This window comes from Canis lupus, chromosome 26, assembly GCF_011100685.1.
Source record: "Canis lupus familiaris isolate Mischka breed German Shepherd chromosome 26, alternate assembly UU_Cfam_GSD_1.0, whole genome shotgun sequence".
NCBI lineage: Eukaryota > Metazoa > Chordata > Mammalia > Carnivora > Canidae > Canis > Canis lupus.
In genome coordinates this window covers 12,905,802-13,049,980 of record NC_049247.1, presented here as the reverse complement: position 1 = coordinate 13,049,980, position 144,179 = coordinate 12,905,802, and the positions used below count along the sequence as shown (strand labels likewise).

At 44.9% G+C, this 144,179-nt stretch overlaps 3 long non-coding RNA genes across 4 annotated transcripts; 2 read left to right on the top strand and 1 right to left on the bottom strand.

The window, feature by feature from the left end:
• Positions 1-1,348: 1,348 nt before the first annotated feature.
• LOC119866092 lies at positions 1,349-5,611 on the bottom strand. The gene is made up of 3 exons (XR_005378999.1): positions 4,907-5,611; positions 3,141-3,373; positions 1,349-2,110 (listed from the first exon to the last, which is right to left on the bottom strand). It is a non-coding gene; the product is annotated as an uncharacterized LOC119866092 (long non-coding RNA).
• Positions 5,612-26,425: 20,814 nt separating this feature from the next.
• On the top strand, positions 26,426-30,275 carry LOC119866091. Of its 2 annotated transcripts, XR_005378998.1 has the most exons (4): positions 26,426-26,741; positions 27,594-27,780; positions 28,912-29,077; positions 29,937-30,275. It is a non-coding gene; the product is annotated as an uncharacterized LOC119866091 (long non-coding RNA). The 2 variants fall into 2 exon arrangements; XR_005378997.1 differs by having other exon boundaries at positions 28,912-30,275.
• Positions 30,276-69,201: 38,926 nt separating this feature from the next.
• Positions 69,202-134,415, top strand: LOC119866161. Its single transcript, XR_005379204.1, has 5 exons — positions 69,202-69,320; positions 70,046-70,227; positions 84,856-85,099; positions 109,333-109,391; positions 133,836-134,415. It is a non-coding gene; the product is annotated as an uncharacterized LOC119866161 (long non-coding RNA).
• Positions 134,416-144,179: the final 9,764 nt, after the last annotated feature.

The window sequence follows — 144,179 nt, the reverse complement described above, 5'->3', positions numbered from 1 at the left end:
TGAAGAAACTTTGTTCTATTAAGGTAATCATTACTGGAATTATTAATAAATGTTTTAAAGCAATCTTCATATTTGGAAATAAACCATGGATTTTAAATTTCATGTTTAAACTTTATAATTGAGTCACATATGGTAAATTACTGATATTGCAGAGAGTGCTGTGCACTTATTTGACTCTCTGTTTCTTCTCACCCCTCCTCCTGGTTCTGCCAATAGAATTTTCTTCTTATTATTATTAACCAACAGTATCCCCAGTGCTGAGAACAGTACTGGCAGAAAGTAGATGTTCAATAAATATTTGCTAGGTAAATAAATGTAATTTGAGCTCAAAGGTATTCTGAGTTCTATGTGATTCTGCTTTGTTCTCAAACAGGACGCAGGATTTTTAAAAAATATATTTTATTATTTATTCATGAGAGACAGAGAGAGAGAGAGAAAGAGAGAGAGAGAGACAGAGAGAGAGAGAGGCAGAGACACAGGCAGAGGGAGAAACAGGCTCCCTGTGAGGAGTCCGATACAGGACTCCATCCCAGGACCCCGGGATCACGCCCTGAGCCAAAGGCAGACGCTCAACCACTGAGCCACCCAGGTGCCCCAGGATGCTGGATTTTATAAATGTATTTGTAAGCAAGGTTCAATCTGCCTTTAGGAGAGACAACACCTCAAATTAGATTATGAGGCACTTGCTTACCTGTCATGTGAAACCATGCCTCCTTTCAGTGCTCTTCACGGATAGGACATTGGATTTTCTGGTGCTTTCCAGCGGGTGGCCAACCTGGTCTGCTATATAGGAGGGGTCTTAAGGCAACAAGTCCTTTTGGGCTGAGGAGGCTGCATCCTCTTTGATGTGCCAGTAGTAAAGGCCACTGCAGAAGGTGGGGGCCATGCCAGCTAGTGTGGCACAAAGAGACTAAGGCAGTCCCCAGTGACCCCACCTTCTGGTAGTCACACTGGTGTGCAATCCCTTCCCCTTGAGTGTGGCCAGGATCTACGACTTGCTCCTAACAGAATATGGAATACAGCATGGGATGTTACTTCCATGGTTACATTGTATCAGGCTATGGTTACATTGTATCAGGCTGTAACTAGCCTCTCTCCCTAGGGGACTCTCCCTTGCTGGCTTTGATAAAGCCAGTTGCCATACTGGGGAGGCCCATTTGACAAGGAACTGAGGTTGAGGATGTCTCATTGGCTAACGGATGGCCAGCTGGGAACTGAGGCTCTTAGAGCCCAACAGCCCAAAAGGAACTGGATCCTGCCAACAACATGAGTCCCTTAAATTATAAGCTTGGAAACAGGATGTTCCTCAACTTTCAGATGAGACCCCAACCTTGGCCAAACCTAGATTGTGGGCTGGTGGGAGACTCTGCAAGAGAGGAGCCCGCTAAACTCTGCCTGAATCCCTGATGCACAGAAATTGTGAGAGAGTAAGTACAACACGTTTTAAGGTGCTAAGTTCGTGGCGATTTGTTATGTAGCAATAGATAAGAAATACAGCCAAGGAGGAGGAAGGCCTCCTTTATATTGATTTAGACGCTCCACTTTATTGATGTTACTTTATGAACTCTGTATAACATTTAACAGCTCCGATAACTGGTTTCTCCTATTCACAGATTAAAAAAAAAAAAAAAACAACCACCACCCAAGACTCATAATTTACGGGACTTGTACAAGATCACACAGTTTTAATATATAATTATATGTATCACAATTATAATATAATGTAATATAACGTAATGCAATGGAATAGATGTGATGCTTGGCACAGAGCTTGACACATATGAAGTACTTAGTAAAATGTTGGCGGCTTTTGTTATTATTATGGTTGTTACTGGAAAAAGAAGTGTTCTAGGGACCAGGAAACCAATAATCCCAGTCCATATTTGGGCAGGACGCTTTCCATCTGGGTCTCAGTTTCCACATTATAAAATGAGGGGAGTTTCTTCCTCGAAGATACTGGCCGACAAGCTTCTCTCCCATGGTGTTTCCTGCCAGCTAACAACCATTCGAGTGGTGAGTCATCCTCTCCCTTCTAGTTGGGCCACGTGTGTTACCCCCGTCTGACCAGTTCAGCCTGTTAGAGCTCCTCTCCCCCAAACTGCGAACTGCGCTGGGAAAAACAAACAAGGAACAAATACATCCTTTCCCTCCAGTCCGAGCTCCGTGAGCTCTCAGCCCCAGCCCCTCGATCACTCCCAGCTGCTGGGCTGGGGCTCTTTCCTCTCAGCATAGGGATGGGGCCAGCCTAGATTTAGAGACCCGGGTTCAAATCCTAACTCCACCACTTAACTAGCTGGATAACTTCTCCTCTTTGAGCCTCACCTATAACACGGGGAAGAGAGAGCGTACCCCTTTGGGTTGTTGTGTTAAAGGGGAGTATTGTGGACCGTGTTCCGCAGAAATACCCAGGGCACGGAAGGGATTTTAAAAGGCTCTGCTTGTTACGATTAAGTCCTCACGATTCCTCCTGGTTGGAATGAGACTTTGCTCTCGAGGACCACACGGGATCCAGCACCAGGGCAGATTTTCATTTGATTTTACTGCCTCAGTTTCTCCAAGGCAGCAGCTTTTCCCAGAACATTTCCCCAAGGTCAAAGTGATATAGCCAGTGCTTCCGATGGAGGGCGGGCACTCAAGGATCACTGGCCATCTCAGGTGGCAGAGAAAGATTGCTTCCTGGAGAAGATCACCTCTGACCAGTGGTTTTCTTCTCTTCTGGGACAGAGCACGTTGCTGGTGCATTTAGAAAACCATGTTCATCTTTGGAAACTTTGTTGATCCGAATCCCAGCTGACTGCCTTCCTGGGCCCTTGATTCTTGACCTTTTAAATGCCCTGGAGCCAGCCTGTCTGCTGCTAGTGTCCAAAGAGCCACTAATGGGTAAACAAGGCGTTCTGATAGAGGAGGGATTGGGCTGGCTGGATCTCATCAGAGAAGATTCTATCAGCCTCCGTACACACTTCTGCCCAAAATGATGCCCATAACCCTGAAGTTACAAGCGGGGGGCGGGAGGGGGATTTGTTCTCACCCCAAGGATATGGAGATGGAGCTGGAAGAGGACACAGAGAGTGTGTTGCGAGGGTGTGGGAAAGCCGTGGATGCATGTGCTGGGAGGCGAGGATACCCCTTTCTCGGCTCACCTGCTGTGCTCGGAGCCTCAGAGCAGCAGTCTGCAGCCACTGGAAGTGCAGGCAGTGATGAGCGTCTCTGCGCTATGTGGGGAGACTGTTTCCTGCCTCAGTGAGTGATTAGACCCTCCCAGGGAGTCCTCATCTCTTGGACTCTTCCTGCGTTCTGTAGAGTGCCGATAGCAACCTGTGCCCAGCAGGTGCTCAGTAAATGCTTCGTGGGTCTGAGTACTTCCATGTGGGGCCTGTTACAAAAGTCGGGCAAAAGTGTTCAGGAACACATCCCTCAACATTAGAGTCCAGCTCTGTTCATTCCATGGTCTTTATCAGGTCAAGTGCCTTCCAAGATTGGGGGCCAATTTTCCTTTCTACCCTCCTCCTACGTACCACCACGGATACAAGGCTCCCTCCAACCTGAGCACAAAGGTCGAGTAATTTGCAACTAGAATCCTGTGAATCCAGTTCTCAGAATCCTAGCTTGGAGTTTGGGGTTTACGAGCTGGAACAATGACAGGACGTTTCAGCAGCCACCCTCGGTCAGTAGGCCCTAAGGTAGCAGTTAAGAATCTGTGCTTGGAAGTCCAGAAAAACCTGAGTGCAGTTTCTGCTTTTCTCACCTCCTGCTCTCTGAGCCTCACCATCATCACTAGAAAGTGAGGATAATACGACCTTCCCTGGGAGATCACTGGGCGGGTTAAATGAGGTCATGGACGTTCGGTACCTGCCACAAAGTACACACCCCAAAGATGGTCGATCGCCTTCGGGGCGCCTGGGTGGCTCAGTCAGTGGAGGGTCTGACTCTTAATTTCGGCTCAGGTCATGATCTCGGGGTCCTGTGATTGAGCCCAACGTTGTGTTGGGCTCCGCACTCAGTGGGGGGTCTGTCTGGGATTCTCTCCCTCCCCCCCTCCCTCCTCTTTCTCTCCCTCTCTAAATAAATAAATAAATAAATAAATAAATAAATAAATAAATAAATAAGTTTAATAAAAGATGGTCACCCTGATTGCATTATTTTCATCTCTACTATCATCATCATTAATCATTATCACGAACTATTTCTTAGGATGATTCATTCTTCCAGGGTAGTGGCCCGGGGCATCTGGGAGTGCTTCCTGGAAGAAGGGATCCCAACCTGGGATGGGACATCTGAGGGGCAAACCTCAAGCCCTTCTCCGCCACGAGGCTCTAGGTCAGGCCTAGGGTAACGCAGTGGCGCTCAGGCTCCCGAAACAGATGCCAGGACGAGGGTGCTGATATGCACGGGGCATCGAGCCTGTTGCTGGGACTTAGGCTAATTATATCTGGCAGCTCATTGCCCCCGGAGCCGTGCCTGCCCACGGGAGGACGGATCCCGTTTCTGTCTCCTGAGTAAGCTGACTCGGGCCATCTTCAGAGTTCTCTCTGTCCCACCCCCTGCACTTTGGCAGCTGCGCGTGGACGGGGTGGGGGCGGGCAGCGGAGGGGAGGCTGTGGCTGTGGGGGCCTTTCGTGTGGGAAGGCGTCCCTGAGCTCCTGGAAACACCCCCTGGATTTGGAAATAGAAAGATCAGGAATGTTCAGCTGTTTGTGGGTCATTCTGACCTCCTCCCAGGTCAGGTCACACATGTGCTCCTCGCGGCCACACACGCCAGCAGAAATTAGATACCAGACGCCGCGCTCCCACTCCTCGCCCTGGTTCTCGGCTCCGCTCCACCTCCGCTCACCAGGTCGCTCCCGACACAAGCGCCCGGTCCCTGTCTCTCCCTTTCTGCTGGGGACGGAAGGCGAGGGTCACTCACCTGCGGACACGCCTTCCACGCTTCCCTCTTGCTCAGGCGGAGTTCCTCAGCCTCCGAGGCTCTGCGTGACCTGGCCCAGCCCACCTTTCCAGCCCCCTGTCCCTCTCTTTCCACAGCCACAGTGTCCCCCCCGCGGGCCATAGACCCTGCTCTTCTGTCCTCTTCACAGGACTCGCTCCTCTCTTCCTTCCCATCCCAGGTTGGGATCCCTTCTTCCAGGAAGCACTCCCGGATGCCCCAAGGCTGCGAGCACTGCCCTTGTGTGTGCTCCCCCAGGGATGTCGCTGCCAAGGTGACTTTGCCACTGCCTGTCTGCTCACCTGTGTCCTCCGCGAGACTCAGAGCCGGGACCCTGTGTGGCTATAGAGCTTGCTTATGGGCTTCTGTGTCGGGTCCTCCCCTTCACACACTTACCTTCAGCCGTGATCAGAACTATCATTCTTGGTCACAAACCTGAGATAAAGTGGGGGCATCGGAGTCCCAGATTTTGAGGTGCCTGAGCAGCCAGGTATCTTCCGTGTGTCCCTCCAAATCCTCTCCATCACTGCACAGACCTGTGCCCTCTGGCCTCCTGGGGGCTTGACCAAGGGGATCAAGAGGAGGATCAAGGGGATCAAGGGGATCAAGGGGAGCTGTGCCTTCATGAAATTACCCCCTTCGGGTGTGTTACCTGTTCCGGGGGTGTGGGGGAATGATGCAGGTAACAAAAATGATACACCTGACAAACTCTGACACGCTCTGATGTGGCCTGACTGATGGATCATGCGACCCGGCGCTGGGCGTAATTATTAGGGTTACTATTTACAGAACTGATGTAAGGATCCCAGCTGCCAGCACCAGTTTCCGAGTGAATTGGTCTGTATCCACTATCTCCCTTCATTTCACAAGTCCACAAACTGGGGGTTTCCTCGTTTCCTCGATGTGAGAAACAGGACACCCTGATCGAGTGAGCACAGTGGGGTACAATCCAGGCTAGCCTCTTTCTCTCTCCTTTCCTTGTCCACAACCACCCGCCAGGAGGTGGCATATCTTTGAACCCATTTTACAGATGAATAGACTGAGGCAAAGCAATTTGATGATCCCAGGACCACCCAGGGAGTCGGAGATGGAGGTGAGGATTCCAATCCACATCGATCTGACCCAAAGCCTGGGCCTTCACTACTCGTGCCCTGGACCTCCCTTCAGGGTGAGCCTCATGGAGACACAGGCTGTTCCTACAATACCTGCTGGTCATGTGAAGGATGAGAGGAGCACTCTGTTGACAGGGAGGACGATGTGTCCAGGTTGCCTCGGACCTAGGGCCCAGGGAGACATCTCTCTTCTCCTTCTCCTCCTCTGCCCGACTGCAGGACCAGTGTGCATGTCACCCCCAGACGGAGGCTCTCACCCCTACAGCTGGGTGGATCCAGGGGAGACTTTGCCAGTGCCCAAAGGCAGGTGGACTTTGGAGCCTGGCTTGGGGTAGTCCTGGGGACACTGCTTGGTTTAAGTTTCTATAAATGTTCCAGAAACTTGTGGTAGCCACCAGAACGAGCTTGCAGCCCTTTACCAACAGGGAGCATGACTCCCCCAGGGCTCCGGCTGCTGCTCTGACATCCAGGGATGTTTGGGGAGGTCTGGCTTCCCCACGGGCTGCCCCAGGCAATGACTGAGTGAGGAGGGATACTGAGGCAGGTCTGTTCCCGGGAGACACAGGGTCCTCTGCCAGTGACTCTGCTCTAAGGCTCCCCAGGGGTTTCGCTGACCTTTCCTGAGGCCACACGGTGGTCCAGCTTTGACCCAGGCTTTCCCCACTCAGACGTGATTCTCAAGCCCCCTAGCCATGGTGGCTCACACAGACAGCCCCCCGTGGAGATCCTTTACCAACGGTGCTGCGATGGTGTCTGCTTGTCAGAGGACGTGGACTAACCTACACACAGGCACACCGCCCCAGAATCGGGGTGGGGGGTGGGGTTCACAAGTCCCAGGGGAGCCACAGCAGCTGTACTGGGGGCCAGAGGAACGGGAGTGGGACTCTGGTGGGAGGCTGGGGTCTTCCCAAGTTCCTCTATGCCATTTTCTTTCTTTTCTTTTTTCTCTTTTTTTAGATTTTATTTATTTATGAGACACACACAGAGAGACAGAGAGAGAGAGGGAGGCAGAGACACAGGCAGAGGGAGGAGCAGACTCCCCGCAGGGAGCCCGAGTGGGACCTGATCCCAGAACCCTGGGATCATACCCTGAACCAAAGGCAGTCGCTCAACTGCTGAGCCACCCAGGCCCCCCCCGCCCCGTGCCATTTTCAAAGAGAGAAAAGCTCCCTCCAGACTCCCGTGGGTAAGAGGAGTGCTGTGTAGAGGGCTCAGAGCTTCCCAAGGTCTCTGTGGGGAAGGACGGCAGCGCGACCTTGCCTACAGTGTGCCACGCGTGGGTTCCCTGACCTGTCCGGTGCTCATGCCCCTGACCTGTGAACTGGGTAAGAATCCTTCCATCCTCAAAGGGTGTTCGGAGCAGGAAACAGAGCAGGTGTGTAATGGACTTTGCGTATCGTCTGGCAAACAATTTCCCTGATACATGGTGACAATATGGGGTCCCAACTTCTGAAAACTTGTTCACATCCCTCAAAAGTCTATAGATTCACAACTTTCCTTCCCTGAAGCTAGGAATGGATTGAGCTTGACGGCAAGGGCTTTTTGAATGGTCATAACCCTCCTGAACCCTAGAAATGTTGTCACAGGTGGGGTCGAGAAAGCTTGGTTTCAGATTCTGGTGCCACAGCTGCTTCTGCGAGGAATGTTGAGCAGGTGACGCGGCAACTCTGCACCTCAGTTTGTTCATCTGTAAAATGGGCCTAAGGATAGGATCTACTTCGTGAGGTTGGTGGGGGTGTGAATACAGAGTTTAGCCCAGTGCCTGGAACACAGTGAGGGTTCAGTAATGAACAGCAGTGTCTATAACCCTAACTATTATTGTCATTGCTATTAATAATCTTCTGAGCTTAATGCAGCTCTGATCCCTGCACCTGAGTCTTTGGACTTTGGGGGTAGAATTTGAGTGGACGTCCAGGCTGATCTGGGGCCAGGTTACCTGTCTTTGGCTCCGCCCTCCAGCGGTCCCTGTTCTCATCTCCTCAGCCAGCGAAGGGGAGGAACCACGCCTTGTTCAGCCTCCTGAACATCTGAGAGATGTTCTCCCTGCCACCCCCTCATTTTTCTGTGAAATGGGAACATCTGCTCATTCCAAGCACCCAGGGATGCCTGGCCATCAGTGAGAGGCTCTGAAAAAAAATTAATTAACAACGTGGGGTCAGGAACAGGTAGGGTTAGGGAACGGGTCAGCCCTCAGCAAATATAAAATGCTAAATAATAAATAGCTTTTATCCATTTGCTTAAATCACTCCTCATATTGATTTGGCTTAATGAGGCCACAGAGCCTCAAATGAACCAAGACATATGTTCTCAATTTCATCACTTGAGAAATTTCATCATGGTTCAAAACAGGCAGAAAGTCTTTGAGTCTAATTTTGAGACCTTCCCTGACCATTATTGGTTTTAAGAGATCTGGGAGTTGCTTTGTCTTTATTTTGAATTACACTTCTCATCACTCTTTGATTTATTTTTTCTTGTGCAAGTTGTTAGACACAAATCTAGGTACTCCCTGATTTGTGTGGAAGGGAGAAAGAAGAAGGAATGATTGCTCCGGCACACTGTGATCTCGGAATACTTGCTGTGTGCCAGGCACGGCGCCAACAGTTCCCGATGGATCATTTCATTTAATTCTCTCTAGCAGCCTGTGAGGTGGGTACAATGACTCCCAATGGGCCTAGACCCTAGTTATGAACCATAATTGGCTTAATTTCCCAGATTTCTTTGCAGCTGGGAGGGTATGGGACTCAAGTCTGTCCAAAAGGTCGATGGCATGAGATTCTGGGAAAACTATTTATTCTTCCAGAAGAAGAGGGGACAGATAGAGCACTTTCTTCGTCCACTTTTTTCCTGCCTTGGATTTGGATGTGATGGCTGGAGCTGTGGCAGCTGCTTTCGGCAGCTACTGAACCAGAACATGTAGTTGACCATTTCCAGAATCTTTGTTATGTAAGACAAATGAATTCCTATTAAACTAAGTCACCGCAGTGAGATACTCTATTACCCGAAGCTGAATGCATTCCTAATGGATGAGAGGATGATTCCAAACCTTTCACTCAAATGCAAAATAAAGTCCTGATACTTATAGGCTAGAACTGACTCAGTCCCTCTTCCCTCACAGACTTGAAGACCTTTTATTCATGCCAGAATGAAACATGAATGTACCCATTTTGAAAGATGGTAGTGCAGAGGAATGAGGAGCAAGGATTCACCATTCAAAATTTCAAAGTGGATCCAAGAGCCTTGAAGTACACACTGTGGCTTCCCTTTAGAGACCGCGCGCTGTCTCTCACTGGCTTACCACACCATCCATAGTCCTCAGAAGGATGAAAGAGCCATACTGATGCTGCCAGAACCCTAGCCAGTGGTTCCAGAGAGTCTAGAGGGTTGAAACCCAGCACTTAAGGCTTCCATGCTCTTCTTCTGGCTTGGAAATTTATGCCACAGCTCAGAAATCCTGGAATTTATTGAACGGTGATTTATGACTATCAGAGGTGCTTATGCAGTAAAGTTGCTTACATCTTCATGACGATGGCAGATCCCGCTCAGAGCCTCCAAATGGCCAACATTCCGAATATTGTCTGTGTACACACATCCATCAATGCTCAAGCAGGGACTTTATGCTGACAGAGAGTGTCGTTGAGAGCGAGGGGGTAGGAAGGAAGACTTACCAGGAAATGTCAAGATATTTTCTTCCCCAAAGGAAACCACCAAGTCATTAATTCCAAATGTTGAATATAGTGGAGCTTTCTCTAACAAAGGGGCTGACTTATAGTTAGCCTTTCAAGCTTGACTCTATGCATTTTCAGCATCTCTCACTTGTTCAAAACCCATTTTAACTCAATTTTGTTAGCTATAAATATCTTGATCCAAGACATAATTCCATCATCATAAGACACTATTTTCAGATTTGAGATTTCCTTTTGTGTTTTTCCCCCTAAGGCTTTATTTGCCTTTCATTTCAATGAAGATGGTTCTTACATTGCTTTTTTTTCCCAGGCTCCTTTAGCCATTCCATTTCTTTTTTGTGCTATTGTCAGAAGTTTCCTGTTCTTTCTAGTCATTTAAAAAAAAAAAAAAAGCTAATTCTTATTAGTCTTTACCTATGCTAGACACTATTGTAATATCTTTACATGTATTGATTCAGTTAATCCTCTAAACACCCTTTGGAGTAAGTACAGTTATTTATCTCCATCTTACAGAAGAGAAAACTGAAGCACAGAGAGGTTAGCTAACTTACCCAAGGACACACAACAAATACACAACCAGGCTAAGAATCAAACTGGGCAGTTTTGTTACACTTTCAATGAAGGTTCTCCTTCTACCCCTTTCTCTTTGCCTGGCTCATTCTTGCTCATTGGTTTCTTTGAGGACCTTTCTTGGCACCCCCACAGTGTGATCTAGATGCGCCAGCTCTGTGTGTATATTACCGTACACTGCAATAGCTGATTTCCTTGTCTGTCTCCCCCATCAGACTGCAAGCCCTTTATATAATATATACCCATAGTAAAACAAGTATTAGAAACACCAAAAAGTATGAAGTATAAAAAAGAAAACAAAGAACACTCCAAGTCTTTGGTAACATCTAGGCATCTCTCCTATTTAGAAATTTTTATATATGGAATATAATAGAAATAATATGTATATAATATGTAAGTAATCTATGAAATTTCTCTTATATATTATATATAATTATAAACTTCTATATTATATAAAGCTTATATAAAACTTGTACGAACAGGGCAGCCCCAGTGGCCCAGTGGTTTAGTTTAGGGCCACCTTCAGCCCAGGGTGTGATTCTGGAGACCCGGAATCGATTCCTACATCGGGCTCCCTGCATGGAGCCTGCTTCTCCCTCTGCCTGTGTCTCTGCCCCCCTCTCTCTCTCTGTCTGTCATGAATAAATAAATAAAATCTTAAAAAAACTTGTACAAACATATATAATAAATTATAATGTATTATAATTGTATTGTAATATTTATGTATAACATAGAAAATTATATTATTTTTATATTTTATATATTTATAATATAAAATATATTAGCTATTATATATGAGAAGTATCTTTAACATATAGGATATATTATATATGATAGATAACATAAAATTTACCATTTTGACTATTTTTAAGTTGCAATTCAGTGACATGAAGAACATTCACAGTGTTGTGCAGCCGCCACCCCCATTCATCTCCAGAACTTTCCATCATCCCAAACTGAAACTCTTTCTTCACTAAACACATCAAGACCCCACTTTCTTTTCCCCAGCTTCTGGTGACCTCCGATCATTCAATTTTCTGTCTCCATAAATGTGCCTGTTTTAGATCTCTCATTTAAGGGGATTTATACAGTATTCATCCTTTTGTGACGGGCTTCTTTCACTTAGCATCATGTCTTCCAGGTTCATCCCTATTGTAGCAGGACTTGCCTTTTACAGATGAAAAATATTCCATTGTATGGACAGACCACATTTTGTTTATCCATTCATCTGTCAAAGGACACATTTCACCTTTTGGCTACTGTGGATGCTGCTGCTCAGGACGTTGGTGTATGATGGTCCGTTTGGGTCTCTGTCTTCACTTTTGTTGGGCAATACCTGGCAGTGGACTTGTGGCATCGGATGGTGATCACACGTTTCACTCTTTGGGGAACCAGCCAACTATTTTCCCCAGTGGGTGCACCATTTTACACTCCCACTGGCAATGCACGAGGCTTCCCATTTCTCTACATTCTCATCAACGCTTGTTTTATTTTGTTTTGTTTCTGACGGTAGCCATCCTAGTGGGTGTGACGAGGTAGCTGACTTGTGGTTTGGGTTGACCTTTCCCTCTTGACTGATGACGATGAACATGTTTTCATGCATTGATTGGCTATTTGTGTATCTTCTTTGGAGAATTGTCTACCCAAATCTGTTCTGTAAACACTTTAAAAATCAAAGCACAATTTAAATACAGTAGGCTTTTCCAATTTTAGTGAATAGTTTTATGATCTTTCCTTGTGTCCTCCACCTCCAGATGTCCCTTGGCTTGTGGCTATATCTCTGCCTCTGCCTTCACACGGCCTCTTCCTTGATCAAATCTCCTCTTCTTCCTCTTAGGAGGACACTGTCATTGGATTTAGGACCCACCCTAATGCAGGATGACCTCACCTGGATCCTTGCCTTAATCACATCTGCAAAGACCCCATTTCCAAGTAAGGTCATAGTCATAGGCGTTGCCAGTTAAGACTTGGACATATATTTTGGGGGACACAACTCAACCCACTACACAGCTCCATAATCAATGTATAGAACCATCCTGGGACACCTGGATGGCTCAGTGGTTGAGCGTCTGCCTTTGGCTAAGGGCGTGATCCTGGGCTCCTGGGATTGAGTCCCGCATCGGGTTCCCCTCTGCTTCTCCCTCTGCCTATGTTACTGTCTTTCTCTCTGTGTCTCTCATGAATAAATAAATAAAATATTAAAAAAAAAGATATAGAACCATCCTATTAATCCTCCCCAAGTTATTTTTGTTTTTCAATCAAAAAAATAAAAATGGGGCCATAGTGTCCTCACTGTGTTATAACCTGTTTCATCCTTTTGATGATAGATTAAACACCCACCTTTTGCATATCAATGAATTCAGATCAAAGTGATCTCTCATCATTTAAAAGAAATGCATATGATAGGAGTTTATGGATGGACTAGCTCATGTTATCCTGGACTTGAACCCTCAGAGCCCAGCCGAATGCCTAGTGCCTAGTTGTGCTGGGTCCGTGTCTGTCAAGTGGCTACATGAAGGGGTGAGCTTCCAGGGAGCCTCGAGGATGCTGCTGGTGGCTCTGACAGGCCTGGGCTCGCAGCACTTTCACACCGCCTGTCCTTTCTAGGTGCCACTTGCCTCCCTGGTCCCACATCGGACCAAAAGGATTTGCTCCGCTGGCCTTACTCTAGAAACCTCCAGGCATTTTGTGGCCGACTGCTTGGGAGATCAGAGGTGTGTTTTTCCCCACTTTGGCCTCTCCCCCTTTGAGGGTTTTCATTCCAGAGAGGGCTAAGTCAACTCTCTCCAGGTTTTATAAGCTGATAGAACAGGGCTGTCAAATGCTTTTTATGGGAGAAGAAACAGGAAGATGGTTTGTTTTGCAGACAGAGGATTATTGAGTAATTACATTTTTATAAAGCTGTTGTGGGGCAAATCATGGCCCTGCTGTCTCCTTTGATGCCAAAAGGCAGACGGCCCCATAAAGATCAGAACAAGCGAAGGTGAAAGGGGTCAGGGACAGAGCTGCCCTTTCGGGGAATACCCTCCTCTTGCCATGTGTCTTGGTTCGTCATATTCATATCAACCTCTCCTGACTCTTTTCCCAGTGCATAGAGAAAAGGAGAGACAGAGAAAAGGTATTCCCTGGGAGGGCCACCCTGGAGGGCGACATTGCTGTTTATTCTCCTTCTTTTATTGACTCACTCAGTCATTCACCGACCCATTCATTAATTCACTCCTTTATCCATTCATTCATTGAGACACACATTCAAGGGCTTGGGTACTGGCTCAGAGGCCTGAGGTATACTCACATATTTCCCCACCCCCCCACCCCAAGGCTCCATTTATCTGTTCACTGATCACACATAATTGGGAGCCCACAATGTGTCATAGGCTACGGCTATGATGGTGAGCATGACCAGAGCCATGAGAGACATTTGCAACTGATAGTCGCCCCTATATAAAATGTGAGATGGCACAGTGATAAGCACTGGCATGTGCAATTTGGGTAGGGGAGAGGCACAGGAGAGCCCCCAACCAGGCATGCGAGCTTCTCAGAGAAGCCTTCCCTGGTGACTGGGATCTAAAGGGTGAGAAGGAGTTGTCTAGCCAAGGGGTGGTGATGATGAGGATGGTGGGGAGAGAACATTTCAAGCCAAGCGACAAAGCCCTGCCCAGGCTCCATGGAAGGAGAGCTTGTGAAGCTTCCAAAAAAGCAGTGGTGCCCAAGCCAGCCTGGCTCTTGGACAAGCCCCATCCCGGATGTGTTGCCCAGAGCCATGGCCAGGAAATCCCTGTTCAGACCCTGTTTTTGGCTCCATTTCAAAGCCAGCCTCCCTCTGCAGAAACAAAATGTGCCACCGGGCTACCATCTCAGACCCGGCCATCCATTCAGGAAAGCCCTGTAGGCGCAGGCCTGGGAGCCTCAGGCAGGCCGCCAGCACGGTGGCCCGGAGGGGGCCTTTCTTTCTGCCCTGGCAGGTTCCAGAAAGCTGTTCATTGCTACTCCTTTTCCTGCGAGGTTAGGAACCAGGCTGAGGGTCTGGTTTTTTACTGGTCCCATCTGGAGACAAGTGTTTCAAATCAAGTCTTCCCCTTCTCTCGTTTAAAGATGGCGGCCTCTTCTGGAGGCTCCCTGTCCCCCATGCTGGTTTCCGGCTGCGAGACAAGTACCTTCATAAATGACTATTTATTTGGCCTCCCAGCCCTTCTGTGTGTGTTTGGTTTCCTGCTGCAACCTCCAGCCAGAGTCCCGAGGTGTCTTTCTTAAAGGGGTGGAGGAGATGCAGGCCCTTTCTGGTTTTCCTTCTGTTTATTTGCTGTGAGCTGTCAATGCTCCACAAGGCGGCTTCCCCCTGGGGAGGAAAAACCTTTCCAAAGTCCTTCCCTCTTTCTGTCAGCTACAGGCCCTCCCGGGGCCCCCAGAGCCACGGGCTGGGACTGAGGGGGGTGTCCCAGCCCCCGCTGCCTGGACCCCTAGAGTTTGGGGGCTGGAGACTGAGGCAGCGGTGGCTCCGCGATCTTATTTATGTTTTTGAAAGGATCCGTGGGTTGCAGAAATGATGAAATCTTGCCTTCCTGAGTCACGAAGCAGCACTTTTATTGCTCTCCCTTCACAGGTGCAAAACTGAGGCATGGAAAGCTTAAGTAATTTGCTCGGGCCCCAGCGAGGGAGGGGCAGAACCAGGACTGGATCCCAGTCGTCTAGTGCCAGAGCCTGCGGTCAGGCACCACCACCTCCAGGAAGCCTCCCCTGTGCTCTCCCAAGCTGGAGGGGACGCCCTTATGGGTCTAACCTTTCTGCACTTCCATTTTCTCTGAAATGGGAATGATAGAACTATTCTTGCCCTATTTAATGCACAGAGCTGCTGGCAAAACCAAATGAGATAAGCTGCAAAATAAATCATCGTATTAATGAATATTGTTATAAAAACTAGTTCCTATTTATTGTGAGAGCACTCAATGGAAACAAAGTCCTGCTGTGGGCTCTCAGTCACCAAACAACTCCACAGCATAGGTGATGTTATTATCCTATAGGGCCTGGGGCAGAGAAGATGATCAAGAACCTTGGAGTGAATTTGTAAAGATGATTCGGTATGATTCTTTTCTTTTTGCCCCCTGAGGCGTTAGGAGTTCCTTTATCAGTTGCCTCATCTCCAATGGATATTTAGTACCATAAGAATTTGTGAGCCACCCCGTCCGTCCCCCTCCCTCCAGGAAGCAATAAGTTACCTGTCTTCTCTGCTTCCTTCCAGAGGTAGTCTATGCAAATAATGCATGCAAAGAATTCACATAGCCCCAAATATTTGTAATGCAAATAATATCCTTCTATACCCTCTTGCTTATTTCATTTAACAGTATGTCTCAGAGATGATTTCATTAACGATACATAAGGACTACTTTGTTCTTTTCAAGAGTTCCTTGGTATTCTTTCCTATGGCTGGTTCATGATTTTTATCTTTTGCTGTGAGCCAGCGCTGTGCTGTTATTGCGTGGAGGATATTGGTTGGGTAAACATCCAGAAGAGGACCTGCTGTAGTCCCTCCTTATCCACAGTTTCCCTTTCCATGGGTTCAGTTACTCGTGGTCAACCACCGTCTGGAAGCAGGTGATCTTGACAATACATCAGAAGGTCACTAGCGGCTTAGCGCTATGTCACAATGCCTATGACGTTCATGTATCTCATCTTATCATGTAGGGATTTTATCATCTCACATCATCACGAGAAGAAGGGTGAGTACACTACATTAAGATATTTTGAGAGAGGGGTGTCTGGGTGGCTCATTCGGTTAAGCATCCTACTTAGGCTCAGGTCATGATCTCGATCGAGGTCCTGGGACTGAGCCTCCACATTGGCTCCCTGCTCAGTGGGGAGTCTGCTTGTCCCTTTGCCCCTCCTTCCACTCATGTTCTATCCTAAAAAAGATAAATAAATATATATATATATATTTAAAGATTTTCTTTATTTATTCATGAGATAAACAGAGAGAGGCAGAGACACAGGCGGAGGGAGAAGCAGGCTCCATTCAGAGAGCCCAATGTGGGACTTGATCCCGGGTCTCCAGGATCACAACCTGAGCCAAAGGCAGAAGCTCAACCACTGAGCCCCTCAGGTGCCCAATAAAATATTTAAAAAAAAAAATATTTTGAGAGGGAGAGAGCGAGCACATTCATACAACTTTTATTATATTGCTAATAATTGTTCTATTATTAGTTATTGTTGCTAATCTCTTACTGTGCCTAATTTATAAATTAAACTTTATCATAGGTATGTATCTATAGGAAAAAAGTATATGGAGTTCAGTACTACCTGTGGTCTCAGGCACCCACTGGAGGTCTTGGAATGTCTGCCCCACAGATAAAGGGGGAAGGGACTACTATACACATACATTTCAATTTTGGATAAACATTGCCAAATTGCATTTCCTGTGTTGTATCAATTTATATCATACATCAGTAACAAATGAGAGAGCTTGTTTGTCTATAAGCTTAAAATATAGTGCTTTATCAAACTTAAAAAATATCATACCATGAGATCTTGTTATACCTACTGCTTTTGCGATATGCTTATTTTTGACTTAACATTAATTTACAGACATTTTTCTGTTTCAAGAAATATTTTCCAACAAAATAATTTTTAGTTGCTCTACAATATTCCATTGCGTGGACATACCATAGTTTATTCTATTAGGTCTCTATCATCAGATCTTTAGTTTTTTAAGAACTGAAAAAGACTAATCAATTTGACTATTAAAATTAAGAATTTTGCTCATGAACAGACACTTAAAAAGGATAAAATCACATTATAAACTGGGAGAAAATACAATGCCCATAAATAAGAAAGGAGAGTATTATCGAGTGTACGGAAAGAGTTTCTAGAAATCAAGAAGCATAGCTCAACAGCCCAATAGAAAAATGGGCAAAGAAAAAAAAAAAGAAAAATGCGCAAAGTACATGAACAGAGCTTTGAAGTGAGGAAACATTTGTGGCTGATAAAATTATGAAGAGATATTGAGCATCATAAATGATGAGGCAAATCAAGACCGGCCTAGGATACTACTTTCCACTCATTTGTTTGGCAAAAATTAAAAAAGAAAAAAATCTGATAAGCCAAGGCTTAGAAAGGATGTCAAGTGCAAAGGGAATTCAAATTGGTACATCCACTTTGGAAAAAGAGTTTTGTGTTATGTCTTTGTGATGGAAAGTCACACATCCTCTGTCTAGCCATTTTTCTCTTGAATATATATCCAAGAAAAATAAGAACGTACCCAGTGCTGCTGCTTGTAATGACAGCAGGAAACGTACTCAATTCAATGCCCATTGGCGATAGAGTAAATAAAGTGAAGGTATTTTCAAACAAGGAAACACAACACAGAAGCCAAAAACTGTGGTGAACTTAGACACAGTGACACAGTTGGCACCTGCCCTACCTCTGACTGTTCGTTGTGCCCCCGCTGGAGCCCCTTTGTCACCTCTATTGTTGCCTGGGAGACCCCTCGAAGTAGCACCCCTTAGGAGGAGAGCCCAGCCTCGGACTGAGGGGAGTTGGTATATGAACTCCTCAGCTCCCTTGCTGCCTGGGCGAGGTGACTCTGAAGTGTGTGTTGGATACACCCTGCGCTTCCCTGGAGTGAGCAAGCTGCAGCTGCCCACAGGGGTGGTTGGTTGAATAATGCACTTTAAAAAAAAAAATTGAGGCAATATTCACACAACAAACAAGCCATTTTAAAGTGAGTGGTATTTGGGGCATTCGCAGTGTTGTCCAACACTACCTCTTTCTAGTCCCAAAACATTTTCATTATTCCCAAGGGATATCCATATGCATTAAGCTGTGGCACCCCAGATGATCAGATTTTATTAGCTGTCTCCCCTTCCACTGCGGTCTGAATGCTTGTGTACCTTCCCAAGTTCATATGTTGAAACCTAACCACTCCCCCCACCCCTTCACATCCCCACCCCTGGCTGCTCCAAGGTGATGGTATTAGAAGGTGGGAACTTTGGGAGGTGATGAGGTCTTGGGGTGGGGGCAAGGCTCTCATGGATGGGATTGGTGTCCTTCCTCACCAGGAAGAAGCCAGACCACTTTGATCTTGGACTTCACAGTCTGTAGAACTGTGAGACGCGGGACACCAGGGTGGCTAAGCAGTTGAGTGTCTACCTTCGGCTCAGGACATGATCCCAAGATCCTAGGATCGAGTCCCACATCGAGCTCCTCGCAGGGAGCCTGCTTCTCCCTCTGCCTATATCTCTGCCTCTGTCTCTGTGTCTCTCATGAATAAATAAATAAAATCTTAAAAAAAAAAAGAACTGTGAGAAACACATTTCTGTTGTGTATGAAATATGTAATTATTATATATGTGGGTAAATATTTTTTACATATACATGATGATACATGATTATATATTTTTCTGCCTACAAAAACATTTGTAAAGAACTTACCCAATGTTGTTAATGGCGTTTTGTCTATGTGATGGATTATGAAGTGCCCCTTTTCTCATTTATGTATATCTATATGGATTGAATATTTTTAGCTAGTAAAACCAATACAGAGCCAAAAATTCTGTATTACTTAAATCTCTGCAGTGGTGGCAATTTCTCTTACTTGTGTCACTGTGCTAGATTCTGCAAGTGTATCCCTGACCATTCTCTCCTCGGTCCAGAGGAGTGAGTGAACCCACATCATCCTTTAAATCATGTTGCTTTCATTCCACTGAATCCTCCTTTGATCACCAATGACTCTTCCTCCCCATCTTAAAAGCCCTTTGAAAAAGCATGTTTGCTTTCTGCTGGCTTCTTTTTCTACTCTCTTGGCCAAGTCTAGGTCCTTTGGTCTATAGTTGCTGTCTCTTTCTTTCTTTTTTAAAAGACCAATTGCTGTGAAGTACGATGTTCATCGTGATATAGATGAATGCCAAAGGCATGGTCGACCAGTGTGTAATTGGATGACAGGGTCATGGGAGATGGTGCACGGTGAGAAATTTTCTGTCTCTGACATTAGAAAACCTGGAGATGTAGCGATTGTAGAAAATTGGAAGCATGAGTGGCAACCAGAGAACAAAAGGAAAATAAATCTTGGCTTGGGCCATGTGGCTGTTCTTCCTCACCTGGAGCGTCCTGCCTGGAGTGATTTCTTTACATGTCTCTTGGCACATGGTTACTCTTCTGGCTTGACTTTGAAACAGGTTTAATGGTAAGGAAATGAGACACAATTGTGTGTCTTTTTTTCCCCTATTATTCTGGTAAAATATATATAACATAAAATTTAACGTTTTAATGGTCTTGAGTATATAGTTTGGTAGCATTGAGTATATTCACAATGTGCAACCACCAACACCATCCACCTCCAGAACTTTCCCATCATCCCAAACTGAAATTCTATTCCCCTTAAACACCGACTTCTTGGTTTTCCCTCCCCCAGCCCCTGGCAACCACCACTACCCGCTGTCTCCATAAATTTGACTATTCTGGGTCATGTAAGTGCCATCATGCAGTATTTGTCCTTTTGTATTTGGCTTAGTTCACTTAGTATAACGTCTTCAAGGTATATCCACACTGTAGCATATATTAAAATTTCTGTACTTTTTAGAAAGGTTAGTGAATATTTCATTGTATGTAGATACCACATTTGGTTTATCTGGGCATCTGCTGATGAGCATTTGGGTTCTTTCCACCTTGGGGCTGTCACGAATAATGTTGCTAGAAACACGGATGTACATACATCTGTTTGAGTCCCTGCTTTCCATTCCTTTGGGCATCTATCCACAAGTGGAATGGCTGGATCAGATGATAGTTCTATGTTCAATTTCATGAGAAGCCATCACACCGCTTCCCACAGTGGCTGCACCATCATCCAGTCTCACCAGTGACAAAGCAGGAGGGCTCCAGTTTCTCTACGTCTTTACCAACACTTGTTATTTTTTCTTTTCCTTTATTTTTTTAATTTAAAAAACTTTTGATAGTAGCCATCCTAATGGGCATGATGTGGTATCTCCTTGTGGTTTGGGTTTGTATCACTTTTGTGTTGAATGCAGTCTGGGAATCTTTCTTCCTGAGGGTGTGGTTCTAGGCATCTTTTTCAGAACTCGGGAACGTGAAAATTGAGTTACAGATAAAATGTACTTTTTTAGGACTTTCCATCACAGACTGATAGGTATGCAAATTTCTTGCCTCGTTTAGGAAATTCTTTTCTCTCTACTTTAAATCGTACAAAATTTTTTTGAAAGCCTCTTCTTTTTCTTGATTTCTTTTTTTTTTGGTGTAAAAGTTGGAATAGAAAGTACTTTTTCTGTGTGTGCAAAGAATAAAAGAAATATATATCTCTGATTTCCTGATGTTGTCTTTCTTTGAAAAATTTTCCCAGTCCAGCTTCTGACACCTGTTTAATTGTACTAGGAGGACTGATTAGAAGCAGTTGTAAATTCTCAGTCTGTTTAGCACAGTTGACCTTTGAACATCATAGGAGTTAGGGGTGCCCACATTCTGCACTATCAAAAATCTGCATTTCACTTTTGACTCCCCCCATCAAGTATAACTACTAATAGCCTACTAGTGATTAAAAGCCTTACCAATAATAAAAACAATTAACACATATTTTGTATCTTATGGGTAGTATATGCTATATTCTTACAGTAAAGTAAGCCAGAGAAAAGAAAATGTTATTTAGAAAATCATAAGGAAGAGAAAACACATTTATAGTCTTGTGCTGTATTTACTGGAAAAAGAATCTGTGTACAAGTGAACCCATGTAGTTTAAACCTATGTTGTTCCAGGGCCAACTATAATTCTTTAAAACGTGCCCACTCACCACACCACTGTAACATGGTCTTGCCAAAAATAAACCATCTTCGAATTAATTAAGTCTCTAAATTCAACTGTAATTTGCAGGAAATATGGAGGACAGTGCTACATGTTAAAATGGCACCATGAGGGAACACCTGCAAAATTGATTTTGCATATTCCCCAGAACAAACAACCTGTGCCGGGCAGAACAACGGCTCCAGAATATTTCTACATCCAAATCTCTGGAACTTGTGAATATAGTAAGTAACCTGGCAAGAGAGAATAAGAGAGCAGGTGAGATTAAGGTTGCTAAGCAGCTGACCTTGAGATGGGGGAGATTCTCCTGGGTTACCTGGGTGGGTTCAGTGTCATAAGTGAAAGAGGGCGGGAGAATCCATTTCAGTGATGTGATGTACGAAAGAGTTGACAGGCCATCGCTGGCTTTGAAGATGAGGAAGAAGGTCGTGAGCCAAGTGACCGCCATGAGCTTGGAAAAGGCAAGCAAACAGATTCTCCCCTAGACCTTCCAGAAGGAGCACAGCCCTGGGAACAATCTTGATCTTAACCCATTGAGACCCGAGCCAGATATCTGGTCTCTGAACTGTAAGCTACTGCATTTGTGTTGTTTTAAGGCAATATTTGTGGTCATTTGTTTACAGCAAATGACTTGTGTACTTCAACAACAAAAAAAGCATGTTAGGAATGGAGACTGTAGGGGCGCCTGGGTGGCTCAGTCAAGATCCCAGGGTCCTGGGATTGAGCCCCACATTGGGCTCCCTGCTCAGTGGGAGTCTGCTTCTCCCTCTGTTTCTGTTCCTCTCCCTGGCTCATGTGCGCTCTCTCTCTCTCTCTCTCTCTCGCTCTTGCTCTCGCTCTTAAATAAATAAATAAATAAATAAATAAATAAATAAATAAATAAAATCTTTTTTAAAAAATGGAGTCTGTAGCTAGCACAGTGCCTCCCCATGACGGTGGCCCTGGAGATCAGCCGTAGGCATACCAATGGCTTCCTGTGTCCTGCCTCTGCTTGAGGGTCCCCTCTACCTGCCTAGAAGGTAGGTGGGAAGCGCTGGGGTGTTAATGGCCAGGAACAACCTTCGATGTAGAGGGGACATGGGAGGCGGTGGGCGGAAGCTCCCATTGTTACCATCGGGTGGGCAGTTCTGAAGTGTGTGCTACAGTGTCTTGGAGGTCCCCTAGGGTACCAAGTCCAGCTGCCCAAATGGCTACGGTTTATTAATGTGCACTTTACTGGCTCCTGTACCTTCTTTGGGTTATTTTTGTGCTACCTCACCATGCTTACTGGGGTCACCTCCAAAATCAATTGTTTGTACCCAAATCTTTGTCTCTGGGTCTGCTTTTCCAGGAACTCATACAAGCACAGAGGGTAACCCAGAGATTGAGAGAGATTTAAGAGACACATCAGCCTATCACAGTCTATGCCTTGAATTACCTGGACCTTATCTGGATCCTGATTCAATACACGTTTAAAAGTCCTGAAAACAAAACAAAAGAAAAAGCAAAACCCCAACAATGCCATGAATGACATATATGAGATAAGCAGAAATCTGAACACCAGGTTGGACATTTGAAATTATTAAGAAATTATTGTTAAGTTGTTAAATTTGAGGATGTGATAATGGTGCTTTGGTTATATTAAAGTAAGAAGTTCTTACCATTTAGAGATACGTTTTGGAATAATTGTGAGTGAATTGATAGTGCGTCTGACATTTAGGATTTGCTTCAAGATAATGCAAGAGATGAAGAAAAGAGAAGGTGTGTGTATGTAGAGCAGGAATAGCTCTGAGCCGATAACCATCGAAGCTAGGAGATGCACAGAGGGGGCTCCTTTCACTACTGACTTTGCCTACTTTGATAGATGCTAGAAATTTCCAGAATTACAAAACGCCCACTCAAATTAGGTTAGAGTTAATTGTTGAGCAATTGTGACTAAAGGCATGGGCTTCGGGATCACATCAGCCTGGGTGAGTCTGACCCTCACTGATTCAGATGGTCGATTCTATGTGGGGCTAAGACAAGGGAGGTGGGGTGGAGAGAGAAATCGGGAGGGAGGTAATACAGGCAAAGAAAGTGCTTCATGAGTAAAGACACAGAAGTGACAACAGATGGGAAGAACAAGGCATGAGGCAGGGAGACTGGATTTGAGTCTGAGTCAAAGTCATGCATAATTAATAAATATAGATAATTTAAATATATGTGATATATATAATTTATATACAAATCTATAACTTAAAACTATAAATTCTAATTATATTTATAAATATGTATATAAATAGATTATTTAAATGTAAATGTATATTACGTGTTATTTATATATTTATCATTAAATACAATAAAATAATTAAATATAGAGAAACAGAGAGAGAGAGAACGGAACAGTGAAAGAGATTTTAAGGAATTGGCTCATGTGGTCTTGGGCACTGATGATTCAGTTTTTAGGGCAGGCCAGCAGGCTGGCTGGAGATGCAAGGAAGAGTTGCTCTTGCAGCTCAAGTCTGAAGGTAGCCTGGAGCCTAATTTCTCCTCCCTGGAGAGGGACCTCATTCTTTTATTTATTTTTTTAAAGGACTTCACCTGATTGGGTGAGGCCCACCCACATTATGGCGATTAATCTACTTTAATCAGTCTACTGATTTATTTTATTTATTTATTTATTTTTTATTTTTTTTAGTCTACTGATTTAAATGTCAATCTCATCACAATGACATCTAGACTGATGTTTGACCGAATGTCTGGGTACCACGACGTCACCAAGTTGATACGTAAAATTAACCTCCACGGGGCCATGTTGTGCTCCAGACAAGATGTGCTAAGAGTTGTAACCAAGGCATGGGCAGTGAAAATGTAGAGGTGGGGGCAGATGCGAGCACTGCTGAGGTAGTAGAATTGACAGCACTGGGTGGGGGATGGATGAGTAGACTCCGTTTCTAGTATGGGTTTTGGGGGAGATTGTGGTGATATTTAGCAAGATGGGAAGAAAGATGAGTCTAGGTTACTCCCAGGCTATTTCAGAGCAGCTGCTGTGTTCCTGGCACTGTGCTGGGTTCTTGGGATACGCAGCTCTGGAGGTCAGAAACGGGCTCACTGCACTGAAATCAAGGTGCCAGCAGGACCGTGTTCCTTCTGGAGATTCCAGGGGACAATCCGTTTCCTTGCCTATTCCAGCTTCTTGAGGCTGCACGACCCCCTTTTGCTTTCAAAGCAGCAATGGCTGGTGGGGTCTTTTTCACATCATATGACTCTGACACTGCCTCTCCTCCCTCCTTCCCTCTCCTCCCCCCACTGATTACATTGGGCCCACCCAGATAAACCAGGATAATCTCCCTACCTTACGCTCAGCTGAGCAGCAAGCTGAATTCCATCGGCTACCAGGAGTCCTCCTTGCATGTAACATAACATATTCATAGGTTCTGGGGCTTAGGATGTGGACATCTTTAGGGGTGCCTACCATACTCTCCAGTTTTCTTGTTGTTGCAATAAAATCTGCAGTTATGATGTGTGCGGTAGGAAGAGAAAAGGAGGGAAGAAGGAAGGACCCACAGTGTGTAGGAAGAAATTTCCTCCATAGATCATACCAGAATGGTGAGAGTCGTTGCCTAAAGCATCCACCTTGACCTGAAGGTTCCATTTCACTCTGGCTTCCCAAACCTGAGAATGGATCGTCCTTGGAATGTACTGGATATGTATGAATCAGTGTCTGGGGGTTATTTTCCCACTTGGTCCATCAGCTGCTGATGGATGAGCTTGGTTCCTCTTCCAGGGGAGATGCTGGGATGATGCTCATGTGATGGTGGTGCAGGGGGGTGAGGGCTCCCTTCCCCCCACTACCCTCCTTAGTGAAACGGAGCCCAACCTGTGCCTGATTTGCAGCTCCTTTCTTTGACTCTCTCTTGCTCGTCTTCTCTTTTCAAAACTCAGAAAAGAGAAAGAAGAGCATATCAGGGTGTGTGGTGGTAGGTGGTTAATTAAGGACACAGGTTTCAGATAAAGTAACAGCGGAGCTCCCAGCCCCACTGCGCCACTCAAGAGCTGTGTGACCTTAGCAGGTCACCTACCTCCAGCCCCACCTCCTCGTCTGTAGTTTGGGTGTGGCACCCACCAGTTGCTTGGATTGGAAGAGGTAGCCGTTTGCAAAGCCCTATGCGCATATAGTAGGTGCTCAATAAATTCTCATTCTTCTTACTGTTGTGTTATTGAAATTACCTACTTCACAGCTCAGCTTAAAATTTACCTCCTCAATGGGGAATGCTTTCCTGGGACCCTATTTCTGACCACAACTGGACTCTGCATTGTCCTAGAACAGTCAGTCTGTGCTCCATCGTTGCAGCCTGGAGGACATTTCTGACTTGGCAAGTTCCTGGGCAGCAGGGACCGAGCTTGCTGATGTAGGTCTAGGACTTGCACCCGGCAGGTGTTGGGCAAAGTCCTGGAGAGAATTCGTGGCCAGCTGCATGGCTTGTGAGCCTGGCTCACCAGAAGTCTCTTTCTCATGTTTTCCACATTATAAGAGTGAGAGATGATGGAAACAGGGCTTTGGGCCCCTCAGCCCTTTAATCGGGAGACTCCCACTTTGTCTGAAGCACCCCAGGTATATTTAGCATTACCCAAATTAATACCCAGCTACCAGAATAACCTCTAAACATAACCCTGGCCATCTCACTCCCTTGCCCCGAGGCTCCTCTACACCCATAGGATAACCTCAAGCTCATTAACCCTGACACGCAGGGTCCTCCCTGACCAGTCACCCAGCCAGTGTCACCTCTCCCTCTTCCCACCTCTCTTCTTCTCCCAGAAGTCTTGGTTTCCTTGAATGCACCATTTCCTCACTCACCTCTGGAAGCTCTCTGGCTGAAGCTCCCTGCCTTTTGCACTGTTCCCTCCCAGTCTTTGGCCAACTCCAATCACTTTTAAGCTTCAACCTAAACCTCACCTCCTCCTGGACGCCTTCCATGATACCTCCATGCTAGGTGCTCCTGCTCTGCCCTCCAGATGGCCCTGAGCGCTCTCTTTCCCAGAGCTCACTGCATCTCATGACAACAGCCTCATCCTTGTCTGTCTCCCAGGGACCCAGGTGGCTCCTGCAGGTGGAGACTGGGTCTCTTTCATTTGCTGCTGTGGCCTGCGGTAGTTTCTTGGGACTGCTATAACAAAACACCACAAAAACCAGGTGGCCTAGAGCAACAGAAATGCATTCTCTCACGGTTCAAGAGGCCAGACGTCTAAAACCAGGGTGTCAGCAGGGCTGGTTCTTCTCGCCAGCTCCAGGGAGACTCTGTTCCGGGCCCTCCCCCAGCTCCTGGCGTTGCCTCGATCCTTGGCATTTCTCGGCTTGTGGCTGCATCACCCCGATCGTGGCCTCTGTCATCACATGGCCCCTTTCCCTGCCTGTCCCCTCCTCTTCTTATAAAGACGCCCCGGCCTCCCAAACCCAGTAGATTCCAATTTAACTCGGTTAGGTTACATCTGCAAAGACCCTACTTCCAAACAAGGTTACGTTCACTGGTGCCAGCGCTGAGGATTTGGGCTTATCCTTCTGGGTGACAAAATGCAACCCAGGACAGTGCCTCCCACATCTACTCATCGTGCGTCTTTGATGAACCAATGACGGCAGAGAGAAAGGTGCGCGACCAGGACTCCCAGTTTCTGCAGGAAAAGCCCACCCTCGGTGTTGGTAGGTGAAAGGCTCAGGCTCACAGCCTCCCCCTCTGCACCGGGTGCTGCTCGGGGAGCAGGGGGCCTTGGTGGCCGGCGGGGACCCTGGGCAGCAGCCCCCGCCCCCACCGGCCGGCCGCGCTGCGGTGGGGCCCGGGGCACCGCTTTATGAGTTGTGATCCACTGTGGTTAATTCCCTTAATCTAGACTTGCTCGTCCACAAAGCCCAGGCCTCAAGTATTGGATTTCCCTGATCAAAGGGCAGCGTGCGGGGGGCGGCGCGGGGGGCTGGCGAGGCTCGTAAACGGCGGCCTGCGGGGATGGGCCGGTCGATGGCCCGGCGGCCCGTGAAATACGACTGGCTGCTTCTGGCTGCTTCTGGGATTTACGGCTGGGCCTGCGTCCGCGCTGCTTAATGCATTGACCTTTGCCATCTAGCAATTCGGGAACTGGCGCTGGTGGGGCCGGGAGCTAATTCCGTGGATTAAAGCAGAAGGAGCCCCCAGTGCCTGGAAGTGTAAGGGACACTTGAAGCTCCAGCCAAATGTCCCTGGCCATCCCCCTCGCCCAGGCTGAGCGGGCTTGGGCTCTTCTCCTGCACCCCCCCACCCTCCCACCCGAAGAGAGGGAAGAAGTGCCTTTGGCCAGACACAGTTTCCCTGCCTCCTCTGGCCTCTAGTTACTTAACTACTCCCTCTTCTGAGCTCCACGGTGCGGCCCATCTGTTTCTTCCCCCTGGGATGCTCTTCCTTCTGCACCCTTGCCTTGGATGTCTCACCTCCTCCGGGGAGCCTTCCTGACCCCCAAATCTTGCTAATGTCCTTGCCGTGACCCTGAGGTGGCCTCGAAATTGTCATTGTGATTTTTCTAGGCTTGCCACCCAGCAGACTGTAAGTTGCTTAAAGGCAGGAGGTGGATTGTTGCCCAAATCACCCAGACACAGAGCCAGGGCCGTGGCCCACACTTGATGGATATTTATCGCGTGAACGAATCAAGAGAAGCCCAGTGACAACGGAGGGTGCAGCTGACAGTTTCTGGTGATGCTATAATTGCATTTGGTATGTTGAGTCTTTTGACCAACCTTCCTCTGTCTGTGACTTGGTTTCTTCTCGAGTAAGTTGGGAATAAGGAGAGTGCTAAGCACACAGTGCTGTCATCAGTGCATTCATTCAACAAACGTTTGTTGAGGGCTTACAGTGTGCAGGCGCTGATCTAGGCGCTGGGGGCGTAGCAGTGAGCAAAACAAAGATCACTGCCCTGGTGGGTTGGTGACATCCTTGGAGGGGGAGGGATCATAGAGGAGCTGGTCAAGGAGAAAAAATACCAGAAGTGGGATATGAAGTGTTAGGATAAGGGTGGGTTGGAATTTTGGAAGTACTAGGAAGAGAGACAAGCAGCTTTCTGGGGGAGAGCACTGGAGACAGGGGAGCAGCCAGTGCAAAGGTCCTGGGGCAGGAGTCTGCCTCCTGTGCTTGTGGAAGAGCATGGAGGCTGGTAGAATGTAAAGGAGTGAATGAGCTGGGAGGAGGGAAGGAATGAAGGCAGAGGGGTAACTGAGGCTAAAATGAGTTAATGCATATGAATCAGCACAGTGATGAACATTACCTCAGTCCATTCACACTAGAGAGTTCTTTGCAACTGTTAAAAGCAACAAGGTGGATTTGCATGGGCTGAAATAGGTAGGTCTCCAAGGCATGTTTTTAAATGGGAAAACACATTTTAGAAATACATACATATATATTAAAAATATTGTATTTCATAGTATTTAAAAAATTAAATGAGGGGCACCTGGGTGGCTCAGTTGGTAAGCATCTGCCTTCAGCTCAGGTCATGATCCTGGAATTCTGGGATCAAGCCCCACATCGGGCTCCCTGCTCAGCGAGGAGTCTGCTTCTCCCTCTCCCTCTGCCCCTTCCCCTGCTCATGCTCTCTCTCTGTCTCAAATGAAAACATAAAATCTTTAAAAAATTAAATTAGTGCATCTATGCATGCAGTATAAATGCACAAGAGAACATCTGGAAAGATACGTACTAAAATATTAATGGTTTCCACATCCGGAGAGGAGATAGGACTGGGGATGGAAAGGGTATCCTGAACTATTTCACTTTTTATGCATCTTTGCATTGGGTAAGGTTTTTACAACCACCACATTCTTGGATGTTGCTTGAGTGATACATTTATTTTTGAAGGTTTCAATACTCCTTTGTGGAAGAGCACAAGGTGGTCCAAAGGGCCCAGTGACCCACCTACCTACCCTGGAATTCCAACGACGTGTGCATTTCATGGGGAGCTAGCCAGAGTCATGGGATCATGAATCAGGGCCCTTGGAACTCTTCAGAAGTACCAGAGTGCTTGGTAAGCGCTGGTGTTGTGCTATTTGGGTTTATAAATCCTGACTTCTGGTAAGTCTTAATAAGCCATGCAGCAGCTCCTGGACAGAGTTCTTAGTTGAAAAGTACAGACCAAAAACCTATGGCATTTCACATCTTTTGCCCATGAGAACCAAACAGAGACTGGAATTTTGTGATTAATTCAAGGTCCACCAGAAACCTAGGGGGACTGGTTCTCTGGGAGCCAGCAATGTTTATTTCAGGGAAAGCTGTGCTTACAGATTTGGGCAAGGTTATCCTAGGGAATCAGGCCAGAAAAGAGCACGTCAGCATGGTAGGATGTAGAGAGCTCAATACCCTATAAAGCTTGAGGCTCGTGTTTCATCTTTGGGGAGGGCTTGGGGTGTTCTCTTTGGTAGTTTCCTAGTGTTGGCCCCAACTTTCTCTTGCTAGAAGCCTCCAGAGTGGAAAGACAGGGCCTAACCTCAGCCCCAGGGTTGGACCCTGACTGGCTCAAGTCACATTAACTAGCCCCATTCCTCTTAGGAGTGATTGTATCAGGTTGAGTGTGTATCTAAAACTGTCAGATCTGAGCTAGAACCTCTTGTGACTGCAAGAATGCCCAGCCTTCGGATGAAGGGGACACTAGGTAAGGCAGAGTCAGAGAAGGAAAGAGACTGGATCCTGATGACAACACTGAACACCTAGATCAAGCTGCTCCTGAATCTTTCCTTTCTGCTATGTGTGTGATTTTTTAAAATAGAGGCTGACAGTGAGGTAGGAAACCATGAAAAGATATGCAGAAAACATCAGGATATTGCTAAGCGATTAAGCAAATGTGAAAAGGCTGGATACTGTATGAGTCCAACTATTTGTCATTTTAGAAAAGGCAAAGCTATGAAGACAGTAAAAGGACCAGTCATTGACAGGAGGCAGAGGGAAGCAGTAGCAGAGCACAGAGGATTTTCAGGGCCCTGAAACTATCTGCATGACACTGTAGTGGTGGATACACCTCATTATATATTTGTTAAAGCCTGTAGGATATACGCTGCCAAGTATGAGCCCTAATACAAACTACCGGCTTTTATTAATATCAGTTCATCACTTGCAACAAATGTACTGCACTAATGCAAGAGGTTAATAACAGAGTAAACCGAGGTGGGGTGTATGGGGGGGGGCATGGGTACGCGTGGCATGGAGAACTCTGTACTTCCTGCACAACTTCTCTGGAAATCTCAAATAAAATAAAGATTATTACCAAAAAATAATAATAATAAAAAAGGCAGGAGCTGTGTTTGCTGTGTTTTTTGAAAATGTTGTTGATTACAGGTAGGACCTTTTTGGGAGTTGGTGACAGCCACACCCTCCAGAATGGGATGGAGCCCACTGTCTGCATAGCTAGGCACTAGAGTCATGATCTGCAAGGTCTATAGGTTTTGATCCTACACTGCTCTTGGTAAGATTGCCAGTGCCTGTATACCTATTTAGGTGCGACTGCGTACATGAACAACAGTGTTCATTTATTAGGTTCTGTCCTCATATCCCTCTAATAGCAAAACTTGTGAAGGGTTTGTGTGCAGGTAGTTTACCTGGATGGGATCCCAGGTAGCAAGAGTGAAGGAGTAGGCGAATGGGGAGACGGGACAGAGGCAAAGTCAACATAATGATGTGTTTGTGAGTGGATTGTCCGTGAGGACAACTGGGCTTGATTTTGTCACTGGGCATCATCTGTCCAGAGGCTTAGAAGCTGGGATATTTCTCCATCTGTGCCTGCAACCCATCAGGAGTTACCTCCTAGACCATCAACACCCCTGCCCTTCCAGCTATGCTTTGCAGGGGTGCAGCAAGCTCTCCAGAAGTCGGCCAAGGCCCTGGGGCACAAAGCAGAAAGCTTCCAGGACTGAATGGAAGGTGGGGTGCTGGCAATGAAGACTCATATTGTACACAACCACTTGTCACAGTTGCAGCTGCAACTGAGCACGTCACAGGCATGGAACTTAGGGAACCAGAATATCTGCCACATTGCAAATGCACGGCAGGTGGAGCACAGCATGTGCGCAAGATGGGAACTTCCATTAGCATGGCATACAAAAGCAAGCGTAGCTCCAAGTCTTGCTGGTTTTCTGGCTCCCTGGGGGATCAACTTGTGTGCCTTCGAGCTTGTGCACCCCACTTCGGAGATCTGCTCCATAGAACACTGTCCACTTCTGCTATTCTACAACAGCTATGTTGGCTAAGCAGAAGCCATTTTTTTTTTCTTTTGGGGATTCACTGGCTATTTTAAATAGGAACAACGAGATACCACTGCATACCTATTAGGATGGTGCAAATCCAGAATATTGACACCGCCAAATGCTGGTGAGGACGTAGAGCAACAGGAATCCGTTCCCTGCTGGTGGAGATGAACGATGTCATAGCCACTTCGGAAGGCAGTTTATCAGTTCCTTATAAAACTGAACACATTCTTACCATACGATCCAGCAATCCTACTCCTTGGTATTTACCCAAAGGAGTTGAACACTTCGGTCCATACTAAAACCTACACACAGAGGTTTATAGCAGCTTTATTTATAATTGCCCATGCTTGGAAGTGACCAAGATGTCTTTCAGGAAAAGGAAAGGATAAATAAACTGTGGTCTGTCCACACAATGGAAGAGTATTCAGCGCTAAAAGGAGATGAGCTATCAAGCCATGAAAAGGCACGGATAAAGCTTCACTGCATAGGAATAAGTGAAAGAAGCCAACCTGAAAAGGCTGCTTTCTGTATGATTCTAATCATAGAACACTCTGGAAAAGGCAACCCTATGGAGACAGTAAATAGATGAGTGGTGGCCAGGCATTGAGGCTTTGGGGGGCAGGGAGGGATGCAGAGGCAGAGCACAGACCATTTTCAGCACAGCGAAGTCCCCCTGTACGATACTACGATGGTGAACACATGTCATTATGCATTTGTCCAAACTCTTAGAACATACACCACCAAGAGCGAGCACATGGCAGGGGAATGTAAAGTATGGCCCCTGGGTGATGATGACGTGTCCATGCAGGCTGGTGGATTGTAACACACGTACCCTCCTGTGGGAGGTGTTGGTAACGGAGGAGGCCATGCCTGCCTAGGGGCGATGGGTACATAGGAAATGTCTGCACTTTCTGGTCAATTTTCTGTGAACTTAATATCGCTCTGAAGAACAAATCTATCAAGCCAACACTAAATATCAGAATCTTTCCTATAAGCATCTCAATTTCTCAGTCACCTTAAAAAGTTAGGAGATGAGGCTCCTGGGTGGCTCAGCGGTTGAGCATCTCCCTTTGGCTCGGGGCGTGATCCTGGGGTCCTGAGATCGAGTCCTGCATCAGGCTCCCCACAGGGAGCCTGCTTCTCCCTTTGCCTGTGTCTCTGCCTCTCATTCCGGCTCTCTCATGAATAAATAAATAAAAATCTTAATAATAATAAAAAAAGACTAGGAGATGTAGCCGCACTGGGCTCATGTCCTGATTGACAGCAAATGGCAGAAAGGGAGGCGAGGTGACCCTTTCCGATGGGGCATGTGGCTTCTCGTTTGCCACAGTCCCCACTGCTCCAGTTTGTCTGTTTATTAAGGATTCACACTCAGATATTTGTTTTCATTGGTTTGTGTTGCTCACACAGCATTGTCAGAGGAGGACACACAGGAAAGGGTCCAGGGTGCAGGGCAGGGCAGTGTCACCGTGGGCAGGAGGACTGGGCGGAAACTCCCAGGCTCCACGCTCTCCTTCCTCAGTGGACCAGTGTGCTTGGGCTGGGTTCAGCGGGACCTGCTGCATGTAGGCCTCCAGGAGGGGGACTCTGTGCCCTGGGGTTCTACAGAGTTACAGAGAAGAGCTGGCTGGTTATGGACAGATGGGGTCTTCCAGGTGTAGGGACAGAGCTGCTGGAGAGAGAAGCGTCCTGATCTCAGATGATCTCACTTAGGGGAGCTTGCATCCAGGATGACCTGTGCTGCCCAGTACAGCACGGCCTGCCACAGGTGGCTACGGAGCCACCTGAAGTGTGGGTAGTCCAAGCTGAGATGCGCTCTGGGTGTCACACACACACTCGCTTTCAAAGACTTACAAATGACACCACACAGAGACTATCGGATATTACTTAGGTTGATTGCATGTTGAAGGGATACCATTCCTCCTCTACGTATAAGATGCTTTGGTGCCGAAAGCTGTTCATGGAGACAGGCTGTACAGGCGGCTGCTAGAATGGAGTGAGATAAAATTGGTAGAAGACTTGCAGACTGTAGGTGCACGAAAAGTGTTTGTTAGTTTGAAATAAAGGATTGTACACACCCATGGGTTTGAAAAAAAAATGAAACCTTCCTATTTATAGAGTAGTGAGTATGCGCCAAGCGCTTTACACAGACCATCTCATTCAATTCTTCTACTGTTCCTAGGAGACTAGAAACATCCCTGTTTTATAAATGAGATACAGAGACGTTAAGTAAGTTGCCTAAGGTCACACAGCTGGTAAGCAGCAGAGATAGGATTTGAACCCAGGTATGCACAGCCTTCCCATACATCCTTCCGGTTTATCTTGGGATGATGAGTCAAGGGGTACTGGGGGGCAATGTACTATTTTCTCGATTTGGTCTTTATCTGGTTTCCAAGTGGCAGGTGGTATAATCCAGATTAGTTTAGATACACCTTTATACGAATAAGTTAGGAAGCGTTCATCCCCACTCTGGGTCTGTGATAGTGGTCGGTGACATTCTCAGAGGAAAGTTCTCTAAGGTTACAAAAGCTGGGCCAGCAGCTTCCTTACTCTCTTCTCTGGGCTGTGGCCTGGAGGACTCTACATGGCAACAGAGCTGCGCTCCATGTACAGAGCCGGTTTGGGTATCTGCTATCCTGCTTCTAGGGCTCAAGTGTAGGCAAAGCTCCTAAAGAGAGAGCCCAGACGCCACGGGCTCCAAACCCTCTGGGTTTCTTGGAGATAGTTTGATGCACTAGCTCAGACTCAGCTTCCCCTCTGACCACACACGAGGCCCTGGATGGAGTAATGGGGAGGCCTTGGACTTTTAAGCCACAAAGACAGCGTTGAAATGCCAGCCCTGCCACCCTGCCACTTACCAGGGGTCCCACCAATGACCTGATCTTTCTGGCCTTCAGTTCTCTTGCCTGTAAATGGGTTAACAGTAATTTTTACTTGACTAAGGACTTTTAAGGGTGTTGTATTTCTCATATTTTCTGAAGTCTTACACACCATCGATGTCTATTATTCCTTCAAAAAATATTGGAGTGCCAACTATGGTCTGAGCACCACTCAGGTGCAGAGGACATAGCGGTGAATAAGGCAGACCGCTCAGGGGATGCACCTTCTGGTTTTGAGAGCAGGACAGGAAAGAAGCAGTAAGTACCATAAAGTCAATTAAAGCAGGATTAGGAGACTCTTTTACAAATAGTGATGAAAGGCCTCTCTGATAAGGCGACATTTGGGCAGAGACAGGTAGGAAGTGAGGGAGCGAGGCATGTAAATATGGGAGCAAGGGTGTTCCAGACACAGAAGTGCAGCTATGCTGTGCCTATTCAGAGAACATCAGGGAGGCTGACATGGCTCAAGCAGATTGGGTGAAGGAGAGGGGGTAGAAAATGAAGTCGGAAAGGTCAAGGGCACCTGATCCTGCAGTAGACCATGGTAGGAACTTTGGATTCCACTCTGAGCAAGACGGGGGCTGTGGGAGGGTTTTGCACAGCGGAGGGACCTGATCTGACTTAGATTTTATGAGGCCACCTCTAGTGGCTGTGCTGAGGCTGGACTGAAGGGAGCAAAGGTGGAGGAAGAGGACATAGCGGATAATTGCACTAATAATATACATCAGATTATTAACGATGCTTTAGGGAAACAAAAAAAAAACCCCACTGTATTGATTGTATGCATCTGTTTTAATGCATATTTGGATTTCAGACCTTTTTCTGAGAATCAAAGAAATATGACAGTTACAGTTTTAATTGAAAGGGTCTGTACTGGGAACTCAGTGTTTTTTCCCTTTGCTTCCAAGTTTGATCTGCACTGGCGCTGATCATAGTAGGTTTCCGTAGCCTCACTGGAATGCATTACAGAGCACGTCTTTATTCACATGCATTAACTTATTTGATCTGTTGAGAGAGATTTCAGAAACTAGATTATTACAGTTTTGTGACTGGCAATAGGAGGCATGCTCAGTGATGTATTCCTGAATACGGGATTCTGGTTAATCCAACATTTTGTGGACTGAGCTTCATGCTTTACGACATTCAGGGAGGACACTTTAAGTCTAATGAAGGCAGGATGGGAACTGAACCTTAAAGAACCTGTTTGGCCCTGCAGAATTTTCTAGGTCCTCACTACTCCCTGCAAATGTCTGAGGACCAGCGGCATTGGCATCACTTGGGACTTTGTAAGAATGCATAGTCTCAGGTGTTGACCAGAATCTCCATTTTAACAAGATCCTCAGGAGATGTCTATGGTTTTTGACAACACGAGAAGTACAGGTTCAGTTTGAGGGATTTGCCCTAGATTAATGGTTCTCAACCCTGGCTGTGCATTAGTAACCTTGTGGAAGACAGATGCTGAGATGCTCCGCATAAGCCTTGCCTCCTGGTATTTACACCCAGGGTGTAATTCCCTCCCTGTGAGCATGGGGGAGGACGTGTGACTTGCACATGGCAAGAAGATGGGACGTCATGTCTATGCTAGGTTACATAAGATCTAACTTCTGTCTCACTAGCAGGCTCTCTCCCTTGCTAGCTTCTGTGATGCAAGGGGCCAGGCTGGGAAGGCCCATGTGGGCAAAAAACCAAAGGTGGCCTTCTGCCAACAGCCATCAAGAAATTGGAACGACATCAGAGTTTCAGGAGAGTGGATCTTTCCCCAGCTGAGCCTTCAGATGTGACCCCCGCTCCAGCCAAAGCCTTGATTGTTGCCTTGTGAAAGATGCTGGAGCAGAAAGAAGCTCCAGCTGAGTCATGTCCAGATTCCTGACCCCCTAAAACATGAGATAATAAATGTGTGTTGTTTCGAGCTCCTTCCATTGTGGTAATTTGTTATACCGCAGCAGAAAATCTTAAAAAGAGAACAAACACAAGAACAGCTACAGTTCAGCATCCAAGGTCATCTTCTGGCAATTAAATTGGTGTCTCCAGGGGTTGGTCCCAGCAATGGTATTTAAGAGACTCTCCCCATATGATGTTGATGCACAGCTGAGGCTGAGGAGCCCTGCCCCAGACACTGCTGTTGGAAAGCTGTCTCCAATGATTATAGGTTCACTGTGTGCCCTCCCCCTGCCTCCCTACCCCAATCCGTGGTCACTTGAGCTTTCCAATTGCTCACACCTGGGCTAGCGAGAATATAATTTTTTCTCCAGTTTTCTTCCACTTGTCTCACTCTGGCATGAGGGGGTTCTGGTAGCCTTTCTGTCAGGAAGACAAAACCTTTGGGAAGATGGCATTGCTGCCACGATGTGTGATGCTGTCATCCAACCATCCAACCATCCATCCATCCATCCTTGGGAAAGGACCCTAATGCAGAGCCTGGGGCCGAAGAGGCTGGAGCCTCCATCCGCTGGGCCTTTGAAATCAGAGCTTTCATATCATATTCACACATCTGAAACAAATCAGAGGAGGAAGGACAGACACAAGGTAATGGCTCAGATGGACTCTGGCAGAATGGATGTCCTGAGGACAGATGAGAGAAGGCCTACAGTGACTTTCCTGTGTCCTCTTAATGGGTCAGGCTGTTTTCCAGAGTGGGCCAGTCTGCCACCATCACCCAATCGAGATGTCGGGAACACAACCTGGGACACCCTGTGTCCCCCAGCCAACTGCTTTACGACTTGGCCTGCCACTCCCCTGGCTTATCCCGGGTCATGTTTTCCAAAGATAAGCAGTTAAGGGGCATGTCGGAGACAGGGGATTTATGGCCTAGAAACTCGACTTCCCTGCCCTAGGTGGCTGTCCCCTGACCTCGCCTGGGGCTTCCAAGACTGACCTGTGGAAGAATAATGTTTATAAGAGGATTTCCAGGAAGCCAGGTCAAGGGGAGGGGGGTGGTCCACACCTGAGAACCATGCAATCTTGAGAACTTGAAAATCTTGAAAAGAGCTTGAGCATTAACCAGTGGTGCTCTTGCACAAAATGCTGTAAGAATGTAGGATCCAACAGCCTAGGTTTCAAAAGCTGGCTCTGTCACTTGGGCAAGTGGCTTAATGAGCCACATCGTTCTCATCTGTAAAATGGGGAGACTAAGAACACTTAAGCGAGCTGCAATGTATGTCAGTGCCGCTCACAGCAGCATGGTATCTGAAAAGAATAAGTTCTCAACAAAATCTATTGCCCCACTTTTTCCTGTCACAGCTGGGGGCACGGGAGTTGAGGTGTCCAATGGGGGTACAATATCCTGGGGATGCTCCTGCAGAGTGGAGGGGGGCACACAAAATATCCCAGCAGAAGTCTGCCTGTCTGCTGGCTGATAACCTGTGTGAACAGACTTTTCCACACATTCAAGGATCTATACATTCTTTTCCCCAGGAACCAACGGCTCAATCACGGATAGTTTCTTTCCTGTTGTCCCAAAGCTTGTTTATTAAGGGTCTTTTCAAAATGGCCAGGTGCCTTGTCTTGTGACTGCACAGGACTTTTGTTTTCATGAGGCAAGTTCTTGCACACGAAGCCTCATCATTCGGCATCGTGGGGACCCTGCCCAGCAAGGTGTGAGAGTAAGACTCAGGACGAGGACTATCATCACGACAGCACAGCACAGGCTGACCTGGGGCTACACCGGGGGCCTCACTGGGGTTTTTCCTGCACTTCCCATGGCAGTCTGGGCGAGCTTTTCACAAAACAGTGGTTTTAATGTTTTGTTTGTTTGTTTATTTGTTTGTTTTACAAAATGAGGAATGGAGGCTCAGAGAGTAAAGGTCAACACAGCCAGGACTCTAGATCCAGAGACGAGAATGCAGTATGGCTCCTGATCCATAACCAGTGACTTCCTACAAATGAAATTCCTGATAACCATGAATTATTATTCCTCCTTTGCCACTTGAGAGTGCAGACCCCAGGTGCCAGGTCCTGGAAGCTCCTCCTGGAAAGGTCCTCAGTTTGGGAGCGTGGACTTAGTGGGATGGTGTCCCCATGAGACCGAGGATGGCCCCAGAGTGGCAGGTGGAGGCAGCAGAAATTAGCACCGGTTTGGGAGCCAGGAAAGAGGAGTCCCAGTCCTGGCTTTCGCACTTGTGAGCCCTGTTTCGGAAAACCCTTTGGGTTTTCGTGGTCTCAGTTACCCTTTGTAAAATGGGGATGACAATACTTAACCTTGAAAGCTGGAAGGGAACCATACCTGGAAAAGCCAAGTGCTATTTAGATGCAAATGATGATATTATTCTGGCCTAACCAGTTGTCCTGGGAACTGTGCTCAAGTCATGCACACTGACCCATCCTCACCTTATTCCAACTCCCTTTCCAAACACTCCTTGTTGTCTTTTGGTTTGTGGAAGAAAGCAAACAAAGCAAAAGCCCCAGACTTCAAGTTAAAGCACTTTAAGGACTTTCTTTGCTGCTTGAACAGATGACTTAATCTCCTTGACCTGGGTTTCCTACCTGGGAATGGGATAAGCCAGTCTCACGGGTGTGTGGAGGGTGCTGAGCGAGTCAATCCATGCAGAGCACTTGTACAGTGCCTGACACCAAGGATGTGCTCAAGACATGTTAGTTCTGTTATTAAAGATTAATGTTTCCCAAGTCTTAGGGGACTCACCCCTGCCCTCTTCCATTTCTCCACTCCCCTTCTCCCTCTGTCCTCCAGCAAAACTCCCTGTAACCACAGGGCCTTTGCACAGCTGCCTGGAAACCTCTCCATTCCCCTGCTGGCCTGATTAACTCCTCCTCCTTTTCTTTAGCCTTCTACAATCTATCCCCTCTCCTGAACTCCATGGGCAGATGCCTCTGTAAACACTCTTATCATGCTGTTAACTTCCCTTAGGTCTACTCATTTATGATTTTTTTTTTAAAGATTTTATTTATTTATTCATGGAAGACACAGAGAGAGAGGCAGAGACACAGGCAGAGGGAGAAGCAGGCTCCATGCAGGGAACCTGATGTGGGCCTTGATCCCGGGTCTCCAGGATCACATCCTGGGCTGAAGGCGGCGCTAACCCGCTGAGCCACCAGGGCTGCCCTCATTTATGATTTGAAATAATGTATTTATCTGTATGGTAAATAGATCTGTTAGTTCTGTGATGGAGAATTGTATATTCTCCCTTTTTATGTTTCCAGAGCCTAGAACCACTCCTGACACATAAAGATGCTCAATAACTATTGAAAGAATGAATAAAGGAACATATAAAGTGATCTTTCTGCTTGGGTCTGAGGGTACAATGGAGCTTGTGAAGTCCCTGCATCCTGTTTCTCAACAGAACAGTACGATTAGCTTGAGGTCACTGGTGAGATTTATGAGTGCCCCACAACTCCTGGTGCAATTCTGGGAAGCAAGGGCCGTGTCCTCAGGCCACTTTCCCACGGCTCTGGGGTAGGAGGAAGTTGCCCACAGTGTTCTCCTCCTTTGTGGTCCAGAAAAATCTTTGGATGATGGGTGGATGCCCTAGGAGAGATGCCAAAGAGAATGTCTGGGGGCTGACTGGGATGGAGGGAGACGAGAAAGGATGGGTCCCTTTATATCTTTCTTCCACAGTCAGAGAAGCCCGTGGTTAGTACTAATGTTTCCAGCTCACCCAATAAAAATAAGAAAAACAAAAACAAAAACAAAACCCCCTGGAGACCATATAAATGCTTCTTGTATGCCTAGAACGGTGCCTGGCCCACAGAAGGGTGTGGCAATGAATGAAATGAATGAATGAATACCAGGCATTGTATTAAGCACGATCCACACAGAATTTCATTTTATCCTCAGAACAGTCTTGCAAGGGAGGCTCTATTATTGTTACTCCCATTTTATAGAAAAGCAAACAGGTTAGAGAGATGCACTGTTGTGTTTCAGGTACTCTTAGTATTAGAAGGAATGTGATCTCTCTCTCTCTCTCTCTCTCTCTCTCTACCTCTCTGCATTTCTCCTGCCTGTGTCTGGGATCCCTGACTTCACCATGTCATCTGGAATCTTCTCTACTTTTTTCCTGCTTCTCCCAGCCCCCACCCGATGCCTGGGGCACGTTGGTGAGGATGGCATGTTGTACCTTGGACATTTGTTTCAGGGTGTGGGGATAATCTGTTTGGGGATCAAATTGACAGGCTTGTTGGACTGTTAGTGACAACAGCTACTGTTTACTGAGCCCTACCCTGAGTACATCCTCTTCCCAAATCTCCTTGTCCTCCCTGGGAGGGAGGTGTTGTCTTTGGACCCATTTTAAAAATGAGAAACAGAGGCTTACAGAGGAGAAATGAAGCGGCTTGCCTGGCATCACATCTGTGCTAGTTTCGAGGACAGCGAACATCAGTGGCTTAAGACAAAAGAAATTCATTCTTTTAGTTCAGGAGGCAGGGAATCTGGAATCAAGCTGTCAGCAGGATGGGCCACGCGCCCTCCGGAGGGTCTGGGGAGGATCCTTTCTCATGTCTTCAGCTTCCGGTGGCTCCTGGTGTTCAGTCTCTGCCTCCGTCTTCCTCTGGTTTCTCTGTATCTCCTCTCTTTTCTGTCTCACATAAGGACGCCCATCAAAGGATATGGAGCCCTCCCAATCCAGGTTAACCTCAACTCGAGATGCTTACATTAATAACCTCTGCAAAGACCCTTATTCCAAACAGGGCCACATTCTGAGGTCCCAGGTAGACATATCTCTTGAGGGCTGGGGCGCTATTTAACCCACTACAAGGTCTGCCAAGTGCCGGAGCAGAGAATTAACACCAGACTGGACACACTCCAAAGCCCATGCATTAAACTGACACATGATACTTAGAACATTCACAAAAGTAGTGAGCTTTCTTTAACTTATTAGGGACCCATGGTTCTTGACTTTGGGCATCACAGGATATCGAGTCTCATCAAAAGAGATTCATAGGGATCCCTGGGTGGCGCAGCGGTTTGGCGCCTGCCTTTGGCCCAGGGCGCGATCCTGGAGACCCGGGATCGAGTCCCACGTCGGGCTCCCGGTGCATGGAGCCTGCTTCTCCCTCTGCCTGTGTCTCTGCGCCTCTCTCTCTCTCTCTCTCTCTGTGGCTATCATAAATAAAAATAAAAAAAAAAACAAAAAAAAACAAAAGAGATTCATAATTTTCAAACAAAGAGAAGAAACTTGACTTTGTGTCTAGAGATCTCTTCCCCGCCCCCTCCTTGCCACCACACACCACTGGACTGGCCACCAGGTGTGTCTGAGCTGTCTCTGCCTCCCTACCATCACATCTTTCACACCTCCAGGTGCGTCCTCGTGCCCTACCCTGTGACCCAGATGGAAGCCGTTATGGTGGCATTTTAGGCTGGAGCACAGGGGAATATTGTGATTACCTCTCATGGGGAATGTTTAGTCTACAAGCCATTGTCATTTGCAGGATGCACAGAAGGAAATTAGAAGAGCCTCCACACTGTTTTCCACAATGGTTGCACCAATTTGCATTCCCACCATCCATGCCCTTGAGTCTCCTTCCTTCCACATCCTGACCAACACCTGTTAGCTCTTGTCTTTTTGATAATGGCCATTCTGCCAAGGTGTGAGGTGATATCACCTGTGGCTTCAATTTGCATTTCCCCATCATTAGTGATATGAGCATCTTTTCAGATATCTACTGGCTTTTTGTATGCTTTTTTGGAGAAATGTCTATCCTGGTCTTTTGCCCAGATTTTAATTGGGCTATTTTTTTGTTTGTTTGTTTGTTTGTTTTTGTACTGTCAAGTTTTTGACTTTCTTACATATTTTAGATACTGATCTCTTATCAGGTATATGGTTTACACATTATTTTCTCCCATTCTAAATTTTCAATTATGCAAGATGAGTAAGCTCTGGAGATCTCATAGTTAACATTGTATAATTGAAATTTGTGAAGAGTAGATCTCAAGTGTCCTCAACACACACGCATTCAAGCAGTTGGGAGGTGATGGGTATGCTAATTAGCTTGATTATGGTGATTGTTTTACAATGTATATGTCTATCAAGATGTTAAATTATATGCCTTAAATATATACAATTTCTATTTGTGTATACGAAAAAGGAAATTAGTGTAAGAATGAGAGATTTGTGCCAACCCTGGGGCCTGGCAGGCTTCGTCAGCCATACAAAAATTTGACTTAAGAGTTGGTGGGATGTTGGGGACTTTGGGAAAGAGGCAGGTGAGATCTTCCACTTTGGCATTCTGCTTAGGTGATGGATTTACATTGTGGATTTTTTGCCTTTATGATCTTAGAACCTTTTCTTGTATCTACCTTCCTAATAGCCCTGAAAGAAGACAGAAACAAATACCAGCCAGGAATAAAAGAGCAGGAGCGTGGGAGCGGTCAAACAGGATATTCAGAGTCCAGAATAAATTGAAGGTTGGCTGATTCTCAAGTTCTTATGCACAATTGACCCAAACGCAGTCCCTCTTGGAAGAAGAGGGTCAAAACCTGTCTTGTGTTCTTTTCTGTTGTAAGGCGCTATGATTAAAAATCAGGCTCAGGAATCAGAGCTGAATCAGAAACCCAGGCTGCTTCTCATTTACTGGCTGTGCAACCTTTGGCAAGTGTCTTAAGGCTGCTGAGCCTCAGTTTTGGAATCTGTACAAAGTGAATATTAACATCAGGCTTATTGTGGGTATTCGATGAACTGCCAGGGATAGACTGCTCAGCCCAGTGCCTGGTGCAGAGATAACACTCAAAAAATGTCCGTTCTGTTGCTTGTCCCTGCCTTGTCCACCAGTCAGCCAAGCCATCGTTCCCTGATTTCTTCTCAGATCCCAGTGAGGTGGTGATTCATGCTCCTTCTCCCACCCAAATAGGGCAGCTGGCTCAATTTCCCGGTACTCTGTGTCCCTGGGCTCTGATCCCATCGTGAGATTGCCACCCTGTTCCCACCTCACCGTGCAGCAAGCAGCCTTTTCTCTGCTTGTTTGTTCTTTCCTGTTTGCTGAGAGTTGATGTCATTAGTTTAATACCGGCTCCCAGACATTAGGCTCTGCGTCTCTGTAACTTGCTCTGTGTTTATACTACAAGGATGCTTAATAGTGTTTGGTGACGACGGTGTACTACAAATGACAGCTGAGTCAAGAATGCTTTCCCACTGGCCTGAATCAGCCAAGGGAGGGCTTTAACCATCATTCTTACCGCAAACAGATGTTTAGCACATAATAGATGCTAGGTGGGAGGGATGTAAAGATGATGAGGATAGGTTTCTATCTTGTTTGTTTATCTGTAGAATCTGAGCTTTTGGAGGTCAGGGACCATGTTTTGAGCCCTGTCACAAAGTCCAGTGCTTAACAAAGTGTCTGGCACATAATGAGTGGCAAATACGTATTTGTTTTTTTCACTGTTCACTGTTCATTTGAGAATTATTTTTGAACTACCTACAGTATATGAGCCTTTGTGCTAGGTTTTGGGAATACAACAGTAAACAGTAAAAACATAAACAGTAAAAAAAGGCAGTCTCTTTTTAGGGGGGGTATGACAGATGTGTAAATGAGTAATTAAATTCACAGTGGCAAGTCCTAAAGTAGAAGGGCAATGGCACATATAGAACACTTAGTCAGTGCTCCTCTCATATATAAACATTTGATCTAGGTTTTTTTTTTTTAAGATTTTATTTATTCATGAGAGACACATAGAGAGGCAGAGACACAGGCAGAGGAAGAAGACATCTCCCCTGAGGGAGCCTGATGTGGGACTTGATCCTAGGATCCCAGGACTAGAACCTGAGCTCAAGGCAGATGCTCAACTGCTGAGCCACCCAGGCATCCCTTGAGCTAGGTTTTGATGGAGAAGTGGGAGTCTACCAGATGGAGAAGGTGGTTCCATGCAGAGGACCAACATGTAGAACCTGGTGTTTTATGGAATAGCAAATGGCCTGTTATGACCAGAGCTCACAAGATGAGTGAGGGAATGAATCTGGAAAGATAATTTTAAGGCAAAAGGTAGCAATGAACGGATTTACATGGAATGCCTTAGTCAGATTTGTGTTTTCTAAAGACTGCTGTAGAGGTAGAATGGAGGATGGGTTGGGGATTTTTAACAGAAGCTTCTCTTGGTGGACATGGTGGAAAAACTCAGAGCCAGAAGGCCTTCCGTATCCAATGGAACCTAACTTTCTGACTTGTAGCTTTTGTCAATAGTGTAAATAATCCCACTATGGCTGATTTCAAGCTATCAGCATGGTGTCACCAAATGCAAAGTTGGAAAGAGATGTGTATCATTTTTTTGTGAACCTTTTTGTGAACACGGTAGAAAATATCAGAGCCAAAATATTTCCCTGTGTCCCTTATAGAGCAGGCTCTATAGGGATAATGTTGGGGAAAGCTATGGAAGATGTACACAGGTAGCCCAAATGTGAGGTGGTATGTAGAGGGTACACCAACATTCAATCCACTCTTTTTCCATAAGCATTACCCGTGCAAGGGTTTGTCCTTCTAGACGTACGGTTTGGATGGGATTATCTGACACCCTGCTCCAAGCACCAGTAAGTGCAAGCAATGAGTGAATCCCCTCCCCAGACTCCAGTCATCGGCTCAGGGATGCGTATTTAGCTAATCAGAACCTGTGATATGAAGAAGATGCTTATTTGGGTTTCTGATAAAGACAGATTTTTTTTTTATCCTTTCCAAGGGAGCCACCAGAGGAGATCCTCCTTCTTCCTCAGAATGAGCAACCATGTCACTAACAGAAAGGAAGCTCCCAGAGCATGAGAAGGCACTGTATGAAAGTTCAAATCTAACACTTTCCAAGACAGAGTGGAGAGATGGAGAGAAGCTGGGTGCTTGTTTTAACTCCTGGGTATTTCTTTTAATTTACCTCATCTGATACGGATATTTTGGTTGTGTGGACCAATAAGTCTCCACTTTTGGTTAAGCCTATGTGTCAGTTGAGTTTCTATTCTTTCCAGCTGATGGTATGATCCTCACTTTTCACCGACAACCACTACCACCTTTATGACCCACTTAACTTATGAAATGACCAACTCTGAATGCACAGCCTGTCGAAAAGGCAGATCAAGCAACTACAACCTTGAGAAGATTTGAATAGTGCACCTTGTTATTGGGTAGACAAGGCTGTGAATCCACCCTAGTGGCATTCTAGAAGACATGGATTGGGTTTCAATGGCATTATTATTTACACATAGATGTGTAAGCATTTGCTATGTGTTACACCCTGTTCTAGGGGTTCAAGATGTAGCAGAGAACAAAAATCTGGTTTCCTAAAGTGGACACACCTTCCTATCTATTTGCTGGTTGAACTCCAGGCAACTATCTCAAGTGAGCAGGGGATATCTGATGGCCTTCTTTGCAGAAGAGGAAAAGCAAGGCTTAGAGAAGTAATTTACTGAGTAATTACTGAGTAATTTACTGAGGTCTCCAGCTTGTATGTGGTAGAACAGTGTCAAGAATCCAGGTCTCTAGACTTCTTTTGTGGTGTCCCTTCATTACAGCTGGCAACTGTGACCTTTTACCTATAAGCACACCCAGAATCCTCTTGTCCTTTCTTTTCTGAGCACATTGTTTATGTTGGATCTTTTCTGCTTGCCTCTCCATCTCCACTCCTCATCTTTCTTTGTGTCCTCTGCCTAAGTAGCTGACCTATGTGGATGGAATCAGTAGGCTCCTTTGCCCTCTGTCTTCTGGCTGGGTTTGACCAGTGGTGTCCCTGGAAAGAGATGGGAGGGAGGAAGGAGAAGGATATTGCTATACTTATTCCATTGCCTCCCTCCCTTCTGGGTTGCCTTGGTCTGTCTGTGTCCTTGGACTCAAGGTTGCTACTTCTATCCAGGAAGCCCTTGCTACCCGACTCCCTTTCCTTGGGTCTGGTAACCACCTATGTGTTTTCCTCTCAGCCCCAGGAATGTACGTACCAATTAGGCTTTTCAGCGCACTTAAGTCATGAGTTGCAGAGAACAAGAAGGGGTAGAGTACAGTGACAATGTCTGTACCTGAGAAGGAATTGCAGACCGGGGCTCCAGGGGATGACGTGAGGAACAGGCCATGTGACCTGGGTGACCACTGGGGCAAGGAGGATGGAAACACCCTTGAAATAGATCTGAACCCAATTTACAGCCTGGAGCTCAGAATCAGGCTTCTAGAGCCTGAAGTCCATCCTAGCTCAGCTGGGCACAATCAGTTTACAGATCTGTGAACATGAGAATAGCCAGTTGTTCTTATAATCCAGTGAATTTGGGGACAGTTTGTTATGCAGCATTGTTGTGTCCTTGCTGACTAATACAGATGGCTGGGGTCACTTGGGTGATGGCTCTCATATGCAGCACTGTTGGATCATCACCCCTTGGTGTTTGCTAAAGCAGTCAACTTTCCCATTGCAATGTTTCTAGCATAGTCATGGGACTGCCCACGAGCCTCATGCAGAATTTTAACCCTGTTCTTTCTTTTCCTGATAACTTCTGTACACCATGGTGGATGGGCCTTATGAGCATGTCATTGGGAACAAGACCTATGGGGCAATGAATTAAAGAGCAGGAAGTCCTTCCCCTCCCACTTTTCACTCCCCTTTTCTGCTCCCCATTAAGCCATGAAAGTTAGCATACCTCAGAGCTTTGAGTGACTCAGAATTCATTTGGGAGAAGGATACATGGATGGTGACATGTGGAAGAAGTTACTTATCCAACATGGATGATGTCATTGAAATGGAGGAAGGCAGAAGCCCGCCAAACCAGTAAGGGACATTTCCTCTAGGAAACAGCGTGCCCTGATGTATGGAGTGTTTGACTGTGTTCGGCACGAACACAACTTAGCTTTTCTTTTTATGAAAGCAATAAGCATTTATAAAATTCCACCTCTTCCACCCTTCACCTAACTTATGAGCCCTTTAGCTATAACCTTCTTGTGACCCGCAGCTTATATAGACCCAAGTCATTTAAAACTCAATCCAAAGTGAAACACGTTTCAGCCATGGTAAAATTAATTCCCTCACTCACCATTGGTCTGGACCTCATGGGGGAATCTGTGGCTTGAGGGGGGCTGGGGAACAGCAAAGAAGGAGAGTTTTGTGAATAGAAAGAGGCTTCTAACAGGAAAGATATTTATAAAGCTGCATTTGGGTACTGTTCAGTTTGGAAGGAATTTGTTATAATGGCAATATATAAATCTTTGAATGGCCTCATAAATCATAGCGTCAGGCCCAGCCAATCAGAAGCCATGAAAACCTGGCGCTTTGGAGCACTCAATCGTTACTAGAAAGATCCTGTGTGGCTCCTTGGAAGTGGAATCGGAAAATCTGGCTACATTTGGGGGTGTGTGGAATGTCTTGAATTACTTCTCAAACATTTTAGATTTGATAAAACCCAAGACACGGCTTTTCCAGCCCCACTTCCCTTCTTCTCCACCTCCAATAATTATTAAACCCATGTGTACATCAAGAGAGGCTTAATCCATGTGTTTCTGATTCATTTACACTTAACTCATCAAAATATTGTTTTTAAAGGGCTGTTTGTTGTCCAAAAAGCCTTTTCCCCTAAAGCTTGAAAGCTTAACTTCGCAGAAGCAGGAAGCTGCTTTTTGCCAAGAGTAAATGGGTGAGAAGTCCAAAGGGCTCGGGGTTTTGAAGTATGTGTAACGAATGTTCAAACAGGTTCTGAGCGGAGCCAAGTCTACTTTTCTATCTCTGAGAAATCTCAAGAGAGCCGTGGGGTGGAAGTTTCAAGGAACATCATCTCTTCTCAAACCCCATGAAATTGCATTCCAATGAGAATCAGGGCCAAACCAACCAGAAATACAAGATGCAGGGATGGGGGAGACTGAGGACAGTGACCCTGTGAAATGAGAACAGATATGCCTTGAATGTTAGGAAAAAAGCCACATGTCTTATGTCACAGGAAAGTCACTAATGGTGCTTTTTTGTAGTGTTGTCTGACTGAAGGGCTGACATCATTGTGTTCTTACCCTGCTTCAGGCAGGGGTGTCCACACTTGCCATGTGTAAGGACTCACCTGACACCCTGATGAAGGTGGTACTATGAGTATCTCTATTTTACAGAGGAGGAAACTGAGTCATGGAAAAGTTGACTTCCTCTTTGGATGGGAAAAAATGAGGTGGGGTTTCAAACCCAGTTCATCAGCCTCTAAGACCTTTCTTAGAGGTCCTCTTTCTTTGTGTCCCTACACTGTGTGTGGCTTGTTTGTGACTGGTTCATTCATTAAACAGATGTGGATGGAGATCCTGCTACATGTTGGTCACTGGAGATTCTATATAAAGGAAGCGGTATAGTCCCTACCCCCGTGGAATGTAATTTGATGGTGGCAGACACACACATCAAGCAAAATGATCAATTTGAGCTCTGAGAAGTGCGCAGGTGTAATAAGGATGACTTGACTTGGGGTGGGGGGTGGGAGCAAGGTATACTTGATCTGGGGAATCAGGGAAGACAGTCTTGTGTATGTGACATTTTCATTCCAGGTTAGAGGATGGTATTATGAGTTGAATTGTGTCTGCCCTCACTCCCCCAATTTATGTTGAAATCCTAACCCCCAGAACCTCAGGAAGTGACTTTACTTGGAGAATGGATGATTGTGGATGTAATTTGTTAAGATGAAGTCATCCTGAAGACCCCTAGTCCAATATGACTGGTGTCCTTAGAAGAAGGAGAAATTTGAAGACAGACAAGCACACAGGGAGAACATCATGTGAGCATGAAGGCAGAGATTGTGGTGCTGCATCTACAGGCCAAAGCATGCCAGATATTGGCAGCAAACCACCAGATGCTGGGAGGGAGGCATAGACCTAGTACCTTCAGAAGGAACATGGCTCTGTCCACATCTTGATCGTGAATGTCTAGCAGCTAGAATGGTGAGACAGCCCAAGAAGAGGGTTTTAGTTGCTCAGTTTGTAGTGCTTTGTGATGGACACTCTAGCGAACTCATGCAGGTGGGAAGGTGTTAGTCAGGTGAAGAGGGATGGGAGGGAAGATTGAGTGAAAAGGAAGAGAAATCCAGAAAGAAGAGTGGGCATGTTCCAAAGCCCTGAGTGGGGAAGGAGCTTGATGCATGTTGGGATGTGGAACCAGGGGGTGGAGAGGGAACAGGTGAAGATGGGGCAGATGGAAACCAGACTCTGGCATCTCTAATACGTAATGTGGCATCCATACTGGGGAATTGTGAAGGCTTTAACCAGCAAAGGGCCTTACGTAGGGAGGGACATGACTGGGTGTGAGCATTAGAAACAGTGCTCTGGCTACTGTGTGGAGGTTGAACTTGGGTGACAGTATGCAAGGATGGATGTAGAATTATTTGAACCTACTGTGGTTGCTCCCAGGAGTTTCAGCTAAAGTGTTCAGCTTGGTTGTCCCTAAAAGGCCATTTTCATCAAATGTCTCTCTACCCAGAGACATTTATTCACTCATGAAGTTGTCTTTTCCTTTTAATATGCTGGGTTCGGAAACCTCACTGTCCAATATGGTAGCTGCATGTGGCTTTTGAGATGAAAATGAAATAAAATTAAATATTTAATTCCTCCGTCTCAGCGAGATCAAATGTGCCTGAGACACATCATTGTGGAAAGTTTTATTGGACAGCCCTAACCCAGGGAAGCAGAGGAATAAGAGACCATCTCTACTTTGCTTTTAGATCAGTAACAAAATCTCAGGTGTTGGATTTTATGGACCAGTAAGAATTTCTAAAAATAGGTTAAGAGACTGGAAAGTCAACTTAGAGAACTGGAGAAGGTATTTGCAGTGCTCGTGGCAGAGAAGGGGCTCTGTGCAGAACAAATAAAGAACTCTCCCCAGATCAGAACACAACTTGAACAGGCACTTTCCAAAGGAGAGCGTCCAGAGAGTCAATATGTTTGTGAAGAGGTGCTCAATCTTATCAGTAGTCAGAATGCCAATTAAAGCCACAATAAGATACTACTCACATCCACCAGAGTGGCTCAGATTAAAAAGACTCTCAATACTAAGTGTTGGTGAGGATGTGGAGTGACTGTTGCTTTCATAACGGCTGGAGAGGTTGTCATGGGCACAGCCTCTTTGGAAGGGAGTTTAGTATTATCCACTAAAGATGGGGTGGCCATATCATTTATTATTCAAACTGGTTTACTTTGGGAAGCAAAGGGAGTTGGTTAAATGGCTCAACAGGCATTGATGAGGACTTATCCTAAGGGTATATAGCTGACCTAACCAAAGTTGAATGTATTTATACCTATGATTCAGGATTGCCACACCTCAGTGTGTGTGTGTGTGTGTGTGTGTGTGTGTGTGTGTGTGTATCAGCAGGAATGTATACCTGAGTGACAAAATGCATGTACAATGTGTTCCTAGCATCACTATTGGTAATAGCTCCAAACCAGCAACAACTAGAATTGCCCATCATGCAGTGGAATACTGTATCAACAAAAATCAACGAGCTTGTGTTGGATACAACAATGTGGGTGAATATCAGAAACATGTTGGACAAAACCAAACCCAAGGTACAAAAGAACATAATTCCATTCAGAAAACTGAAAACAGGAGTATTATATCAGAAATCAGGCTGGGAGTTTCCTTTGGAGAGGAGGGACCTGGCAATGAAAAACAAGGGACATGAGGGAAACTTCTGGGATGCTGGTGATATTTGATTTTTTGAGCTGAATGGTGGTTACGTAGGTGTTCATTTTATGACAATTCTGTTGTACAGCCTCCTTTTGGGCTCTTTTCTCTGTGTGTGCCATATTGTATAATTAGAAATTAAAGCAAAAATATTATCTGGGGCTTGTCATAGAGATGTTAAGTTTTTATTTTGCCTAACAAATGAATTTAAAAGAATGATGGTTACCTTCCTTCCTATAAAACGAGCACTTTATGAAGGAAAAATAATTAGACACCAAAGTAGAAGGGACATAATTTCCAAATTAAGGGAAGTTCTGTGAATTGGATAGGTTTTGTGTTTTGAAGAACTTACTAGATTGATGTTACTTTAATTGTTTCACAGAGGGCTGATAAAAACTTCAACACAGTCTGGCATTTGGAAATCTTATTAGTAGTCAGAACGCCAATTAGTGGCTATTGGCTTAGTGGGGCCTATTCACTGGCTCCTCATCACTTTCACAGGGTTTCCAACGTCTCTTCTTTGGAACTGAAGATGTCTTATGAAATAAATCAGGGAAGTGCTGGAGGTTAAACAAAGACCAACAGGTTTTCTTGCTGCCGGACTTATCAGAGCCTTTACTATTGCTCACGTTGACTCTAGGAGATGCATAGAAAATGCAGCACTTCCCAATCTTGTTTGCTGATAGAACCATGATTCGGTTGAACAGAGACAGGTGATCCAGGCAACATACTTTGGAGACTCTAAGAGAACATATGTAGCCCACAAAGCTTAAAATATTTATTATCTGGACCTTTACAGAAAAAGTTTGTTGACTCCTAGCCTAAGAGGATGTGGTCTTAACTCTTAAAGTTCAAAACTTTCCAGAATCTGGCCCTCTCCAATCTGCTTTTCAGTGTTATCTTTCTTTATCAGTCTCCTGTGTATGATACATCTGCTTCAGTCACGTGCATTCAGCAAAACTCTTCTGCTCTGTGCCTTTCCTTAAGCTATTCTCCTTGGCTGGACAGAGGGACCCCCTTTTCACCCCTGTCCCTTTCTCATTTCACAACCCTGGCTCAAGAGCCTTCTTCTCCGGGAAGCCTTTCCTGATTTTTCATCTCCATTCGACTCAGGACATCAGCTTCCTGAATCTCTCATTGCTCTTGCATTGAGTTCTTTAACGGTGGTTCCTGCATATGCTACTTAGGGATAAATTGATTAGAACAGAAAGCCCAGATTTTGTGTGCGTAAACAAGTTAGGTATTGATTTCTCTCTTTTGGAAATCCAGAGGTGAGCAGACAAGATTGAGCCTGCTGCTTTGCCATGGAAGCTTCCACTTCCAAAGTGACCTCATAGCCCAGTATGGATGCTTTGGGCCAAGCCATCATATCCTCATTCCAGCCAGCTAAAAAGTGAAGGTGTTTTGCCTTATATCCTTTTGACTAGAACTCAGAAATTAGTTACATGATTATACCTTGGTATGAGGAAGTTGAGAACTGTAGCCTCTCCACACCGACCCCAGGCATCACGTGTCTAAGGCTAGGGAGGACAACTGACCATGCGTTCCATGCACTATGAGCTCTTCTGACTGTGTCCGCTTCAGCTCTGAGCCCTAGCATATCACCTGCAGTAACAACACTAGTTTTGCTTTGAGGGAGCCACCCTTCTCCCAAGGGTAGAATGCCAACTGAAGTGCTGTCTTCCCTTAGTTGTGGGCTGAGGGTGAGACTCAGGAAGATCAGCCAGGCTCTCCAGAAAACTGAAGTCTTGGGTGGATGCAAAACTAAATAGGGTTGGAGCTGATTTGTCCAGACTGCAGTGCCTTGAAGAGTGCCACCACCAGCTCCTGGCCCTGGCCGCGGTGCCCTGCTTCTTGTCTTTTTGGAGGCATTTCTTCAGGGTGAGTGGGCCACCCAGTAACTTTCCAAGAATGTCCTGTTTTGCTTACATTGCCCAGAGTTGGCATTTGTTGCTCATAGCTGAGAAAATCCTAAAGGAATACTCTTGTGTCATCAGGGCTGAAGAGTGGATGAATGGAATCAATCAGTCTGAATCATAAAGCGCTCCCCACGCCGGCCTCAGATGACTGTCGTGTTTGACCTGGTTCAGGACACGGATGATTTACATGACATGAGGCGCCATTCAAAGAGGAGGGAACCACTGAGCTCACAGGGTTTTAGATGTCACAACACCAAGTCCCCTGGCCTAGGAGGGTCTCGTGTTTTACTTTCTTGTCAGATTCATAAATCTGAGATGAAGAAGGTAAAAAAACAAACAAACAAAACAAAACAAAACTAAGTAAACTCCCTGGAGACTCCTGCCAGGTATTTCCCTGGGATGGATTATTTATCTTTGGATGCTCATCGGTCGGGATCTTTGCAGACGTTGCCTCTGCTATTAAACATGCTTATTTCTGGACCATCAGAGTCACCTTAGAGTGTGAGACCATCAGGCAAACCTGTTAAAACCTGGAACTCTCAAATATTAGACAGTCACCCTCACCTTTCCTAATGTGGAGTAAGGTCAGCAGTGTCTCTGCAGACCTTCCTGCCTTGCCCGGCCAACACCAATGTCACTCCATCCTAGTCCCTGCAGGCTTTCGAGAAATTCAGGCAAATGCCAACTCATGAGCATTTAACTTATGATAAGTGGGAGTGAACCAACCAACTTATGGTTGGTGGGAGTGAATATGCATTTTACCATAGAAGCAATACCCGTGCAGAGTGAGAGGCATAGAAGGATCTCGTCACACACATAACAATTCCCATATATATCTTTATAGAGACATGAATATATATGGAAGTGTGTATGTGTGAGTGTAATTATATATAAATATATAATATATAATGAAATATAATAGTATATGATTTATTATATATATGTTAGAAGAACATACACCAAATTGTTAATTTTTGTATGATGGGATAGTGAGCGATTTCTCTTTCCACCATTTTTATTTACATTAAAAATGTTTTCCCTTCAATGAACATGATTAGTTGTATAATTAATCAACAAATAATTACATACCTATGAACAGATAAATATATTTTCTAAAGGTATTGCATGGGGATCCCTGGGTGGCGCAGCGGTTTGGCGCCTGCCTTTGGCCCAGGGCGCGATCCTGGAGATCTGGGATCGAATCCCACATCAGGCTCCCGGTGCATGGAGCCTGCTTCTCCCTCTGCCTATGTCTCTGCCCCTCTCTCTCTCTGTGACTATCATAAATTAATAAAAAATTAAAAAAAATAAAGGTATTGCATGTCGCAGATCAGCACTCTTAATAATTTAACTGCAGTGGTTTTAGAATTAATATTTACAAACCAACCCAAACAATGATTTTACGAGTAAGCTTATTTAAAGGACAGCTTCTGAGTATAGCATTAGATTGGAACTACATGAATGCAGGGGTGTTTTTGACTGTGTATGATATTGTGGGTATTTAGCATATAATAAAGAAGGCAGGCAGGCAGGAGGGGAAGAAGGGACCATGTGGCACGGTGGAGGGAGATTCGAAGATGGAGTGAGCATGTTAGGCTTTTAACTTGACCTCCGTCTTGACCAAGGTGTGTGGCCTTGAGCAAGTCATCTCCCCCTTGGGCCTTGGCTTTCCCATTTATAAAATGAGAAGAGAGAACCAAACTGTTCTAGATCAGGGGTTGGCACACTCTGATCTGCGGGCCCATTCTGGCCCTCTACTTGTTTTTATCAATAAAGATTTATCAGAACAACCCATGTTCATATCTTTACATATTGTCTATGGCTGCTTTCAGGCTACACTGGCAGAGTTGCGTAGTTGGAAAGTCTACACTATTTACTGTCTGACCCCTGACAGGCGTTTGCTGATCCCTGGTTTGGAGGACTCTCAAGTGAATATGCATGAGAATCCGTATTGCCTACTGTTTGGTTCTCTCTGTTGAATAGGGTTTGTCTTTTGTCATGGGGAGGGAAGGTGGTACGGGACTGCCTATGAACTTCTGTGAGCCACCTTGGTGTATGGGCTTATGTCCTCACTCTCCTGACTGCTGCTAGAGGATGAGCAGAGTTGACTCATCAGGGAGGAGGAATCTGAGGGGTGGAGACAGAAGAATCTGCCTTTCAGGTGATGCTCCTCCTGTTAGAAGATTGCCTGAGTAATTCGTTGTCCTGTCAGCATCTTTAAACGATCTGTAAAATAGATACTCAGAGCCTTCCTGTCCAGTCTCTTACGCCAGCTTATGGAAGGTTCTGAACAGTGTCCTTCATCGATCCTTGGAAACATTTTTCCTTCCTGTGTAAAATCATCACCATCATTTTCCTGAAGACGATCAGGCCATGCCTATTCTGCATGTGTGTGTTTTTCCCTCTGTTGGAGTCTCCTTGCTCTTGGGGTGTGGGGGCTCCTGAATTATAAATTATATTCTTTTCTTTGCCTTTTAATTTGATCCATGGAGGCTGAAACCTTTTCGACTGACCCCTGCACTTTCCCCACTCTGGGCTTTGCAGGCAAGACAGTTCTAATTTTCTGGGCAGATGACCCCTTGCTACACCAGCTGTGTGCCTCATCACATTCCAGAGCCTTCTCCCCACCAAACATAGCACCAATTCAGAAGTATCCACAATTTGATTCCTTGGGAAAGACCGACCTCTGGTTCTGAAGGCCTGGAGACCCTGAGGCAGGGGGTTACCAGTGCTGGTAACTGACCCCCTTCCTGGGACATTGCAAGAGCTTATTACCAAGGACCCACTCAGCTCCCACTGAAGCACACCAGCCACGCCTCAGTGTACTGCTTGGTCTTGCATCCCCAGGGGAAGCTGTCCCCACTTGACTCCGATTTCTGGGATGAGCTGAACACAAAACAAAGACCAAGCATTTCTGAGTTTCCTCCCTTCTGAGCCTTTCTGACTGATAAGCCTTTTCCAGATCCAAATCTTTTTCCTGAACCTTGCCTCTGCTGCCCAACAGCCGCTGCGTTTCTCTGCAGCTGTTAGGGGAAGTTGGTTTGCGTGCAAGACAAGGGAGGGGGTGATGTGGTTGTGTTTTGCATATGACTCCACGTCTTTTAATGTCTTTCTTCTGAGGATGAAATAAAATGATGGGTACCAAGTGTTTTGTAGAGCAGTGAGTCTTGATGTACAACGTTCACATGGATCTGTTAAGATGCAAGTCCTGATGCTCTAGGTCTGGGTGGGGCCGGGGCTTCTGCATTTTTGAGAAGCTCCCAGGTGATGCTGCTGCTGCTGGTCTGAGAATCCCACTTTGAATAACAAGGTGAGGTAACGTAACAAGGCTTGAATAAATGGCATCTGACCAGATAAATGTTGGCCCCACTTACAAGTACACCAGACCCTCAGTAGCCCCTGATAGTGACAAGATGTGGGGCAGGGATCTAAAGCCGCATCTGCTGAAGCAGCCTGTGACAGTGCACGCGGGACTTCTGGTATACTTACATTATTTTTTTTAAGATTTATTTATTTGATTTTGTTATTTATTTGATTCTCTCTAGAAGTGGTGGCAGTGGGGGGATTCAGTGGGAGAGATAGAGACAGTATCTCAAGCCGACTCCACACTGAGCACAGAACCTGATGCTGGGCTCCATCCCACCACTGTGAGATCATGACTGAGCCAAAACCAAGAGTTGGATGCTAGACCAACTGTGCCACACAGCGCCCCTGGGTATTCTTAGATTATTGAGGATGGCCTATGGCTGGAAGGTGAGTGGTTCTTCTGTTCAAGCAACAGATAGTTACTGAGTGCTACTCCTCCTTCAAGCACAGTGATAATTCTAAGTTTTGGCTGAAGAGGTTTTAATATGACCTCATCTCTGTCTCGGGGTGTTTGTGTCTGTGTCTCCTATCTGAAAGGCTCTTGTTGTATGGCCCGTGCTGGCCTTTTAGGTCTCAGATCAAATGTCACCTCTTCTTAGAGACCAGTCCTGACCATCTAATCAAAAGTACCCCTGCCATAGTTCTCCACCATGTCACCCTATTTACTTCCGAACCTTTATTGATCTTCAAAATGGTTTTGTCCATTTCTTTTTTTTTAATCTTTATTTATTTATGATAGAGAGAGAGAGAGAGAGAGAGAGAGAGAAAGAGCGAGGCAGAGACACAGGAAGAGGGAGAAGCAGGCTCCATGCCGGGAGCCTGACGTGGGACTCGATCCCGGGACTCCGGGATCGCGCCCTGGGCCAAAGGCAGGCGCTGAACCGCTGAGCCACCCAGGGATCCCCCAGGTTTTGTCCATTTCTTGACTGTCTGTCTCTCCCCACTAGAACATCAGCCCCTTGAGAACAGGACTTGCTAGCCCTTGTTTACTGGGCATAATACCAGGTATATGGTGGGCCCTCAATAGATGCTTGTTGAATGAATGAATGACCCAGAAGAAAGATATACTAAACAAGGTTAACAGGGATAATGTTTAACTGACTTCAGTAATTCATTAGGACCACGCATACCCAGCAGGGTTTACAAAGCATCTACTGATGCAGTTATGAGGAATTACTCTTACTTGGCCAGTAAAAGCTGCTCCCATTAAGACCTCTGTGGTACATCAGTATTAGCCGAGTATTAGCTAATATGTTTAATTGAAAGCCACAAAACCAGATACATTTGGTGCCATATCAAAACACCACAGACTGGGTGGATTAAACATTAGAAAATTTATTTCTCACAGTTCTGGAGGCTAGAAGTCCAACATCAAAGTGCCCGCAGGGTTGGTTTCTTGTGAGACCTCCTTCTTTGGCTTCCAGATAGCCACCTGCTCATTGTGTCCTCACATGGCCTTTTCCCTATGAGTGTGGAGAGAGAGACAGAGAGACACACTTCCTTTTCTTATAAGGTCACCAGCCCATGCTTACAACCTCATTTAGCCTTACTTTCTTAAGGGGGCTTATCTCCAAATACAGTCACATTGAGGGTTGGGGCTTCATCATAGGAATCGGGGAGGGGGGCACAATCCATAACACCTGTTTTTAAGAGATTTTGACTTAGGCAAACTCAAGCTAAATGGGCTCATGATAAAAATATAAGGGGAATCCAGGACAGCTTCTTGGTGGAAGGGGCCCTGGGTCCTCAGAAGCTAGTGTGTGATTTATAGTCCACTGTTCCACAAAGCTGTGCATGTGTATTGTACAACTTGATGAGTTTAGACTTGAGTATCCTCCTAACCTCTTTATTTTTATTTTATTATTTTATTTTTTATGATAAGAACACCAATTCAAGATCTTCTCTTGCAACAAAATTTTAAGCATGCAATACACTGTTCGGTCTAATCACTATGGTGTATGGAAAATCTCTAGGACATAATCACCTTGTAGATCTGAAAATGTGTACTCTGAGGACTGTTTCCCTGTTTCCCCCTCCCCAAGCTCCCGGTGACCACCATTGTACGTCCACTTCTAGGAGTTTGACTATTTTAGATTCCTGATGTAAGTGAGATCTTTTGAGTCCAGCTTATTTCATTTTGCACAATGGCCTCCAGGTTCATTCATATTGTCACTAATGGCAAACTTTCCTTCGTTTTTAAGGCTGAATAACGTACATCATATATATGGATATGCTGCATTCTCTTTACCCATTCATCTGTGGATGGACGTTTAGGTTCCTCTGTCTTGATTATGTGAATAATGCTGCAACGAATGTGGGAGTGAAGACATCTCTTTGAGATCCCAACTTCAATTCATTTGGATAAATATCCAGGAGTGGGATTGCTGGATTGTATGGTGTTTGCATTTTTAATTTCTGAGGAACTGCGGTTTTCCATCATAGCTGCACCAATTTACATCCCCGCCAACAGTACACGAGGGTTCTCTTCTCTCCATATCCTCGCCAACGCTTAACTCTTGTCTTTTTGATGATAGCCATCCTAACAGGTGTGAAGTGACACATCACTGTGGTTTTGATTCACATTTCCCTGATGATGAGTGAGGTTGAGCACCTTCTCATATATGTGCTGACCACCTGTATGTCTTCTCTGGAGAAATGTCTATTCAGATCCTTTGCTTATTGGGTTGTTTTTTGCTATGGAGTGGTAGGAGTTCCTTACACAATTTGGATATCAACCCTTTACCAGATACACAGTTTGCAAACATTTTCTCTCATTCTATGGGTTGCCTTTTCACATGGTTGATTTTTTCCTTTGCTGTGCAGGAGATTTTTAGTTTGATGTGGATCCTTTTTTTTTTTCTTCTTCTGTTGCCTGTGTTTTGTCTTGCTTCTAATTGCATTCTTCTTCACCTCCAGTAGTCCATTATTTTTCCCCTTTCACAAGTCTTATCACCTGTTACCTTAATGGCTTTCTTTAAAAAAAATCTCTAAGCTCTCAGGGGCAGGGAGTTTGCACAGGACATTTTCCATGTTGCTCACTGCTGCAATTCCAGAGTCTCAAGGCACTCGGTGATTTTTTTTTTCCTGGCTTAAAAGGACCGTGTAATCCCGTGTTATAATAGAGGGGTGCATTTAGAAACTCCAGAGCTTAGGGAACTATCTTGATTCCTTTCATTTGGGAAACCAATGAATATTCGTCGGGTGTTTATCATGTGCTGGGCACTTGTCAGGCTTTGGGGACACAGCAGTAACAAGAGAGACAAGGTCCCTGCCCTCATGAGGTTGCCTTCTAGTGAGGAGAGAGGGATGATACACTCAACAAAGCAAATTAATTACAAAGAGAATTTTAGATAGTGACAAGTTCCCTCAAGAAAGTTCAACAGAATCACGTAGAAGAGAGTCGGCACACAGGATTTATTAGAGGAGTGAATGAATGCGTGAATGAATGAATAGAAACTATACACAAGGCTTTCCTGATTGGGGATTCCACTTAAGCAATCTATCCACATGCTGCAGGACAATCAGCCACGCTCCCTACGTTCCCACAAACTCGTGCTGCTTTTTTAAGTATTCACCTTGTGTTGAATATTAATACCAGCCAAGTGAGTATCCTAAGTATAAAGCTGGATTAAATCTCACAAACCGAACACATCCAGATCAAGAAGCAGAACGTTATCAGCACTTTCACAACCCCCCTTGTGCTCCTTTCTCACCATTATTAACCCCATCCTGACCTGCAGCATTTGCTGGGTTTTAAACCCGTAGGCTTATCGAGATTGGAGTGGAAGGCTAAACAGCATGACTTCCCATTTGCAGTGCACGCTTTTGCAAATAGAGGACCGCAACCTGGGACATCTCCCCGAGTAACAGGCATCCGCTCTGTGCCGGCAAACGTGCTAGTGGGCACCTGTCTCCTCTCCTAACAGCAGCGTCAGCAGCTATACTCTCTCCTTTTAGTTCTAGCCGACAGCTTTTGTCAGATTAGGAATTCCAAGGATACTTCTGGACACCAACGGCCTCAGCACTCATGGTAAACCTTTCCACATGCAGGCTGCATGAGCATCAGGGAGCCAATGGAAATATTTTGCTCTCGGTTGATATCATTAAACATCTTCCCCTCTCTGCTGCTTTTGTTTTATTTTAAAATCCTGACTCAAATCTGTTTTGCCAGGTTTGAGTAGAGATGCAGGAGGATGTTCGAATCAAGTCCCCCACCTCTCTGGGAAAAATTCGGGAGTGTTATGTCAAAGGCCACATGACTAGTTTGTTTCTGGGGAGGGTTGGAAATGAGTTTCTTAGGATCTACCTTCCTGCCCAGAAGGGCTCAGGCCCTGCCCTCAAGTCTTAGCCAGAAGCCCTGGGGTTAATCTTCCTAAATGACAATTAACAGGTGGGACATCTTGAAATCCCTGCGGCAAGACCTCTAGGCCTATAAATCTGCAATGGGACCAATGCTCTGAATTCTTAATCAAGCCTGTTTCCTTTATTAATCTCCAAGAGCGGCAGTGATTTATAAGACGGGCTTCCATTTGGTCCAGAAAATGAAATTCATTTCACAAACTCCAAATCAATTGGCCACGATACTTTCCTATTTCATGCTCTGCGTCACACTGATCTCTTAACTTGATTGTTCTATTACTAAGAATTCACTTAAAAGCCTCTGCTGTGTCTCTTTGCCTCACAAAAACAATATTAGCCCCGGCACACTGATCACTATGGATGCTGAGATGGAGGCTTTCAGACACTTCAATTAAAAAGGGACAGGGGATGAGCTGCAAAAGAGGGAGAGGTTCACAGAAATTTGAATCACCCTGTGCTGAGAACTGATGGAGACCCGAGGGGTGGTGGGGAGCCCATTCAAATGTGGGTTTCTGGGTGCCACCCAAGCCCTGCTGAATCAGTCCCTCTGGGAATGGGAAAATGCTTTTCTTGAGAACCCTACACAGGAAGTCCAAGATTCTAGGGACAGAGGGATCTTGTCAGGTAAGTAAAGCCGGCTTGTGTGGTCATTCAACAAATGTTCGCTGAGCACCTCCTATGTGCCAGGCACTGTGGTAGGTGCCTGGAATACATCAGTGAACAACTAGACAAGAATCTCTAGCTTCATGGACATGGTGACCACTTAATCATGGAAAAAAAATAATTATTGACACTCATCTGAATTATTAGCACTCATATGAATATGCATAAGGATATCTTCTCTGGTCCTCAGCATGGCTCTAAGTAGTGGGGAGTGCTGCCCCTCTCTTAGAGATAGGAACATAGGGACTAGAAAAGTCAAGTTACCCAAGGTCGATACAGAGAAGAAGTGGAGCAGAGAGCTGAACTAGCCTGCTGCATGCCTGGACTGGCTTCCGGGCTTAAAGCGGGGATGGTATAGGACAAAGCACACGGCCAGTTCTTCTGTTCAAGCAACTAACAGTTAACTAAGCATCTGCTATGAATAGGCCCCTTCCTCAGAGGTGGGGACCCAAGAGTGGGCGAGATACCACGTCCTGCAGATGAGAGAGGCACATGAAGGCATAAAGGAAGTGCTAAGGGCTGCAGTGCGGTTCGCACGGGTTGCTCAGGGGTGCACCTGGCTGGGGCTCCTGGCCAGGGCTTTGGGTGGGGGGTCTACAAAGGATTCGCGTAGGAGGTGCGCACATGGGAGCTGGCTGGGCCGTGGGAATGGCGTGGGCAGTGGGGAACCGTGTGTGCAGTGGTTCTCACGTTTTCGGCCTGGCTGGAGGGGCCGCTGGTTGATGAAGCAGGAGAGGAAGCAGAGGCCAAGTCCTGGAGAGCCCCGACAGTTGCTAAGGAGTCTGGACCTTCTTGAGGGCATTTGGAAGACATTGAGTAGTTTGAGAGTTTCAGACTTCAATCTCAGAAAGAACCTTCGTGTCCGAATGGATTCTGTAGAAAACGAGTTTAGGTGGAGTGAGAAGACCACTTGGGCAGGCAGGTCAGAGGCGATGGGAAGAAACGCGCCCCAGGGTTGTCTCAGCAACCCCACACCTGAGTCTGTCCAGAGGTGGAGACGGTCGGGAAACTGCTCTTCAGGGAAATGGTACGAGGGTACCCCTCAGCGGGGATGTAGCCATCTGATATGAATTAGTCACACTTGAGAGTGGCTTCCAGGAGGCAAGAGCCAGGACGAGGCAGGCGCTGCTGGTTCCATGATGTAGATCCTGGTAGCCGGGAGCCTTGTCCGTGCTAATAATCTCCAGATCATTTGGGCCGTATACACGCATTACCCAGCCAATGGCCCACTCGGCTGGGGCAAGAGGCCACGGGCCAGGAGCACGCCACATCCCTTGTGGGGTTTGTCGGATTCAGGGTATTTTTGCTGGTAGCAGGGGGAAGTGAAGAGCAGGGATGTGTAGGCAGAACGAGTGTTGGCCCCGCTAATGGGTGCCGCCTGGTGACCTTTGGGTGATAATGGTGTCAGGCACACGATAAAGATGTGATGGCAGGAAACACCCTATGTTTACAGAGCAATTTTCTCAGCATGGGTTCAAAGTGCAAAGTGCCTGTGTTAATTTGGAAATCCTCAGAGCAGCTCAGAAATGTGAGAGCATGTCTATAATAGCCGGGGTGCTATTGCTGGAGGTCTGAGTGCCGCAGTGTGTCACGTCGTGGTCGTCATCGCTATCAACCTCAGCGTCACCATCGTCACCATCATCTTCGTCGCCTTCCCTCCACTCCTTGGAATCTCCTGTGGGCCAAACTGTGCTGATATCATTTCCTATGCCTGTATCCTCACAGTGGCCACAAGGCTCTGCAGGATCTGACCCTTTGAATCTTCTCTGCGTCCCACCCTATTCACTCTCCAGCCTCAGTGACCTACCTCCTTGCTGCATTTGACTGTATTGGACATGCTGCCACCTCAGGACCTTTGCACGGGCTATTCTCTCTGACTCCCCCCACCCCCACACTCTCACTCACCTTCTTCAAGTCCCTGCTCAAATATCTCCTTCTTGGGGAGACTCACCCTGACCACCTTATTTAATACTGGACCATTTTTCTCTCTCCCATACTCCTAATCCTGCTACTTTGTTCTACTTTCCTTCCAGAGAGCTTATCTTCTAACACTCAAAATAATTTATGTCTTTCTTAATGTTTATTATCTGTTTCCCCTTATGGGCATATGAACTTTCGGAGAATATAAGCTCCATAATGATGGAGAATTTTATTGGTTTTGTTGCTTTTTATATTCCCCAGTGCTGAGCACCATATTGAGAAGGTATAGGTATGCGCAGTTGATTATATGACTAATCTAACCCATAGAGTAATTCTATAAGGTAGAGGTTAGTTAGCCTCCTTTTATAGAGGAGGAAACTGAGGTTCATCCATTATCTCCAGGTGACATAGGAGAGTGGCTGATTTGAACATAGTTCTGATTCCAAAGAAGCCCCTGCCTACCGCTCTTTGTTGGGTTGAATCAAGGGAGGGGCATTGGGAAATCATTCAGCTAAGCCTAAAGTTACTTGATATGAAGAAAGAGATTCATCTTTCTGGAACCCTACCTGCATGTTTCCTATAGAGTCAAGCCTCTTCTCATTAGCAGCTGGTTTTTGATGTACCATGTGAGACATGGTGAAGCCACTTGTGTTGGAAAAATCTCGAAGGATCAGTATATTTCAGCATATCAGGAAGTGGGGTAAAACTCCAGGAGGAGATAAACCTGTCTAGATGACATCTCATGGGAATCACTGAAATCCTTCCTGCCTCTGCTCACCATCACTGAGATCTAGAATTTTCCATGTGGGAATCTAGAACACTTTGCTGTACTGACCTTATTGATGAGGTTTATAGGGACCCTTTGTTTCCCCTGACTTCTCTTTGAAGGACCTCCTCTGCTCACAAGTCACACGGCTTGGGTAGGGCTCAAGTCACACCAGCTCCCATCAGATCCAAAGCTGGGCATGAGACTAGGTCTGGCCTATGGGGGCGATCCATCCCTCGGCCCTGGTGACTGGTGGTGAGACACAAATGGGTCTAATGAGAATCTGCTCTGGGACTTTTTACTGGAGCCCTCGAGAAAGAGTGATTCTGTTTTCCAGCAGGGAAATCCCATCCATTACCACCTGTCTGTGAGTTTAGCCCTCTTGGGTGGGAGCAGGGTGAAGCATTTTCCAAGCCTGTGCACAGTAAAAAGTTAGGGGAGTAAAGGAGCAATGGCAGTCCAGTCTGGGCCTTTGCATTTCTTCCTGTTCTTCCATCCTATGGGGCTGAGCGTTGATATGCTGCTGACCAGCAGCCGAGAATAGCCTGGCGCTGATCCCAGAGGCTGTCCTCCCCCATCAAGGACTCGGAGGACAGAACAATCTATGCCCTGTAGCAGTAGGTTTTCCACCTCGCACCTGATAAGCTGGAGCTGAATTTAACGAAAGCCCATCAGATGGGACACATTTTCAGGAATAAGACGCTCCTCTCGGTCCCACTGGAGGGTGATGGAGACACTGGTGGACTTAATGCATTGCTGGCCCAGACCCAGGCTCTGGCAGTCCATTCCTCTCAAATTCCTCTGTAATCAGCTAAATTAGCCCATTGATAGAGCAGCTCATCAAGGGGCAGCTTGGAGGAGGGAGTGATGGACGGTCACCTTTTCAAGGAGCTCTGGGCTGGGGGATAAATGGCCTATTTACTCATGAGGTTGCAATTGAGTGCTCTCCCTAGGTCAATAATTTTTCCTTTCTTGCCCTCACTCTTCCTGGTCCTGGGCAGAAAAGAGGCCCATGCCACATCAGGTCTGACTCCTTCCTGAGCTGGAGAGCAAAGCTGGTGCTTAACCCCCTCATTGCTGCCTGAGCACAGATGTTCTCTTAGGAGGGAGATCTCACCTTTATAAATACCTCCCATGCCCGATGGTAATGGGAGAGACCTCCCCACAATTATCCCACAGGATAGACAGAGTTGCGAATACATAGGTCCCTATAAAATCTCTCCTATTACGGGGTACTCCCATAAATATTTTATTTAGAGTAGCAAAGTCCTATTTGGGAATGATTTGAAATTCAAGGCTAGTTCTCTGTGGGGTTCCCACATTCACGTGTCAGAACCAGAGAGATGTGAGGGTGATTCCAGGAGCTATGACTCAGAACTGCCAGTGTTTGATGTCATGCAAACAAGCCTTCTTACGCTCACTTTACAAACAGCTCTGTAAGCAGTGATGTCGTAGAGATCGCAAATAGACAATTACAGGATAAAGAGGGGAAAACATAGCTGTCTCAACTGTCCCCACATTACAAGCGCCAGTACCTGTGGCCCAGGACCACATTTCCAGGGATGGGCACAGGATGTGCGTTTCTAAGCAACATATGTAGGAGTGAACATGACATGAATTGGAACATCATGCAAGATCTTACCGAAAAGTGGCTTTCTTAGGACAAAGATGTAGGCAAAGAATTTGAAGTAAAGTGTTCCCTGATCTGTATGAGTGAGAGAAAGTAGATTCCCTACCTCAGCGTTCTTTTACGATATATGTCATTTTAAAATATGTCAAGTTTAATAAATTTTATATGATAAGTAAATATGTGACTCCTTCATCTAGTTTCTTAAAGTCTGGAAGCTCAATTAATGTATATAGGACTTTTAAAGATTGCTTTTAGATCTTCTCAACGGGAAAAGCGTGGATCACCTTAGATGTTGGAGCCATCTTCTATTTGGACGTGTCTTACATTCAGATGCATGTCAGAGGATCTTGGGTATTTCTGAGGGCCCAGGGGTAGTTTCTGGAGAGATCTGGATAATTTTTCTTGTGGTGTTAGCTTTAAACGTGTTTAACCTTTCCTACTGTTTTAAATGCACTTGGAAAAGCAAGCAAGAAAAAAGAACGCATGTTTGTTTTAGGATAGCATTTCCCAAAGTGAACTCCGTTCTGGGATATGCTTCATAAGAAAATAGTTCCATGATCAAATAAGTTTGGGCCATGCTGCACTCAATTGCACTCTCTTTGACATATCAAAAGCTCTGGTAAGTCCTGCAATAAGGGAACCTACGAATCAAAAAGAATTTAACCTAGGACTCCCTAAATTTATCATACTTTGAAAGTCTTTTCTTACAAAACACTTATTACCATCACACAAAACAAAACAGAGTGGTATCCAAGAAACAATTCAGGAAACCCTGAACTAGGGGTACCAAAATTTCAAGGGGGGGGACTCACAAAATATGAAAGAAATTGCATGATTCATTGGTGATATTTAGATAGTTGAGGGCGTCTAGGTATTTAACTGACCACAGTCAAAGTCTATCTCTTTCCCTCTGACAGAGTCTGCAGGCTGTTACCGTGTGCTCCGTGGTAGACTTGGACTCAAATTCTGGCCTTGCTGCTAAGTCCTGTGTGCTCTTGGGCAGGTGTCTTCCCCTCTCTGAGCCTCAGTTACCTCCTTTGTAAAAAAAGGGAACCAATAAGTACTCTCCTTAAAGGATTTCTATGGAAGTTGAAATGAGATGGTGCAGAAGTAGCTAGCATCGTGCCCGACACTCCTAAGTGCCCAGGCAATGATCTCCACTATTTGCTGCAATATTTCCTCTCAAAGCCCGTGAACTTTGTTGGCTTGTTCACGTGGCTCAGCTTCATTTGTTCAGGTTTCTGGAATTGAGCTGAGAAAAGAGAATGTGGGATTTAGAAAATTTGGGCAGATTTTACTGTCAAGGTATATATCTGGGAGAATGCAAATGACCTCCTGATTCCTACCTGAGAGAATCAGGGAGACTCACTTCCTGTTCTCCACTCCACACGGGGAGACCCGCCCCAGGAGTGTGGCCGCATCATAACTAGCTCACCAGAAATGAGACTGTTGGAAAGTTCAGAATTCATGGGATTCCTTTCAGGAGAGAAGTCAGCTTTGTTCATTAAAACACACACACACAGCACTTCATTGTATTTTAATGACAAGAGTCAAATGCACACATTGTAGAAATTCAGATATGTATGTGTTTGCTGTGAACGGTGAGAACCTTCCTTTCATCAGTGTTATTCTCCGGAGGTGAACTTTGCCAGGTTTGTTTCCTTGTGGGTCTTTCCTATATAAAGGCAAACAACAATGACAACAATAATAACAAGAAGCATTTTTTTTTTCAGTGCTTAATATGTGTCAAGCAAATGAAAATGTTTTCCATGTACTCTCACTTCACTTCTACATCACTGTGGATGTAGGAACTACAGTTTCACCTTATTTTAAGGTGAGGCAATTGGCATTCAGAGAGGTTAAGAAAACCCAAGATCACAGTTAGCCACTAGTGGGGCTGGAATGTGAACTCCAGTTTGTTCAATGAGGGTCTGCATCCTTAATCATTAACACACACACACACATACAGGCACGCACCCTCATCTCCAACCCACAATTTCTTTTTTTTTTTTAAAGATTTTATTTATTTATTTATGAGAGACCCAGAGAGAGAGAGAGAGAGAGAGAGAGGTAGAGAGAGAAGCAGACTCCATGCAGGAAGCCTGATGTGGACTTGATCCTGGGACTCTGGGATCAGGCCCTGGGCCAAAGGTAGATACACAACCACTGAGCCACCCAGGTGTCCCCACAATTTCTATCACCGTATAGGATCACATTATCCCCAGTGGTCTGCAACTCTTCTTTTTTTCCTTAACAGTACATCATGAACACCCTTCCTTGACAGGACCTATAGCTCTCACTGCTTCAACATCTAGGCAAGATTCCATTATGGGGATGAACATAATTTATTTAACCAGTTCCCTGCTGATGGGCATTTGTCCATTTGCAACTCTGTACTGTCCCTCCTCGGCCCCAGAAGGGCTGGGCTTCCTCCAGCTCTCGGGCTTTAAGAGGAGACTCAGCAGAGTGTCTCCATCAATCTAAGCGAGTGGTCTTTAAAAATACATAACCCAAAAAATAAGGCTCCATTAAACAAACTTATAAAATATGAATGGGTTGCTTACCCTGCCCCTTGTCCAAGAACATAAGGGTCATCCCCTTGCACCTTAGGAAGGTGAGGCTTCTAGGGTCTCTCTGTGTATTTACAAGAGGGGTGTCACCCTGCTGAGGTGCTGGGGCTTGAGTCCAGTGAGACTGTGAACCTCAAATGGGAAAGGAGGTAATTTGCTGAGCTACGAAGCACAGCTAAAACGTGCCTAAGTGTGTGTAGGTGCATATGTGTGTTCATGCGCGCATGTGTCAAATCACACACTAACCCAAAATGTGTTCAGATTAGCTCTTAGTGAAGCGGTGGATTGACCAGACACCTGTGCAGAGGCAGGGTCCTTATGGTTAAGGCTGTGGACATGAAGCCAGCCTGCTTGGTTTGGAGGCCGTGTGCCAGCTTTGTAATCTTGGGCAAGTCACTCAATCTCTCTGTCTCAGCTTTCTCGTCTAGAAAATGAGAGCAGTGACACTCCCTACCCTGCAGGATGATTGTGAGGATCGAATGAGTTCAACAGGTACAGCAGTAAGCACCTGCATGCAGGTAGTATTACACCTGGGGTGGTTGGTATTGGTCTTAGATTTGCGTACGCCATTTAAAATCTTTCAGAATTACACAGCTAACACACGGTCAGCGCAAAAGCAGGATTGATTAGGAAAGTAAGACACCACACCTTTGCTCCCTCAATCACCTGGAGCTCCACCATCTAGGAAAAGCCACTGTGAACATTTTGGTTTGTAACATTCTAAACATTTTCCTTTGTGGGTATATGGTTTCTCTTTTGCACACCCACACGTGCACTCATACCCACACACTTACATTAGATATATGATGTCATTATATAAAACTTCTAGCTCAGGTACTCCTTTATAACTCATTTTTTTTTCACCTCAAACATTATCAACACGCCCACTGTGTTCTTTTGTTAGGGCTCCCATCACAAAGCAGCACAGACTGGGTGGCTTAAACAAGGGAAATGTATTTTCACAATTCTGGAGACTGGCAGTCTGAGATCGGGGTGTGAGCAGGGTGTGAGCTTCTGAAGCCTTTCGCCCTGGCTTGTGGATGGCCTTCTTCCCCGTGTCCTCACATGGTCTTCCCTCTGTGTGCATCTGTGTCCTACTCCTCTTCTTGTAGGGACACTAGTCGTATTAGATTAGGACCTAATGAACTCATTTTAACGTAATCACTTCTGCAGAGATTGTCTCTAAACACTGTCGTATTCTCAGGTACAGGGGCTTAGGACCTCAACATATGAATTTTGAGATGATACCACCCAGCTCATAATACCCATTATTGGGTCATTGATCACAAATACACAGGGATCCCAAGTACATATGATCTGTGTGAAGACTGGTCAGCTGGTATTGGTTGGGTGGAAAGGTCAGTGTTCAGAAGGGTTCTGAGGTCCTCTCTGAGCACACTGGAAAAGATGAAGCTAATGCCTGCTGTAAGTGAAAGCCTAGGGAGTGCTGCTACACTTGCAGTGGATTGTCCTTTGGGCTGAACCTAACGTGAGCTGACCTGCTTTATGGTTTGGTTTTACCCCATCACATCACAGAGAGCCATGCAGTGTGGTAGCCACATCCAAAATGTGACTTTGCCCACAGCGGTTCCTCTCATTCTCACCACTAGAGTGATAATGATGGTTGAGGATAGATGGACGTGGTCGGGTCCACGGCGCTGACAGTCCTGGTCAGGTATCTCTCAGCTCTGAAGAATCACCTGCAACTGGCCAGACTGGTCCCCCCACTTCCCCTGCTGAAATGACCCCATTGCTTTGAGATCATTTGACAATGGGGGCCAATGCTTATTCTGCTGTAGCATTGGTAAATGAGGTCTGCTTTGGGGCAAAGAAATAAGACTGGCTCACAATTTCTTTTTTGAGAGACCTTAATTCGTCAATAGTTCTTATTACATTCTTCCAGTGATTTGGGGAGGTGCAAGAAATAACTTGTGGAAATAAAGCCTTCTGTATCATTAATTTCTTCCTTCCTTTCGTATCTTTTAATTCAACAGATATTTATTGAGAGCTTAACGTACAAAGCATTATAGCCCATTTAAGAAATGCAGGAAATGAAACAGAGGAAAGGTTAGGACCTTTCTCGTACTTGATGGTTAGTCCATTTTTCTTGACTCCCATCTCATTAATCTTTTTCTTCCTCTCTTGTGCAGAAACGTTGCTATCTCAGAGACATGAGGAAGATCCTGGCTCTGTGAAGAGTGAGACAACATGTCAGCAATCAGGGGAAGGTCCTAGTGATCAAATTTAGTTCCCTCATTACTCAGATGGTGAAATGGAACTTGCAAGAAATTAAATAATTTGTCAAGGTCATACAAGTAGCTGTTGGCAGAGGGTGAGCAGGGAGCTAGGCATCCTCATTCTCACCTTTATCTCACTCTTGTGCACCCCAATTATGACTCTCTTGGTCTCTGGAAAGTCCCAAATGCATAGAAAATCAGATCCCATTTCATTAGCATTTGTAAAGAGGAGTTACATTCGGATTCTCTCCACCTAAAGGAAATTGCCAGACATTCACCTGAAATGCTTGCACGTGGTTTTTCAGAAGGGCTGAAGGACTTTGCTAACTTACCTATGAAGGAGCATCTGGTTCACCTTGTCTCCATTCTTATTGGATGTAGCCGTTCACACTAAGAACAAACCACAGACACTAAGCTTTTCCTAATTCCATAGAGGGAAAATGGCATTGGAGTTGTTTCCATTCTTACTCTTGATTTACAGCGTGGTTAGGTATTTTCTGATATGTTAATTGCCTATAGATATTTATTCTGTTTTGGGTTGCATATGCATATGTTTTTTGCACATTTTCCTATCATGGGATTTTAATTTTTCTTATTTATTTGCAAGTATGCTTTGTGTAGGAATTTTAATAGCTATTTTTAAAATTAAAATGTTAACCTAGATGCTGCAAATATTCAGCATAGATTTTTGCACATGATCAAGAGGATTTTTAAAAATTTAATCTTTTCTATCCAAATGGTTATTCCACCAACTCTCTTTCTCCTAATTTTGCATATTTTGCCCATTTTTTCTTGAATAGACCCTTTGGAGTTTTGGACTTCTAAATCTCAACTTCTTTTTTTTCCTCCTCTTTTCTTCTTTATTAATAGTTCTTTGTATCTTCCTGTGGGTTTTTGTTGTTGTTGTTGTTGTTGTTCTTTTCTAACTTCCCGGATTGATGCTCAGCTCACTTACTTGTATCCTTTTAAACACAACGATGGTAACATTTAATACTATGACTTGTGCTTCTAATTACAGCTTTGGGCACATCCCTTTCGATGTTAAAAATACCCAGTATCCTCATCACTGTTATTTTTCTTGTTGTAATTGTCGGTTTTGTTTCAAATTATTTGGGAGCATGGCTTTAAATTTCTAAGTGGTCAAGGTTTTAAAAAACACTTAGAGTAATTTCTAGTTTTATTACCTTGTGGTCAGACAATCCAATTCTGAGTCATTGTTCATTGCTTGACGTCCTGAGCTCAGATGCTCACCTATCTGACACAGGTCTGAGAATGCCTCTGCTCTTTGGGAGCTTAAAGTCTGAAAAACCCTTTGACCCAGGATGGATTTGAAACTGCTGAAATCCCCAGAGGGTTCCTGTCTGTAGTATGGATTATAGGGATGGTTGTTGAGAAGAGCAGGGTTAGAAGGGTTAGAAGCTTCAGAATCTGCTTTTTTAATCTCTCTGCTCCATATATATTTTAAATCTGGAAGGTACCTGGTGATATCAGAGGCTAGAATTTTCTCTCTTTAGGTAGACTGAAGTCTAAAAGATATGGAACATAATGTTCCCTCTCTGCAGGGATCCAGGGTTGAAAGCTACTCATGCTCCTTCATTCAGAGAGAGTTCCAGAACTGAATATATTCCTTGGAGATCTTAATATACCTTGTATGGGTTCCCACTATATTCTAAAAGAACTGTTGGTACAGTTGATTACTGGCTACCCATAAAATTGAGTTTTAAGAAGGAGCCTAGCTAGTTGGCTGAACCTACTTTCTAAATTCACTGGAAATGCATGTTGTTGAACCATGGATTTTCATTTGAAGAAAAAAGTGTTGCCCATTATAGACTCCACTTAAAAAAATACAGCAAGGGAGAGATTTTTATTTCCATATGGATTATGTTAAGGGATGTGTGTGTGTATGTGTACACATACATAAGAAAGAGAAATGGCCCTATTATGGGAAGCCTCATTAAAGAGGCCTGGAAAAGGTTAGTCCATTTGCAGACTATACATCTTAATCTCCCCACACAGCATAGGAACCTGGAAGGCGAGAGAGAATCTACAGCCAGAGAGACCTTGGCTTTAGTCCAAGTGCTGGATCAAGTAGACCTTGCCTTTTCCCGCCGGCTACCCCTCATTAGCACTCTATATTAACCTAGAGAAACAGTTCTCCCAAGGGGCTCCAGGAAATGGGAGGACATGCAAGCCAGTTCAGAGTGGGGGAGACCCAAGTCTCCCCTCTGGTTGCTGCTCATTTGCTGGCAGGTGCATCTGGGGATTGGGCCCCTAAATGTTGGGGAGAGGAAGCCAGGAGCGTGCTATAGCTTAAAGCAGTGCTGATAGGTTGAGCGGCCTTTCACCTGTTGCTGGCTGGTTCTCATCTGTGTTAACAGCTTCCAACTGGCCTCATTATTTGAGAAACTGGAAGCCTTTGGACAAGGGCCCTAAGCTGGTTCTGCACATGCCCCCAGATCCTCTCAAGGCACTTTTAAGTTTCCATGTTGCAATGCAGAGGCGTGGGAAGGAGGCATGAGCTGGCTTCTGGCTGGAGGCTTTACCCAAAGTGCAACCTGTGACTGGTTACTCACGCTTCCCACCCTCAGTTTCCCTATGTGAAATGTGTGTGTGTGTGTGTGTGTGTGTGTGTGTGTGTGTTGGGGGGTATGTGGGAGGTGGAAACAGCAATTCCACTTACTTCTAAAGTCATAAGGATTAAGGAGAGAAGGAAGACAGCAAATTTTTATTTTCATTTATTTTGTATATGGTGTGTCAGGCTTTGGACTGGTGCTTTCATGGAGATGCTCAGAACATTACTCCTTCTTTATCCTCTGCAGTGCAGCTTCCCCTCTCCCTTGTCCCCTTCTCCATCTTCCCACCTAGTCTGTACCAGGCATTCCTGCCACCGTTACTCAGCCCCTGGCTCTCCAAAGCGTGACCCATTGACCAGCACCATTGGTGTCACCCAGAAGCTTGTTAGAAATGCAGAGTCTCTGGCCCTGCCCCAGATCTACTGAATTAGACACTGCATTTTAACCAGATCCCCAGGTGACTCCTGTGCAAGGTGAGGTTATTGGTGCTGCCCAACAGACTCTTCTTCACTGGGTGTGTGTATTTGTAACATCTGGGAAGCTCTCATTGAGTAACTTCTGGGCATTCTCATCAACAAAAGGAGACACTGAATGTGCCATTCATAAAGGTTGAGGCACAAAGGGGACCCAGTTCTGGATACACATGTTCTCTCTTTGTCACTACTCTTTCAAGTTTTTCATGTATATCTGAGTACATCAAGAGGAAAGACTGTACTTGGAGCCTCTATGTCCTTAACACCTTGTAAAAAGTACCTGAATATGCAGGCAATAGCAGAGTAGCTGCCCAAGGCAAGGTTAAAAATGTTTCTGGCAACTGAAGACAATTAAATCCAGGGAAAGTGAGAGGGAGTCACCGGGAGTGTTTGAGCCTGAGAGTCCTACATCCAGATGTTTTCCTAAATATCTGGTCTTCTTAGTTAAAAGTAAGCTCCTTGACAGAGCAAAGCTATATTCAAAGCTTCAGCCTCCAGCCCCTAGGGATGCACAATATGTGGCCCAATATTTATTGCCTCAACCTGGATTTTAGAACCTGAGAGCAGGAGGGTATCATTGAGATACTCAAGGATAAGAAACACATTGCAAACATGCTCCTCTTTACCTGTGCCCAGGGCAGACATCACTAATCAATTACCACACTCTCCTACAAGGAGCCCAGACTTGGATCCAGCACTGTAGACTGTTGCCAGCTGATCAGAACTACCTTGGCCTGCATCAGCGTAGTTGGCCTGAGTCCAGATCTGTGTGCCAGATTTGCTGTCTATTGGGTCAGTTCCTGAACAATCCAGTTGAATGTTCCCACAAACTAAGAATTGGTAATAGTTATGGATTTAATGAGGATGATAAAATGTGATTTTGGTAAGAGAGCAAACTTACTCCTTGAGTATGAAATCGGAGGCAAGAACTCTCTCAAATAATTGATTCTGCCAGGAGAGATGCAACACTGGACCTGTCCTTCTTGTTATTCCAACACCCAGCATCTTAATTTTCTTCAGGAAAAACCCAACTTAAGAGTTCAACTTAAGCAGCTCAGGTGGGATAGATAGATACCACCTCTCTGGTCCAGAGGCTAGCACGTGACCGACCAGTCAGAGTGTTCCATCCTTCTGACATCCCTTCTGCCCCTCAGGGGGTATGTGACCCAAGCCATGTGTGTTAGACTACCTGACAAGGTTTAGTCCCAACTTGAAGAGGGTCAAGAGTAAGTCTTTGACTTGGTGGCAGGTTGCTGGCCCTGGGATGAGTGACTTGCCCCCTGGGCTAGGTCATGCTTCAGTGCTTACCATTAAAGAAATAGGAACTTTTTGCGTAGGTGGACATGCTTGTACTTACTTGGGTAGTGGAAACTACCGGCCAACCTATGCATCTCACCAGCTACTTCTTATTTAACATGTGTCCACATGTTTTATTTTATTAGTCTAGTTTTTTTTAAAGATGCTGCATCCTACAAGATCCACAGATGGATGCTAAGACAAGCAGGTCAAAGTTTGAGAAGCCAGATATTTGTGTAATCTCAACTATTGTATCTCAAGATATTTATTAATTACAAACAGGTGAATAGTAACTTTATAGTGGAGAACCATGGCAGACAGCTTATTAACCATGTGACCAAAGTTAATGTCATTAGTACTTAGACAGCTCATCTTACACCGCTTGTCATGATGGGCTGAGAAGGATACCATGTTATTTCTGGGGCATTTTTTGCCTCAGATGCAAAACCTCCATCCAATCATGAGAAAAATCAGTAAGTCCAAAGGGAGGAATTTTCTACCAAAAAAATCCAGCTGGTTCTCTCTAAAAGTGTCACAAAAAGGTACCTCACTAGCGCAGTAGGTAATGTGTCAGTCTCATAGAAGTGTCACAAAAGATCAAGACAGACAATGGGATTGTCACATATTGAGGAAGATTAAAGAGGTATGTTAACTAAACATCATGTGGAATCCTGGTTGGATCCTGGGATGGAAAAAAAGACAATGAAAAGCTAGAGAAATCCAGATAAAGTCAATAGATTCATTGATAGTATTGTATGAATGTTAACTTTCTGGTTTTGACCATTATACTTTGGTCATGTAACATGTTAGCATTTGAAGCTGGGTGAAGGGTATATGGGAACTCTCTGTACTATTTTTTTACCACTTTTCTGTGAGTCTGAAGTTATTTAAAAATAAAAAGTTAAAGGAAAAAAACCCTGATGCTGCATTTTTATTTATTTGTAAGCCAAGAAGGTAGAACACTGGCATTTTCACACACTGCTGGTGAGGTGACAAATCGAGAAATATATAGAGAGGGTTAGCATTATATATCAAAAGCCTTAAACATGAGAACTCCTTTGACCTAGCAGTCACACCTTTAGAAATTGACTAAAAAAATAATAAAACTCAACAGAACAAAACAAAACAACAAACAGGACAAGGATGCAAAATACGGACAAAGATGTTCACTGCTGTGTTGTTTATAACACCGAACAATTGGAAACAGACTTAAAATAATGGGTAGCTATTCAGAAAAATGAGGTAAATGTGTTTATATTGCTAGGGAGAGATGCCTATCTATTTAAGTGAAAAATGTAGGCAACAAAGTATGCATAGTGTAATCTTATTTATCTAAAAAAAGAAAAAGCCATAAAAAGGCTGGAAGCACACATCAAACTGGCAACCACAGATTTCTATGGGAGGTGAGATTAAGGGGACATTTAAATTTTCTCTATATTTGAATCATAACAGTCATCATATATATAATATTATAATGTATCATAATATATTATGTATGTATTATATGTATACTATATGTCAAGGGAAAAATGAAGATATGCATTTTTGAACAACAGACACATGGACGTCTATGAGGAATATAAGAAGTCAGCCTCTCCCTTTGCTCCCCCTGTCAGTGGGGTTTTCCATGTGTGGTTCCAGACTTATCAAGCCCTTATCTGCCTGCAGCAGCTGGAGTGGCGAACCCTGCCAATGGCAGGTCATAAGCCTATTAGCAAACCTGCAGAATTGCAGGTGTTTTTGTTGACTGTGAACTCAGAGTAAAGGTGAAGGTGTGGGTCCGTCTGGGTAATCTCCAGGCAGGAAGTGATCTGGCCCCCTTAAGGTGGGCTTCTGAAAGTTTGAGACCTCCAGTGGGGACTCAAGACTCAGAGTGGGGAAGGAGGAGGGAATTCAGATGGTAAGAAAGGAAGCAGAAGAGAGTCCCTTGTGAACCTGGGAAGGACCTGGGAAGGACCACCACCTGACTCCTACTGTCCATGGAGAGATGGTGAATAGGGACTTTGGGGGAAAGATGAACTGATGGGGTGGGGGTGGAATTCAGTAGTAGGGCCAACAGCCACCTATAGCCAGAGACATGGAGAATGTACAGAGAAAGAGCTGTCAATCTGATGTTTGGGCAAGTCATGTAATCTCTTTAAGCCTCAGTTTCTCCATCTGTAAAATGGTCATACCATCTATGTGTGGTTGTCATGATGTAAAATGTAATAATGTAGAGGCAGCACTTAGCTCCGTGCCTGGCAACTAGAAAGTGCTCCCAAATGGTACTTATAATGAACATTTCTGTTACTGGGCATCTTCCCTTTGGTCTTTTCTCACGGCCCCAACCAACTTGGGCCCCTGCCTTGCCTTATCTATGGTTTGTACTAAATACTTTGACCCACAATTACATATCACCTTCAATGGTTTCGTAAGTGTTCTGTACATGGTTTCCTCATATCTATGCCCTTCTCTCTGATTTGAGACTTCTCTCTGATTCGAAACCCAATATTCCACGTTAACTGCCAGATACAGCAGTGAGCATAGTGAAATAGCTTGGCCAGTAATAATGTCATAAATCGGTTAGAATTTGTCAGTTTCTGGGCCTTTCTAGGTGGGGTGCTGTTGGTCTGACTTCCAATCTGGAATCAAATGCCTTCTTAAAATCAGAAAAGTTCTTAAATTTCTCTCCAGAACAATCCAGTAAAGGCAAAAGTGGGGAAGACCCAGATTTTCTGGGTAGTAACAGTGTATATAGAGGCCCTTGTTGATAATTTGAACACAAAATTATGAATGAGAAATTCCTAGGGCCTGGCAAGGAGCGTGTGTGTGTGTGTGTGTGTGTGTGTGTCCATATACAACAGTGCCATCCAGGATATGTCCAAGAATTAGAGTCATAGAGAGACGTACCTCTGTGTGTAGTCTGGATGTTTGTCTATTCACTCACGAAAGTGTTAAAAACAGCTAAAGAGTGCAGCTTCGGTCCTTGTCCCTGCCTTCCTCATTTCTCTGGAATCACTTGTCTACTTCAAAGGGCCTGTGGAAAGTCCTCTCTTCCTGGCCCTAGGCTAGGAGCGGAGCACACGGAACAGAAGGAGGTGTTAACGCTGCTGCTGGCCTCACAGAGCCCACGGCCTAGTAGCGAGATGTGGGGAGACGGGTGCCCCAAGGGGCAATGACAGTGCAGGGTGATCCTCGCCCGGAGGATCAGGGTGGGGGGGGGGGTGCGCATCTAACCTGATGGTGGGAGTGAGTGCTTTCCAGGCTGAGATATGATGACAAGTTGCTGCCTGGAGAAGGTGAGGGTGGGGTGGGCAGGAGAGGTGCCCCAGGTGGGTGGGGACTGGAGACCTGAGCAAGGGGAACCTGCTGGGGGCTCCACAGTGGGGCAGGGAGGGGGAATCGACGATCCCTCCTGGGATCGGCCTGCTTGCCCCCACCTCTGCCCTTTCTGTTCTCTTTCCTCTGCCCTGACACCTCTTCCCACCCCGTCCACCCCAAATCTCAGAGGGAGAGCTGGAACACTCACTCGGGCAGTCAACAGTGACGCTCAGTGAAAGGGACACCGTGCCTTAAGCACAGAGCACAGCTTGACGCTCATTCTCCACGTGAGCCAAGGAAGAAGCGAGACAGGAAAGACTCCACACCTTAGCTCAGGCTGTGCCCCCCACCCCCACCTGAAGGCCATGAGCTGCTTTGGATTCAAAGTTGTCCCCACCTTTAGGGTAAAGGTCACTGCCTATGTGAAGCCTTCAATTCTTTGATTTCCAAGATGGAACTAACTTGCTGTTCCCCCAGCCACCCTTAGCCCCTCCAAGCCCTTGTACCTGTGTTTTAGCACTTAAAAGTCATTCAGCTGTGCACGGCAATAGTAGAGTGTGGCTGTCAGGAGCTTGGGCCTGGGAGTCAGACTCGGGAGGGGTCCAATGCCAGCTCTCTCTCTGATTTGCTGTGTGACCTTGGCCTGGTTACCTGACTCCTCTGAGCCACACTTTCCCCAGATGTTAAACAGACCAAATTTTGTAGAGATGTGGCACACGTAAGGCATTGGGTGCAATGCTTGGCATACAGCCACCGCCAGTGCATTAGGAACAGCCACCAACCAGGGGTTTCCCTACCTCCTCCCTCACTGTGGGCCTCCTGAGGACAGGTCCCATCCCTTCTTCGCTGCTGCATTATAATAAGTGCCGGTTAATACTTAAACTGAAGCAAGCCTGGAGACTGCCTTCTCTACCCAGAACGGATTCCTCAGCAGCCTCCCTGGGGTCCTGCCATGGATTCCTTATTTCTTCTTTCAGTGAACTATTTATTGAATATGAGGCTCCAAGGGATTTGGGAGTATACAAGCCCAGTCACATAGAGATTATAGCTTATGGGGGAAAGGCTGGTATTAAAACAAGGACCCAAGCAATTATTTAAATATTATTGTGATAAGTTCCAGGAGGTATAGGCAAAGAGACCATCAAAGTATATGAAAGGGGCCCTTGATCCACTCTGGGAAGGGGGTGGCCAGTAAAGGGTTCCCAAGGAAGGGAAGTCAGAGGAATCCGGAAGATGCGTAGGAGTTACATGAGGGAAGGACTTTCAAGGCAGAGGGAATGGCTTGTGCAAAGATCCCCGGATAGACCTGAGCAGAGAATGTTAGTGAAAATGAAGGAAGGCCAATAATGTGGCCAGAGTTCAAGGCCAAAGGCAACATGGGAGGGGTAGGATCAGAGAAGTAGACAGGAACAAGACCCTTTTGGCCATGGTGAGAAATCTGGACTTTATTTTGGGGATGATGGTCCCGAAAGAGCACTGGGGCCCGAATGGGCACTCGGGTGCCTTCAGAACCCCCGAGAATGCTGGAATGCCCCTGGCCCCTCTCCCACCTGGGGCTTATCAGAGAAATGTCTCAAGCATGGGAATTCCCATGTAAGGCCCAGGATGTGGCCAGCTCATCACCCGGTCCCCTGCAATGGCACGAACCAAGGAGGCATGGAGAGGGGGAGCAGAGGTGGGAAAATGACCGAGAATGGTGGGGATTTCCACAACTTCCTTCACACACCACGGGTAGGCCGAACCAGCAACGAGGACATTGTAGAGCAGCAGAGGCAGTGAGATTCACTTAAATCCCTGCCATGTGCTGGACAAGTTACTGAACTTGTCTAAACCTCAGTTTTCACCTCTGTAAAATGGGTATAAGAAGAGGGAGCATCTCATGGGACTTTTAGGAAATTACCTGAGATAATACAAATGTTTAGCACAATGTGGTGCTCAGCCTGTGCCCAGTTACTCCCCCAGCCAGGAGATGCTATCCCCCCTCCGAGAAAAACCCAAAAACATCAGGCCGTGGTTGGCTACTGCGTCACCTTCCTGTTGTTGCTGTTGATGTTTTATCTGTAAGCATCTTTTGCATTTCTATTAGTTAAACGTTTGGGAGAGTATCTTTTTAAGCTTGGAACATGGAAGAAGAGTCTCCATAGCGGTTGTGTGTGGCTTCAGATCCCACTGGTGTGGAATCCTTTCCTTCCTAGCAAAGCTCCTCTTGCACCCTCAGTAACGTTCTCTACTCAGTCCCGTCCATGGCTTAGGCCCATGCTGCCTCCACCTGAAATACCCTTTCCGTCTCCTCTGGTCCAAATTCCATTAGTCTTTAGGACTCACTTCAATCACACCACCTTCCTGAACCCTCTAAATGTTCTACTCATCTATGCTTTCTTCAAAGCCTTATACATCTGTAATTTTATTCTTTCAATTTTGTCTGTCTTACTTTCTTTACTTGATCGTTGAGGTCAGAAAGAGGAGTCCTTCCTCATAGCTGCAAAATGGCTACAAGGGACCCAGACCTCACATCCTCTCAGCTTCATTATCCAGAGGAAAAGAGTTTTGAGCTTCACTGGCCGGATTTGGGTCAAATTTTATCTATGAACCAATCATGGTACCCACAGGATGCACAGGGTGATTAGGTTAGATTGGTGATTGGCAAAATTGTTCTTAGAGGGCCAGTTAGTAAATATTTTAGGCTGTAGATCATATGATCTCCACTGCAACTATAAACTCTGCTGTTACGTTAGAGCATGAAAAAAGTCACAGGCCATAGGAAAATGAATGGCCATGGCTGTATCTCAATCAAATTTATTTACAAAAGCAAGTGACTGACTCATGGGCTGTAGTTTGCTGACTCCTGGCTAAGACCAATTAAAGCCCCATGCTTGCAGCGAGATGAACCCAAACCAGATAGTCTGAGTGTGTGAAGAGTGAAATTCAGGGTGCTATTTTACCACAGGAAAAGGCAGGAAAAAAGCAACATATTGGCTACAAGGATCATTGTCAAGTAAGGGTCTCCAAGCCATCAATCGATCTCATTCAGTGTGTTTAAGTAGTAAGAAGGGAACCAAGTTTGTGGGCTTAGAGAACTGCCTTATTCCCAAGGGCTCCTCCATACTTCACAGGGAGGGGGCAGTTGGCTGGAAAACGCTCTCATTTATGTATACCCTCTAGCTTTCCAACACACTTTCAAATTTATGATTTCAAGGTCATAAAGGCCAAGTGCAGAAGAAGGTCAAGCACGGGATTATCCTCATTTTTTACAGATGTGGAGACTTAACTTCTAGGTGTGAAATGGAAGTCTTGAAGCAAGAAACAGTACATTTTAAATACTGGTCATAGAAGATGAGTAGCCATCCTACAAATACCCATACGTACCTCTGTACCACTGCTTCCCGCCCATCCTCATGGCAGACATCATTAATCCATCACTGCACTCTTTCCCACTGAGCTTGGAGGGTGTCTCCGAATCCTTACCATAACAGGGCTGGAGGCAGCCACCCACATTTGCTCTGGGTTAGCACATAAGAGAAAACACAATTGTTGATTTGAGTTGATCATGTAGTGCTCGTGGAATTACCAAGTTACTCAATGCTCTCACTTGTGGCTGTTATTTCAGTGCTTACTATCTACCTGGAGTCATGCTCATCTCATTTCTTTTTCAGAAGAATTCTGGGTAGGTGTCACAGATTCCCTAGTGCCCTTTTTACATCTACTCCAGTCCATTCTGATTTCAGCCTCATTGTGGTGGACAGTTCCCTGTGAACTCAGACACACCTCACGGTGACAATCGCAAGGAGCGACTCTATTTTGGCATTTGTCCCAGGGCCTTCTCTGATGTCCTGAGAGCCTGCTAGGTGGTACTCAGGCTCTGTGGAGAAGTGCAGGGACTTAACCAATGGATGATGAGAGTCACTGAAGAAAAACCACAGCCTCCTATACCCCGGGGTATAGTTCTGAGATGCATTCTGTATGCTTCTCAGGAGGTCCCTGCAAAATCAAGACGCTATTGCCTATGGCAGAAACCATGATAACACACTCACAAAAATGGCTTTTCTCCCTTTCTTCATTTGCTCACTCCTGCTTCTTGGCATTGCTTTTCCAATAAGTTTGTGCACGCAAGTTTGTGACTTAGGCTCTGTTTTTCAAGAGAATGCCCAGAACGACTAGGACAATTAGGACACCAGCTAGGTCAACCATGAGTCTCCATTTTATCTATCAGAAAACCAACTCCAGCCATTCAGGGGACTTCTCCAAGGTCACACAGCTGGTTTTTCTGATCCTAGACTTCATGTTCTTATCCGCCAGGCAGTACTGCTCTACCAACAGGACTTCAGATCACAGATGGGCACCAAGCAATAGTGTTCTCGTACATTCAGTGCTACATTTTGGTTGGTGAGAGAAGCTAATTGGATTTGACAGAGAGGAAGAGAGACAGTTTTCTCTCCTAAAAATAGCCTTGTTTTTAGTCATCCCATTCAGGAACAACCATGCTCACCCAGGGAAACACTACCAATGTTTCAGAATTTCTAGGTAATTAAAGCACTCCACTAAGTCAAATCCCATGAGAAGAGTATGGCAGAGATAAGCACTTGAAAGCCCACAAAAAGGAAATTCCAGGGTCCTGGAATTGAGCCCTGCATTGAGCTCCCTGCTCAGCGGGGAGTCTGCTTCTGTCTCTCTCTGCCCTTTCCCTCTGCTCATGCTCACTTTGTCTCAAATAAATAAATAAAACAAAATATTTTTAAAAACCATACAAATCCCAACCATCATGAACATGGTCTCATGATCTCCTTTTGATCCTCAAAACGACCCTAGGAGGCAGGCTCAGCAGATATTATTCCCACTTGATGCATGACAAAGCTGGGGCTGGGGACAGGGAGTGACTTGCCCAAGGATTGCTGGTAAATGACAGAGCTAGGAATGCTATCAAAATGTCCCCTTTCCTGGTTCAGCCACTAACTAAGATATTATGTCCTCACTTTATTTTTATTTAAAGTTTTATTTATTTATTCATGAGAGACACACAGAGAGAGGCAGGGACATAAGCAGAGGAAGAAGCAGGGTCCCTGTGGGGAGCCTGATGTGGGACTCGATCCCAGGACCCCAGGATTACGACCTGAGCCAAAGACAGACACTCAGCTACTGAGCCACCCACGTGCCCCTACGTCTTCACTTTAAATACCATCACAGAAGTGCTAACGTTTACTGATTCTCACTGAGTGCCAGCCCCGACTCTAGGCATTTCACGTATGTAGTCTCATCTATCCCCCCACCATGACCCAGTGAGGCATGTTTATTTGTAATCCAATTTTACAAATGAGGAATATGAACCTCAGAGAGGATAAGCCACTATCCAAGGCCACTGAGTTCTTAGGTGGCAAGTTTAGGATTTAAAGAGCCTTCCCTGAACTCCATGGAATGGATCCTCCAGCAGGAAGGATTTTCTGTTACCAGAGAAGAGAAAAAGAAATATAAGACTGACAAGACAATAATATCGTGTGCAGATGCTTAACTCTGGTGGGGAAGGGGAATCAAGGAAGCTTCCGGAAGAGGTAACATCTGTTCTGAGGGCTAAATGAGAGTGAGGCAGCCAATGAATGAGCAGAGGGCACTGGGATGAGGCTGCTCCAAGCAAAGGGGCAGCAGACTCAGATGCCCCGGGGGCTAGGCGTGCTGCAATCATTTTGATACACCCATGGGATGGGTTAGAAAGAAGCAGGTAAAAGAAATGGACCCAAAGAGGCCAGACGATGAAATGCTTTGTATACCACAATGAGGCCTTTGGACTTGAGCTTGTAGGCAATGGGGAGCCACTGAAGGGTGTAGGCAGGGAGACATGATCAAATCTCTGGTTTAGGAAGATGGTTTTGGGAAAACTGTCTTGGTCACTCACAGCTGCATCCTGAGTGCCTACAACAGCAGTTGGCACATGGTAGGTATTCGATACACAGCCCCTGAACAGCTAGCCTGAGTACAGATTGCTATGAGAAAAATAGAAGGACCGACTGACTCCTGATATGTTTTAGTCTCATTCTTGACTCTGGAACAAACCTGGAGCCAACCTGGAGTCAGCCTGGAAGCCAACCTGGAAGCCAAGGTTATTAGAATCTCTGTCTCTCTCCTCCAGGATAAAAAGTAACACTGAGCCTAGGTTTAGAAATGCTTTCAGATTGGGGTTCAAAGCAGTGTGACAAGAATACCACTTGTTATCTTTCTCATCCTCTCTGCTTTCAAAAGCCTCTGACCTGTTTTATTCGTATCCATCAGAGACCCTCATTTTCTTAGCTTCACCTTTGCGTTTACAGGTGGCCTGACCTACTTGCCCTCTGCACACAGGGGTGTTGATTCTTGGAGGTGAAGGGAGCCAACTGGATGCCTGGCCTCTGCCCTGGGAATAGCCCCCACTCTCTCGAGATCAAACTACCTATAAGCCTTGGAGTTGCAGAAAGGAGACATTCCTTGTGTAGCAGGATGTGCCTGGGGTTAGTTCAGGAACTTTTTTTTAAGGTTTTATTTATTTATTCATGAGAGACAGAGAGAGAGAGAGAGGCAGAGACACAGGCAGAGGGAGAAGCAGGCTTCATGCAGGGAGCCTGATGTGGGACTCGATCCCAGGACTCCAGGATCATGACCTGAGCCAAAGGCAGATGCTCAACCCCTGTGCCACCCACGCGTCCCTAACTCCAGAACTTATAGGGTCAGGCAACCCCCTTGACAAATAAGAGCAGGAAGAGGGGAGAGAAAAAGCTATAGAAAGTGCTGACATCCAAGCCTATGTGTCATTGAGGTGGGGCACAGTCTACTCTAACAGATAAACCTTAAAGTTACACAAAATGAGTTCAAATCTCCAGGCTCTGGCAATTATTGTGTGGCAAATTAATTGCTCTATGCCTTTACCTTCTAGCACAGTTGTGTGTATGAAGGCCAAAGGGCTTCAATAAGTGGTAATTACTGCCATAATAATTATTATTAATGTTTTTGGGGGTTGAGATGGGTGGTCAGGAAGGGATGCCAAGAAGAGATCTTAAGACAGACTCCTGGTGTTAGGGTTGGACTAGAGGTGATCTGACCCAATTATTTCATTTTACAGATGGGGAAACTGAGGCCCAACAGATGGCCGAGCCTGGGGTTAGTTACGTGAGGCACTGAGGAACTGCAAAGAGGAGACCTTTGCAGGAGACTGCGTCTGGAGCCAGTTAGCCCCGCCAAAAGCTTTCAGAAATTACAAGGCCACAAAAATGCTTTTTGGCTTGAAGCATCCAAATGGGCCCCACCCATCTTGCTTAGAGTCGGGCCTCCTTCTTCTCACTACTGGACCCTGTGTTGCCAGCCTGGTGAGTATGAATCTCTCTCTCTCTCTTTTTAAAAATAATTTGTTCTTGAAATTATTTAGAATGACTGGGTCTTTTTGTATGGGAATTAGAGCTTTGAAAGTCTTGGTTTATGGCATGACCTTTCCCTACTACTCATAAGATGTCTTCCTCCCTCCCTCCCTCCCTCCCTCCTTCCTTCCTTCCTTCCTTCCTTCCTTCCTTCCTTCCTTCCTTCCTTCCTTCCTTCCTTCCCTCTTTCCTTCCTTCCCACTTTCCTTCCCTTCTTCCCTCCCCCACTTCCTCCCTCCTTCCCTCCCTCCCCTCTTCCAACACTGCAGCATTCAGGGCATTGTGCTAGGCACTGTGCCAAGGGCGGGGTCAAAGAATCACTGGTTTGCACGTTTACAGCATTTCTCAAGTTCATCTTATGTGCCTGGCCTTGTGCCAAGGACCCTGGGCACTCAGGATGCAGCAGGAAACAAAACAGCCTTCGTTTCTGTGCGCATGGCACGTGCCTTCTAGTATTTCCCATTTTAGAAATTGTACATTTAGTCTGAGTTGGTTGTTCTCAGTGAGAAAGGCTGGTGTGGGGCAAGGTGGGCACGGCCCAAACACGGTGAGGGGCTTGGAGTTCATTGTGAGGGCAGAGGGCAACCACTGAGGGGTTTCTAGCAGGCGAGGGTCACACTCAGACTCATGTTTGGGAGCGGCGGTGATTTCTTCCCCCACCAGACTAACCTGTGTCTCTTGAAGCATCAGGTATTTCTCCCTTGTTGCAGTGATCACAATAGAAAAGAAATAATTAATGGTGTAATTGTTAAATTTAGCTTTTTGTGGGAGGTTATAATCTCCAGGTGGACAGGGCTGGGTTGGTCTTGTTCGTTTTTATGCCTCCGGCATGCAGGACAGTGCCTGGCACATAGTATGCACAATAAATAAATATTGGTTGAATTACAAAATGAGGGATAGAGAGAATAAAGGGGCTGATGGAGGAGGGGTGGTAAAGGACAAGGGAGGGAATGAATGAATGAACCAACAGGTGAATGAATGAAATTGCTGGCTGCAGTGTTTGGACCGTGATCAGACAAAGAGGCCTAAATCCAGCTGATACCATCTGGGTTTTGCAGGGTAAACCCTCCTCTGGCGTAGTCTCTTAATGGCCTTTTCAGCAGGCATAGGCCTTATGAATCATTTATTGGTCTTGCTCCATGTCAAGTGGAAAATCATTTTCATCACTGTGTCTACTCTGATCAATTGCTCCTGGCTGTGTCGCTAGAGCTCCGTGTTTGAGGAGCTGTGGGAGGACGCTGGGGCCCTGTGAACTCTGGAATCTGTTTGCAATGTCTGCCAGGAGACCTTGGGGGAAAGAGCATCACCTGTGCTTCCTCTTGGTTAGCTTTGGGCCCTGGTGGCAGATGTCCCCTGGCAGTAAAGCTCCTTTGAATCCTAAAACCAATTTCTCTCTCATTATTAGGAGAACTCACTGCTCTTCGGGGACGTGGCTGACCTAAAATATCAATTCTGCTCTCCCTACTTGGAGTGAACTATGTGAATTTTTCTCCTCTCTCATCCTCCTCCTTCCCTCCAACCCTGGTTTCTCCCGGGCTTCATCACGAGCCCCTTGAGGCACTACTTAGTCCCAACTGGGAAACTAAATGGACAGATTCAGTAGGTTATTTTGCCTCTTGGGCTGAAACCAGAGAGTAAATCAACTCCCCTAGGGAGAATTTCTCAAAGTGCACTGTGGGGCCAGTGGCAATAGGATCAGTGGGAGCTACTGGTTAAAAAGCAGCTTTGTGGAACTTACCTTCCTCCCTTACCTCTCAGTTAAACACCAGGCAGGTGGCATCATCCCTAAAAGGCAGTGAATGGGGTCTGGTGAGGACAGTGATTTCCTCAGCGTTGTAAAATGAGCCAGGGGTGGAGAGGAGGCCGACATGACCTACAGTTCCCAGTTCCCTTCAGCCAAATCCTGTTCCACTTATTTTTAGCTTGGAGTGGTGGAAGAGGCGATGGGTCAGCACTGGGGCCATGGATTTCTGATTTCAGCTACGCCGGTTATTAGTATATAACTCGGGGGCCTCAGTTTCCCCAGCTGTAAACTGAGTCAGTTAACACCATCACCACCATGCCCTTCCCTGTTAGAATCATCACGGCCACCATCATGACAATCGCCATTGGCATCATCTTCACCACCGTCTTCACCATGACCACCACCATCTTCACCGTTGTGGCCACCGCCTGCCATCATTCCCACCGTCCCCATTCGCCCCACCTCCTCCACCCTCATCCCTATCCTGGTAGCACTCACTGAGCGTGCTGTGTGCTCAGGCCCTCTGCCTAAAGCCCACCACGACCCTGTGAGGCAGGTGGGTACGTCTCTATCCGGGATACAGACGCACCTCGTGTTATTGCGCTTCGCCTATTGCGCTTGGCAGATACAGTATTTTCTACAAGTTGAAGGTTTGTGGTCACCCTGCCTCGAGTGGGTCTATTGGCCCCATTTTCCCAGCAGCCTCTGCTCACTTTGTGTTACTTTTTGGTAATTCTCGCAATATTTCAGACTTCTTCGTTATCGTTACCCTTGTTGTGGTGCTCTGTGATGGGAGATTATGACTCGCTGGAAGCTCAGACGATGGTTAGCTTTTTTTTTTTTTGCAATAAAGTGGTTTAAAAAAATTAAGCGATGCACATTTTTTTTTAGGATGTAAAGCTATTGCACATTTAATATACTACAGTACAGCGTAAAAGTAACTTTTACATGCACTGGAAAACCAAAACATTCATTTGGCTCTTTATGGCGATGTTTGCTTTGTGGCAGCCGTCTGGAACCAGGCCTGTGACATCTCTGCTGTCTGCTGTGCTGTTGTCCTGATTTTCCAGGCGAGGACACAGGGGCTCAGGGAGCTCGAAGCCCCACTTTCCCAGGGAGTGGTAGAGCCTGAGTCACACCCAGGCTGCTTTTGCTCTTCGCAAGCAAACTCATGAAACTGCTCCAAATGATCTCTTAAGAGATCCAGATTTTATTTATTTATTTATTTATTTATTTATTTATTTATTTATTTATTTTTAAAGATTTTATTTATTTATTTATTCATGAGAGACACACACACACAGAGAGAGGCAGAAACACAGGCAGAGGGAGAAGCAGGCTCCATGCAGGGAGCCCAATGTGGGACTTGAACCCCGGGACCCTAGGATCGCGCCCTGGGCTGAAAGCAGGCGCCAGACCGCTGAGCCACCCAGGGATCCCCAAGACATCCAGATTTTAAATCCATCCCAGAATTTAGAATTACTAGTGCCTTTTTCAGCTTGGGGATCTCTCTGGGTACAGACAGACAGAACACTGGATGGTTTCTTAAGAATGTGTTTCTTGCTTGAGTGAGGAGTGTTGGATGATAAGGTTATTTTATGGGACCCATTGTTGGAGAACCTCCTTGACTTTGAGGTAAACTGAAGCCCAGAGAGACACACCTTGTCCACCAACACACAGCAAACTAAGGTCAGTCTTAGAAGCAATTCAGGTTTCCCCAGGCAGGAAGAAAATTGGCAACCAGTCCCCTCACTAGTTTTCCCTATGCTCACAAGGGCAAGGAATTGGAAGGCAGGGTTTGACATCAAGAGTCTGGGTTCAAAATCTTGCTATTTTCTTTGCTATTGTATGGTCTTGGTTGGCAAGTGGTTGTACTCTCTGGGCCTGTTTTGTGACCTATAAAATGGGGAGCATAGTGCCTTCCTCATTATGGGACTATAAGCATAAAATAAGGTATACAAGGTACTTACTTAACATGGGACCTAGGATGTAGGAAATACTTGCTATACCACGATTACATTATTACAATGCACTGTAGTTTATAAATACGTGTCATATAGAACATAGTGTGACTATATCTCATATTAAATTAATTACTGCTCACAGCTTTCCCCCCTCTGCCCACCATTTTTTTTTTCTCCAAGATACCATTCCATTGGGAAGAAAAAGGCAAATACAAAATGCAATGAATCCAAAATTCTTGCTTTAACAAGGCCTGCAGATTTTCAGTGCAACAAGGTAAACTGCTGAAATTGTGTCATGAGCCACCTCAAGATGTTCCCTGCCTTACATCTGTGTGCGGCTGAGAAATTGACTTTTTCCCTCCTAGCCAAATTATTAATTAGTTGCCTTATTGACTAATTTCTAAGCACTCAGTCAAATTAGGTAACCCTTCCAATTTGAACGGGAGAACAGCAAAAAGCTTTAATTCATCCATTTTTCAATTGGGTGCATGTCATTGTCTGGAAACAAGGCCTCAAAACTCCACTCGAGCGTGGAAAACCCAGGGACGGTGAATTTTGAGAAGTCTTATCTTCATTTCTTCATTTCTTCGTGTACTTGATTTCCTATAATCCCAGTTTTAAGATGGGTAAGAGTGAGCTTGAAAAGCTATGACCTCTTCCAGGATTAAATATTCACTGTTGCGTGCCTCCTGTGACTTGGGTACTTTTGCTGATTAGGAATCATTATTAGGCACTTTTTATGCCGTTCTCCTGTACATTCTTTGTTATCCAGACCCACGAGATGTCAGGAGTGGAAGGGGCTGTCCTCGTGTTGTGTTTCAATCACAGTGTTTTTCATATAGCTGCTTGCTTTTAAGATCCTCATCTTCTCTGATGTTTTCTAGGATGGAAGGCAGTGAATATTGCTGTTGTTTTTACAAAGGTAGGGATATTAAGGTACAGAAAGTCTTAGCTGTTTCTGAAGAGTGACAAACACTTCCCCAACCCCTCGTATTGGCAGAGATCCTAAAACAAGCCTTTGAGAGTGAAACAAAGACCAAACGTCTACTGGCTTGTCGACCTGGCTCAGAGGCAGGTACTTTTCTCTTTCCCTTCTGGGTAGTACCGAACTACCAGTCTACGCATCGGAAGGAGCCCATGAGTCCCCTCTTTTGCCCATCGGAGTAGGGTGGCCCAAGTAGGGAGGCCCAAACCCCAGCACCTTCTTTGAAAATCCTCCTGGGGGAATCAAAACAAACACATCATGGCAAGCGGGCTTTCCATCTGGGGAGGACCGCCTGGCACCACCCTTCCATTTCAAACGTGCTTTTGATTTGCCTTTATTGGCTAGTGAAAAGAATCATTTACTAGTCAAGAGCCAGGCAGTGACAAAGGAATTCAGGTAAATTAGTTTCAGTTCTTACGTAGACAGTCCTCCTCCTTTGGAATTTGAGCTTTAGAAAATAAAGCCTTCTTACCACTGATTTCCTTCACCCCCCCCTCCCTTAAGCCTTTTAAAAAGGATTTTTCTTCCCTTTTAAATCTCTTCAAGAAAGAGTTTCTTTTCTTTCATACAGAGGGGTTGAGGGAATTAAATTCACCAAAATATCCTAACATCGGTGGATGCAGAAAATTCAATGAAATCCAAATTAGGTGCATTAAAAAAAAAAAAAAAAGTTATTTTGCCGGGATCCTTAAAATATGCAGACATACACCAAGAGAGAGCTTCAAAGCCCATTTTAATAACTAACTACTTAGCAGCTCAAAGCATCCACTCCCAGCCCCTTTCGCCCCAGCCCCAGATACTTAAAATGCAGTTAAAGTTTAAGTTTTTAGTCCCTGAAAATATCAACAGTCACTTGTACAGAAGCAGCGTGCAGCGTCCATAAAATCTACAAGCCTGGTTTTCCATTACGCCGCTGTAATTAACAATCCAGTAGTAAATTAATGATCTGGAATCTACAAATGGTGCGGAACTGGGGAGCCGAAATATTTAGAAAGGGCTCCTGACGGTGTGCTGGGCTCTAGAATCTGAGTTTGTAACTGGAACTTTCATAAAGGTGCAATTCCCTGAATGTTAATGTTTTTCCGGGTGTATTGACAAATAAGGGGGATCCCTCACCTCCGGTTCTCCACTTTTGCATTCTATCTATCATTTCCTTTTCATTTGCTCTGTATTCTTGGTGGTTTCCCTCCGCTCAGAAACCCCACGATTCTATGATTTTTTTTCCTCTCTTGGTAAGTTCTTTTTTTGCTGAAAAAGGAATTGTTTCCCCAGAAAACATTCAGTCACCGGGGCTAAAATGCAATATATACATTTCAGGTGAGACGAAACATGTACCAGCAAAGATAAAAAATATATATATATACGTGGAGAAACAAAAGGAAAAAAAAAAAGGCAACCCTCGCAAGGCTGCCTAATGTTTAAATAACAATTTGGTGTTTAGACATGAGAGGTTGGCAGTCAGGAAATTTGAGGTTCCCGCAGACATTCTGGGCTCTTAAATCTGTTGTCAGTAAAGAGGCACAATGGTGTGAATTTTTAGCAGAACATCAGTTGGACTTCGAATTTCCTGGGTTTTTGTTGGATCGTATCACAGTGAAACATTATATTCTTTCCCCCCCCAAATATATATCTAATTTCCTTTACAGAGGGCAAAAAAAAAAAAAAAATATTTTTCCCACCAGGGTACAAGAAAACACACATTATCTTTCCCAATGGGGCATTATCTATTATTGGGTATTTTGAGAGCTAAAAACATGTACAAAAATAATGTTCCAGACCCGTTTATTGTGTTTTGTCAGATAAAAAAAGCTGATTTTGATTTATTATTTCATGTAGATATTATGTAGACGTCCGTGTTTGACATTTCCTGAGAAATATTTCCGTTTCTGAGGTCTCTAAAAAAAAAAAAAAAAAAAAAAAAAAACCCTGCATATTTTAAAAGACTTTAGGTTCCTTTTCTGTGTGTGTATATTTGGTGGCAGATGAGGGGGAGGTGCTTTCTAAAGCCCTTCATGTTGAAAATGTTTATTAACTTAAAAGAATTTACTGGGAAATTATGAACTTTATAAAAGACAGACATTTCTTGAGAGTCAATTGCTTCCAATAATCCCTTTTTTTAAAGCCATTTTTTCCAGTCTTTCTTCCTATAATTACCGAATGTTTTAAATGTAATTATACCTTGACGTATCTCGTGATTTAAAATGGACCTTTGAGAATGATAGTAAAGTGGTTTTGCATTTCGTAGGTCAATAAAATCAAAAGCAGTTAAAAAAAATAAGTATACAACTGGATTTGTTATTCTTTCAAAATCAGTCATACATATAGACCTTTTCCGAGGGTGGGGGGGAGCGAGAGGTGGGTGAAATTTCAGATTGGAACGAAGTTATAACCCACATCAGGAAAATCGGCCCTTTAATGAAAGAAATGAAAAAGACTTAATCACCCAAGCCCCTCCAAAGTGACACTTCAAATTACATCAGAACTCTACCCAGTAAGGCAAAATGAGAGTCTTTCATCTGAAAAATGAAATACCTAATGATTTCAATGAGTTCTTACCTCCCTAAATTTGAGATCTGCCTAGAGCTTGGATTTCTTTTAGATCTAGAAAAATATTTTGGGAAATGACTCTCTTCTCTTGTTTTCTACTCCCTTCACCAAACCACCTTACCCTTTTTTTTTTACATGAAGATAATTTGTTTTCTCTGGAAGAGTGGGGTGACGGTGGGAGAAGAGCAATGTAGTTACAGAAAAATACCAAATGGCATTTCCTAGCTATCTGAGAATATTAACGTTTGAGTGGGTCAGACCTGCCCAGGGGCAGAAGGCATAACTTAAGATCATTTTTCTCAGCTGAGTTTTAATGATTGAATGGATTTGTCTGAAGAAAAAAAAAAAAAGAAAAGAAAAGAAAAGAAAATGATTTAAATGTAGGAAGAGAGCCTAATGAACTAGTTAACATTCTTAGTATCAGGAAAGTCTAACCCATTCATAAATAAACAATTTTAAACCGCCTTTTTACCCACATGCATACACTCTCTCTTTCAGCTCCCTTTAGCAATTTGGAGTACAGGAGATTAAAGTCTTTTGGAAATTTCCAAGGTCAGACCTCAACTAAAATAGGATTAAGGGGGTAAGGGGGAAGGAAAAAAAAAAAAAAAACACACACACCAAGAGAAGGGTTTTATTCCCTCCTGCCCCCTCCTCCTTAACTATCTGAAATAAATCGGAAGTTATTTCTCGAAATCCTCCTTTCCCCTGGCCAGAGGCAGCTCTTCAAAAGGTTCTGAGATTGTTTAAAATTTTTCCAATCCCCTTCTGCCCCCCTCCCTTCCCTCCCCATTGTAAGAAAAACAAGTAAAGAGTGGGGACGTTGGTCGGAGCTGGAAGTTAGGGTCCCTTGCAGGCAGTACTCCAGGGGGCACTGTGACATCAGGAACTTGGCCTGGGAGGGACTGCTAGTTTGAGGGTTGCCGAAAAGAAGACAAAGTCTCCCAACTTTGCAGCCCCTTTCTCTTTAGAGTACCAAGCCAGTATTCCAACAAAGGAAATGAAAAGGGAAACTGTGTTTCCCTTCTTTCTGTGTTTTATACGTAATGTTTAATTGCTGCATCAAGGACAGACACAGCTTTGAATAGGAGAACATACAGGGATTAAACAGCTCGGTAAATGTTTGTCCCTATTTCTTTCCCTCCCCTCCCTCCCTCCTTCCTTTCCTTCCTTCCTTCATTCCTTCCTTCCTTCCTTCCTTCCTTCCTTCCTTCCTTCCTTCTTTCCATCCTTTTTCCCTCCCTCCTCTCTTTTTCACCCCCCTACGATTACTTCTTTCTTTCTTTCTTTCTTTCTTTCTTTCTTTCTTTCTTTCTTTCTTTCTTTCTTTCTTTCTTTCTTTCTTTCTTCTTTCTCATTTTCCCTTCTGTCACCTTCCTGCCTTTCTCTGCCTTTTTGGGATGCCTCTCTACACATAAACAACAAAAACCACAACATCTTTCGATCTACCTTGGTTGCATTTCTTCGTGTTCTTAATTTGATCCATTCCTCTTAAAAGTCTTCCTAGGCGCTGCTTGCCTGTTCATTCATCAGATTTGAGCAAGGAGCAAGCCTTCTCAGTACATTTTGATAGATCTTAACAGTAATTATGCAGCAACTTCAAAGCAAAACTGTTTGTGTGCTTTTCCCCTGTCTTTTTCTCTATCTTCTGCGCAGGCTCTCTCTTTCTCAATCCTAACCCCACTAAATCCAAACAAAAAATCCTTTTCAAACAGGGCAGAAAATTGGGTTGAAGTTAGCAGCTGGTATTTCAAATGTACGATGATTGCAGAAACCTCCCCAAATTTCTGGCGTTGGGTGGGGGGGCGGTGCGGGGTGGGGGGGAGAGGGGAAAAAAATGAAAGAACCCTGTAAAGAAATAGAACTTCTTTTTTAAAAGAGAAAAGAAATAGAACTTCTTACTTGACGAGTTTCAATTAAAAATGCTATTTGATCATGCCTCAAAATTTCAACATGTTAGACCAGGGACCATGAATAATATGCAATAGCAGAGAAAGAGAGAGACTCAGACATACATTTAATTCGGATCTGCCAGTATGGAATCGGGTGCTGACATAGCCTGGTTCCTAAAGTGAATGATTTGGTCCCAGCAAACTCGTGCCTTTGGAAGGGCTATTTTACCGCAAAGAGCAAACATTTTAAATAAAATCTTTACATCTTAAAACATTAAAAAAAAAAAAAAACACAAAACACGAAACCAAAAACAAACCCACCCAATTCTGCCTTTGTGTCTGCCTTTAAATAATCAGGACCCGGTTTCCAGGTTTCAAGAGGAAAAAAAAAAAAAAAAAAACACAACCCATTCATTCAATAACATAATGAACAGCAAAGTTGGATGTTTCATTGACGAAATGTTTTCCAGGGATTTTGACTTTATTATAAATGAGGGTTTATCTCAGGAACTAAAAATACTTGAAAGGAAGGAAATGAACGAAGGAGCTGAAAATACTAGGAACTATTAACAAATCCTCCTTTTGCAGAGAGGACTGAAGCTTGTGGGTGCCTCTGAAAGCCTGAGCAAAGCACAAAGAAAAGAAACCATTAGAATCCCAAGGACTTGTTCAGTGTAGAAAGCTTGTGGACGTCCAGCCAGAGCACAGGCCTTCTCCAGGGCAGGCCCTTCTAAGCACGGGGACCGCGACATGGACAGTCTCCCATAGATCTGTCTAAACGTATGTAGGTGATCATTGAGGAAAACTTCCATAGGGTGCAGTTAGAGCAAGAATATCTGACTTTTGTGTGTCATCTCGACATGCTTCCTGGAGAACGTTACAAAAAAAATGCGTCATGAGTTCTTTTGAAGAAACGTGTCCCCTACCCTCTGTCAATTCTGCGAGCCTACAGTCTGAACCCCAAAGGGATATAGGACAAGGGAGCTCGAAAGCAGCACAGTTTGTTTTCTGTCTCAGGATAGGCAACATTCTTTAAAAAGGAGAAGCTCCAGTATTTTCTCTGTGTTTTACTAGGCTCCAAAAATGTAATAATCTGGAGAAAAGAAATAAGCCCGTAAGATCTTAAGTAAAGAATTCCTATTTTTCACATGAAACATATCAACCTAATCCCCCAAATATATGTTCGTTGGTTGCATTCTTGCTCCTTTGGAAACAAGCTCATTCTTTTCAGTTTTATTTTATTCCTATATATATATTATTATTATTATTATTATTATTATTATGCCTTTGTTGTGTTAAGCTCTCATAAACTTGCTAGGGGGCCATAAATCCCTTTGCAAATTATGATACACTGATTTAGGGGTCCTGATTACGAGTGTGTAAAACCAAAGTTCCCAAGACTTTATTATTATCATTCACCAGTATAACACTGTAACAACAACAACCACGACGATAATAAAAGCAATTATAAGCAGAACCAATCTCTCCCAGATTCCTGATTATGTCTTTAAATGCTTCAAAAAAAAAAGGTTAAAGAGAAGGAGGCTTTACTTCTAAATGCCTATTACAAATAATAGGATATTAATAGTCATAACCGTTTGTTCTCATGCCTGAAGCTACTATCAAATTCTTCTGGCAGTTTTGAAATGGGGGGACATTTAGTGGTTTGGGCAATGCACGAAGCTGTCTTATAAAAATGGCCAGCAGATGGCACTCCACCCCTGGTTACTGTGGTTGGGACTTTTTTTTTTTTTTTTTTTTTTTTGGGGTGATGTTCTTGGTCTTCTGGAGGAGGGTGTGGACAGGCACTTTGGGGCTGATTCTGGGTAGTCAACAATACCATCAAGAGACTTTGAGAAGGAGGAAATGAGTCCAGCTGAGGAGCTGTCTTTGGAGGTTGTGGGGCTGGCTTGCTTTTTTTCCGTGTGGGTGTCTTTTGGCCTGCCACCACGGAGCAGAAAACAAGACTGTGACTTTGTAGGATTATCCAAATCCTTGCAGGCATTCGGGGAAAAAATGGATTCTTTGATTAGTGGTGTCATTACAACACCTTCCCGTACCCTGTGGTAATGAAAGGCATTTTGGTTTTTCTCAAACCTTTTTAACCAACATTTTTGGCTAAAAAAGGAAAAAAAAAAAAAAAAAAAAAAAGCAAAGACAAAGCAAGATAGACCATGAACACAGAGTGAAATGATCTGAATCAAAACGAGAGGCATGAATTATCAAAGGATTTTTCTTGACCACTTCTCAGTGAGCAGCAAGGCAGGGAAGCGCGATCTAGATCCCCCAATACTGTGATTTGTGGGTCAGCTGATGCCTAAGGAGTCATTGTTACAGAGCATTTTAAATTGGACAGTCATCCAGATCTGAGGGGTATTTGGCCACCATACTCTGGGGAGAAAGGGAAGAAAAGGAAGTTTTCATTTTCGTGGAGGCTCCAAGGTTTTCATAACATAGCTTCCAAATGCAGTTAAAAAAAAAAAACAAAAAAAAAAACCTCAAGAAATTGGAACTTGGCCAATCAGAGCCAAAGAGGCAAATAACCAGGAAACAATGGCTATCAGGAATGTATTAGCAACAGAAATAACACAGCTTCTTCACGATACATCCTGGAGTCACTGTAAACCAGGTCTTTGTCTTGTCTGCATTTGCTGAGGCCCCACATTTCTGTAAGACAGAAACCTCTATTTTTGTTTATCTGACCTACTATTTTAGGATTACAAAATCTGAGTGAGAAAAGACGGTGGTCTCACACAAACCATCATTCAAGAAGGGAACGGACTCCTCTGCAGGAGTAATAATTGCCGGTGGTTGGTACTTTGTGGACACCGGGAGCCATGCTCGGTGCCTGGTGTATATCATCTCATTTAATCTTCACGAAACTTCCCAAGAGGGGTCTGTGACTATCCCACGTTACAGACAAACCTCAGAGGGGTTAGTGCACTTGCCCAAGATCACACAGCCTGCAAGGTTCGAAGACAGAATTCAAACACCAGGCAGAGTGAGCTTCAAACTAAAATAGCTAAACATGGTTTTCAAGCATACATTTTGAGGCAAGAAAGCATTCTTTCTATTAATGAAGAAAACCTGCTGAGCCAGAAGTCCCTCGCACTTTTCTTAGAATTATGGCCTGGAGAAGAGAGGTTTGAGATACAGTGAGAGCAGAAGTGGAAACTTCCTGCCCTTGAGGCTCCATGCAGGTGGGGACATGGCAACTCCCAGAGAGAAGAAAGATTCCGAAGTCCATTTACCTGGTAAGTACCACAGGTCAGAGCAAGCGAAGGGTAGCAAGGACCTTTCCTGGGACTCTGAAATTTAGAGGGAAAGGACACTCCTGGTTTTTAAGTCTTTGCCACCTGGTTCCCACTGCCTGTTTTTACTCAAGCTCTGGCTCTTTAGCAGTTGCTGGGCAGAAAGACAGAACCCAAAGCCAAGGAAAGCGAGCACTTCTTCCAAGAATCTCTACTTTCCCACCTTCTGTGCCTTTTTTTCTCACACCTACCTTCTCCATGACCTGGAAGGCTCGTTCCCAGTGGATTAATTGGAAGGCGACATCTGCTGTTCAGGCTGTGGGGCAAAGGCAGTGCTTAGCGAGCTGTGAGCAGTCCAGTTGGGCTGGCATTGCCTTGTAGGGACAAGTTTATCCCCTGGTTCCCTGTTGGGACCACGATGGGGGACATTTGGTCTTCCATGCATCCTGGGGCACCTGCAGGATCATGGTCAGTACTCTGCAGTTCAGCCATTTGTTTTTAAAAGATTTTATTTATTTAATCATGAGAGAGACACACACACATAGAGGCAGAGGGAGAAGCAGGCTCCCTGTGGTGAGCCCGATGTGGACCCGATCTCTAGGACCCCAGGATTATGCTCTGAGCCAAAGGCAGATGCTCAATCAGTGAACCACCCAGGTGTCTCATGCAGTTTAACCATTTGAATGAGGAAAAATCATTCTCCCTGTACTTTCTTCTGTGTACTTTCTCCTTGGATGCTATGCTACCTCCGCCACCCTACCCCATTCATTGATACTTATCCTGTTCCCTCAACAACTGTTCACGGAGGGCCTATTCTATGCCAGAGGGCCTCAGATTCACAGCATTCAGGATGGTGAAGGGGATGGAGAAATAAAGGGGCATTTACAATAGGGTGCCAGTGCTGGAGGGCATACACTGTGATAGTGCTGGAGAGGGCACTTAATTCAGTTCTTGCAGTAGGTCTGGAGGGGTGGAGCAAGGTAGGCTTCCTGGGGGAGGTGACGTGCAAGACCTGACACTGAGTAGAATTAATGGAGTGAAGATGACAAAGGGACACAGAGGATGTTTCAGGCATGGGGAAGAGAACATTGAAAGGAGCTCATGGGGAAGGGAGGAAGCAGGATGCTGGAAGCGGCAGATAAGTTACTTGACTGGGGCCCACGAGGGGCAGAGTTGAGGTCAGAGAGTATGCAGAATTGAGGTCTGTGAGCCACGCATTTTCCAGATGGCAATAGGGAGCTATGGAAGAGTTTAGGGCGAAGGGTCGACCCAACCAACTCCAGCTCTGTGTCTGTGGATTGGAAGAATCATGTTTTCCAAAGGAACATCATCCTTCCAAAATATAGATGCCATCTCCGCTTCACAGTGACTGTCGCCCCAGGCTCTAGGATGCAGGGACTCAAAGAGAAGAAGGCACAGAATCTCTGTGCCAACTGAGTTGTAAACGGTCAAACCAAAGCAGAACACAAGGGCCGGTATGCCCATCCCAGGAGCTGCAAACATCAGGAAGAAATACAACAAACCCAGCGACACAGTATCTTACAGATCGTTCTTGGTACTGTTTTGGGGAGGGGAAGCTAGATCTCAATGAGAAATGACTTTTGGCAGTTCACAGCGAACAGCCCACGCAGACAAAAGAAACAGATTTTTAAAGACACAGATTAAAAAAAAAAAAAAAAAAAAAGACATGGAGGCTGTTTTTTTTTTTTTTTTTATCTTTTTTTCCTCCCCAAAAAGGACCTTCTACCACAAGCATCTTTTTTACAAAGGGAAAACATCTTGCATGTTGTGACCGATTTCCCGTCTGCCCGGCTGTCCTTCTTCCATGGAAGTAATTGGGGGAGAAAGGTCTGCGGAGCATACGCTTTGATGTTTGGGGGAGGGGGGCACCTTTTCAACAAATGTCCGCCGCAGACACAGTGATTGAGAAAGGCACATCCGTTTTGGAAAATGCCTGCTAATTAAATGAATGTTTTCAACTGGAAAGCATGTCTGAGCTGTTAAGATACATCCCTGATGAAGTTGGAAGGAATGCTTTAGATGTTGGCCTGAGATGGGTGTTTCACATACCTTGGCCTCTTCGGGTCTCTGATACTACTACATCTTATTCATTCACTCATTCACCCACTCATTGGGCAAATGTTTGTGGAGCCCCTCCGTGCCAGGCACTGTGGTAGGCGTATTCAGCTGAGAGCGGAGCTTGTCTTCTAGTGCACAAGACAGAGCTTCGTTAAAAAGCTTTTTGTGTCAAATGTTCTTACCACTACACCTGAATCCAGAAGGGCCTCAGTTGGGTCTTTGGAGGCCAGCAGACATGGGTCCCAGTCCAGTCTCCCTTGTTTATGACCCATGGGACCTTGGGCAATGGCTTAGCACCTTCCGGGCTCAGTCTTTCCATCTTGGAAATGGTCCTAATGATGGGGCCTGTTTTCTAGGGAGAGAGTGAATAGCACATGAGATGGGGCATGGAAAATGCTTAGTTAAGCATTTGATCCATAGCAAGATCTTGACACATGCCAGTGTGTCAAGCCACATGCAAGTGTGTCATGATACGCCATAAGGCTTATTATGAAGATCAAGGACCTCAAAGTACTTTTATTTTTTTAAAGATTTTATTTACTTATTTATTCATGAGACACAGAGAGAGAGACAGGCAGAAACATAGGCAGAGGGAGGAGCCATTGCCCTGCGGGGAGCCTGATGTGGGACTCAATGCCAGGACCCTGGGATCACGATCTGAGTCGAAGGTAGATACCCAACCACTGAGCCACCGAGGTGTCCCTCAAAGTACTTTTAAAGCGTAAACGTATACTCATTGTGGAGAAAAATCTAACAGCTATAGAAGTCCCTCAAAAAAAAAAAAAAAAAAAGTGGAGGTTGTTCCCTTCCCCTACAGCCAGTGCCACCTATATATTAATGAAGGCTGCAAGTCACTGCCAGCCCCATGTGGCCTCAGCATGAGAGGGGAATCTACTGACTTAATACTCTACAAAGTCCAGGGTAGATAGATCTTCACACGCAGCTGCATCCAGAGATCAAAGCACAGTCAGCTTCTGTTTCTCTTACGGTCCCCATGGCGTCTTCAGAGTTGGGTTCTCCTTAGGCAGGTTCACCCTCCTGGCCTTAAAGATGACCCCAAGGGACCTCCAGACTCACCTCCTACCAAAGGAAAGAAGTGTCCTTGCTTCTTGATCAACGCAAGGCCCTGGCTTGACTCTGATTGGCTGGCTTGGGTCCTGAGCAGCCTGGTCCACTGGGCGGGGAGGGGTGGGGAAGCTGCGCTCTTATTGTCCAGGTCTGGGTCACATGCCCATCAGGCCAGCTGGGGAGGGCCGGTGGAATCGACCCATCCAAATCACCTGGACTGAAAGAGGGAGCATAGAAATTAGCTGGGGTTACCTGGAAATGGAGTCGCATGTTGCCAAGACCTGTAGATGCTGATCGCGGACATCCCAGAGGCTGTAACTTTTGGTGACACTCTGGTGTGTGCACTTGTGAACTTTTTCTTTATGTGGATATCTTTTTAAATTCCTATCTAATGTGTGTGCCTATCTACATATGATAATAGTCTATGCATGTGTACATTTTCACATATATTCCCCAAACGGGAAACTTGTCTTATTCATTTAACAAATGTATAGTTATATCATGGCCATCTTGGTACATTTGGGCAAATTGTGTTAATTTTTTTTAAATTGTGTTAATTTAAATAAGATTTTTAAAACTCAAAGAATCCTTGAGCTCATTTGGCCAAAGTGCCTCCATTTAACAGATGGAGAAACTAAGGTCCTCAGGTGAAAGAATCTTGTTCAAGGGCATTAAACGACTCTATTCTGCCCCTGAAGCTGAGTGACTGTCTTCCTCTTTAAGCTACTTTCTAGTGACCTCCATGAGCTCTGGGCAGCTGGGGTCCATAAGGGAGCCTCACACAAGAAGTATCGAGTGCAGGAGAGGAGGAAAGCTGAGTTTTTCTTTAAAGAGAGTTTTTTGAGTGTCTGTGCCTTGCCTTAGTTGACTTTTATTGCATACTGAGAGTTGGATCTAGCTGGTATTCTGGGGATGGTAAATATTGGACAAGAGAGTCTTTGATGAGCCTGGAAGTAAATGATAATTACTGGTAAGCTCACGGTAAGAAAAAAATCTGTGTGTGTGTGTGTGTGTGTGTGTGTGTATCTCCAAACTGATTTAACTGTGGGGGATGAGTAATCAGGCACACAAGTCTATAAAGAGCTTCTTTAAAGAGTCTATAAAGAACTTCCCTAACTAGGAGTTCACTGCCCTGAATTTTATTAATGGAAGAAGGGCTCATTATACCATTAGTTGTATGTGGCCATTTAAATTAAAATTAATTAGAATTAAAAATTCACTTTCTTAGCTCCACTAGCCTCATTTCCAGTGATCAGCAGCCACATGTGGGAGGTGGAGACCATGGTAAACAGCACAGATATGGAGCTTTTTTCTCTGATCACAGAAAGGGCTGTGGGGCAGTGTTGCCGTAGGTCAGTATTTCGTAAAATAGCATCCGCCTCTCCACTTGCATCTGAACCATCTGGTAAGAGGGCGCTTGGTGAGAGGAAGATTTCTGGGCTCCGCGCCAGGCAGATTGCACCAGAAGTTATTTGGAGGTGGGCTGGGAATCTGCATTTTGAAAAAATACATCTCCCTGATGTTTTGAATGTACATTTAAGTCTGAGAAGCACAAGAAAGACAGAAAAGGATAAAGACACTGGGGGTAACAAGAAGTAGGCTAAAAGTGTTTGACGGGACCCATTGCCTGTCACAGAATAATCAGGGATGACAGTCAATTGGGTCTACAAGGCAATGGATGATTCATATCTGAGGTCATCACTCCATTGTCAGGGAAGCCTTCAAGGACACACTCATTATGAAAAGTTCCTTTGAAGGATCTGCTAGGTGGGCTCAGGGGAGATAGCATCATGAAATTGCAAAGGAGGACCCAATCAATGGTGTATGCCCTTTCCCTCCAAAGTTTCCATGCAACCCGTCACTGTTGTGCATGCTTTTCTTTCCTCATGTCTAACAATGAAAACCGTCTCACACTGAATCCACAGGGTTGTATATAAATTTTGTATGTGCAGTTCCTTGGTGTCACTTTTGTTTCCTTTTCAAGTTATAGCACGAAACACTACTTTATAAAATATTCTGTAGCAATGATCCCTTAGATGTTCTCCATGAGATTTGATCCAAAGGAGAAACCGTCTTTCTAGTGGTGTTGGGTTTATCCACCCATCATCTCATTGCCCCTGCTCTACCCTTTCTTCCTCCTCTCACACCATTCCTCTCCAGGGTGGTTGTTTGCTCCTCTCAGTTGCTGGAACTCATCCCATTCTTTGCACATTCTGTTCCCTCAGCCTGGAACAGTCTTCTCCTATCCATGGGAGAGTAGGCTTCTCATGGCCACTCTCATCATCTCGCAGGCATCTCTGCAGATAACTTGTCTTCAGAGAAGTTTTCCCCACCAGCTCATCTAGGTAGGGTTTCCCCTACCTCCTTGTTTCCTGTCCCTGAGCCTGGCTCTCACTTTTGTTGCTTTGGGAATAAGAAAAAGGTGAATTTTAAGAGCCACAGAGATCGATTTACAACAATGAAGGCAGAGAGGGATGTAGAACAGCAAGTGGACAGAAGCAGAAAAGAGAGGAAGACAAAGCCAGGGAGAAAGCACAGAAACAGAATGAGCAACAGGGGGCACGAAGAGATGGAAAGTTAGAGAACCCCCCAACACCTACTAGAGAGGGCCAAAGATGAACGTGGCACCCTGCTGAGTGAAATAAGTCAATCTGTTTTCTGAAAGGTATTGCTCCTCTGAAAGTTCGACTTTTTATGATTTACAGGAAAATGAAATGTAAGTCCTCGCGACTGATGGACGAACTGGCTTCGTCTGGAGCTGGGCTTTCCGAGAGGGTAGCTGCTCAGCCCGGGAGGCTGCTCAGATCAAAGGGACGTGTGTTTTAAATGCAAATAAAGCACCAGGCTGGATTTTGAAGATTTAGGGGTGGGGGGGAAGAAGCTGTAACATAGCTCATTGATAACTTTTACATTGATTACATGTTGAAAGTGATAGCATTGAGGGCATATTGAATTAAGTAAAATCAAAATTAACCCTTCCTTCCTCCCTTCCTTCCTTCCTTCCTTCCTTCCTTCCTTCCTTCCTTCCTTCCTTCTCTCTCTCTCTTTCTTTCTCTCTCTTACTTTCTTTTTTTTAATGTGGCTACTAGAAAATTTAAAATAATGGATGTGGTCTGTGTTGTTTTTCTGTTGGCTAGTGCTATTCTAGATCCTCGCCCTGTCCAGGTCCCATGACTGTGGCTGGACATTTATGCACAAGACAGTGAAAAAGACAGAGCAAGTGTCCCTCCCTTCTCTCTGGAGTGAAGCCTCTATTCGTCCCCCTGTCCCTTCCCTACGTCTCCTGTGGTCGGAGGAGCCCCATCTGTGGCTCGTCTAGGTTTGCTCATTAAGTGGCAGTGTGTACAAAGCCCCTTTGAGGCCACCCTTCCTGTCACCCAGCCCGGGGCCTTGGGCGTGGACTATTCAGGGCCAGGCAGCCTTTTCTTGGAAGCGCTGAGCTGCCTCTTGGAACAGCCACTCACCAGGTGATTCTTTGCGGCTCCCAGTTCCTAAGAACTTCTTTCGAAAGCAGAAATGTTTCAAGTGAGTTTGGACAGACAAGTGTATTTACTGGAACAAATATTTTGCTCTTTGTCATCCCTCGATTATATCTGGCTACACTTTTCTCTCTGAACTGAGTCGAGAACGAGTTCATTTAAAGCTTGAAAATATTCATCTTCTCTTTCATTCTGGCCCTGTCTTCCTCTCAACAGCAATGTTCGTGCTTGGCTCAGAGCCTGCTTCTTCCACTTGTGCACACTTTCTCTCCTTGGTTTGTTTTCCAGAACAATTTCGCTTCCCTTTGGCCTGTGTTCGACTCTGGTTTCTATAAATCAGTCTATCTTATGATGATGATGATAATGATGATGATGATGATGATATGGCATGGGGAAGTACTTTCACATAACTTGATCATTTGGTATATGGGATCTTTGAGGTGGGGTTGGGAAAAAGAGCTTTGTGTGCAGTCACCATAGAATGAGTGCTACTCTGGAGTATATTCAGCATGAAGAGCTTTTCCAAATTCATGTCACTTAATATGTCCCATAGCTTCATCAAGCAGATGCCATCCCCTCAGAACAAACTGAGGCTCAGAGCAATGAAATATCTCCCCCCTGCCCCACGGTCTTGCAGCTAGCCAGTGATGGAGCACAGATTTGGGTCTAGGTCTCTGGACTCTAAAGTCTATGCTTTTTGAACTTGGCCACAGCAACTTCTTGCAAGATACATCCATGAAGGCAAGAGATACAAAAGCAAAAATGAACTATTGGGACTTCATCAAGATAAGAATCTTCTACACAGCAAAAGAAACAGTCAACAAAACTAAAAGACAACCTACAGAATGGGAGAAGATATTTGCAAATGACCTATCAGTTAAAGGACTAGTATCCAAGATCTATAAAGAACTTATTAAACTCAACAGCAAAGAAACAAACAATCCAATCATGAAATGGGCAAAAGACATGAAGAGAAATCTCACAGAGGAAGACATAGACATGGCCAACACACACATGAGAACATGCTCCGCATCACTTACCATCAGGGAAATACAAATCCAAACCACAATGAGATACCACCTCACACCAGGGAGAATGGGGAAAATTAACAAGACAGGAAACAACAAATGTTGGAGAGGATGTGGGGAAAGGGGACCCTCTTACACTGCTGGTGGGAATGTGAACTGGTGCAGCCACTCTGGAAAACTGTGTGGAAGTTCCTCAAAGAGTTAAAAATAGATGTGCCCTTCGACCCAGCTGTTGCACTGCTGGGGATTTACCCCAAAGATAAAGATACAGATGCAGTGAAATGCCAGGACACCTGCACCCCAATGTTTCTAGCAGCAATGTCCACAATAGCCAAACTGTGGAAGGAGCCTCGGTGTCCATCGAAAGATGACTGGATAAAGAAGCTGTGGTCTATGTATACAATGGAGTATTACTCAGCCATTAGAAATGACAAATACCCCCTATTTGCTCCGATGTGGATGGACATGGAGGGAATTTTGCTGAGTGAAATAAGTCAATCAGAAAAGGACAAACGTTATATAGTCTCATTCATTTGGGGAATATAAAAATTAGTGAAAGGGAATAAAGGGAAATGAGAGAAAATGAGTGAAAATATCAGTGAGAGTGACAAAACATGAGAGATATCTAACTCTGGGAAATGAACAAGGAGTAGTGGAAGGGGAGGTGGGCGGGGGGGGTTGGGGTGACTGGGTGATGGGCATGAGGGGGGCACTTGGTGGGATGAGCACTGGGTGTTATGCTATATGTTGGCAAATTGAACTCCAATAAAAAATTTTAAAAAAATAAAGCAAATAATTTAAATATGAAAAATAAATAAATAAAGTCTGTGCTTTTAACAATTCATGTCCTCCATGTGTTCATACCAGGACCACAAGTAAGGACACGGTAGCACAAAGAGTTTAAGACTTGTAATTGTTCAGGTTCAGGTGTTAGCAAACCCAACTGAAATTGGATTTCACACAAAAGGAAATGCAATATAACTGAAAGCTTGACAATGTGGGTGAGGGGGTTCAGGCAAGTGTTGATCTAGGAGCTCAGTGTTTTTAAAGAATGTGATCTTACCGTTTTAAATTTCTCAGTCACTCAGCAAACACTCATTAGTACTGACTGCTAACCCAACACTGTGCTAGATTCTGGATATGGATAAGATCTGGTCCCAGCCAGGGAGGCCTCGGCTCCTAAAGAGTCTGATAGTTGGAACAAAATCCCAATAGAGCTTGGTATCTGTTCTCTCTCTCTCTCTCTCTCTCTCTCTCTCTCTCTCGCCCTGTTTTAGATACTTTAACACTACATTACAGATACAATTGAGTGTTCTGGTGAACCCCTCCATCCTTCCCTAATATGTAGAAGAGATATAAATGGACCTACTCTGGATGCACTGTGTTTAGAAGCTTGTAATCTTATTCATTTGGCCCCTACCAAGTGTTCAGGGTCCCCTCTGCGCTAATGTGGTGGTTTTTGAGGAATTCCATGTGGTTTTCTGTGGTCTATGAAGCAAAATTTTAAAACTAGTTTTTTAATTATTAACTTTTTTATTAGACTATAACGTACATGCAGAAGAAATGCACATATCATAAAGCAGGATTCAGTGAATTTTCACAAAACAATCCTTGGAAACAATACCCAGATCAAGAAATAGAACATTCCAGTCCCTTCCCTGGTCTTGACCATGCCAACAAGAATGGTGTGTTCTGCTTTCAACACCATAGATTACTTTCGCTTGTTTTCTACTGTATCCAAATAGAATCATATAGTGTGTACTCTACTGGGCATAGCATCTTGAATTCGATATTATGTTTGCAAGACTTCTGCTTTAGTTTTCATGGCAGTTTAATAGTTCTTCTTATGACTATCCCATAATTCATTTAATTGATCTTGTATTGTTAGAAGTAATTAGGCTGTTTGTAACTTTTGCTTCAATGTTTTCTTTTTCTTTTTGTTTTATTTATTGGGAATCAATGCATTTGCCCAAAGCAATGATAGAGTATTGATTAGACTGTATAGCTTGGAAGCTTGGAAGCAGCAGAACCAACCCTGGCTTGCTCCAGACAGTGGTGGGTTCATCAGAGATGCTCAGAGAACTGAAAAGAAGGCTGAGGAGTCAGGCGAGAAGACGTGGTGGGCAGTCATGCCATCCTACCAGGTAGTATCTGGCAATACACAGCGACAATCCACCGAAGGGAAATTGGAGTGGGAAGAGGCTGGATGGTCAAAAACCAATGTCCCTTCTGGTGCACCTTTTAACTCTGCAGGAACCTGGGGTTGAAAGAGATGTTTGGGGGAAGAAAGTTCCTCCCAGTAGCCTGGAAACACCATATGGACTGGCTTACCAATTTCTAAGACTGCCCCTGGGTTGTCTCACTGTGGCATGTTCCAGGATGGAGATATTGGGTAGGCAGGATTTCTCAAACTTTTCTTCTCCAGGAACTCCATGTGTATCACAGGAGTGTGACAGGAATCTCAGATGGGCCTGAGGGTATTGTTTTCTATTTGTCTTCAAAACCTTTATTTTGGCTTTATTTTTAAAATATGTGTGAGCTTTGCATTCCACTCCATGTATATCCATAGTTTGTATACCATAAGAATAACTATGTCCTCTAAATTCTCAAATAAGTGGATACTATAGGACCCTGTTACTCAAAGTGTGGTATGTGCACCAGCAGCCTGAGCATCACTTAGGGCCTGTGAGAAGCTCAGAGTCTCAGCATTTTAACACAATCCCTAGTTGATTCACACGCTTATGAAAGTTTGAGTAGCACTGCATTATGATTCATTCATTCATTCTTTCACTCAGCAAACATAGATAAGATGCCCATCACATTTATAGCTCAGCTTAATGCTTGGAGGAAAGGATGACGGTGACAGAAATGATGATGATAAGTGAACACTTAAATAGCCAAGTGTTGGGATGCCTGGGTGGCACAGTAGGTTAAGCGTCCAACTCTTGGTTTCAGCTCAAATTGTGATCTCAGGTTGTGAGATCAAGCCCTGCGTTAGGCTCACACTCAGTGCAGAGTCTGCTTGAGATTCTTTCTCCCTCTCGCCCTCACCCTGCTTACACAGACTCTCTCTAAAATAAATAAATACGTCTTAAAAAGTAGTGAGACATTATTTTAAGCTCCTTATATGTGTTTGCTCATCTAACCATCATCATGAACTGTCCTTGGAGACAAATTCCACCATATTCTCCATTTTACAGATAAGGAAACTGAGGCAGGGAAAATTGGTTAACTTACCCAAGATGATGCATCAGAGCTTAGATTCAAACCCATGAAGCCCAGCTCTGGAGTTCTTGTCTTTCATCATTATGTTCTAGATAAGACAGGGATCTACCCTAGAAGACCATGGCCACTGCCATTGCAGGGTTACTTTTCCCTACAAAATTCCTAGGATCTTCTATCTAAAATACATATCCTGTTCTGAGCTTCGCACATCTAATTGTTTTTCTTCAGTGATTTGTTGGGGACCCAGCTAGGCATTGTTCTGTGGATTCATTCTCTGAGGATGATGACAGCCCACCCTCAACCACTCACACCTCTGCTTTTCTACACAAGCTCCTTCTGCCTGGAGATCCCAGGTCTCCCTCTACCTCTGATCCCTTGATGGGACCTCTTGTGACTTTATGCTCATCCTCATTGCACTGTGTTTTTCTCTTTGGGTCCTCTCATTCTTCTCTTCTTGCCTGGCACTTACTACATCTTTTCAAATACCACCCAAGTCTGTAAACCTCTTGTTAACTTACATGCACATGCACACACCCATGTTCACTCATATGTACATGCAGATGCATGTGCACTTCTAATTCATTCATAGCATCCTACTTACTCACATACTTACACTATTGACACACACACATAACACACATCCATCTATCCAATACACATTCACTGACATACCACTCATTCACATACACACTCAAACATGTATAGAAACACACAACCCTATACACTTTCCTTGACAAATTCACTCAAACACAGATTTGTACACTCACACACACCAGCAGATTCTCTATCATAGACACATATCGGGGCCTTGTTGGCTGCCATTCATAAAGAACTTTGCAATGATGTCAGAGAGGAAAAGTTCAAATGAAAATCAGATCCGGTAATTACAGGATTTTCTACACGCACATTTTTTTTTTTTCCAGGGCTGGACTTGAAAATGAAAGAGGCCCAGGAGATGAGAGCCTTTCCTGGGGGTTGGGAAGTAAGTAAAAAAACCACATTTAAGGGAGTGAGAAAAACTCCCTAAACTGTTCTTAAGAAATGCTTGATGAAGAAGAGAACTGGAGACATAACTTTGTTGTCAACCATTAGGTTTGATGTTTGCGTTGTTGAGTGGTGACATTTTGTGGGTTTTTCAAGGACAAAGCCAAAGTCTTTCCCTTTTAAGGCCTTGTTTCATCTAGGGCAAAACTCTGATTATCATCCAGATCAATTCCTTTTTGCAAACATCTCAAGTATCTAATATGTACTGAACATTGGATAAGCCACTTGGAGTACACAGATAACTAAGGGATGTCTACAATGGTAGGGGAAATAGGTAAGTATAAGCCAGATGAACTAGTTGCAAGGGGTTGAAAACTAGCTGAAGCTAGTAAGGGTGTCTGGCTTCAAACACTGCTGGATCCAGGAGCTCAGAGAGATAGTTATCACATAATCACACTAAAGGGGTGACACTCTCAGATGTGATCACTTGGGCTGCAGGATGGGGAATAGACTGGGACAAGAGTAGAAGCTGGAAGGCCAGTTTCAAAGGGAGGCCACTACAGTGGTCCAGGGAGAAACACATGGTGGCTTGAGCTAGGTGTGAAGCTAGAAATAAGTGAATGGATATGGGAAACAGAGATGAGAAAAAGTGCAAACACTTGGTAGTGGAAGATGGCAGGTGCAGGGGTAAGGAATAGGGAAGTACCAAGAGTAATTTGTAAGTTCCTGACTACCCATCTGGCTAGCTGGCTGAGATAGGTTATTTCTCTTACCTTAGCCAAGAGAGATGGGTATAAAAATTCTGAATTAGAAATCACAGTCTTTTCTTTTTCTTCACTGTTGTAATATAACTGACAAATAAAAATGTAATATATTTAAAACATACAATGTGATGATTTGATACATGGACACATTGTGAAAGGATCCCCACTACTGAGTTAATAAGCACATTCATCACCTCATGTATTACCCCCCCCTTTTTTTGTGGTGAGAACTCTTAAGTTCTACTCTCTTAGTAAATTTCAATTATACAACAGAGCATTATCAAATATAGTCACTGTGTCATATGTTAAATCCTCAGACCTGATTCATCTCATAACTGAAAGTTTGTAACTTTTTAGCCAGTGTCTCTATTTTCCCCACCCCAACCCCTGGCAACCACCATTTTATCCAATATGGGTTCAACTGTTTTTAATTAAAAAGATTTTTTTAGATTCTGCATATTAAGTGAGATCATGCAGTACTTGTCTTTGTCTGGATTCTTTCACTTAGCAGAATGCTTTCCAGGTTCATCCATGTGATTGTAAATGGCAGGATTTTCTTCTTTTCTAAGGCTGAATGATATTTTATTTCAGGTATACACCACATTTTATTTATCCATTCACCCATTGATGTGCATTTAGGTTGTTTCCATGTCTCGGCCATTGTGAATAATGTTGCAATGAACACAGGACATTGGATATCTCTTTGGGAGAGTGACTTCATTTTCTTCCTATATATATGCAGAAGCAGGATTGCTGGATTGTAGGGTGGTTCTATTTTTAATTTTTTGAAGAAACTCCGTATTATTTTCTACAGTGGCTGCACCAGTTTGCACTCCCACCAACAGCACCCCAAGGTCCTCTTTTTTCCACATCCTTACCAACTCGTGGTATTTTCTGTTTCTTGATAACAGCCATCCTAACAGGTGTGATGTGATATCTCACTGTGGTTTTGATTTTCATTTCCCTAATGATGAGTGATATGGAGTACCTTTTCATATATCTAATGGTCATCTTCTTTAGGAAAAAAAATGTCTATTCCAGTCCATTTTGTAATTGGGTTTTTTATTGATTAACTAATTAATTCTTATTTTTGCTACCAAGTTGTAGGAGTTCCTTGTATATTTTGGATATTATCCAATAAGTGGTTGCCAAATATTTTCTCCCATTCTGTAAGTTGTTTTTTCATTTTGTTGGTTATTTCTAAGTGTCCATCCAACCAGGAAGTGTATAATCTCTACATCAGGGGGGCAGTTTTGTTTTATTTTTTCAGGAAATCCCCACAGGAGTCATGAGAGTCAAGGATGAGGGAAATTATGCTAACAGAGTGGTATTAGTCATAGTAGCAACGGTAACAGTGGGAGGCATCATATAGCTGCTAGGAGCACAGGATCTACATACAGCCAGCCTACCTACTTGCATTCAAGTCTCAGTACAGTCTCTTACTAGGTAGTTGACCTTGGGCAAATGACTCTCCTCTCCTGTTGCTTCGCTTCCTCATCTTTAAAATGGGGTGGAGTTGCCAATCTCAGATAATTGTCCCAAAGATTAAATGAGACAATACATGCAAAATGTCTAAACTCACATGTACATATAGTAAGCACTCAATAAAGATGAGTTATAGTCATTATTATCATGTACACCTTTCTCACAGATGGTGTGGTGTGGTGATAGTGGAGGTCACCCTAGCTGCTCATTTTTCTTGACCTTGATATGAAAGACTTTTGCATTTCCCTGCCACTTGGAATTAGGAATAACCATGGCCAAATGATTTACTTTGGCCACAACATGTAAGTAGAAATGATGTGTCACTTCTCAGTGGAAGTTTTATTTCATATATTATTATTTCTAAGTATGTATGTATATATGTATGCATGTATGTATGTATTTATTTATTTATTTATTTATTTGAGAGAGAGAGTAAGTAGAAGAAGGGAGAGGGACAAGCAGACTCCGAACTGAGCAAGGAGCCCTATATGGGGCTTGATCCCATGACACTGAGATCATGACCTGAGCCAGAATCAAGAGTTGGATGCTTAATCAACTGGGTCACCCAGGAACTCCTAGGTGGAAGTTTAAAGCCAGTACGCAAATTATCACATCTATCGTCCTCTCTGACGTGGTGACCTGCAAGATTCTGGATGTTGGCTACTTTGTCAGTCCAGTACCAGAATGAGAACATAAGGAACAGAGTCCTCAGCTGACCTGTGATAAAAAATATCCTGTGAATGGAAAATAAAGCTTGGCTGTTTTAAGGTCCTGAAACTGGGGCCTGTTTGTTACTGCAGCAAAATCCATCCTATCTTGACTGACAAAATGATGGGCACTAGAAACCAAACCATAGGAACCTTTGTTCTTCAAATAAATATTTCAGAGGTTCATACCTCCATCACATTTTACAATTATCCTATTATATAGGTCCAAATAAAGATGAGGGGGGAAACTTCCTTAGCTTTTGGAAAGAAATTCTACTTAGCTTTGAAATACTCTGAAGTGGATTCTTACTGAAAAAAAAAAAACTGGGCTTGATGGAAAGTGCACAGCTTTCATATATAATGAAAATGGAAGTGGGTATCACAGCATATGTGAAAAGGAAATTTATGAAAACCACAGAATGTTTTAAGAGGTTAAAGGTAAAAGCAAATGGGCTTATTATGTATCAGTTAAATAAACGTGGGCTTCTTGAACCAGAATGGGAGAAGATCTGGTCATCATCCAACTTTTTAGAGATATATTTAAAATATGACATTAGGTGCATGTGGAGGTTTTGCTTCTGTCACCATCCTAAACATAATGTCTAAGAGCAGAGACTTACTTAGAGACCAGACCGAGAAACAAATGTCTCAGAAAATTGAAATCAAACCCAGGATTCCAGGAGGGTTTGTGGATCTTAAAAAACTAGGGATTTAATCCTAATCACGATCTATGAGGTCTTTCTTCCCTCTCAATTTCAGAAATGTACTTAATGCTGCACATATTTACTACAGGCCTTGGAGATGATGTCTTTTGGGCATGAGACACTCCCAATCCTCTTTCTTGACAGAAAGTATTTTGGGGTGTGTGATTAACATAGGAATTAATTTCTAGGCTTTTGTGGCTTGGTTGCTGATGTCATCTGGTAACAGTGGAACAGATTCACAGTCTGCCGGGCACTCATGTAGGCTTGGCTGTGTTTTGCATGCCATGTCAGTGGGAATATGATTTCCTGGAGTACATGTATGCAGAGCCATGGTATTAAGTGACCATAATAGTAAAGAGCCCTGCTTTGGCAAGGGACACTTTGATTAATAAAGGCTTACATATCCTGTCTCTGTAACTAGATTCTTAGGGTAGAAGCCACGCAGTTTTTGTGAGAAGGCAGATCTGAGTTTAAATCCTGTTTTTACCACTTCCTAGGGAGGTGAACTTTAACCTCATGAGTGTCAGCTTCCTCATATGCAAAATGAAGAAAATGATGAAACCAATCTCCTGAGGTTTCTTGTCGGGATTCAAATCCATTAGCTCAGTTTCTGATAAATAATAAGAGGACAATATAACATATATTTACATTCTGTATACACCGTAGGGAGATGCAAAGAGCCTTGCAACACAAGTCCCAGCTTCAAACCCAAGTTTGGTTGCTGATTAGCTTGGAGGGGTCACTCCAGTCTTACCTTGGTGGTCTTTAAAAATGTGCTTTGTGACACCAGTCTTTGGTCTGTCCCTGCTTGGGTTTGTGGTATAAGGTGATCATCTAGGTGATATCCTAAATATTTATCAATCCGTGTAGCATGGGGATGGACCAACTGGAACAGATGTTGGACAGATGCTGGCTTGAGCAAGTAGGATGGCCACTCTGAATATCTGCCCTGGGTGAAGGCATTCTGTAAAACATGAGACATGGCCCAGATGCAAAGGATCCATCCCTATTGTAGTTAATCCATGGGTAAAGTGAAGATGGACATGGTTTCTACAAATAATAGATATCTTGTAATATGGGCACCTCAGAAAGGGCTGAGTCAATCAAGACTCTCAGTCGAAAGCAACAGAATTCTGACTCAGTGGGATAAAGTGAAAAGGAACTTGTAAGCTTAACTTACTGGAAAAAAAAATCAGTTGGTAGATTTGAATTTAGGTGTGGCTGCATCCAAAGGCTCAAATGATAGATTAGAAGCTTAGTTTTATACTATTTACTCTTCATTCCTTCTTCCCTTTGCATGGACTCCAACCTTGGGTAGGTTTTCCCTTCATATTACCCTGACAAGATGGCACCAACACTGCCAGGTTCATATACTATTCTCCTAGCTTGAAGTACACCAGAAAGGGAGCTCCTCTTTTCCCAATAGACCCCCCCAAAAAAAGACCTAGAATTACTTCCTTTACTGCCTATCAATTGTCACTTGCCCATCTCTGAACCAATCCCTATCTATTGGGATGCATGGCTTTGCTTGGCAGTGTCTGCTTCACATGTGTACTGCAGAGGTGAGAGTCTTTAACCACATGGACTGGGGGGAGAGGTACATTCCCACTGAAGGGACAAGTGGATACCAACCAAGCTAAAGCAACAGCTGTCCATTACCTTGGTGTAATGCAAAGGAGTTAGGGAACTACAAGATTGTATTGTCCTTTTCAGTCTTGGCCATTCCCCATTCGTCATGAATCCATGGCCCTCAGATTAAAACAAAGACTGTTGTGTCTGAATTCCTTCCTCTAAGAATTCAGCTAGTCTACAAGGCTCTGCTTCCATTCATTAATACATGAGAACATGGATTTGTCATCCCACTTCCTTCTTGACCACAGAGGACAGCCTGGAGAAGATGCTTCAGGGTCGGGCATTGGTGGGATGTGGTGGCTGATGTCATATGGGTTTGACCTGCTCTTTAAGACTGCATTTGCAAAGCTTTGGAATCATAAAGGAAAGGAAAAACCACAACGTGATCATCCAGGCATTTCTTTCTTGCCTCTTATTTTTCCTCAAAGCTGTGGTACTTCGAGGGAAATTTAATCCTTATGTTTCTGTTTAATTTGTAGTATACTTAGGTCATCAAAATGGAGCCTATAAAGAGCCATTTGATGTCCAGGAAGAATTATGAGCTTGTATATAAGCATCTTAAAATGTGTGTGTGCTCATGCATGTGTGTGTGAGTGAATGTGTGTATGTACGTTAGCGCTTGAGATTTACCTCTTCAAAGCTCTGTGTTCCATTAGGTATGAACTCATCAGAAAATCAAGTTCAAGCCTCAAAGGTAGATAGAAAGATGTATAGAGAGACTTTACTTCTTTTCTTTTTCAGAACTACATAAAGAATAATAGAAGCATTATGCATGCTTCCTTAGGCCAGACAATCAAAGGTTGGGTGTCACTTCCAATGACAATTTTGGGTAGAGTTTTCTAGATTCATTGTCTGTATTTTCTCACCTCCCACTCTTAACTCTCTCCAGTCCAGCTTACATCCCCACTTTTCCACCCATGCCCATCTCCATACTGTCCTTGAACACCTCCATGACATTGCTAAGTAAAATGGGTTATGCCCATCATACTTGACCATCCAATGGATAGTTTTCTTTCTCAGGTGATGTTACCTCTCAGCAGCATATGACATGAACAAATGCACTTCTCTCTTGATACAGCTCCTCATTTGGTTTGAATAATTTCATGATTTCCCACTAAACTCCTGATTTACCTGACCTCTCTGCTCACTGCTCCTCCATCACCCTTGCCTTATCCTCCTCCTCAACACTGCCTTTAGGTATTGGAGGTCCTCTGGCCTCAGTCCCTATATTCTCTCCTGAGGTGACTTCATCCACTCCTGTGGATTCAAAGCCATCTCTGTACTAGTGGTTCCTAAATTTATATCTGTCTCCCAGGCAGCTGCTTTGAGCTCCAGGGAATATAACCAAATGGCTCTACACATGTCCACATGGGTATCTCAAAGGCACAAGAGCCATAGCACATTTAGGATTGAAGTCATCACCTTCGATCCTGATCCTCTCAGTCTGTTTGTTCCTTGGTGTTCTTGCCTTCGTGGAAGACACATTTTAGAATCTTATTCTTTTGTCCGTCTTTCATCGCCACCTTAGTCCTAGTTACCACCATTTACCACCAGCACCATTACCACCATTTCATGTCCAGGGTGTTCCATTCTCATGCTTTCTCTGCAGGTATGGCTGTCTTTTAAAGCACTAATGATGGGGGCACATGGGTGGCTCAGTGGTTGGTTGAGCCTTCAGCTCAGGGCATGGTCCTGGAGTGCCAGGATTGAGTAGCACATCAGGCTCCTCTCAAGGACCCTACTTCTCCCTCTGCCTATGTCTTGGCCTCTCTCTCTCTGTGTCTCTCATGAACAAATGAATAAAATCTTAAAAAAAAAATAAAGCACTAATGACATCTTGACATGCCGCCTCTCATGGAAGAGCTGTCAATGGTTTCCCATTGTGCTTAGGACAAAAATGAAGATCTTTCACAGTGTTTACCCTGTCCCCTTTGCATCCTGGGCTGCAGCCATTCTGGGTTCTTTTCCTTAAAATTGCCATCCTCTTCCTACAATGGGCATTTTGCACGTGCTGTTCCATCTGTCTAGAATCCTCCTCCCCCGCCCCCCGCCATGTACCTAGGTAACTCCTAGTCATCATTCTGACCTTATTGTAAGGGTCACCACTCTGGGGAAATGTCCCTTGACCTTATGTCCTAGGGCAGATGACTCTGTTTTCTGTATCCATAAAATTGTGCTCCTTTCCCTTTGAACATTTATCTTGGCTTACAATTATATTTTAATATATATGTATGAAATATGTTATCTCATATAGGACACTTGTATTTGAGGTATTAGATCATATCTTGATTTAATATTACATATAGAGAACATATTTTCATATATAACATATATATGTTAATATTTCTCATTAGACTTCGAGAACAGAAATCATGCTTGTCTTAATAGTCACTATATTTTCAGTATAGCACATTTTGGGACATATAATAGGTATTTCAAATTAGTTGAGGTTCATCAGTCTGGTGGCTTTGAAAATGCACCACTCAGATCTCCTGCTATGGGACATATTGGCTGATGGCCCCAGTTGCCTTCCCTCTGAATCCATCACCACATTTGCATAGAGATCATGCTTCCCCTGGACTGTTTCAGCCAGTAACAGCCCTTTCAAGGGAAAATGATGAAGGTCTATTCCTGTGGAATGTGTGACTCCTCTAATAGGAGGTTTGAGGACTTGTCATTGGCCTGGCCAAAATATATTGGAAATGAGCTGCAGTCCAAGACTCTTCTTATCTCATTCTGCTCCCTTTGTTCTCTCTTTGTTTCCATGGGTGTGAGACCTGCATCATGGTCTGAAGAATCATTGATTTTTCCTGCTCCCTCTCCTTCCTTTTTCAGGCATTTCCCTAGTAAATCTCTTGCAGGTCTACTCTTATTATAGTGTCTACATTTTTGGAGGACCCAAATGAACACAGTTCATACCAAGAGTGATCCAAGAAAGCAGACCGTAAGATGAGGATTTGGGATTGGCCCTCTCACAGCCTAGAAGACAAAGAGGACTCCCTCTCAAGAGGGATGTGAGTCACCGATAGTCCTTGATGCAAGGTGGCAGTCCAATAGCTGAAGATTTCACATGTGGTGACCAATATACCAGTGGAGGAGACATCATTGGAGATTTGAAAGATATGGAGGGGCAATGCTTTCTACAACAGTGGAGTTGGGTGGTTACTGAGTTACACTGATGCTCTGAAAAGGAATAATGAGAATCTGACTGTCAGTAACAAACAGTTGAAGGCTAAGTGTGAGAGTCAAGGAGTCCTTTTGGTACCTTACAAGGAGGACTGTATTTCCTGCAGTGTTTGAGAAAACCTAACCAGATATCAGACTAAGATTCTGGTAGAGTAGCAGAGCCCCAGAAAGGTTTCAGTGCTCAGCTGTGGCAAATCTTTTCCAATAATACCAGGGTCACCACTGGGAAGATCTAGGTTTCTGACATATGGGAGAGAGACATCTAGATGGATGTCCCTGAATATTTAGGCTCTCTAGACTTTGAATCCCCAGAGCTTGAAGAGTTGGCTGGCCCCTTTCTAGGAAGTGCCTGAAATTCCTCCAGGCTGGAAGATGCAGACATCTTGCCCTTGCATGATGTCTGCCACTGTCTCCTTCCCTAAACTTCTTCAAAATGGAGATGAAGCTGGGACCCTTATTTCACCTGCTCAGCTACTATGGGCAGGTCTCGGGGCTCAGAGGCCTGGGGGAATAGATGTCCCATCCCCACCCGAGCAGTGTTACTCACCTACCTCCTCTCCTGAATGACAGGTCAATAGTGAGGGTTCAGACCCAGCATAGCCTGGGGAGAATAATGGAGGAAGAACTCAAGCTTGGTTATGGGTGAGTAGGTGAGAAAACAAAGAACTGGAAAGATTAGGTGATGTGTCAAAATCATCAAAATGTGTGTTAGAGTTGACTTTTACTTAACTATAATATAAATCACAAAGACGGCTCTTCCTTTTACCTGGTTAGTTGCAGTGCTAAAGAGTAACTCAGAGTATATAATCCCAGCTGTCCTGGTCATCACTGTCATCATTACCAAGTCATGTTTGGCACTAGAATGCTAACTTACCTATTGAAAGAGCAGTCTGTATCAAGCCCTGTGATAAGCATTAGAACTGGCTTCATGCTTACTGCTTACAACAGCCCTGTGGGTTGTATGTGAATACTCTCTCCAGCTTCAGAAATGGAAATTGGGAATTAGAGACAAAGCATTTGCCCAACCCCACCGTGTTGACAGGCAGCAGAACGAAGATGAAACTGAAAGTCTGCCACTGGGGGTTGGAATTCTTGCCCGTGATGCTACTTCTATGAACAGACTGGAATTCTAATAAGCCCACAATATTTCAGATACTCTGTTTTTAAATTAAACCTAGCAGGAGAAAAATGACCGAATCCTTTTCCCACTCCACAAATACAAACATAGCCAAGTACCTGTCAAACATTGGAAGTGTAGCCCTAACAGCCTCCCCAGCCCTCTGGTTTGACGGGATGGGCCTACCAATACTCCCATTGTTTTAGTTGGAGAAACTGAGTCTCAGGCCCCTTGAGGAGCCTGTGGGTGTTGTTGGGGCCATCACTCAGGCCTGAGGCGTCTCTGTCAGGGTTTTATTGAGCAGAGCTGCCTGCCGCCATATGCATTTAAATAATGAACAAGGATCAATACCTGTCTCTGTTCTTGTCCACATTCCCTTGATGATGGCTCAAGAACAGGAGGCCAGATTCACCACGAAACTTCAGCCTGCAGTGGAAGCTCATTATAGCCTTGCTGGAGCTAAATTTTCCTCATTGAGAACCACGAGAGACATTAAAAGGGATGATAGGAGAGGTCAGAGGGAATTCACCGGGATCTAAATCTTGAATGCCAGTGAGCTAATGCGGCTAGTTTCCATAAACAGACATCCATCCATCAACAAATGTTTATTCAATAGTCAACATCAACCCAGCTATGAGGCAGGATAGCCCAGTAGTTAAAGCGTGCTCTGGATCCAGGCAGATCTGAGGTCAAATTCCATTTCTGCCATTTACCAGCTGTGGGAATTTGGGCAGGTCCTTTTGCTTTCATCTTTTCTCCTCTCTCTTCGTTCTTCACAAATTTATGTAGGTATAGCCCAGAAAAAGTAGTGTTTATAGTGCATAATGTTCAGTGATTACATTATATATATGTAATATATATATCACATTCGTGTGTATAACCACTATTCAGATCAGGAGATAGCACCCCATAATATTCCCTCATGCTGCTTCCAGACCTATTCTCCCACCAAGAGGCAATCATTACCCTGACTTCCATCTTCCATTGGTTAGTCTTTGAAATTCTCGTACACGGCGCTACACAGAATAGACTCTTCTAGATGTGGTTCATTTTACTCAGTACAATATCTGTGAGTTTCATCTGTGTTGCTGTGCGTGTGTAGCAATAGTTTATCTCCTATTTCGACAGGGTATTCCATTGTATGAATATAGCACCACGTACTCATTCATTCTTCTGTTGATATGTGTTTGTAAATAAACATGTTAGGAACATTTCTGTGCTTTTCTTGTGACATGTGCTGTCACTTCTCCTGGGGACATAGCGAGGAGTGGAGTGGATAGGCCATTTTGCTTCTGTGTTTGGAGCTTCAGTTTCCTTATTTAATCTTCTTAGATTAAATGAGGTACGTGGCCTAACGTATATTAATCACTCCGTAATTGTAAGAATTATTCTCATTACGGGTTTTCATGCGACAAGCTTGGAGTATCCTCTTTTGACCTAACTGCTTCTCAGAAACAGTGAGAATTCTTTGATCCAGGACCCAGAGTGACTGTGAGGTTGGTTTGAGCAGCCAGGTGTTTGTGTGGGTTCTGCATGGAAAGTTGAGGTATGGCTTCACTTCCCTCACTTCCCACCTGCCCAAGGCCACAGTGGGTTCCTCCCACCCATTCTCACTAAGGGAGCACTTCTTCACCATTGACTTTATTTCATCAGATCACAGAGAGAGCCAATGCTTTGCTACCTCCCTTCAGCCAGCTAGGGCAACAGACCATGGTCTCCAAAGATGAGTTCTTTTTGTAGCTTTGTTTTCTTTTTTGAAATCGCTGCCCTAAAACAATACGTAGATTAGCCAAGTAAGATTCTAAAAGAATCAAGACACTGATGCCAAAGGAATTTGGAGTGTCCTCTTGGCCTCAACAGCTAAGAACAGGGCACGTGAGAGTCCCTGGGACCTTCCCTCCCCGCCGGGCCATGGCCATGCCCTTGAGTCTACATGAGCAGAAACTCGGGCAGACCTAAACGGATTGTGGTTGGAGTCAGAAGACAGCCTCGGAGATGTAATAAATCAAGGACGATTGTAAAGGTGCTTTGTGTTCTAGGATGTTGAAACATCTCTCTCTGCCTAATGGAACCTTCCCCAAGGCGCTATTAACTGTAGGCATAGGTTAACATGAAGAACCACTCTCTGCCCCATCCCCTTTTTCTTCTGCAAATAATGGAATAATATTTCATCTCCAAAAATAGCCTGTTGGGCTTGGAACATGTTCCTTTTCCCTCCCAGGGCTCCACGGGATTATTGGATTATGAAGCAAAGGGTTTTTTCAGGCTTGTTGGCATGGCTACCTGGTGTCAGAGGACAGAATGCCAATGTTAGCTGAAGTGCATGGACTCTCTCAGCTTTAATAGTATCAGACACCAAAGTTCCAGGCACTGTGCTGGGTGTGTTTGTGGTCTCAACTTATCCTTCCAATGACCTTATTATAAAACAAAGTCTCCCTTTCCCCTTTTCACTTTGACATAAAGAAGCAAGTGGGTCATCACCCTAGACCATGCAGTAGGAAGAAGGTAGGTGAGAATTCCACAGGCCATGCCTTCCATAGGGAAAATATGTCATTGGCAAATGGTGGTTACCATGGCTGAAGTTTAAATTTGGGATTCCTGAGATTTCCCACTGATATCTACTTACTTTCCTAAAAAGAACTATATGGTGCCCCTTCCATCTAAGCCAATGTCTGACAAAATCGAAGCTTGGTAGCTGTGGCCAAACTAACCTTCACCCAGCACTCCGCAAAATAAAATGGTGCTTCCCCCAGCCTGCTTTGTGTGTTCCTTCCCAGATGAAGAATTGACCTCTTCTCCTGATTTCCCACTTGATGGTAGAGATCTATTGCTTTGACCATCCTGCCTTCTGGACAGCCCTTCTCTGCTCCGTGCAGGAGCAGGAAATACGACAGCTTTTAGTACCAAAAAGGTATTTACACACTGTTGTAGTAATATTGTATCTATTTATAAAATGGACTTCTCCAAAAGCAAATTAAAATAGGTTCCTCAGGTGACCCAAAATGAAAACCACTATTTCCATGTTTCGTTAAATCAAACTACAGAATGCAATTAAAAATATTTTACATTAAAATCTTGGCTTTGTATGTCTTTTAGAAGGTTAATACCTGGGGATGGAAATTACTAGTGATTTCTGGTTTTGTTTTTATTTCTCAAACCATTAGACCATGCAATACATATAAAAATAGAATTATAAACACATTTATGTCCAGAAGTCACTCTATTCCACAGTATATTAGAACACATTGACATTTTCCATATCATATTCTTTTATCTTAAATTTTACAGTATATTAAGCTCATAAAAGACTTCAAAGACTCCTTCCCTATTCGGCCTGGCTATTTAGGGCATCTCTATCCCCTTGGATGTGGTGGATTGATTCAGGGCAAACATGTGAGTCCTCTGCTGAGATTGGGGGAATTCTGGGATGCAGTGGGTTTCCCTTCTTTAGAAATTATGAGCTTCTCTAGGAATAATCTAAGCCTGGTGTTGTTAAGAGCCATCTTTTGTTTTATGTCAATTAGACCCAGAAGAAATGTGAAAGTAATGGAGGAGGAAAGAAGGTACGAGAGATGGAGACAGAGAGACAGAGATAGAAAAAGACAGAGAGGAATCTAAGGAAATATTCTAATAGAACTTTGGGTTCAGCTAGGCCTAAAGCTTCTCTCTTGGTTATCTGGGGCACCCACGGAGATGTGCCGCTCAAGTCTCTCCTCTGTGAGTATCAAGTTGGAAGCCTCAAACGTGTGCAACTTGGGTTCCTTTGTCCTTCAGAAGTATCTACTCCTTCAGAGTAGATCTCCTGACTGTCTGACCCTGTCTTGGCTTCTGTTTTCTGTAGGAACAGGGAAAAACACACCAACCAGTACATTCCATTTTTGCTTAAGCTCATTTGAATTGGCTCTCTGTCATTTGCAACCCAAGGAATCCTATTACAGAAGTGGGATTGAGTATGTAAAGCTGCTTGGGAAGCCATAGGTCCTGCAGAGCTATTGGTTACACTTACTATTATTCTCGAGATTGTCTACGAGAGTTATATGACAAGAAGTTAAGAGTAACTCCTCTACAGGGGGCCTTGTGCCTCCCTAGGAAAGTCTAGAGGGTGGAAAAGCCATGGAGGGTAGTGAGATGGTGGATGGGGCTCAACACACAGTTCAGTATTTCCTGGGACCATCTAGACGGTTGATGTTTAAATCCAAGTCTCTCATCCTGTGTCCATCCTGGAGTTGAAATCCGAGTTTTTTGGCAATTGGTGCTTGGATAGCTCTCAGGCACTGGTGGTGCTTGGAGAGCTCTCAGCCACTGGGAATTCTACTGGTCTAAAGGGGCAGCATATCATTCTTCCCCAGCCCTCTATTTTTCCCCTATGTAATGTTCCTCAGCTTAAGGAATGCCCTACAGTGAATCCAGTAGTTTAGGACAAAAATCTGGGAATCATTCTTGGTTCCTTCCTCTCCTCCCTCCCTCCCCATTTCATCAATCGCAATTTCCCCTTTATGAAAAGACTCATTACCTTCTTTCCTGCCCCCTAAGTAAGGCACAGAGCGCATTAGCCTCTGCCTGCCCCGTGGAAGTTACTCCCAAACATTAACTGTTCATTTCCATTCCCATTACCCCCAAATCTGGCATCATATAGACTTTCATAAGTCAATAATCAGCTTTTAAAAAATTACTAAGAGATTGTTTGTTTTAATGAAATTCAGAAGGTGGCTTATCCCCCCATGTTCTCTCAGGAAGAGACCCCCCTTCCTCTCTTACCCAGAACAAAAGGAACAACGCTTGGAGAGAAATCAACTTCACATGCCCGAGCACTGCTTCGTCAACCTTGGAAGGTCACAAGCAATGTAATTCTAAAACTCACCAGGAGACTGGCATTGGGTCACCAACTGAGTCTTTTGCCAAATTAAGTAGGATTTTATTTTATCTTATTTTATTTATTAAAAAGATTTAATTTGTTTATTCACGAGAGACAGAGAGAGGCAGAGACACAGGCAGAGGGAGAAGGAGGCTCCCTGCAGGGAGCCCGAGGTGGGACTTGATCCCAGGACCCAGAGATCACACCCTGAGCCAAAGGCAGATGGTCAACCACTGAGCCACCCAGGTGCCCCTTAAGTAGGATTTTCAACACCGCTGTCTGCAAGAGCTAGCTGTCTGCAAGCTGTAAATGTGCACCTTGGTCAAAATGGTGACTGTAAAGTTTCAGTCCTGAGGTCGAGTTGCTTTGGTAGAAAGATCCGTCCAGACTTTCAGTCCTCTTCTACCCCCATCACAGTCCAGCTTGGTGCCGCACGGGTCGCTTAACCTCTTATGCCCTCTGTCCTTTCCCTTTTGCATCCTCCTTCCTGGCGGCTGTATTTCCCTCCCTTTCTCTGATTTTGGCATCAGAAAGGTTTCCTCCTACCCTCTCCTCTGATTGTCCAGGAAATAGAAGCCTGTCGTCCAGAGGCCAAGGATCAGTGGACCCGGGGCACCTGAACTGCCTGACATCCTTTTGCTGGCAGAAGAAGGAGAGGAGAGGCTGGCAAGCACTGGCCACTCAGGGCCCGTGCAAAAGAGGCAATCTTTTCAAAACAGTAGGTATAGAAAAAACAGGATCTTTAGAATAAAGGACAATCCTGGGTATTGACTCCATTCTCCTCTGTGAACAGCTAGTGACATTTCCTTTCCTTTTCAGTTTGTCATCGGCTGGTGCAAGCCTAGGGGTCCTCTAGTTAGCTTCCTCCAGGTGATTTTTGCCTCTCTTTCCAGGCACCCCAAACCCCCAGAGAACAAAACCCTTCCAAAGCCACTGAATGACTTTCCTCTTTGTGGGAGGCAGGGAGGCAAGCGGCTCAGACTCGGTCTGTCTCCCCTTCTTGTTCCATCACTCATCTGTACTGGAGCTCCGGGGGAGCCCTTGGTCATAGGAGGATCCCCACCATGTGTATAGGAACCGTGTAGGGAAACGAGAAGTCCACTTCTCTGAGGGGTTTCCTGACCCAAAGACAGAACACAGATCTCAAAGATATGACAAGAAACGGGACTGAATCACTTGAATCTGTTTGGACTTGTCAGCTCACCGGAGTTACACTGTGACTTCAGTCCTCCACTGCCCCCCCAAACCGCTTCTGCCACCTTTTTCCTGGGACAGCCAATCATGCCCTAATGCACAGCATCTTTTTACATTTTTTAATTTATTTATTTATTTATTTATTTATTTATTTTTTAATTTTTTTTTTATTTATTTATTATGAGAGTCTCACAGAGAGAGAGAGAGAGAGGCAGAGACACAGGCAGAGGGAGAAGCAGGCTCCATGCACCGGGAGCCCGACGTGGGATTCGATCCCGGGTCTCCAGGATCGCGCCCTGGGCCAAAGGCAGGCGCCAAACCGCTGCGCCACCCAGGGATCCCTAATTTATTTTTTACAATAAAAATGACATCTTCATTTTAAGCTCCCTGGACTTCTTCTTTTCTCTGGAAGGAACTACTACCCTGCTGACTCTGAGATGGTGAGCTGCCACCTTGCATCTAGTAAAAGTGTTCGGTGTGTGTGTGGAGAGGATAAGGCTCTGCAGTGACCTGGGGTTTCATAACTTGATAATATACTTCTTGAGATCTTAATGGTGGTGGCCACTGTACATGGATGATTGTAGTTCACCCCTATGACAAACATGAAGGCAGGCAGCATTAGCCATATGTTACAGGTAAGGACACTGAGGATCACAGAGGTTCAGGTTCGTTCCCAGGGGCACTCAGCTGATAAGTGGTAGAGCCAGGTCCAAACCCGTGGTCCAAGACCCATGTGCTTCCTGCAGACATCACGATGTGATTGCCCTTCCGAGCAATGTCTGTTACCTCTTCTTGTCTAACTTACATCTGGTTGGACTAAGACTCGGGCCCAGATGACGTAAAGGAAGCTGTGCAGTGGAGGAGCGGGGAAACTTCCTACTTCGGTGGGAGGTTACATATGGGGTCACGCTTTGAGTTTCATCCCCATGACATTTGCTTATGGATCCAACCATCCTTCTTCTCAACTAAACTCTTCCTCATCTCCAGAATTTAGAGTTTGTTCAGATAAGGCCTTCAGGGCTGCTGGTGGTGATGGTGGTGGCAGTATCGGTTGTACCCACATTCTCCCCATTTCACAGATGAGAAAACTGAGGCACACGGGGTTTGCCCAGGTGGTGAGGGCAAGATGCAGGATTTGTATTTGAGATGCAGGGAAGATGCTGAATCTGTGTGCTTCAGCAAGGATCGGAGTGATGAGAAGGCTGTAGAGAGAGCATTGGCGGTATCGGGGGTGCCGCTGGTGGGGGATTTTCCCTGCTTCCAAAGGTTGCCCTTGACCACGTGTCTGGGGGCGGGTGGCGATTCTGGGGCCAATGCCATCACCCCAGCAGGGATGTTTATAGACGGGGATGTCTCCTCCCCTCCCAGGAGGGTGTGCTCCTTACACCCTTTGGGCTCCAAGAACCCAGTTCCAAACGTATCAGCAACTTCAAAAAGAAAAACAAAAACAACTCAAGCTCAGTCTCTTAGGAAACAACAACAAGAAAAAAAGGCAACAAGAAACCTCTCCCATCCATCTGTAACCAAATATATTTTGTGCTTGGTTTCCTTGGGCGGCCTTCTCTTAACAGCTTCTAATTCACAGAGACACAAAACATAAAACAATTTAAGGCATTGGCACACTCAACTCGGCAAGGCGGTTTATTCCCAGGGGAGCGTTTTTGGCAGGGGCCTTCCGACGTCGGCTTAGCTGGAGGCTGGGAGGCTCACGGGACGAAGGAAGGAAGGTGTTTTGCTTGTGCTGTTCCCTGAGTGCCAAGCTGAGAGGTATTTGAGCTAAGTGGCTGACCTGATCATTATCCAGTGGGTAATTACAGCCAGTTGTGGAGGAAGGGCCGTGCAGAGCCCTAAACGGCCTCCACGCCAGCTGGGAAGAGCCTCACCCGGGAATGGATTTATGGCTGGCGGTGCAGAGTGGGACGTGGGCTTCGGCTTGGGCGTCGGGGAGGGCAGCAGCTTCTCCCTCCTTCTCTGCCTCTCTCTCTCTCTCCCTTTAATCTCGACTTCAGAAGGGAAGGAGTCGGTCATTAATTCATTTGGATTTGGAATCTGGGCTTTTTCATGTGAGAGAGGCAGGAACCACGAGGATTTTGTCTCAAGTATACGGTGTTCAGTTAATATTTACTGAGTGAAACGAGTGCATCCATAAACGAGTGTTAATATACTAGAAGCTAATATTTACTGAACGCTTCCGGTGTGCCAAAGCCCCATTATAAATCCTTTGCTTGTACTGTGCAATGGATTCCCATTATTACCCAGGTTTTACAGATAAGGAAACCGAGGCAGAGAGGTGGGTGATTTACCTAAGGTCACACAGCTGGAGGGTCCGAGTGGGTTTTCAGGCCTACGAAGCCAACCACACGCTGTATTCTGGAGGGAGGGATGGATGGATGGATGGATGGATGGATGGAAGCCCTACATCAGAATAATAGGTGACTTTGGGAGAAATTCAAGTCCGTTCCACCTGTTTTCAGTGGACAAGGGAAGCTTCTAAAGAAGCCTAGGTTTAAGCAGCGAGTTTGTGGCAAAACCAGGTTTTCTGACATATCTGCCAAAGTGCCTGCAACCTCTCCCTTGTGCCTTCAAAAAGCCTCTAAGCCTTAGACGACTGAATTTTCACCAGGCTTGGGTACCCAGAGGGAAGCAGACACACAGACCTGACCCCAAGGAGGGTGGCCAAGCATCCCCGTTGGCCCAGGACTGAGAAGTTTCCCAGAGCATGCTTAAACTGGGAGGAGGGCACGTGGGCACCTGGGCCGAGTTGGCCCCCGCCGCATTTGTGTTACGAAAACTCTGACAAATATGTAACACCTATCGGAGCCGTGTAATGTAAAGCCTTTCAGGAATGCCACCCAATGCAGGGGGCGGGGGCTGGGCTCTGGCGTCAGACAGACGTGGTGTGGGATCTTACCTGCTCCACTGCCTTAGCAGCAAGTTGCCTTGGGCACGTTACTGACCTCTCTGAACCTCAGTGTCATCTTCTATAAAGTAGGGATGACGCTTAACTCTACTTCGGGGGGTTGTGGTGAGGTTGGAATGGGACAGTGAGATATAAGGTAAGCCACTCTGCAAGTGTGCTCTATACTGTCGAAGGTACCCTAAGGACACACAGAATTGGGCCCCTAACGGGCTCTCACCACGTAATTCTAGCTACAGGTCACGGCAGGCTCTAAAGCAACGCTCAGCTGGCTGCCAGCTCACTTCCCTACCAGGCATGCTTTTCTGTGTCCCTCCCCAGGCTTGCAGACTCAAAGGCACACAGGGCCAGGCATGAACTGAACCCGCTATGCCCGGATTCTCCCCCTGTGGGGTTAGCACAACAACCCCATGGAGGAGTGATTGATGATTCTTATCCCCAGTTTTCAGATAAATAAACTGAGACCCAGGAAGGTAGAGAGAGACCTGCCCAAGGTCACTCACATAATAAGTGGGAGAGGCAAGATCTGAACCCGGGCAGCAGTCTGTCTCTGGGCCCTTGAGCACCAGACTGCTCGCCGTTTCCTGACTGCCTTGAATCCCATTAAACTCATTCCCTCTTATTTTGCATTTCAGTTTTTCCCCTCTGTTTTCCAGTTTTTACAATTTTATTTTACAGTTCCTGAAACAACACCGGGTGAATGTCCTTCGGGCTAAACCAGGGTTTCTCAGCCTTGGCACCCTGGACATTTTGGGGTGGGCGAGGCTTTGTTGTGGTGGCTTGTACGGAGGCCCGGTGCTGTGCACTGAGGATGGTGAGCAGCATCCCTGGCTCCCACCCACTAGGTGCCAATAGCACCCTCTCCCCATGAGCCGTGACTACCCAATTTATCTCCAGACCTCACCAAGGGTCCCTTGGGTGGGAGGAGCAAAATTGCTCCCAATTGAGAACCATTGATCCACACCTTCGTATTTTGAAGTGATCATCTCCTGGGTCCCAGTGTGTGTGCTATTTTTTTTTTTTTTTAAGATTCTTGATACATAAGGCCAAACTGTCTTCCCCAAAGATGTGCCAGTTTATAAGACTGCCTGCCGTGCACAAGAATGCTGTTCCTGACGTGTGTACCAATGACCAGTACTACCCAATGCGTTCTTAGGGAATCCCTGAGAAGTACTTACAGGTTTCTGGGTCTGCAAGAATGGAGAAGTGCTAGTAGATGACCCAGAGCCACCACTCCAAGTAGGGGAATCTGAGGCCAGAAGGGGCAGTGCCTTGCCGCAGGTCACACAGGGGATGAGCCATCCAGCTGGGGTCCTTGAGCGTTGGTGAAGAGCACCTGGTACCCGTAAGCTGGCACCCTGGGCAATGGCCTCAATCATTCCAAATTAGAATGCTTCCTTGAGGCAAATTTATTTCCAGGATTTTCCTCCCAGGTGGTGTGCGATTCCATAAAAAAAATTTTTTTTATTGTGCTGGCTGTGGATAAAGGCAGTGCTTTGGTGGTGAGGCAGGGAGTGATGTATTCTGGGGAGTTGAGGAGCCGGTAAAAGTTTATGGGCTTGCAGCCTGCCACGGACCGGGTTTATTGTCCTTTGTAAATTCTCTGCCATTTTTCCCCCTTTGAAGTCAGAAGCAATGGAGTCCGTGGCCTAATTGATACAGGATGGGAAGAGGCTGGGGATGCTCACAAGAGATAGGGCCGGCATGTTCCTGCAACTGCCCGCTGTTCGGTTCATGAGCTCCTCAGAGGGGATGATCTGTGGATCCAGCTCCACTTAGAATAAGCCCAAGTGCCTCCGGAGGACCTTCATGCCCTGGCCTGCACTAGCTCTTGGGCTTCGTCTCCCACCTCTCCTCTTGGGCTCAACATGCTACAGCCATGAAGGTCATCTCTCCTTGCCTTGCCTATATCTGTTGCCACAGGGCCTTTGCATCTGCTGTTTCCCTCTGCCTGGGACTCCCTTTCTCAAGTTCTTTTAACCGCTAACTCCTTTGATTTTGTAAGGCTTCTGCTCATCTACCACCAACTCCTTGCTTTAAGGAGAGTCTCCCCTGCTCCAGTCACAATTTATCATATGGAGTTAATCCATCTCCTTTTTTATACTCGTTATGTGAAATGTCCTTATGTGTTTACTTGTGCATGACCTGGTCTCTCTACTGAGGACGGGGACCTTGCCTGTCTGGTTTGCAGACTTACTTCTGGTAGCTGGAACAATGAGCATAGAAAAAATACTCATTCGGGAGGGAGCACCTCCTGTAAGACTGGGAGAGACATGATCAAAGCAGGGAAATAACATATGGGCACATACAATACCCACAAGGAAGCAAATACAGGTGGTGTTGGATGCGAGACATGGCTATGACCATTCTGCGGAGGGCCCTGGGGGCCCTGAGACATTTTCCTGTAGGAGGTGGTGTTTGAACTGGACCTTCAAGAATGCAGAGAGTTTACATGAATGGGAAGGAGTGGGTGAAGCATTTCACTCAGTGGGAAAGGCTAAGGTTTGCTCTGGAGATGGACACACAACCGTCTGGTCAAGGAGACAGTAGCAGCAGATGACATGCAACATTATGTGTATGTGTTTGTGTGTTGGATGGATTTTGGGACTTGAGTCTCACGTGAGGATTTGCATGGTGCATGACATGGGGCTTAAGGGCATGAGATATCTGGACTTAGATGCAGCTGAGGTTTAAATCTGAGTCCTTGGCCAAGTTACTTAGACTTTCTGGGGCTCAACTTTCCTCATCTTGAAAATGGGGCTCCATCATATACAATACCACATAGAGGTTCTATAAGGATTCAATGAGTAGTACACATAAAATGCTTAGGAATGGGATGAATAGGGCCAAAAAATGTTAGTGATCATAGTTAACGTCAATAATATCACCTAAATTAATAGGGCATTTTAACTACCACTACTGTAAATACAGGTCTATTGGCTTCTCATTTCACAGATGGGAAAACTGAGGGCAAAAGTCACCGGTGGCTTGCTCAATGTCCCAAATTTGTTCAACGGCAGGGATCTGAACCTCTCTGCCCCCCCCCCTTCTCCCTGTCTCCATCTGGACTCTTGTGCCCACAGCTCCAGATCTTGCCTCTCATGGAGTTCTGTCCATAGTCATGGGATGGCCATCCCCAGGCAACATTTGACCACTTCACCTTGCTCAGACACTCCTCAGGTTGGAAGGTGACCTGTGACTTTTTTTTATCTCTCTCGGCAATGCCCCAATCTCCTCCCCATTCTTTTAGGAGATTTTGGTAGTGACTTTGCATTCCTTTTGTGCTACTTTGTGGCCCAGCACTGGGCCCTTCCCATCCCTTGTAGGATGCAGATGCTGCTTGTCACTCCCCATGACCTGGATCCATTAGACCTTCCCAGCTCATCTCTTGCCACGCCCAAGATGCGACCCTCCACGCACCTCACCCCCTCTCACCTCTGCGCCTTTGCTCATGCCCTGCTCAGGGCCTAGTAACCCCTCCCTGCTCTTTGCCTGGCCACTACCACTCTTGAAGACTCAGCCCCATGCAGGGCAGGGCTTACTTCTCTCCTCAGGCTTCCTCAGCACAGGGCTCACGCACTCCACTCATATCCTGGACCCAAGAGTCTTTCTCTGAGCCCCGGGCGGAGACCAGACCTTATTTGTCTATTTTGGAATCCTCTATACTTAGCCTTGTATCTGTTACAGAGTAGGAACTCAGGTAGTTTGTAAACAAGTGAATGAATGAACGAACACGTGAATAAATTGAGAATAATATCCCCAAACCCATTCAAAGACCATGAGCTTGGAAAAAACATCAAGATCTGTGCCTAGCTCTGGGTTTGCTGAGCCTCAGCAGCACATGGCACATTCACTCAAGGTGGACCTGGCTTCCAGGAGAGGCTAATAACAAAAGGACTCCCAAGATAACCCAGAACAAGGAGGTCCTCCAAAGGCTCCTTTTTTCTCTCTTGTGCTCATAGGAGGTGCCTCATCAATGTCTGTTGAGTGAGTTACTAAATGTAGGCATGGATGAGGGCAGCCATACATTAGAACTGTGGGCTCCCCGAGTCAAGAGACTGGTTTGTGGTCCATCTAGCGTGCCCAGCTTCAGGAAAGTGCTCAGTATGCAGGGGGCCCTTGGATTCCGGGAGTCAGGGAAACTTCCATCGGCCCCTGCACCGATCAACCCACACCCGTAGCCCGAGCATCATAGAGAACACAACTGCCCTTCATACTCCACAGTCGGGGTTTTCTCTGCCTTTGCAAAGTTCTTTTCACTCCTGTGGTCTGAAGCCAGTTCCTTAACATTGTGTAAACATGGTTTGGTGCGGTTTGAAAATGTATTTTAAAAATGTCACTAATTACCCCATGGCCTGTAACCACTCTTTCAGGGCCGTAATTGGCCTGTCATGTAAATACCTAATTAGGGGTCTTGGAAAATGGGGCGGATGGGAGGACCTGGCCTCCCAAGGCCCCCTGGCTGCTTCTCCCTCTCTGGGCCCCGAGGGAGACACCGGGGTCCCCTGCGTCAGTGGCCAGAGGAGGAGGGACACACTCGGGCTGCAGCAGGGGCCAGTGCTCTGTGGCCCCCTGGCCGGGGCTGGGGCCTGCTCGCATCCGCACGCAGGGAATTCTCAAGCTACCAAGCTTAATGGGAACCAACTGCCCCAACCCCTCCTCCACCCTCCATGCCCAGGGAATGTGCTCATTTCAACTCAAATGACTCACAGATGTGTCTCTGGCTCCCCACTTTCCTTTTCTCCCCAAATAGCCGGGCTTGCAGTGGATCTGCCCTTACCGTAAGAACATCTACGTCTGAGTCAGGGCAGACCAGGGGAGGCTGGCAAACTCACAGGTGAACCCATTTCAAGGATTCAACACAACGTGCCCCACACACCACACGTTCTTCCTTCTTGACGCCTCAAAGGACAAGGGATGATGTTTTGTTTGCTCTGGATAAAAACAGCTTTTCATCCCAGACAAGATTTTGGGCACCAACTTTTATCTGCCTCCTTGGAGATTTCTTTTTTATGACTTCCCATCTGTGTGCAAAGGGCAGAAGTATATCGATTGCATCTGGTCAGACAGTAGCCATTATTTCAGAGATGTGGCAGGAAAATGAGCAATGTCCACGTCCCTTGAGCTTGTTCGGCTTCAAAGCTTTTCCCCGTAACCAGACCCCTGGCTGGATGGTGGGGTGATCTTCAGGAGCTTGGGGGTTGCCTAGGCCTGTGAAGGGCCGGGCGCCGCGGATCCCAGCTGTGCTGATGTGAGCAACAGATGCTTTGCATCGTCTCTTCGAGGTCATTCTCTGTGCACTTGAGATGATTTGCTGTTCCTTGTCCTTGTCTGTTCTTTGGGAGGCCAGAGCAGGGGCCTGGGTGACAGCAAGAAGTGGTCAGGTCCCAGATTAGAAGATGCTCCTTGGTTGTAAGGTGAGGGGGTGGGTACCAGTTACCAAGTGTCTACCAGGTGCCCATATAATGTGGAGGTTTATGGGGCGGGAAGGCGAGCAAGCATTAAATGACAGACCTGCCTCTACTGAGCTTCGCGAGCTTGGTCCAGCCTTTTATCCTTCCCAGCCACAGTGTTCTTATCGAGAAAATGGGTATGGTAATGGACTAGCAAGGGATTTGGTAGAAGGATGGAATGAGACCAGCGTCTAGCTCCAAGCGGAGCCCTCCACGAGTGGTCCTGATGACTTACTGGTCTGTCTTCTCATCTGTAAAATGGGGAAACAGCATCTACTTCATTGGATTGAGGGAAGTTTAAATAATTTATGTGTGTAAAGCACTTAGCACAGTGCCTGACAAACTCTTAGGGGTCAATATTTCATCATTACTTTGGCAACTCATGGTTTACTATTACCTTCTTCTCACTTAAATATTTTCTCCATTAGCAGGCTTGGAAATTGTTGCACAGGGGAATTAAGTGACTTGCTCAAGGTGATGCAGCCAGGAAGCAGCAGAGCTGGAACTGGACTCCAGGTACACGTGATTCTGAGTCAGAGGCCCTGTCCTCCCGCTTGTGTTCACTCAGGAGGGGCTGAGGCTGTGTGGGCAAGCCATGGTCACAAGGAACTTTCCTGGGCCTCAGTCGCAAGAAAAGAGGCAAATGCCTAAGGAAAGAGCACAATTCCTGGAAATATTAAGCGTGTGAAGATTTTGTGTGGCCAGGAGCGTGATGTATATATACAAGGGCAGGGAGGAAGGAGACATGTGGGAAAAGGACATGTATTTTTGTTTATTGCACTGAAAAGAAGCCAAAATGATGAATTCATGCTTCTGATATTTTCATTTCTTTTGGTGGACATTTCTTTTGCTTCCATGACGATAAAACAATTTATGAAGGTAAGTGACGTGTCAACGCTTTTCATCATAGTGCCAATAAAGAACACCTAGTGGATTATCTTTCCTTGGATGTCTTTAAAAGAGGCTTTTCTCATGGTGGGGCAATACTAGTTGTTCAGTAAATGATGACTCAATTGAGTGTGATATTTTATAATCATCAAATTAGCACATAATGTTAACAAAAATTTGGAAATTGAGAAAAATAAAAGAGTTCTTTAGAAATGACTCACTCACAGTTCTCATTCCCAAACATAACTCTTAACATTTTAGTGTGTTTTCATTTGAGTGTTTTTCTTTAATAGTTTAAAAAAAAAAAAAGCCCACATGACTTTAATGATACTATAAAGGTAATATTGCCTCCTGCCTTTTCCTGCGGTATGTTTAACATGGCCCTTTCTGTATCATTGTGTAGGTTTTTCTGAACCAATGTGTAGGAACTCATCGAAGGTGGGATGCACCAAAGTTGATAATTTCTCCAGGCCTGATACTTTCCCCAACAACGTGGCAATGAATGTCTTTTTTTTGCATGTTTTTTCCTTTCTTCCCTTCCCCTCTTTTTTTTTTTTTTTTTTTTCCTTAATGCTTGGAATTCTCTTTGGATGAATTCTTAGAAGAAAAACACCAAGCTCAAGCTGTGAACATTTAAAGCTTGAATAGGTATTGCCAATTTCCCCCCCGGGGAGATTCCATGTGCCATCCTGAAGTCCCTCTCATTTTTCAGTTTCATAACCATGGGGACAGCATAGAGACAGCATATAGTCATCTGTCACTCGTTGAGCAACATCCATTGACCGCTCACTTCGTGCAAGGTCTTGCTGGTGTTTCTCAAGGCTTCACCCTTGGGTCTTCCCAGCTCTGAGTCAGAAGTCACAATGAATCAAAGATGTGACCACCCTCACATGGTCAACTTTTCTCTGGGAACTGGCCCTCCAACTGTTTGAGGGAGTGCCCAGGGGTGGTCCAGCATTTTCAGGAAGGCCATCCTGATGGGTTAGAGCACCCAGCTTTTGTGGGACAAAAGCAGCAAATGCTCATTGTCTGAGCTCCTTGGAGCAAATACTTAAGTGTCCCAGTAAGCATTAAAGCACTCCACCTCCTCCCTACCACTTCTCTCGGACAAAGCTTTTATATGGAGCATGAGCACCCATAAATAACAGACCAACCTATAAATAAATACAGCTGGGAGCCTACAAAAGCCCTTGACAAATGCTGTTTATTTAATTTCTCAAGTGTGGTCCATTTGAGATCCAATTGGAAAGGCCCGCTAAGCTTTTAAAAGGCCAGCTTATGTGCTTAATCTAGATTCCCCTTTGAGGGGCCATCCTGCCATCTCCCCCACACCTGCTTAGCTCAATAAAGCAGCACGGCTATCTACAGGGGCAGGGATCTGGGACAAAGATGTGTTTTCCGGGTCCTCCCCAAAGAGGGGACTCAACTCTGGACAGGTCAAAGTCACTCTATCATTACTCTTGCTGTAATCTAGCCAGTCCGATCCTTCCTCATTATTCATTTACTAGGTGGGAAGGTCCTCCTTAACTGCCTCCAGAGGATTGAAAAAAAACAGTGGTAAGAGCAATGTAGAGCCAGTGTGGGCCTCTTGCTACAAAGTGTCTAAATCATTATTTTACGGGCAAGTAAACAGGGCGGCACATCTCAGAAGAACATGATGGGCATCCAGATGGCCACACTTGCCCAGCTCCTTCCTGCCCCAGGACTTTTGTTCATGTTCTTCCTTCTGTGTGAGATGCCCTTCTCCTCATCCTCATCTGACTCACTTGATTCATCCTTCAATAAGCGGCCAGTATGCCACTTCTTCTGAGAAGCCTTCCCTGCCTTATATAGGTCTTCCCACCCAAAGAAACAGATGGCCAGTTTCCTTGTCATACATTTTTACAGCATTCCGTGCCTCTCTTATAATCCAGCCCACCATTTCAATTAAATTATTCATTGTACAATGTTTGCTGATTACCTGTCTTGCTCACTCAACTATCACCTCCCACCTGCTACTCCCAAATCTGAGCCATCATCATGTTGCACCTGAGCAAATGCAGAAGGTTCCTTAGGGCTCTTGGCACTCCTTGGCCTCTGCCCCTCAAGTCTCTGCTTACCGCAGCAGCCAGAGGATCCTTTGAAAACATAAGCCACACTGTGTCCCTCCTCTGCTCAGAACCCCCCAGAGGCTTTTGTCTCACCCTTTCCATGGCCTGCCAGGCTCTACAAGATCTGGCTCCCATGACCTCTTTGACATCATTTCTGGTCACTCTCCTCTTGCTCACTTTGTTACAGCCACACTGGTCTCTCTGAGGTTCTAGATGAGTTCAAGCACAGTCTGGCTCCTCTCAAAAAGTAGCTGTGGGGCTTTCTTCCTCATTGTCAAATTCCTACTCAAATAGCATCTTATCCAAGAGGCCTTCCTGGTCACTGGTCACTACACCCATCCTGGGGAACTGTTTGCTCCCATTTACCACACCTCACATGTCCTACATTTTTGTCTTTGGCAAAGCAAGAGGGCCAAGCTTATTGCTCTATCCTTACTGCTAGACCAGTCCCTGACACATAGTAGGCGGTCCATTAAAAGATTTGGCATAAATGAATGTATAACAATGAAGCTCCTCACACATGCTTGGACAACTGAATTCTTGAGACGGGCCTTTTTGATCTTGTACAGGATTTATTAGTAGATGTCTGTGCATCTTGTCTTTTTATTTTTCTGGGCAAAGCTTCTACAGTGAAGGTCTTAGAGATTTCTGGTGGAGTATTGCTAGGAGGCAGGGAGGTGCTCCCCAGAAAACACCTAAGATGGGGAGAAGAATGGAATCATCTGGGAAAAATGGAGCCAATATGAGCAGTGCTCACATCTGTCTGGGCAAATAGCTGGGGATGCCGCTGCAGGTCAACTTGTCATGAGGCTCTGTGGTATATGGGCTTGTCTGTCAGCTGCTGGAGGAAAAGTGTAGAGCAGAGCCAGCCAATGGTGAGCTCAGCTCAGATTGCGCTAAAGTATTGAGTCTTAACCATCATCAGATTTCATAAGGGATTCTTTTATTACATTCTTTGAGGGGCGAGGCTTTGTTTGCCTACATGAAAAAGTCCCAGCTTGGTATTTATCCTAGGAGGCAGGACAGGGCAATAGAGAGAGTGTGACTCTGAATTCAGATGGCCCTTGCTACTTGACGGGATGAGCACTGGGTGTTATTCTGTATGTTGGCAAATTGAACACCAATAAAAAATAAATTTATTATTAAATTAAAAAAAAAAGATGGTCCTTGGTTCGAATCCTGGCTTTATCACTCAGTAGCTATTTCCATGACCTTTGTTGGGCAAGTCACTTTATCCCTTTGAGTTTTATTTTCCCCAAAAGACATTGTACTTCTGTCCAAGGATCCGCTTACCTCCTGGACTTCATCTGGAACTTCTCTCAGTTACTGTGCTCCAGCCACATTGGCTTCCTTTTTATTCCTTGAGGTTGTCCTGCCTCAGGACCTTTGCAGTTGTCCTTCTTCATGCTAGAATGTTCTGCTCCCAGTCCTGCACAGCTGATTCTATATCATTATTGAGATCTCAGGTGAAATGTCACCACCTCAAAGAGGTCCTCCCTAGCCACTTCATCAAAAGTTGCCTCTGGACAACTAATAATAGGCTGTTATGTTTTCATTGTAGCTTTTAACACCATCTAAAAAGATCTTATATGTATTTACTCACTAATTTACTGTTTGTCTCTTACCGTGCACAAAAATTAAGTTCCACATGAATAGATACTTGCTTTTGTTTCACTGCTGTGTCTTTAACACCTTGAACAGTGCCTGCCACACAGTAGGTACTCAATAAATATTTGCTGGAAGAATGCATGACTGGTTTATTATAAGGAAGAACTGGGTTGTGGAAGCATAATTGTAGAAACGACCGCAATTCTCTACCCCTCTTTATCCTTTGCAGTGATTTCACAGCTCCTTCTATCCAAATGTGGAGTTACTTGCCTTACCCTTGAATCTAACTGGGCTTGGGACTTAAGACCCATAAATGCTGTAGATACAGCAGCATGCCTGCTCCAGTTCTAGGCTTCAAGAGGTCTTGCAGACTTCCAGTCTAACTCTTGGAACACTGACCTCGCTATGAGTCATGTGGTCCAGTCACCCCTTTTACCTTAACAGCCAATCAATAGCCAGGCTTGTAAGTGAGGTCAATGATGGTAGCAGCCCCTAGCCAACCTACCAGCTGTGCACAGACACAGGGGAAAACCAGCAGAGATCAGGCAAACTTGGCCCAGATCAGCAGCTCCAACCAGCTAAGACATAGATTCATAAAAAGCCACTGAGTTTCAGAGATGTTTGTTATGCAGCAATAGCTAGCTGATGCCTGGCACACTGTAGATGCTCTATAAATGGTAGTTATTCATCGATGTGGGAGATATGCACTCCTTGGTACACAAGGGGGCCTTTTCTACTTGGGGAGTCATAAGTTTACAGTAAGATGTGTAACCTTATGTTGACCAGGAGGTGTGCATCCCCCTAGGCCCTGAGCAGCCTGTTCCTGCTATTAGCAAATATCCCTCCAGTCTTGCACTTGGTCCCTTGACCTTAAGGTCAGAAGAGCAATTGAGGAGCCTTATACAGATCTGGCTCTTTGTTTGACCTGAATAATACATGCATTTTCCTGTTTCTATGATGTTTTTAGGCCTCTGATTTATGGCGATGAACATGCCCCTGTGTTTGCCCTGGCTTTTGTTAATGACCTATCATGAATTATCCACAGAAGAAATGTTAAAGGAGCTAATTAGGCATTAACCTTACATTATAGATCAACCACACAATTGGATCCTTCACAGCTATGATTTTGACAGCACAAAGCATTAAGTATTGATGGTCCCAGGAAGGGCCAAGCGGGTGAAGGGTGGTGGGGGGAGCAAAATCCAGGGCGAGAGGGCCACAATGAAGATGCCTCCATGCAAGCCTGCGCTGGGAGGGGAAATCAGTGGCATGCAGTGAACTGCCTGGGGTTTGAACCCTAATGTATCTGCTTATTAACTGTGTGATCTCATAAAACAAGGAATGATAACAATTCTCTCACAGAGTTTTGAGGAGTGAGACACCATGTCATAAGACCTGCCATGTACTCAGCCCTCAAAAAATATTCTTTCCTATCCCTCCTCTCCTTTTGGAAAATTTGTCTTTTAGGGCTCAGAACCAAAGATTAGTCACTCTACCTCCTGTTCCCCTTTGTGAAGACAAGCCATGTTTAATTCCTGATAGAATCAAGTTAGCACCTGATCACAAGTGATGCACAGATTAGCAGAGTCAAGTTGGATAAAATCCTTTTAATAAGTAGCTCGGTGACCCTGGACAATAATGACATTATGAATAGATAATCTACATATTTATTATATAAAAATAATATATGCAATATATATTTATTATAGGAAATAATATTATATATTTATTATAGAAAAAATACATTTATTATATAAAATAATATATATCTTTATTATATACATATTTATTACATATGAACAATATATCATATGTTTATTACATATATCAACATATATATTATATATTATTACATATAAAGATATATATTTATTACATACAAAGAATACATAGCATATTTTATGCATAAATAAAATAAAAAACATATATTTATTACATATACATAATATAAAATATAAACTTATTACAGATAACTAATATATATTTGTCATATATATTTAGTATTATGTAAATAATATATATTTATTATATATGATATAGATATTATTTTATAGCTTATAGAATACATTCTTATCCAAGTCACTTACTCTTTCTGGGACACCGTTCCCAGTTATAAGATGCATATATATGGGTTATGGCTGGTCTGCCTACATGCCCTTCTAAGGAAAACTATCCTGGCCTGAGTCTTCACACTGTAGGTGGCCACGTTGTGCATCACACGACCACACTCCCTTCACTTGCCCTACCATTACTGATTGGATGAAAACTGGGCACCTGACCAAGGACAGTCAATCAGTAAGCTTGCCCATGAGCAGGCTTGGGCCTGAATCAGCCAAGTTATGCCTTAGGAATTTGAACTAGTGGCACCAAGTGTGGGGAAGGGAGAAGGTGAGAGGGACCCTGGGGCACACGGAAACCAGTTGGTGCAACCTGGTGAAGGACAGAAAGGTTACAAAGCTGAGGGCGATGAAGCAGATTAGGAGTGGGCATGGCAGGGGGGGCAGAATGGGGAGGGAGAGAGGGAGAAGGAGACAGGAGGAGGACGAAGAGGAAGGAAGAGAGGGATAAAAGAGGAAGGGAATGGATGGGAGAGGTGACAGGAATTGAGAAACTGCTTTGGGTCCTAAGAGATTCTGCTTCCATTTCTTTTTTTTTTTAAATAATAAATTTATTTTTTATTGGTGTTCAATTTGCCAACATACAGAATAACACCCAGTGCTCATCCTGTCAGGTGTCCCCCTCAGTGCCCGTCACCCATTCACCCCCACCCGCCGGCCCTCCTCCCCTTCCACCACCCCTAGTCATTTCCCAGAGTTAGGAGTCTTCATGTTCTGTCTCCCTTTCTGATATTTCCTACCCATTTCTTCTCCCTTCCCTTCTATTCCCTTTCACTATTATTTATATTCACCAAATGAATGAGAACATACACTGTTTGTCCTTCTCCGATTGACTTACTTGACTCAGCATAATACCCTCCAGTTCCATCCACGTCGAAGCAAATGGTGGGTCTTTGTTGTTTCTAATGGCTGAGGAATATTCCATTGTATACATAGATCACAGCTTCTTTATCCATTCATCTTTCGATGGACACCGAGGCTCCTTCCACAGTTTGGCTATTGTGGACATTGCTGCTAGAAACATCGGGGTGCAGGTGTCCCGGCGTTTCGCTGCATCTGTATCTTTGGGGTAAATCCCCAGCAGTGCAATTGCTGGGTTGTAGGGCAGGTCTATTTTTAACTCTTTGAGGAACCTCCACACATTTTCCAGAGTGGCTGCACCAGTTCACATTCCCACCAACAGTGTAAGAGGGTCCCCTTTCTCCGCATCCTCTCCAACATTTGTTGTTTCCTGTCTTGTTAATTTTCCCCATTCTCCCTGGTGTGAGGTGGTATCTCATTGTGGTTTGGATTTGTATTTCCCTGATGGCAAGTGATGCGGAGCATTTCCTCATGTACATGTTGGCCATGTCTGTGTCTTCCTCTGTGAGATTTCTCTTCATGTCTTTTGCTCATTTCATGATTGGATTATTTGTTTCTTTGCTGTTGAGTTTAATAAGTTCTTTATAGATCTCGGAAACTAGCCCTTTATCTGATACGCCATTTGCAAATATCTTCTCCCATTCTGTAGGTTGTCTTTTAGTTTTGTTGACTGTATCCTTTGCTGTGCAAAAGCTTCTTATCTTGATGAAGTCCCAATAGTTCATTTTTGCTTTTGTTTCTTTTGCCTTCGTGGATGTATCTTGCAAGAAGTTACTATGGCCGAGTTCAAAAAGGGTGTTGCCTGTGTTCTCCTCTAGGATTTTGATGGAATCTTGTCTCACATTTAGATCTTTCATCCATTTTGAGTTTATCTTTGTGTGTGGTGCAAGAGAGTGGTCTAGTTTCATTCTTCTGCATGTGGATGTCCAATGTTCCCAGCACCATTTACTGAAGAGACTGTCTTTCTTCCAATGGATAGTCTTTCCTCCTTTATCGAATATTAGTTGACCATAAAGTTGAGGGTCCACTTCTGAGTTCTCTATTCTGTTCCATTGATCTATGTGTCTGTTTTTGTGCCAGGACCACACTATTTTGATGACCACAGCCCTGCTTCCATTTCTAGCCTCTGCATATCCTCACCTTCTTTTCTGTTTTAAGCTGCTATGACAGGACTCGGTACAGCAATCTTCTAAGTCAGAGTATTGCGCTTTCTGTGCTCTGCACCGTGTATCTTTGGCATGCCCTGAAGACAAAGAGGGCACGTACAATTTCATTGAAAATAAGTGGATTGATCCACTTATTTTCCAACAGGACTGGGTCTTCTGACCCCCCAGTCCTGATGGAAGTTAACCATGAACTCATGCCTTTTGCTTGCTAACCTCATGGAGGAGCAATCCAGTATTGGACGGGAGCTGGGTGGATTGCCCCATGGTGAATGGTGGACTCCACAGATGTACGAAGCTCCCCATCCCCTCAAGGAGTGGATGCCAGACCACATCACGTGGGGCCAGGTGTGCTTGTAAGATAAGCATCCACAAAGGCCCCTGGCCATTGCACCAGTGCAGATGATGCATGTTAACCATTTTTAAGGGTACCATTCAGTGGCATTATGTATGTTCACTTTTGTGCAGCCCTCACCAGCACCTATCTCTAGAACATTTTCATGGTCCAAACTGGAACTCTGTGCCCATACCCCCTTCCCTGTCTATGATTTACTATAAGGAATTGGCTCACATAATCTTGGGAGCTGAGAGGTCTTGCAAACTGCTGTTGGCCAGTTGGAGGACAGGAGAACTGGCTGTGTGGTTCCACATAGGGGCCAAAGGCCTGAGGACTAGGAGGGCTGTGAGTTCTAGTCCGAGCAGGAGAAAGCTATCTCCACATAATGGTCAGATACAGAACCAACCTCCCTTTCCTCTGCCGTTTTGTTCTATGCAGGTCATGATGTTTTCAAAGTCCATCATACAAAGTAACATGTCAGCAGGCTGAATCACATTCCATGGTATGGAGAGACCACATTTTGTTTATTCACTCATCTGTCGATGAACATTTGGGTTGTTTGCATTTCTTCACTGCCCAGGCAGAAGAAATACTAAAGTCTGAAATCAGGGCCTGTCTTGGGGGAGGTCAGAGCATGCAGTGGCTTCAAGCTACCCGTTGCCTCCAGGAACGCCTCACTCTGTGGCTTCCTGCCGTGGAGAGCATGTTAGGGTCCAAAAAGCTGTGGCTGGAACTCCACTTTCTCCACTATCTTGACATTCAGATCCCAGTGTCTTCTAACTGGAAGGGCTGTCCTTGAAGCCATCTGAGCAGATCTGATCTTCCACTCTTGCTTCAGTCTTCCTCTCCTTTCTCTAGCATCCCCTTTCACTAGAGAGATTTCTCAGAGAAAATTGCTTCTTTTTTTTTCTTTTTTTTTTGGGGGGGGGGACTTGCTTCTGAAGGGGAGTCCCTCCATAGTAGATCAGAGGAGGACAAAATTCTGGACTTTTATGCCTTCAACAAAGGTTGGGACTTCTCCAGATGGGAAGGCCTCTGCTTTCTGCGTCCCAGGTGGGGGAATCTGAGCCCATTTAAATTTTCAAGGAGAAGGAGAGTGTGGTCCCATCCTTGTGACTCACCTGACAAACACTTCCTGAGCACCTACCACATTCTAGGCTTTGCGTTCTTGTGTCTGTGGGTGTAGCGATGTCCATTGGTTGCCCTCGTAGCACTCAGAGAGTTGAAGGAATGAGAGAGACAAGTCAAATGACTGACTTTTCAGCAGGGTTAGTGCTGTGATGGTGAGAGGCATGGGGCGTCATGAGAGCAGATAAAAGGCACATGGAATGCAGGGAGGGCTTCCTGGAGGAAAGGGTGTGACCTACAAGAAATGTTCAAGGACACAAAAAATGTAGCCCAAGAAATAGAGAAGGCACGCCAGGTGGAAGAAACAGAAAGTGCAAAGGATCTGAAACAAAAGCAGGGCTTTTTGGGAACTGCAGGCAATTCAGCATTGCTGGGGAGGGGAGTCGGTGAGGGACAGGGGATGTGGGAGACAGAGCTGAGAAGGTGAGCAGGGGTCAGGTAGGAAGGCTCCTCTAGGCTGTGTTAAGGAGTTTGGGTTTGATCTCAAGACCATGGGAGCTACGGAGAGACATTTGGCTGAAGAGGGAGTGACACAGTCAGATTTGCTTTTGGAAGGTTCCCCTCAGCTGCCACAGAGCGC